The sequence below is a fragment of the Calliphora vicina genome, chromosome 4, assembly GCF_958450345.1.
Source record: "Calliphora vicina chromosome 4, idCalVici1.1, whole genome shotgun sequence".
NCBI lineage: Eukaryota > Metazoa > Arthropoda > Insecta > Diptera > Calliphoridae > Calliphora > Calliphora vicina.
Window position 1 is genome coordinate 18300296 of NC_088783.1, and position 138730 is coordinate 18439025.

At 31.1% G+C, this 138730-nt stretch overlaps 8 protein-coding genes across 8 annotated transcripts; 5 read left to right on the forward strand and 3 right to left on the reverse strand.

Moving 5' to 3' along the window:
- The first annotated feature begins 43980 nt into the window (after nt 1-43980).
- LOC135958058 (zinc finger CCCH domain-containing protein 13) lies at nt 43981-102569 on the forward strand. Its single transcript, XM_065508922.1, has 6 exons — nt 43981-44230; nt 62931-62980; nt 98620-98878; nt 98962-99188; nt 99387-99985; nt 100043-102569. The coding sequence occupies exons 3-6, from the start codon at nt 98684-98686 to the stop codon at nt 101929-101931; spliced, it is 2910 nt and encodes a 969-aa protein (XP_065364994.1). The 5' UTR covers nt 43981-44230; nt 62931-62980; nt 98620-98683; the 3' UTR covers nt 101932-102569.
- Decay (Death executioner caspase related to Apopain/Yama) lies at nt 90041-94670 on the reverse strand. The gene is made up of 4 exons (XM_065507332.1): nt 94236-94670; nt 92398-92573; nt 90624-90783; nt 90041-90468 (listed from the first exon to the last, which is right to left on the reverse strand). Exons 1-4 carry the CDS (start codon nt 94579-94581, stop codon nt 90203-90205), a joined length of 948 nt encoding a protein of 315 aa, XP_065363404.1. The 5' UTR covers nt 94582-94670; the 3' UTR covers nt 90041-90202.
- A 3235-nt stretch (nt 102570-105804) lies between the features above and the next one.
- On the forward strand, nt 105805-107679 carry Usp39 (ubiquitin specific protease 39). The gene is made up of 4 exons (XM_065508806.1): nt 105805-105882; nt 105943-105996; nt 106063-107221; nt 107295-107679. The coding sequence occupies exons 1-4, from the start codon at nt 105870-105872 to the stop codon at nt 107539-107541; spliced, it is 1473 nt and encodes a 490-aa protein (XP_065364878.1). The 5' UTR covers nt 105805-105869; the 3' UTR covers nt 107542-107679.
- A 416-nt stretch (nt 107680-108095) lies between these two features.
- On the forward strand, nt 108096-109189 carry LOC135958892 (uncharacterized). The gene is made up of 2 exons (XM_065509835.1): nt 108096-108359; nt 108418-109189. The coding sequence occupies exons 1-2, from the start codon at nt 108219-108221 to the stop codon at nt 108862-108864; spliced, it is 588 nt and encodes a 195-aa protein (XP_065365907.1). The 5' UTR covers nt 108096-108218; the 3' UTR covers nt 108865-109189.
- A 52-nt stretch (nt 109190-109241) lies between these two features.
- LOC135958891 (uncharacterized) lies at nt 109242-110643 on the reverse strand. The gene has a single exon (XM_065509834.1). It carries the CDS (start codon nt 110560-110562, stop codon nt 109396-109398), a length of 1167 nt encoding a protein of 388 aa, XP_065365906.1. The 5' UTR covers nt 110563-110643; the 3' UTR covers nt 109242-109395.
- Nucleotides 110644-112121: 1478 nt separating this feature from the next.
- Nucleotides 112122-117348, forward strand: LOC135956230 (bleomycin hydrolase). The gene is made up of 8 exons (XM_065506644.1): nt 112122-112280; nt 115292-115458; nt 115526-115771; nt 115833-115970; nt 116038-116286; nt 116343-116569; nt 116626-116746; nt 116828-117348. Exons 1-8 carry the CDS (start codon nt 112277-112279, stop codon nt 117041-117043), a joined length of 1368 nt encoding a protein of 455 aa, XP_065362716.1. The 5' UTR covers nt 112122-112276; the 3' UTR covers nt 117044-117348.
- A 1204-nt stretch (nt 117349-118552) lies between these two features.
- LOC135956232 (uncharacterized protein F58A4.6) lies at nt 118553-119981 on the reverse strand. Its single transcript, XM_065506645.1, has 3 exons — nt 119611-119981; nt 119299-119413; nt 118553-119232 (listed from the first exon to the last, which is right to left on the reverse strand). The coding sequence occupies exons 1-3, from the start codon at nt 119952-119954 to the stop codon at nt 118915-118917; spliced, it is 777 nt and encodes a 258-aa protein (XP_065362717.1). The 5' UTR covers nt 119955-119981; the 3' UTR covers nt 118553-118914.
- A 3199-nt stretch (nt 119982-123180) lies between these two features.
- On the forward strand, nt 123181-128451 carry LOC135957019 (uncharacterized). The gene is made up of 3 exons (XM_065507670.1): nt 123181-123339; nt 127630-127743; nt 127807-128451. The coding sequence occupies exons 1-3, from the start codon at nt 123279-123281 to the stop codon at nt 128277-128279; spliced, it is 648 nt and encodes a 215-aa protein (XP_065363742.1). The 5' UTR covers nt 123181-123278; the 3' UTR covers nt 128280-128451.
- Nucleotides 128452-138730: the final 10279 nt, after the last annotated feature.

Here is a 138730-nt window from a genome sequence, read left to right on the forward strand (position 1 = left end):
CAGTTACCGAGTTTTGTATTTGTGATAGACTGACTCGTTTTCTATCCCACCGATTGTTTGTGCGATTGTTTGTGTGCAAAAGTACACGTTTCGTGTCATTGTTGCAACATTAACACTGAACAAATACAGGACAATAATGACAAAAATAAAAACAACAACAACAAAAACTCTTGGTTATAGTTAGTATAGTGAATAGCAGCGACAAGTGGTAGCAGCAGCAATAACCCAGCAAAATTGGGATTTGTGCGGCAATGGCAGTACATCGAGGTATAAAAACTAAAAATGTACAAACAAATTTTAAGGAAATTGTTGAAAGTCTGAATTATTGTTTTGCTGGGCATAAAATCCACTACCTAACCCAACCATTTCACTAACCGCCTCGTGCTGTTCACTCACATTTAGATACTGGTAGTTTTTAAATTTGTTCTCATTAAATTTTATTTCAACGTTTTAAACTCACTCTCTAGTTCTTCAAATGATGCCATAAAAATACCTGCTGTAATGCCACCATAAAATCTGTTATGTAAAATATACAAAATGAAATTCTAGTAGAATAAATAAAATAAGTTTTGATTTTTTCAACTATGTACATTCTATTGGCAGTTTAATTGTTTGACACAAAATTTAATTGTCATTTAAATAAATTTTGAGATAAATTAAACTGTTATGGGGAAAAAATTAAAGAAAATTAAATACAAATTTTTAACTGAAAAGGGACTTATTAAATACAATTCTAATTGTGAAACTTACGAGGTGATAACACACGTACACCTAAAACATATTTCGTCATGGTTACGACAACCACACTATGTTCTTTGTAACAATATATTGTTGTCGTACACAAATTGATATTGTTATTTTAATTCAATTTCAACAATATTTTAGTTACTGCATGTACTGAATATGGTTCAGCAGCAGTATTCATACAAAAGCAGGGAAATTGGTTACGATTTTGCATTTCCGAAATGATGAATGATGAACGCTATAAAAGAAAATCAGTTTTGCACCAAATTACTTGCTATTAAAAATAGATCCATTACAATAACCCGAAGCGTAAGAGATCGTATGTGAAACCCGGCCAACCAGCTTAATCGACACCAATGCTAAATATACAATAAATACAAATGTTTCAAAGTAAAAGCAAAAATTTAAAAAAAAATCACGCATTTGGGTGTATAACTTAGGAGGCATTTACACTTTGATTTAAAGTCATGTTGTTTTTCTTTTAAAACCCCTACGGAAATCCCCTTGCATTTATACGATGCCTTTTTTTGTCAACCACGTTTGCCTTTTTTGACATCTAATCGTATCAACAAACAATCAGAAAAGAGTTCAAAGCAGAATATCAAAAAAAGTCTTGAAAAACAGAAAACTTGCCTTTTGTTTAGACGTCACAATTTGGTAGTACAAAAAATAAAACATGATTTTTAGTCATGACTTAAAGTCATAATGTAATCATAAATATGATTACGTTGGATCATAATATTACAATGATATTACGGCTTCGCTGGGTGTCACGCATCCAAACTGTCCAATACAAACTGGCGTATAAATTGGGCTGACTTTGGCCGATGGCATGGGTTAATTTGACTTTGAGGGCCGTTGAGGTTTGTGGTTTATTCGACCTGCTTCTTAAGAAAACCCAACAAGAGAAAGTCCAATGGTGGCCAGTTTATATCTACTCCATATGAGATGACAATGCCCTCAAATCACTCGTGATGAATATCAATGTGGCATGAACACCAACGTCATGTCAAACCACATGTCGTTGGTGTTCATATCATCCAATTCAGGTCAAAAGAAGTTTGTAATCATCGTAATCATATAGCGCTCGCGTTGACGGTGATTGCCTGGCCAACGTCGTTCCCAAAGACAACGCCATACCTTGGATCTCCTTTGGATCTCATGTGGATTGGTATCATCCCAAATTCGACAATTTTGTTTGTTGACGTACCCATTCAGCCAGAAATGGATCTCACCGTAAAATGGGGAAGTGCTCGGAACTGTCAATGTCCGGAAGTCCCTATTGGAATAAAATTTACAAGGTTTGAAACAGGCGCAGTCAAGGGGGTGAAAAAATAAAAAACAGAAAAGTTTTAATATAGAAAAGAAAAAAAAAAGAAAATGTAAAAAAAAATACTTTATTAACACCCCAACCCCAAAATGGTTGACCTGGATTTGTGTCTGGTTTAAATTGAGTACACTCTAGATTATTTAAGACACTAAAGTGGCAATTGACTACATACTAGATTACCTGGGTTGTATAAAGTAACTAAGTGACTTCTGTTTGCATTACGTGTCAAATATAAATTGAAGTCAGTCAACTTATTAGTTATTACTGAAAATGACTGCCTAAAAGGGATAATATATTTTCTAATTGTAAAACTGCTAGCAACTGTCCGATTTAAAATAAATATGTACTACAAAAAGAGATTCTTAAGGCACAGTTTTTTTTAATTGTCTATTCTGATACTCAACAGCACTTTATGTTAAAAAGATAACTAACAACCACTTGGTGGCATCGCAAAAAAAAAAAAAAGGAAAAACAAAAATAAACGAGAAAAAAATTGGAGTGCCAGTTGCTTTTAACCGTACCTGTCAAACTGACATTGACATCGTATGTGTTTGTTAGGTTTAAAAAAAGCACGCTCACACACATACACACACACACACACTTGAATAATGACCCAGCCCAGCAGTTAAGCAAGTAGTCAATGTATCCCTTATAGACAGTAATTGTCACTAATGTCTTATCACTTGGCTGACTCCAATTTATATATTTTGGTCATTTGACACGTGTGTGCACTTTGTAGTGCAGAGAGAAGACAATTGGCTACTTTATACATCCCAAGTAATCTAGCGTGAAGACGATCGTCACTTAAGTGTCTCTAAGTAATCTGGAATGTAGTCACCTTAATCGTTTTGTGAGTAATTCGTACTCAAATGTCTTATCACTTGGCTGACTCCAATTTATATATTTTGGGCATTTGACACGTATGTGCTCTTTGTAGTGCAGAGAGAAGACAATTGGTTTCTTTATACACCACAAGTAATCTGGCAGGAAGACAATCGTCACTTTAGTGTCTCTAAGTAATCTACGGTGAAGTCACTTTAAAATATTATTTTGTGCTGCACTTTAGAAAGTAGTTATTTTACCCACGAGAAGTAATCTATTGAATAGTCAATTGTCTCTTAATGTCTCATTTTAGTCTGAAGTATAGTCTGTTTCAATTTTATTTAACTTTAGGGATAAGCCATTTTACTCACTAAAAAAGTATAACTATAATTATATTTAAGAACTAGCAACTTTACTTACTACCTTATGTTACTTTGAAAATAATACTTTGAGACTAATAATTTAACTTACGCTAAGTAACCTGGAGTCGGTCAATCTGACTATGTACATATTGTATTTTAAATATATTATTTTGGTTTTATAACTTAAACTCTTAAATTGAACTTAAGAAATTAGTTATTTAACTCACCAGAAGGATATGTCTTTTTGGACTGACTATTTGGGGTCAATAATCTTCCGCATATGACACAAAAAGCTAGTTAAGTAGCTTATCAAGTAACCAGTTTGGTAGCTAGTAAGGTAATTGACTCTATGTAACCGGTATGTGAATCCAATACGTTGACTACTTTGGACCAACTATAAGACAGTCTCAATGTAATCAAAAGGAGACAATTGACCCCTTGCCTAGGACATGCCCGTGTTAAAATGGCTAGTCACGTGGCTATTGAAGTGACTAGCATCCACCCTAAATGATGGGTAAAATCACTAGTTCGGTACTGTCTCCTCGAACTGCTGGGTAAGCAAGTAGTCAATGTATCCCTTAAAGACAGTAATTATCACAAATGTCTTATCACTTGGCTGACTCCATTTTATATATTTTGGTGATTTGACACGTGTATGCACTTTGTAGTGCTGAGAGGAGATAATTGGTTACTTTATGCATCCCAAGTAATCTAGCGTGAAGACAATTGTCACTTAAGTGTCTCTAAGTAATCTAGAAGGTAGTCACTTTAAATGTTTTGTGAGTAATTCGTACAAACTGTTTTTTTTACAAATTGTGTTAATATAATTCTCATACAGTTTATTTTTATTTTTGCTTAAGTATACTGATATCCCATGTAACATAGCATGAAGTCAATAGTCACTTTAGTGTCTCATAGTAACCTATGGTGAAACGTTTTTTGTTGACTACTTTCGATCAGATATCTGATAGTCACATTGTAATCAAAAGGGTCAAATTAGGACATGCACGTGTTAAAATAACTAGTCAAGTAGCTGATCAATTAACCATTTACAAAGCTAGAAAGGTAACTGACGCTATGTAACCAGTATGTGAATCCAATGCGTTGCCTACTTTGGACCAGCTATTAGACAGTCCCATTGTAATCAAAAAGAGACAATTGACGCCTTGCCTAGGACCTGCCCGTGTTAAAATGACTAGTCACGTGGCTATTGAAGTGACTAGCATCCACCCTAAATGATGGGTAAAATCACTAGTTCGGTACTGTCTCCTAGAACTGCTGGGAATAAACTTACACACACACATTCCTACAAAATTGAAATTATCAACACACTTGCACTAAAAAATTCGCACCCACGCTTACACACTCTCTTCTACAACCGCATAGAAATGTCCTATTTATATAACAATAACAACAACAATAAAACAACAATAATAATATCAACAACAACAACAACAAAAAGTGAATATGAAATATTTGCATTTTTATTGAAAATTAAAATAATTTTCACCGCAGACGTCAATTTAATAAAAAAAATATTCGTAAAATATTTAAATTAAAATAGAAAATAATTGACTACAAAATGTTGCCAACAAGCCGTCAACTAAAATCGACACAGGAAAAAATAACAAAACAAACAGGACAGGATGAACACACAGCAGCAGCGTCAGCAGTAGCAGCAACAATAACATCAATAAATAAATGTGTAGTTGTAATAATAAACTACAATAACAGCAATAACTACAACAACAGGTCGCCAATAAAATGTATAAATAAATAAATACTGCGATTTAAATTGGATATTTTATTGAATTTGCTGAGTTATTAAGGGAAAACAGGGGAACAGGGGATATCCTTAGTGTTTGTTTCCCAATATAAAATAGAATATTAAAGATCAATCAAAATAAAGACAATTTTTAAATCATGTCATCTTGAACTAATTCAAGGTTTTTTTTATTACAAATGATGTTTCTATTTTTTTTATTATTTCCTCTCCTACACCTTAAAAATTCCCATATTTCTAATTAAACTAAAACTAAATTTTAAAAAATACAAATAAATTAACTAAATATTTTAACGCAATTTTGTGCTGTAAGCCTCCTCTAACAAAATTAGAATAGTTTTTGGAAAAACTAATTAAATCTATAATAATTGGAAATCAAATGAAATGACATCCATCAAAACTGCAACCGAATTTTCGGCTGTCAATGTCATTTAGATTTTTTCGTTTTTACTTTTCAAAATGCTGTGTTTTTTTTTGTTGTTGTTTGTTTTAAATGACAACTAATTCCGGTAAAAAGTTGACACTTCAATTTAAATTCTTTAAAAAAATACAAACACACACAATAAAAATAAACAAATATAGATTGAATGGTGTAAATTTTAACACAATGACATGAATTCATACATTAGAACCCAGTAGTTTTACAAGTGGTTAATGTAGCCCCTTTAAGACAATAGGTATTATTTAATAATTTCTAAATAAATAGGCCGACTCCTATTTATATATTTTTGTGTTATTTGACAAGTATGTGCTCTTTGTATGGGAAAGAGAAGTCAAGTAGTTACAGTATTCATCCCGAGTAGTCTAGCGTGAAGGCAATTCTCACTTTAGTGTATCTAAGTAATCTATAGTACTTATTTAAAAACATATAGTAATCTATTGTAGTGTCAATTATTATATACTAGTTGGCCGCCCTTCTTCGCCCGGTAGCACTTGCTAATGTTAGTTCTTCAAGTTTCTCCAACCCACATATACCTGCCTGTTCTTATTTATTTGCAAATAAAATATCTAAATTTGTACTGCATACTTTAGGGAGCTTTTTTTACAGTTGACTGGACTCAAAAAAAAATCAGAGTTTTACCCGGAATTTTTGATTTTTTTTTCTTTACAAACCATCTCCTGAAAATTTCGAATCGAATAAAAAAAAATCACCCAAATCGCTCCAGCCGTTCTCACGTGATGCCATTACATACATGGACCATTTCATTTTTATATATATAGATTTAGTTTCCCCTTATAAACTGAAATGTAGTCTGTTTAAATTGTTTAATTACACTTTCCAACAGCATTTTTGGAACAGAATAGCAACCCTATAATTCTGAAACGTCATAGTGCGTAGATCATTTCTGTAGAATAAACTTATGTACAGCTGGTATGAATTTTTTTTTACAGTGTGTAAAAGTTTTAATTTTCTGATCGAAGGGAGCATTAACTGAAACAAATGTTGTAAGTTAATGTCTGAAAGAATTCTTATTGTCAGAGTTATATTGTGGAATTTTATGGGGATCATTTTTGTGGAAGATCTTAACACTCTAGCTCTTCTCTCTAGGGTTCAATTTCACCCTTTTTTTCATGCTTTTACTAGTTTGGACCATATTTTTTTAATTTATGTAAGAATTGATTTCAACCTAGGTTACTCACATTTTAAATAAACCAGCCACGTGGCTAATTACGTTACAAGAGGTGATCCTGAATGATAGGTAAAATCACTGATTTGGAACAGTCACCCAGAACTGCTGGGGATTTTTAAAAAGTACATAACAATTTAATACAAACATTTACTTATGTATATTATCTACGTGCAAGTCAAAGTATGTAGTAGGTGTGTTTACGTAATTTGAAACCTTAAAGGCGGGCTTATCAATCGGTTACTCATTTGTCAAATTGTTGCATGTTAATCATTCAACCGTTTTACATAGAAGAAATTTTCAATAAAAAAATAAATCTCTATTAAAATCCTAGTTTGTATCAAAGGAAGTAGAATTTCTTTTATTAAAACTTATTTTTTGTTTGTAATAAATTCTCTCGATATATATCAAGCTTTCTCAGATATCTCACTATACGAGTTGTTATAAAGGGTGGTCCATCCAAAATGCACGATATTAATTGTAAATAAAACAAAAAGTTTTCAAAGAATTATCTTAATATTTATACCCTACACCACCATAGTGGGGAGGGTATAATGCATTTGTGCAGATTTTTGTAACGCCCAAATATATTAGTCTAACACCCACCTTAAAATATACCGATCGACTTAGAATCACTTTCGGAGTCGATTAAACGATGTCCGTCAGTCCGTCTGGCTGGCTGGTTGTCTGTCCATGTAAACATTGTGCGCAAAGTACAGGTCGCAATTTTGAAGTTATTTCGATAAAATTTGCTGAAATTGGTCCATTATTTCACCTAGCCCCCATACAATGTCCTCCCGAAATTGTACTTTATCGGTCATAAATGTTTTATTTATATTATACAAATTTCGCTCCTAATAAGTTTTATATATACGAAATACATGTCACCAAAATTTGTAAGGATCGGTCCATAATTAGTCATATCTCCCATATAGATCTGATTCCAAAAATCACTTTAACATCCTTAAATCACTTAAAAATTTTGGCAAACACACAAAATACAACATAAATAATTTCCATATAGACATAAATCACACGACTTAATTTCATGGTGATCGGTCCATAATTGGTCATAGCTCCCATATAAGACCCACTTCCGAAAATCACTCACGAGTATAAATTATTGATATTTTAAAGGAAAAATGTTTTTGCTCATTTAATCACTGTCGGACTTGACCGACCATACTTTCTTACTTGTTTTTTATGATAGAATGATCTATGACAATTATGTGTGAAACAAAATATCGGCCAAATGCTCGGCACGGCTTCGGTGGTATACCTCTATCCGATGGTCCATAATTTCAATTGAGCTTCAATGTCGTTAATGTGCGAATTATATCATCAATTAGCTCTTGGATTGTTTTCGGCTTATTGACGTACACTTTTACTTTTAAATATCCTCAAAGAAAGAAGTCGAACTGTATCATATCATATGATCATGACGGCCAGTTAACATTAACCACAACGTTAGATAACATTGAATTTCTCGAGCATAACAGCCATTGTTTCCTTGGCAATAGCAAACACCACTCACGGTAACTGCTTGGCCAACCCCATTTTCGAAGAAGTACGGCCCTATGATGCAGCCATCCCATAAACCAAACAGTCACTATATGTGGATGCATCAGCTTTTCACCAATCACTCGTGAATTCTCATTTGCCCAAATGCGGCAATTCTGCTTGTTAATCCACTGGTCGATTATGCTGGCCAAAAAAATACATTTTTATTTGAACGCCCACTTTCGTAAAAAGCTTTAACAATCTTAATGCGCTGTTCAATTGACAAATGTATACCTCTCCATGGTGGAATTTGTCAAACACTGAAACAAAGAAATGTCAAACTAAGTTGGAGAAAAAACTTGACGTTAAGGTGTGACTCACAATTAACATCGTGCATTAGTGTTGGACCACCATTTAGATGGGATCTTATCAAACGACTTTCCAACTTTGGCCAAATAGCCCAGGACCCTCAGTAATCCGTCCTACTACACCAGAATTGATTCGTAGAGCCCCGGAATTTCGAAGGAAGACATATAAGAGCTTAACCCTATTAATATAATCCAGATCCGAAACCATTCTGGTCAGTTCATCTGCTATCTCATTGAGTGTATTTGTAGTTATTCTAGTGATTTCTATTAAAATCTCAATTTTCATAAAATGTGGACTTAGCTTTTTACACACTAAGCTAACGATATGGTTTCTTAATTAAAATGCAAAATAATGAAAAACCATACAAATGTTACGAGTCATTTACATTACTTAAACTTAAGGCGCTAAAAACATTCCTTCTATAATTAAAAACTGACACTTATAGCCACAGAAAACCCCACAATTTAAAATGTTCTTTAAAAAAACATATTTTCGTTAAAAAAAATCATTAAAATACAATCAAGCTGACAAAAATCTAACAGAAAATATTTATTTCTCCAAGATTTATTGGCGTTTTTTTTTTGTTCAAATAAAAAAAATTCTTAATATTCGCCTTAATCTAAAAGTTTGTCAGATTTGTCACCACACCCATGTAAATTATTACAGCGTTTGCAAAACAACTTTTCATTAACTTGCACAATAAAACCCGGCTTAAAACTAAACTAAAAAATTAAACTCAGATGTTTTTTTTCACAGAATGTCTGTGTCGGATGGAGGGTCTTATCAAGCCAGCTTTTTGTAAGAGTATTAAGAATAAGTATTTAAATTTTGTATGAAAATTCTTTATTTATTTAAAAACAATATTAAAAATTCTTAATAATACTTAAGGAAGATTGAAATAAACGATTTTCTAGAAAGCATTTTCATATGTACACAGAAAGAAATTTTGTTTGAATTTAATACTTGATTATAAAGGGTCTTTCAATAGGGATTTCCAAAATTTTATAGTTGAAAATTTGGGCATCGGTCCATATTTATTTGAGAACGATGTTGGCCAAGCCATCACTGTCAACAGCGAGCGCTTTAGGTCTATGATTACCAACTTCTTTTGACCGGACCAACGACATCTAGTTTCAACAGGACGGCACTACACTAAGCTCATGCCACGAGTTTTATTTTCTGACGGCCAAAATAAAACTCCTCAAAAGAGTTTTATTTTGGACGGGAAAAATAAAACTCCTAAAATAAGTTTTATTTTCTGACGGGAAAAATAAAACTCATTAAAAGAGTTTTATTTTCTGACGGGAAAAAATAAAACTCCTCAAACGAGTTTTATTTTCTGACGGGAACAAATAAAATTCCTCAAATGAGTTTTATATTCTGACGGGAAAAATAAAACTCCTCAAATGAGTTTTATATTCTGACGGGAAAAATAAAACTCCTGAAAAGAGTTTTATATAAAACTCCTGAAAAGAGTTTTATTTTAGACTGCTAATTAAAACTCTCATTTTAACAGTTTCATCCGAACTTTTATTTTTACGTTGAAAAATAACCGTTTTAGATGGATTTTTAATTTTATATATAAAATAACTGTTATAAAATAAACTTTTTGATATCACTTATAACCGTTAAGGTCCCTATAATAAACCGGAATTGCAATATTTTTTGTTATAAATTGAATGGGTTACAGTGTTAATAAATAAAACTAATTTTGTTTTAGTAAAATTGTTTTATGCTAAATTCCCAATTTTTAATTTGCTAAATTCACTGAAATTTATTGTTGGGGGATAAGCTAGTTCCTATGCGCATTTCACTGGTTGCTTAGGCCAGATCATCAGGAAACCTTTTTTTTAGATAAGGCAACAACAGATGACTGAGTAACTTAATTTTATATCCACAAGTGTATATATTGCATTACTTGCGATATAATCAGTTTGCAAATATCTGGCTTTATATTTATTGCTTTTTTTATTACCTTTTTTTAATGCGAAATATGTTTCAATGACGAATGGCTTTCATAAATGAATCAGCAACGGCTTAAGTTCATGCAAACACACATTCACTCAGATCACAAATCAATCGTCTTAGAAATCTATAACCGATTTTACTTTCAACGAACAGCACAAAACAGAATTTCAACAACTGCTACTGCTAAAACACATTTCACTTACACTCTTACTTACAGCTCTTATTGTAGCCAGTAAACACAACAACAACGTTGAAGATAACGTCAGCGACAAAATAAAAAAAATAAGCCGATGTCATGTCAGTCAATCATCATGAGCTGATGGGAAACAATAAAAACCGCATGTGCGGTTATGCTGTGTAAATCACCGGACACACCTCCTTCTTTCTCTTTTTCTCAGTACTCATCGCTGCGTTGTTACAGTTAAATGCTCTATTAAATCCTTTTCTTTTTTCCGGGCAACTTGCAAAAAACCAGCCAGCTGTTTTGCAAGTAAACTGTCAGTTTGCATACTTCAAATGCTGTAGAATAGAATCTATACAAAGTCGTAAAAAGGGGCTTTAGTTCACTCTGTTCGATCACTCAATGGATTTAGCAAGAGTTACTACTTACTTATATTTAAGAGATTAAGTCGCAACCTCAAGATTTATTATTTTGTGAAAAAAAAGGTTTGATATTTTCCAAATCTATTTATGGTCTTTCCGTTTGCCCGTTTTATATGAGCGTGTGGCCAGGAAATCCTGAAGTGTGTCTCAGGTAGTTTAGTTTGTAGTGAGATCTTTAAGGGGCCTGTTTAGTAGGTGTGAAAAATCTACTCATTATTTAATTAGAGCACAATTTGTGGGTAGTATTTATTTAATTGCTGTTAATGATTTAATTAACGGGTTTCTTTTTAATTTTAAATATCGTATTTTAAACAAACGCCTAATCATACATTAGCAATTATAATTTAGTATTACTGAGTTGCATTAAGTGATGATTAGTTATTATTGGCCAAGTTATTAGCGAATTTAGATATTTTGAGTTTTAATATAAAAAATCGATTTTTATTCAGAAATATGACTGATCACAGATCGAGCTCCTTTTCTTAATTATACGCTAATTGGCCAAGTTATTACCAAATTTAGATATTTTGAGTTTTTATATAAAAAATCGATTTTTTGTCAGAAATATGAGTGATCACAGATCGAGCTCCTTTTCTTAATTATACGCTTATTGGCCAACTTATTAGCGAATTTATATATTTTGAGATTTTATATAAAAAATCGAATTTTGCTCAGAAATATGAGTGATCACAGATCAATCTCTTTTTCTTGATTAAACGCTTATTGGCCAAGTTATTAGCGATTTTAGATATTTTGAGTTTTTATATAAAAAATCGAATTTTGGTCAGAAATATGAGTGATCACAGATCAAGCTCTTTTTCTTGATTAAACGCTTATTGGCCAAGTTATTAGCGATTTTAGATATTTTGAGTTTTTATATAAAAAATCGAATTTTGGTCAGAAATATGAGTGATCACAGATCGAGCTCTTTTCTTGATTAAGCGCTTATTGGCCTAGTTATTAGCGAAATTAGATATTTTGAGTTTTTATATAAAAAATTGATTTTTGTTAAGAAATATGAGTGATCACAGATCGAGCTCCTTTTCTTGATTAAATGCTTATTGGCCAAGTTATTAGCGAATTTAGATATTTTGAGTTTTTATATAAAAAATCTATTTTTGGTCAGAAATATGAGTGATCACAGATCGAGCTCCTTTTATTAGCGAATTTAGATATTTTGAGTTTTTATATAAAAAATCGAATTTTAGTCAGAAATATGAGTGATCACAGATCGAGCTCCATTTCTTGATTAAACGCTTATTGGCCAAGTTATTAGCGAATTTAGATATTTTGAGTTTTTATATAAAAAATCGATTTTTGGTCAGAAATATGAGTGATCACAGATCGAGCTCCTTTTCTTAATTAAACGCTTATTGGCCAAGTTATTTGCGAATTCAGATATTTTGAGTTTTTATATAAAAAATCGAATTTTAGTCAGAAATATGAGTGATCACAGATCGAGCTCCTTTTCTTAATTAAATGCTTATTGGCCAAGTTATTGGAGATTTAAATATTTTGAGTTTTTATATGAAAAATCGAATTTTGGTCAGAAATATGAGTGATCACAGATCGAGCTCTTTTTCTTGATTAAACGCATATTGGCCAAGTTATTACAGAATTTAGATATTTTGAGTTTTTATATAAAAAATCGAATTTTGGTCAGAAATATGAGTGATCACAGATCGAGCTCTTTTTCTTGATTAAGCGCTTATTGGCCTAGTTATTAGCGAAATTAGATATTTTGAGTTTTTATATAAAAAATTGATTTTTGTTAAGAAATATGAGTGATCACAGATCGAGCTCCTTTTCTTGATTAAATGCTTATTGGCCAAGTTATTAGCGAATTTAGATATTTTGAGTTTTTATATAAAAAATCTATTTTTGGTCAGAAATATGAGTGATCACAGATCGAGCTCCATTTCTTGATTAAACGCTTATTGGCCAAGTTATTAGCGAATTTAGATATTTTGAGTTTTTATGTAAAAAATCGAATTTTGGTCAGAAATATGAGTGATCACAGATCGAGCTCGTTTTCTTGATTAAACGCTTAGTGGCCAAGTTATTAGCGATTTGAGATATTTTGAGTTTTTATATAAAAAATCAGTTTTTGTAAAGAAATATGAGTGATCACAGATCAAGCTCTTTTTCTTGATTAAACGCTTATTGGGTTTTTATATAAAAAATTTGATTTTTGTTAAGAAATCTGAGTGATCACAGATCGAGCTCCTTTTCTTAATTAAACGCTAATTGGCCAAGTTATTAGCGAATTTAGATATTTTTAGTTTTTATATAAAAAATCGAATTTTGGTCAGAAATATGAGTGATCACAGATCGAGCTCTTTTTCTTGATTAAACGCTTATTAGCCAAGTTATTAGCGATTTTAGATATTTTGAGTTTTCATATAAAAAAATCGATTTTTTGTCAGAAATATGAGTGATCACAGATCGAGCTCCTTTTCTTGATTAAACGCTTATTAGCCAAGTTATTAGCGATTTTAGATATTTTGAGTTTTCATATAAAAAAATCGATTTTTTGTCAGAAATATGAGTGATCACAGATCGAGCTCCTTGTCTTGATTAAACGCTTATTAGCCAAGTTATTAGCGATTTTAGATATTTTGAGTTTTCATATAAAAAAATCGATTTTTTGTCAGAAATATGAGTGATCACAGATCGAGCTCCTTTTCTTGATTAAACGCTTATTAGCCAAGTTATTAGCGATTTTAGATATTTTGAGTTTTCATATAAAAAAATCGATTTTTTGTCAGAAATATGAGTGATCACAGATCGAGCTCCTTGTCTTGATTAAACGCTTATTAGCCAAGTTATTAGCGATTTTAGATATTTTGAGTTTTCATATAAAAAAATCGAATTTTGGTCAGAAATATGAGTGATCACAGATCGAGCTTTTTTTCTTGATTAAACGCTTATTGGTCAAGTTATTAGCGAATTTAGATATTTTGAGTTTTTATATGAAAAATCGATTTTTTGTCAGAAATATGAGTGATCACAGATCGAGCTCCTTGTCTTGATTAAACGCTTATTAGCCAAGTTATTAGCGATTTTAGATATTTTGAGTTTTCATATAAAAAAATCGAATTTTGGTCAGAAATATGAGTGATCACAGATCGAGCTTTTTTTCTTGATTAAACGCTTATTGGTCAAGTTATTAGAGAGTTTAGATATTTTGAGTTTTTATATAAAAAATCGAATTTTGGTCAGAAATATGAGTGATCACAGATCGAGCTCTTTTTCTTGATTATACGCTTATTGTCCAAGTTATTAGCGATTTTAGATATTTTGAGTTTTTATATAAAAAATCTATTTTTGGTCAGAAATTCTTAAAAATCGGTTTAATGATCGAGTTATAAAGTAGAAGTTTTAAATCTTAACTAAGAATAGAGTTGCTGCCAATGAGCCAATTAATTTGAATTGATTTCAATTTCATTTGAGTCAACTTTTCCATATAAGACGACGATCGAAACTTCCAATTGTTGAATTAGTGTTTGGTTTGTGTTGAATTAGTGTTTGGCATGATTTTATGTGTATATTTTTGCTCGTTGACTTTTATTTTCCATTTTTATATCCTTCACCATGAGTGGCAAGGGTATATATGTATATGTTTGTCATTCCGTTTGTAATTTCTACATTTTTCATTTGCGACCCCACAAAGTATATATGTATGTATATTCTGGATCGTTATAAATACCGAAGTCGATATAGCCATGTCCGTCTGTATATAGAAATCAACTTTCTGTAGACCCCAAATAACTTACTATTTAAAATCGGCCCACAAATGCTGAGATATAAGGAAAAAACCGGGACAACCTCGATTTTTGATCTATATCTGGATTACTAAGTCATTAATATGATAGATATTTCAAAGTAGATGGGTCAAAAAAAGAAAATTAAAAACGTGCCCTCAAGAATGTTGAAAAAAATATTTAACAAAAGCTTCAAATCCACCCAAGTCCACTGGCCCACAACATATTAGATAACAGTGGTCATGTTCGATTAAGAAGGAGGGACACAGCATACCTAATCCAAAGACAAGAAGGAAGAATGCCAATTTAATTAGAGAAACAATGAATAAACAATTTTTCGTCCGGTACTGGTAGGACTATTTAAATTATAGTTATTAAATTATATTATTCTTAAATACCCTCCACCTGATATTGATATTTTTTAGATACTTATGCAGGTTAGTGTGTTTTTTGAAAGTGGTCCTTATATGAGAGCTATAAACAATTATGAGCCGATCTTCATAAAATTCGATGCAGCGACTTTTAATATACAATTAATATATAACAGATATCATTAAAAGAAAGGAGTAAAATGGCAAATTTATGTGATTGTTTAAAACCCAAGCACTCTTGATTGATATCACCATATTTGGCATTAAATAATGACATTCGTTATCGATCTAGCCTCATATTACATTCTAGTTGGAACCATTTATTTTATATCATAATATTAATAGGCAAGTCGATTTCTTTAGACCCCTTTTACGCTCACATTATACATTCAATTTAGGAAAGAAATATACCATTTTAAAGGGATTTATTCACAGAAGTGCAGAATATATATTTTATTGAAATCGGTTCAGTTTTTTAGGAGTTATAAGCGTTTTAAGATGTTACTAACACATATGCAAAAACGTGTACATGTGAACCTTAAGCTAAAAAGTAAACAAAGCAATGCGTGTTGTTGTTGTAAATAAATAAGAGAAACAATTAAACAGTGTTGATTTCGCTCTGTTTTAAGTGAGAGTTGTTATAGAAAACAATGAAGAAGAAGATTTTATTATGTAATTTAAAGTCGCTTGAAAGAAATATTTTGAAGGTTTTTTTTATTTTCTCAATATGTAATTGTGAGTAAATAGTTATTTTATAATATCTGCAGAACTATAATTGCGAAGGGCTTTAAACTTTATACGAATCAATTTATTATCACTGCATGAAGTTTAACCAAAAATGAGATGGATCGCAACAGGTGGCGAGTCACCTCCCATACAAAGTAAATAGTTATTTTTAAATATTTTATAATTTTGCATAGTTTCGCTGAAAATTTTCGGGATTGGAATAGTGGGCGTGGCACACCCTATACAAAGTAAATATTTAATTTCGAATATCTGGAGAACTATTACAATTATAAAAGTGTTTAAGCTTTTTACGAATTAATTTGTTATTACTGTGCGGAGTTAGCTGAAAATAGGCGAAATTAGATTAGAGGAACGTAGCACCTCCCATACAAAGTAAATATTAATTTCGAATGTCTGGGGAACCAAAATGGGAGGGTCGGAAAAGGATGTGAGTCATGGGAGGTGATAATTACATGATTCTTCAAACTTTGTCCGCATAGCTCTATTACCATTTTACAGAGATTGGCTGAAAGTGGTCGGGATTGCATTAGTGGTGGCACCTCTCATTCAAAGTAAATAATTAATTTCGAATATCTGGAGAACTATAACTCTAAAAGTATTTAAAATGCATATCAATCAATTTATTACCATATTAAAAACGAATGTATTCTTGATCATTTTACAAAGTTTAGCTAAACATGATCGGCTTAGTTGGAATGACGCCTCCCATATAAAGTAAAGTTAAAGTGAATATGAGTTATTTTTTTACATAAAATACATAAAAATAGGTGGGATCAGAACAGTGAAGTAGTGTCTCCCATACCAAATTAGTTAATGTTTGAATATCAAATAAACAGTAATTAAGAGATTCTCAATATTTTGCATGTGTTATTATCATACCATTGTACATAGTTTAATTTTACTAGGATAGGGGTAACGAAGTGCACCGGGATATACTAGTAACTATTAATTTGTCATATGATGATATGACATTCTTTGGGTTCTGTGGGAACTATCTGAAATGAATTTGCAAATTTATTATCCTATTATCTTATTTCTAAAAACAACAACTAAAAATAGTAAAACAATTAAATATATCAAAGTACTCGTATGCTTGTCTGTCTGTATTCTCCATTAAGCTTAAACGAAATTTCCATAAAACAATTTGTGGCCAAATAGATCAGTCTTTTAAAACATCAGGCTGTCAAGAGTTCTTTTAAACGTTTTTTTTTCCTCTCCACAAAACGAAAATAAAAACTAATTTTAAAGATGCCATTAAGCACGTGTATGTAAATACCTATAAATATACATATCTTTAGTACTGTTTAACTACGTCCATCCTGCTGGCTGTCTCGCTCTCTTCTCTTAACTGTCTAACTTTATGTATAATTTCCGGTTTACCTAATTTCGTTTTGAAACTTTTTAATCTAAATATTGCCATTTTCAAATTATGTATGTATTTACAAAATGTCGAATAAATGCAACAAAAAAAAAGGTACAAATAATAATAAAAATAATACAATAAAAAAAAAACTACAAATACGTTTTGGTAGACAAACGTACGTTCGTTTGTTGGAACACATCAAGTCTTACAGATACAAAAAAAAAATTATGCGAATATCAACAACAACATCATCACATCACATACAGAGAGTTTAAATGTATAAACAAGTATTTACCTTTTGCTAAAATAACTCTGGTGTAAAAAAATAAAAAAGTATACATATATGCAAAACTGTTAAGCAGAGTACAGAGGATAAAATTTGTAGCTTTTTTTCAACATAAGAATCATCATTTTTTTAAACTGGCCAAGAGACGATTTTGAAAAAAAACATTAACAAGAAAAAATGGAAATAAAATCGAGTTAGAATATTTATGTGTGTGTACATTTCCCGTACACAATTTTGAGATAGGGGTTTCGTTTTGATGGGGATATGAAAGGATTTTGTTTGTTTTTTTTTTTTTTGGAGAAAATAGAAGAGATCATTATAGACCAATTGTCTTAGAATCTGTTAGAATTTTTTTTATATCCATAGTGATTTTATGATAATTTCGCGAAGAACTGTTATACACAAATTTTTCTATTGAAAAAAGTTGTATACATAAAAGTTTCTTTAGAAAAACTGTTATACACAAATCTTTGTACAGAAAATTGTGTTATACAGGACATTTTCTATAGAAAAAATAGTTATACACAAATCGTTCTGCAGAAAATAGTGTTACACACAACATTTTTCTATAGAAAAACTGTTATACAGAAAAAGTTTCTATAGAAAAACTGTTATACACAAAATTTTCTCAAAATTGTTATACATAAATTTTTCGGCAGAAAATATTGTTATACACGACATTTTCTCATAGGAAAAAGTGTTATACACGATATTTTCCATAGAAAATAGAGTTATACATAAATTTTTCTATAGAAAAACTATTATACACAACATTTTTTATAGGAAAACTGTTATACACAAATTTTTCTATAGGAAAACTGTTATACACATTTATATATAGACAAAACTGTTATACTCAAATTTTCCCATAGAAATTAGTGTTATACACGATATTTTCCATAGAAAATATAGTTATTCACAAATTTTTCTAAAGAAAAACTGTTATACACAAAATGTTTCTATAGGAAAATTATTATACACAAATTTATATATAGACAAAACTGTTATACACAAATTTGTCTGTAGAAAAGCTTTTATACAAAAATTTTTCTATAGGAAAACTGTTATACACAATTTTTTCTATAGGAAAACTATTATACACAAATTTATATATAGACAAAACTGTTATACTAAAATTTTTATATTGATACTCAACATTTTCTATAGAATAAACTGTTATACACAATTTTTTCTATACCAAAACTGTTATATACAAATTTATATATAGACAAAACTGCTATCCTAAAATTTTTCTATAGTATAAACTGTTATACATAAATTCGTCTATAGAATAAACTGTTATACTCAATTTTTTCTGTAAAAAACAATTATACACATTTTTTTCTATAGGAAAACTGTTATAGACAAATGTAAATATAGACAAAACTGTTATACAGAATTTTTTCTATAAAGTAAACTGTTATACTCAAAATTTTCTACAGAATAAAGTGTTATTCACAAATTTTTCTATAGACTAATTGTTATACACAAATTTTTATATAGAATAAACTGTTATACACAATTTGTTCTATAGGAAAACTGTTATACACAAATTTATATATAGACAAAACTGTTATACACACATTTTTATATTAAACAAACTGTTATACTCAACATTTTTTATAGAATAAAGTGTTATACACAAATTTGTATCTGGAATAAACTCATGTACGCAATTTTTTCTATACCAAAACTGTTATATACAAATTTATATATAGACAAAACTGTTATACTCAAATTTTTCTATAGAATAAACTGTTATACTCAAATTTTTCTATAGAATAAACTGTTATACATAAATTATTCTATAGAATAAACTGTTATACACAATTTTTTCTGTAGAAAAACTGTTATACACATTTTTTTCTATAGAATAAACTGTTATACACAAATGTAAATATAGACAAAACTGTTATACAGAATTTTTTTCTATAAAATAAACTGTTATACTCAAAATTTTCTATAGAATAAACTGTTATACACAAATTTTTCTACAAAAGATCCCAAAAAATACGATCGTTTTTTTACTTTTCTCTGCCTTAAACTGTCATCCTCAAAATTGTATAATAAACTCCCATTATAAATTCCCTTCCCATAAACCCTTAACACTCAGGCACACTAAAACCAAAAACTTTGTATTTTAAGCAGAAAAAAAGGAAAATAAAAACTAAAATACAAACTTGACTTGTCCATATTTTAACCCGGGCAAGTCAGTCTACGAGTACGAGCCAGTGCAATTGTACAGTGATATATACATAAGAGTGGTGGTGGTGGAGAGCCAGGCCACATTATGGACTTCTTTCTACAAGACTGTTGCAAATCGATTCCTGAACAAATTAAAACATTTCAAGATTTATTCGCCAACCTGTCAAAAGTTCGTTTGGCGCTCATACAACAAAACAAAACAAAAAAATATTTATTCATTCATACCACAACACAAGCACAGGTAAATCGCAAGACGGACGGTCGGACAGACAGTCAGATAAACATAAATTCGGACAGACATTCAGAAAAAAACATACGAAGCCAATATAAATAAAAGGCAAGACAGAATGTAAGAGAAAAAAAGTTTGTCTTTTAGCTATTTATTGTTGTTCTTGAATGATTCGTAGGATTGTTGTTGTTTGTTGTTTTTAGTTGGGGTTCATCGATAGTTCTTGGTTGGTTGGTTTATTTCGCCGCTTTGGCTGTTTGATTTAGTTGGTTGGTATTCCCTGCTGCGTTTTATATTTGAATTGTACTCGAGATAGAGTTTTTTTGTTTTCTGTTCTTTAAGCATTTTTTTTTAATAAGTCATATGTTGTATTATTAAAAAGACTTCCGGCGTTATTTACTTCTTTTATTTTATTTTTTTGTTACTTTATCATTTGAAACTTATTTTTCATATTTATACATTTTGTATTTCTTTCTTCCTTACATCTTATAACACAAAACTCATCTCTACTTCCAATTTCATATGAAAATTGTCTAAGAACCAGCAAATAATGTTGGTTGCTTTTTCGCTAAAGGTGGAATAGCAATAAGAATAATATGATCTGTATGCGTACAAAATGAAAAAAAAAACATTGAAAAATCGTCTGTCATAATATTATTTGTATTCGCTTGTATGAATACGTTGAGTATTTGAGGAATACAAAGAATGGCGGGAATCCAATATTCATGCGTTTAAATTTTGCGGTAGAAAAATAATACTAAATGAAAACAATACTCTAGATAATTTCATTATAATTTCATTTAGAGTTCCTTTTGTAATTTTTAAGTTTAACTTATTATGTTGCGTATTCATTGAGAAAAAAACTTTGTTGTTTATGCCAAATTTTGAAATTGTTAAAATAATAACTTCAAATTTGCTGTAATGTAGATGAAAATAATTAATTGTTTTTTTAAATTAACCTTCATCTATATAATAAAAAATATTTGATACACAAAGTTTTCACTATAACAAACTTTTATACAAACAATTTTCTATATAAAATACTGTTATACTCAAACTTGTCTATAGAAAATACTGTTATACAGAAGACTTTCTATAGAAAACACGGTTATACAAAAGATTTTGAATATAAAAAATTCTGTTATACAAAATTTTATAAAGAAAATACTATTATAAACAATATTTTTTATGGAAAATTTTATTAAACACACAATTTTCTATAGAACAAACTGTTATACACAAGATTTTCCATAGATAATACAGGTTTTCTTTAAAAATTCTGTTATACACTAAATTTTCTAAAGAAAGTACGGTTAAATACACAGAAAAAACTGTTATACACACAATTTTTCATAGATAATAATGTTATACACAAAATATTCTATAGAAAATACTGTTATAAAGAAGTATTTCTATGGAAAATACTATTATACATAATATTGTTATACACACGATTTTCTATAAAAAAAATTGTTACACAGAAGATTTTCTATAGAAAATACTGTTTATACAAAATTGTGTGTAGAAAATTCTGTTATACACAAAGTTTTCTATGGAACATAATGTTATGCGCACCATTTTCTATAGATCAAACTGTTATACACACAATTTTCTATAAACAGTTATTGGTTTTCTACAGATCAAACTGTTGTACACAAAAATACTATTATATACATTAATTTCTGTAGAAAATACAGTTATACACAATATTGTTATACAAAATACTGTTATACACAGGATTTTCTGTAAAAAAATTGCTACACACAAGACTTTCTACAGCAACACTATTTATACAAGATTTTCTGTAGCAAATACTGTTATACTGTCAAACTTATATACATATAATTTTCTTAAACAAATACTGTTCTACACAAGGCTTTATATGGAACAAACTGTTATACAATTTTCTATAGATCAATCGGATCTTACTCATTCTAAATTTGTTGAAACTTGGTTGAAACGGGTTCTTTATACACATTAACATTTTAAGAAAAATTTTAAAGACTGAGTCAAAAATAACTTATACACACTATTCCAGTCAAAACTTATCCTCGGCCCAACAAATTATTATGTTTTTAATCACGTTAGCTTTCAAATCTTTTCTAAATCATTAACTTTTAACTGTAATATCGGTCAAAATGGTCACCAAAAAAAAAAGTACGTTAAAAATTTTGTAAAACTTTTCAAAAAAATAGCAAAAGATCTGAAGTTTCATCGTCACACTGTTTCCAAAGCTGTTAAACTGTATAAAGAAGACTTCCAAAGCTGTTAAACTGTATAAAGAAGACTTGAACAGTGAAAGGAAACCTGGGTCAGGATGAAATAAAAATCTAATAGATATTGGTATGGCAAAAGAAGTCTAACAACTCTTTGGAAGCGCATCGAACACTTCTATTAGAAAAGCAGCTCGTAAAGTTAAATGCTTTGATTCCTTTGTGCACAGAGCCAAAGCTAATGTTGGGGTGAAGTCGTATAAAGTTCAGAAAGTACCAGAGAAAAATTCCAAGCGAAAAAATATTGCTCAAATTTTATAGAAAAAATACACCTGTTGTTTGATGGATGATGAAACTTATGTACTGGCAGAATTTTCAGGTAATTTTCAAGAACAATACCAGACAAAAAAATAGACAAAATTCCGCAGTTTCTTGTGCAGTTGTGGCAAAGGCACGATAAACACAGAAATATTTATTAAGGAGTGTCTACAAAAACGGCTTATTCCTTTCTTAAAACAGCACAGAGTGCCTTCATATTTCATACCCGGTTTTTCATCAAGCCAGTATGTAAAAAATGTACCACGGGAAGCAAATCCAACCAACTGTCTAAAATTTCGGCCTGTGGAAAGGTATTGGGCTGTTGTAAAAAATAATTAAGAAACACAGGTCCGATTTTAAGCTTAAGTGGATCACCTCTTCCAAAAAGGTAACGGAAGCAACTATAAAATCTTTAATGAGATGATTTCCGGAAAAAGTGGATAAATTTATAAATACCGAGTAATATGCCATTATTTTAATGTTTAATGAATTTGTACTATAATAAACGGTTTAAGTTTTATTTAACAATACAAGTATAAGTTTTTTTTTTGACTCACTTTTAATCCAACAGCATATCCAATTTTAACATAGTTATGCTTATCTACCCCCCTAGTTTCGATATATTTCCGTAACCAAAAAATGTTTCCTGAACAAAGGATATCGCAATTTAGGAGGGCGGGTCAATAAGTCCGTGAGTTTTATACTTTTCCCGCCTCTTAACTGAAAGGGCAACACTGCTTCTATCAACACAGGCATCTGCCAGTTGACTCTAGTAAAAATTGTAACAAGCTGCGTCATTTAGTTCGATAGCAACTACTGCATGACTTGGAAAAAGTGAATTTCGTGTGCTCATTAAGCATTATTTTTTTTCCGAAGAAAACCATCTCTCAAACCAAATCATAGATGCTATGGGAACTCTGCACCATCATTTCCAATGGTAAAAAATGGGTTTACTGAATTTCGTTGTGGCCATACAAGCACGGAAGATGCCGAAAGTTGAGGTCTCTACACCCGAAATAATTGAAAAATTCAGGATATGTTGACCGATCGGATATTGAACGTGTGAGAGATTGTGGAAGCCATAGGCATCTCACATGAATGATCACATGGGTATAAGAAATCTTTCTGCAAGATGGCTGTCGCGTTTGCTCACATTCGGGTGCAGACATGTGCAGCTTTAATGGACAAATATCTATGAATTAGGCAACGAATTACTCCTTGTCCCACCATATTCTGCAGATTTAGCACCTAGTGACTATTTCTTGTTTCCAAACTTGAAGAAATGACTCGGAAGTTAGAGATTTGACTCCAACGATGAAATCATCTCACAAAAAAATACCTATTTTGATGACCTCGACAAATCGTATTTTTTGGAAGGGATAACAAAATTGGAGAAACGTCGGAAAAAGTATATAGAGCTCAAAGGAGACTATATTGAAAAATAATAAAATTTTTTATCCAAAAACCTGTGTTTCATTCCAAAAGTCACGGACATATTGACCCGTAGTTTGCAAAAGTAACTTTTATCTTACAATATCCTTAGAATTCCACTTCCATTTTCTGGCATGATGTTTTTCCCAACAGTATAAACTAATTTGTATGAAAACAAAATTCGAATATTATGTACAAGAATATCGAGATATCCTTCTTCAAAGGACCCTAAACATACTAATGGCCTCATTTTATAAAACGCAACGACAAACGTTAAAGAAATTTTCTATGGAAAATATCATAGTAATACATTAGAACAAAAAACTTTCAAAGATTAATAAGACTAGGCATAGAGAATTATACATAGAGACGAGACACTCCGAATTGTCAAACAAAAATACAACAATAAAATACATTGACTAGCATGTATTTTGTTGTTGCAAGAGATAGGTTTTTGACAACAGACTTAGGTTTTTGACAATTACGTCTCGTATCTATGTTACTCTATAACTAAAGGCCTCATTTTACCTAAATTTCAATTATTTATGTTTTTAATGGGCAATGATTCATATTTAAGGAAAATATTTAGAAAATGGAAGGTATATTTTTTGTTCAGGGACGATTTTCAATATTAGTTGTGTTTGCGTACTTGATAATTTGTACAAATTATCACTGGAAGTTACGGGATTCCGTTCGTTTACTTTTAAAAATTTGAAACAAGAGAGCAAGAGAATGTTAAAAGTGACAGTTCGTAGATAGAGAACATGAAAAACATAGAAAAATATCAACATGAAAAATAAGTTTAAAACAAATTATTGCAAATGTAAACAAAACAAAAAAGTTGAAAATTTGGATATTTTTTTAGATTGAGAGTAAATGTATTTTTACGCTCTAAATTAATGTTACTGGAAAGTACGCGAACACACTTATTATATCGTGTTTTAATGAAAACCCGTTTCGTTTTACAAAATGAAGCTCCATATTTATTCCAAGTATTGGCCATTGTTGGCTATGACCTTTTCCCATCATTCTGGAAACATATGGATTCCGAGCCAAAAGAACTGCTCATCTTTTAAAGCCAAGAACGAATCAACCATATATCAGATACTCTGTTCCAAAATGAAGAGTATTCCAGAAAGCGTTCTGCATCGATCGAAATAAATAGTATTCGGACGGGGCACGGTCTGGACTAAGTATAAAGAGCACCCTCTTAGTGATACAAAACTTCCCAACCACTTCATTCTAATTACTTTTTAACAGATATTGCAAAAAAAACGCCGAGCGTTTTCATGATGGAAAATTAGTGTTTCATGTCTGACAGCACATTCTTGGCGTTTTTTGGCCAATTTAAGCATATCAGTTGCGTTCGCTGCAGCTTCCCTGTGATGGTCTGGCCAGATTTCAGCAGCTCATAACAGATAGGACCCTTTTGCTCTCACGAAATACAGAGCATTGCCTTAGCGCCAAGGATATTTGACTTTGGTGTCGATTCGGCTAGTTGACCGGGTTTCACATACGATCTCTTATGCTTTAGGTTATCGTAATGGATCCATTTTTCATCGCAAGTAATGATTCGCTGGAAAACTGATTTTCTTTTATAGCATTCAAGCAACATTTTGGACATGCAAAATCGTCTTTCAAGATATCTCGGCTTCAATTCTTAAATACCCAATTTCCCTGTGTTTGGATGAATAATAAAGTCTTCTAAACTAACTGATAAACTTAACATACCCTTCCAATTCCTATAGAGCTTTAAAAAAACACTGTGTGAAACATTTGTTTCATCTCACACAGTATTTGAAGAAAACTTTTGTTATTTTTTTTCGTTTTACTTACTTTTTTTAAAAAAAAAAAAAAACTTTATAGAAAAGGAGTTTACCTTTAAAACCAAAAGAAGAAGAATAAAAAGTAAAAGAAAAAAACAGCAAAGTACACTTTCTGTGTAGATTTGTATGTGGGTGTGCTTGGTGGTAACCACCCACTTGACTTCTGCAACCCAGCCTTAGAACATTGTTGACGCTTGGGAATCATCATTATCATTTCAATCTCTCAATCTTTTTTTTGTTTTTATTTTTTTGGGAACTTGGATATATTTTTTTGTTTGGTTTTCAAACTACATAACTTTTTATTTTAGAGATGAGATTTGTTTTGTTTCCACAAGCATCATAAGTCGTTATTTAAAGTTGACCTCAGCAGCACTTCGGTAAAAGCTGTCCCATGTGTTGTGGGAATTCACCTGTATATTCCTACGTGAATATGGTTTTCTGGTGGCCGGATTGTGTTTTTTTTCTTCTTTTTTGTGGAAAATATTGACTGATACATTTGACTTTCCTTGTTTTAGTAGTTTGTCTGTTTAAATCTGTGTTGACTGACTACATTGATTTTAAAACATTTGCAAGATTTGTAAATAAATGCAAATGTTTCTACATAAGAAGGGATAATTTGTGATTTTTTAAATGTTAATTGTTGCAACATTAGAATAAATAAGGAGTGAGATCGAAAAATTCTTAACATACATATATGTTTATAAAAAAGAAACCACTAAACTTACAGCTTTAATTTTTTTTTTATTTGATTGAAATTATTATTACAATTTACAAAAAAAATTATTTTTATAGTTTTAATCACTAGTGATGAAATTTTGAACCTTTTTCGGAAACCCTTCCATTAACGTTTTTATAGTGCTTTCTGTCACTTTGCTCGAACATGTAGTCCATCTCCGTTTAAAATCTACCACACTTTTGGACACCTTTTTTGTACTCTTCAATTCTCTTTTAACAAGAGCCCAATATCTCTCCACTGGCCTTAGCTCCGGGCAGTTTGGAGGATTTGCCTCTCTTGGTACAAATACCACATTATTGTTCTTGTACCACTCAAGGGCTTGTTTGCCATAGTGACAGGATGCCAAGTCAGGCCAAAAATAAGTGGACACATTATGAAGTCTTATGAATGGAAGCAGCCTTTTTTGTAAACATTCCTTGATGTAAATTTCGGTATTTATAGAGCCCGTTGTAACAAATGAGTGGCTTCTTTTGCCGCAACTGCATATTGCTTGCCATACCAAGAACTTTCTGGGAAATTTTGTCTGCTTTTGGGTCCTAAACTTTTCTTCAACATTCCCTCGAGCATCAGCAACATAAAATTTTTGACCTGGAAGTTGCGAAAAATCTGCCAGAACATACGTTTCGTCATCCATTATGCAGCAAGAATATTTTTTTATAAAACTTGACTTCAATTTCCGTGCTCTGTTTTTGGCCTCTAAATTTTTAGTAGCGTTCCTGTCAGGAACTTTTTGAGCCTTGTATGTTTTTAAACCTGCATTAGCTTTAACTTTTCGTACCAAATAGTCCGAGCACTGAGCTAACCGGGCTGCTTTCCTACCGGATGTGTTGGGAGCTCTTTTGAAAATGCGTTCTATTTTTTTGGCTTTAGAAACATCATGTGGACCATTCCTTCTACCTGAACCAGGTTTTCTATCAACTGACAAGTTCTCCCGGTACTGTTTAATAACATTGGAAACAGTTTGACGGCAGACCTTTGTATGCTTGGCCAACTTTTTGTAAGACCAAGTTGGGTTTTGTTGAAAATATTTAATAATTTCAGTACGCACTTTTTTCTGGTCACTCATTTTAATCAGATTAACAAAAAAATTAATATAATTGACATTACACATAATAACTGACATGTTTTTCAAAGGTAACTTGATCAAAAAAAAATTCAAATAATACTTGGGTTAAAAAATGTAATGAAAAACGTGTGTTAAGAATTTTTCGATCTCACTCCTTAACAGGCACAATTTAATCTTTTTAAGATTTGATCGTCTTTTAAAGATTGTTTGTCTTTTATAGTGCATCTTCATGGATTGAAAAATTATTAAAAAATGGAATTTGATTTGAAATTTGTTTGTATTCCTGTTCCAAAGGCCTTCTAAAGTTTTTTTAGACTTTGAGAAGTACAATTTGTCAAATTCATCGAAATAATTCACTGTTGCTTATAATGGATCCTTTCCGGTATCAATATTTAGAAATTCTCCAATAAAGTAAATAAAAGGAAAGAAAAATGTTATTCGTTTGGGAATTTTTAAGTTTCATAAAAGTTCTGATATGAATTTTTGACTAAATTGGAGAACTTTCATCCTCTGGGACAAAAAAAGATAGAAATTGCCTTTTAAATTGTTGTTAAACTAATTATATTGGATGTATGACTTACAAATGGCGGTTTTAAGTAACGCGGTTTTTGTTTTTAATAACTTATATGTCATTTTGAAAGATACATATCTGTTGTTGTTTTTTTTGCTTCGAAAATTTTGTGCCAACAAAGCGTCAAATGGGGGAAGTTTTGCTTTAATTCTTTAATTTGAAAAAAAGTGCCGCTGAAGGAAACTGATTGTTCACCAAAGACTATGGTGAATATGTTCCATTGGTTTCAACATGCGAGAAATGGTTTGTGCGGTGAAGAAGTAAAGATTTTCAAACGGAAGATAAATATCGCCCAGGCCAGCCAAAAAAGTTTAAAGACCATGAATTGAAGACATTAAATCCATGAAGATTGTTGTCAAACTCAACAAGAGTTTGCAAAATCATTGGAAGCTATTCAAGCAGCATTTACAAAACGTTTGCAAGTAGCAAGATTCATCCAAAAGCAGGAAAATTGGGTATGAACTGAAGACGAGAGACCTTGAATGGCGAAATGATGCATGAACGCTCCAAAAGAAAATCATTGTTGCTAAAAAAAATGGATCCATTCCAATAACCCGAAGCATAAGAGATGGTACATGACGATCAGCCGAATCAACACCAAAATAGGACCAAAAGGGTATTATCTGTTATGAGCTGCTGAAATCTGTCCAGACTATTACAGATAACCTGTATCGAAGGCAACTGATTCGTTTGAAACGAGCATTGGCCGAAAAACGCCCAGAATATTCGGACAGACATGAAATCGTAATATTCCATCATGACAACGCAAATATCCACATGTTGCAATAGCTGTTAAAAAGTATTTAGAATAAAGTGATTGGGAAGTTTTGCGTCAATCGCTTAATAATCCAGACCATGCTCCGTCCGACTACTATTTGTTTCGATCGATCCAGAACGCTCTCTCTGGTATACGCTTCACTTTAGAACAGAGTATCCAATATTGGCTTGATTCGCTCTTGTCCTCGGAGCGAAATCCATTTGTTGAAAAAATATGGGAAAAAGTCATAGCTAACTATGGCCAAATATAAGAAAAAATATTGGATAAAATTCAATATTGGTCGAAAAAGTTAAAAATTCACAGTTTTAATAATTTTATTTTATAAATAAACTCATTTTTCGCCCTCAAAACTCCCCACAAATAGTCAGAACAAAACTATATTTTTTCTATTGGTTTTTTCGTCTATTAAAAACCGAGATCTTCAAACCTATCAGTCCCTTAAGAAGAACACTGCATTAGTGTGAAAATTGTTTACTCGTGAACCAGAAGAACCAGAGTGTTTCATTGTAAAGAAGACGACATACAGAGGGCGCGTGGGTTGTTATTTATATGACTGTTTTTAAATGCCATCATTTATTTTAATTTTTACACTTGTTTTTCATTTCCACAATCTTCCAAGTCCCGTTATAAAAGTCACGCCATGAACCATCAATCGGAAACACTACATCAATAATTCGACATGCAGAGGGCTCATGTTTGTAATCTACATACATATAACAGTTTAGTGCTGAGGGTCTTCCAATATATCGGCGGTAATTGTTACCACATAACGGATTTTTTGTACATATAAAATAAATAAACATTTTGCTTACATTTTTATAAAATTTCTTTGGTATCTAATAAAATAATTTGTTTTCCATATGTACTTGCAAAAGTATTTACATAATTTTGTATCTCTCTGTCAAATTATACAAGTCGCCATCTAGTTGTGTAACTCTTGAGTAATTTTCATTTGGTTTTAAACATAACAGTGGCTGAATACATTATTCAGCCACAGCACAGGTAACCACCAACAATATTCGCTCATTTTGTTATAGGTTTATGTCTGTACTAGTTTACAAACATATTTTGTATTCGCCGTGTATAAAGATGTGTTGATTGTTATACATGCTGTTATATTAAGGTTGTAACAACTACTAAAGGTTTTTGTCTACAATTAGGGAGAGTTATGGAGTGTAGAAAGTATTACAGTTTATTTAAGGGCATTATTTTCTAAATCCCAGATAGTTTTTTATCGAATATTTTTTTTCTCATACAAATTTATGCGTTGATTAAAATTTTGATTTGCATTGAAAATAAAAACAAACAAATAGTTGATATTTTGTTATCCATATAAAACTGTCACTTCTCGAACCTACACAGAGAAAACAGATTCGTGTTCACATCCGAATTTGGCGCCAATCGAATTTTGTCGGTTGCAAGTACTATCATTCTATTCGGTTGGAATGATTGAATATATTAGTATATACAATATTCCTTTGCTGAATTAACGATACACACAACTGCTCGAAAATAATAATTCAGTGGTAAGGACTGAAAGTATCAGTTGGAACAATTAATATATTTTTTGTTTTGTCAAAATACATACACACATAAATTAATTATTTTTTTCTGATTCTTTATTCGTTTATACTAAAAATACATGTAAATGCTACATCTCTAATTATATCTAAACATAATACAAATAATAAAAAATAATTCTTAAAATAAGAGGATCACGCGAAGGTTGGAACAGGCCTGTATTACGTTTTTTGTCATATATGTATATGAGTCGTTCATCACAGTAGGTACGAAAATTGGAGACATATTCAGGTTTAATTAGGCGCGATGCAGTAAAGCATTTGATTTCTGCGTTTATGACCAGTGTTGAAGATACAGTCATGATTTCTTTATCTGAAATAATGTTAAAAAATCTTTAGTGACAATTTAAATTTGTGTAAATGTATACATACATACATATGTACATGTACAAAAATGAATTTAGCTGGACCTAATTAATAATGAAGAACTTACCTTCTCGTATCCTCGTTTATAATTATTACTAGTTATTTCTTCTTGTTAAATAAATTTAATTATTTTGATTTTTAATTTTATTATAATAATTCTTTTTATAAAATGGCAAAAAAAAGTTCAACAATTTTCCATTGGTTGACAAATTAGTATACTATATGTATATCATAATCGAATATTTCGTTTGCAACCATCAATATGCTGAATATAATTCGGTAGTGTTTTCCGAATTCATTAAATAAAGTTTAGTAAAGACACAAACCGGTACTTTAAGGCTGCTTCAACCATATTTCAATGGCAATTATGATTTTACGATTCTTATTACCGAAATTAAGTTAAATTTATATTTATTTAATAACTACAATAAATATTCGATATATATTATTAAATTTTAATAATCATAACCGATTTCCAACAAATCTGTTTTCTGTGTGTATTAAGAATTTACTTTTAGAAAAGCTAAATATTTTAAATGAAAATAAATTTAAAAATTGTTGATAGCGAGTAGACCAAGTTCATCCAAAAAAAAACGCATATTTTTATATAAAATACAACTTTAGGGCAAAAATTTTCAAATCGCATAATCGATACAAAATATAGTAAACTATTTTAGATGGCCAAATATGTTCTTAATTATTTTGTAAAGGGATTTTTTTGGGATTTGATTACAAATTTCCAAACTTGTTTTTATCCCTTTACCTTCGTGAGAGGGGTATATATAAGTTTGTCATTCCGTTTGTAATTTCCACAATATAATTGTCCGACCCTATAAATTATATATATTCTGGATCCTTATAGATAGCGAAGTCGATTAAGCCATGTCCGTCTGTCTGTCTGTTGAAATCAATTTTCTGAACACCCCAGATATCTTCAGGACCCAAATCTTCAATAATTCTGTCAGACATGCTTTCGAGAAGTTTCCTAATATAGACAACATGGATATCTAATGATATATATTTCAAAGACCTTTGCAACGACGTATATAAGACCATAGTAAGTTGAACCTACAATGGTTCAAAATCGGAAAAAAAATATTTTTTAACCCAAATTTTTTTTTCACCAAAAAAAAATGAAAAAACCAAAAAAAAAAATTTTAAAATTTAAAAAAAAAATTTTAAAATTTAAAAAAAATTTAAAATTTAAAATAATATATTAAAATTTACAAAAAAAAAAATTAAAATAATTCGAAAAAAATGTTTTTCTAAAAAATTAAAAAACCTAAAAATATTTAAAATTTGTATTTTGAAGTATAATTTGGCGAAGGGTATACAAGATTCGGCACAGCCGAATATAGCTCTCTTACTTGTTATTTTTCCATTTTCAACAGAAAAGTTTATATAACTGTAAAAATTCATAAAATTGGTACTTTTTTGAAAAATGTGACAAAGAATGCAAAGGTAAACATTTTTCAAACTGAAATTAAATTTTGAACAAACCCGATTTGTCCTACTTTGGGACCCCTAGTGGGCCCATGTCCAAATTCAAAACTTAAATTCGACAACACTTCTTCTTTGCGCATTCAAATCGGACTAAAGGTTTAGAAGTTACAGATTTATTTCCCTCTTTTTTTTACAATACCACTGTATGATGTCTTAATAAGGGATGAAAATGTTGATACTATCGTACATTTGTTGATACTATTTCATAGTAAAAAGTACTGTATTTCATACATATCCTATAGTCTCACAATGATTATTCTGCTATGGCTAAAGTATTTTATATAGAGTAATTTAATTTTAAATTAATTTTCCACAAGAATACACTCCTTTTCCCCACTGCCATCATAAAGCACCCTCTTTGCACCACTTGTTCGATAGTTTTTCTTCTGTTATTCCATCATAAGCGCACATGCCATCATTATCATCATCATGATTCTCATAACGACATAGAAAATTTACATACAAAACAACTGACACACACACCTTTACACTCTCCATAAAAAGAACATAAAAAGCAATAAGCAAAACAACAATAATAACAACAGTAGAGTAGATAAAAACAACAACAAACATAAAAGATATTTAAAAAATACTTCTCTAATACGAAAAACATAAAAATTGGCGAAAAAATAAATAAAAAAAAAATAATAATAAAAAATACAAGAAACAAAAAATAAAAAAATAAACACAAGAAGAGCGAGTGAAGACAAAAACAAAAAAAAAATACAATAAAAAACCACAAACTCAGATACAAGTATTACAAATACAACATTAAGTTAACAACAACAGCAACAACAAAAACAATAACTACTTGTTTCAACAAGTGATTTAGTGAGCAAAGTAACCAGATGAGGGAATTTGTGTATCTTCACCTTCGTATTCACCGATAAATAATTTACATTGGGAATTCAAATTCAAACTATCTAAACGAAAACTTGGAAAAAGCGATGGATTACATTTGTTTTGGATAAGATCGAAAAGTGCTGCAAACATGTATCTGACATCCATCCTCATATCGTAAAACGAATCAACATACAAATTGTATTGAAAATATTCAAGTTTCGATAAATTTTTATGGATTCTTCATACAAATTTCTTACATTTAATATTAAACAAGTAAGAGAGCTATATTCGGATGTGCCGAATCTTATATACCCTTCACCAAATTATACTTGAAAATAAAAATTTTAATTTTTTTTCAAAGTTGTTTTTTAATTTTTTGTATAAAATTTTTTTCGAATTGTTTTTTTTTAAATTTTAAACAATTTTTTTTTGTTTTTTCAATTTTTTTTTAATATTTAGCGAAAAAAAAATTCGGGTTAAAAAATATTTTTTCCGATTTTGACCCATTGTAGGTCCAACTTATATACGTCATTGCAAAGGTCTTTGAAATATCTATCATTAGATATCCATATTGTCTATATTAATGACTTAGTAATCTAGATATAGGTAAAAGAATAGGTCAAAAATCGATGTTGTCCTGGTTTTTTCCTTATATCTCAGCCGATTTTCACGATTTTAAATAGCAACCGAGCCGGAAGAATTCCGGAGATATTGATATATGAATCGTGTATGTAAGTTATTTGAGGGCTTCGTAAATTTGATTTCAACAGACAGACGGGCATGGCTTAATCGACTCTATGTACATATAAGGATCCAGAATATATAAACTTTATAGGGTCGGAAATAAAAAATGTAGAAATTACAAACGGAATGACAAGCTTATATATCAGGTCAGAATAATCTATTAATGATTATTTGCCAGAGTATACTCATCATTTGTTAGTTCTATTGGCTATTCAGACTCAATTGGATTCATTTTTAGAAATCAATATACCAAAGTTCCTCCTGACCGTATCTGGAATCGAATCAAAATAAATAAAATGAAAGCACTAAGCATTCTATTGATCTGTGTAGCATAACGTTGTTTTCTGTATTTGAAAGTCTAGATGCTTACACGCTGCTCCATGCAAAATTATAAATTATTGGGTATATGACTTAAAAATGCGGGATTTTTTAAAATTTTTAGCTTTTATTTTGAAACACTTGTACAATATAAATTTATTCAAATTATTTGCTATTGTTAGCTATGACCTTTTCCCATCTTTCCAGCAACATATAGATTCCGAGCCAAAAGAATTGCTCATCTTATGAGGTCAAGATTCAATTTCAGATTCTCTGTATCCAGAGAGATCGTTCTGCATCGATCGAAACAAATAGTAGTCGGACGGATGTGGACTATGATGCGGGTGAGGCAAAACTTCCCAACTACTTCATTCTGAATACATTTTAACAGGTATTGCAACATGTGGCGGAGCGTTGTCATGATGGATTATTACGGTTTTATGTCTGGCCGCATATTCCGGACGTTTTTCGGTAAATGCTCGCTTTAAACGAATCAGTTGTGTTTGGTTGGTACAGGTTTCCTGTGATGGTCTCATCAGATTTTAGCAGCTCATAATAAATAGGATACTTTTGCTCCCACGAAATACAGAGTATTACCTTAGCGCCATGGATATTTGACATTGGTGTCGATTCGGTTGGTTGACCGTGCTTCGGGTTATAGTAATAGATCCATTTTTCATCGCAAGTAATGATTCGGTGTACAAATGATTTTCTTTTATAGCGTTCAAGCATCATTTTGTACAGAAAAATCGTCTTTCAAGGTCTCTCGGCTTCAATTCGTATGATACTCAATTTCCAACCTTTTGGTTGAATCCTCCTGCTCACAAATGTTTTGAAATTGCTGTTTGAGTGGATCCCAATGATTTTTCAAACTCTTGTTGAGTTTTACAATAATCTTCATGGAGTAATGCCTCCAATTCTATGTAATTAAAAATTTTTTTGGTTGGTATGGACGATCTTTGTCTGAAAACATAAAGCTTTATTAAATAAGGTGTATTCTCTGTTCTGTAGACTAAACCAAATCACAACTTCTGAACCGAACAAATCATCTCTTGCACGTTGAATCCGATGGAACACATTCGCCATAAGCTTTGGTGAGCAAAACTTCCCACATATGGCGATTCATTGATAAAATTCTACATTTACATTTTGCATGAATAACATCAATATCTGATACCATTACCATTATATCGTGCTCTTAAGTAATGATATCTACCTTCAAGTTCGTTAAGAATTTAATAAATTATTTGGGTAATTCTGGGCATTTAAATTTCCATATTGGGGAAACATGAGCTAAATTATTTCTGGTTGTATCCAACCCCAACTAAAGAGACACACACATGCAACTATTAACAGTAGTAGTAAATATTCGGTGTGGAAGACGAAAATTAAACGATGGCGATGACGACTACAGTAAACACGAAGACGACAACAAAAACGACGAGGAGCCAACCAGCCAACTTTAGGTTTCTGTTCAAAGTCTTTCGTTTAATGAATTCAGTTGCTACGCGTTTGTGAACGAGAATGGTTGGTTTAGTGCAAATAGAGAAAAACAAGTGAACGGACTACGAATAAAAGAACAACAAGTGATTGTGTGAATAAAAATCGGGAATAGAAACTGTAAATTGTATTAAAGAGTGATTAACAGTGATACAAAAAAAAAAAACAACAACAACTAAGACTTGTACCATAAACTTTATTGTTGTTTCTTTTTTCTTCTTTTAATGAAAGTCAACTCTGCAAACAAACACACACACACACCTAAATTTAAACACGCAAACAAACAAACAAGTGAGTGAGTGAACATGAATGAATGAGAGAGTGTTAAATGTTAAACAAATGTGAAGAAAACAACAAAATATATAAAATAAATACAAATAAAACAAAATCAAATCACATATCAAATACTACTTGTATTAGAAATAAATAGAAAATTTGTTTAAATGTGTGTTGAAAACAGAAAACATCTTAATAAAGTGGTTTAAAATTTAAATAAAAAAGAAACAAAATTTTATATTTAGCAAAATAACAAACAAAAAAAACTATTATTTAAAAATTTAGTTGGTTAAAGATCTTTTCATACTGGATTTATACCTATCATCTATCTATCTATCTATCTTATTCTTTTTGGTTGGTTTTATTTTTGGGGCCATTAAGCAAAACTTAACATGATTTTATCATCATCTTTAACATAATTATCTTTGTTATCATCATCCTCAACATTATCTTTGTATATGGCAGAAGCATCAGCAGCAGCAACAATTTCAAAATAGTTTTTTTAATGACACCTTACGGGAAAAGAAACTAAATTCTTTTACAAATCAGTGACGTTCTAAAAAACAAATAATATTACATTAAAATAAATAAATAAATAAACAGATAAAAAAACGTTAAAGCTGCTTATAATATTCAACTAATAACAAAAATAATACCTACATACGTTGTAATTTTTGTCAATTCATTCGATCATTTCATTTGCTGGTTCGTTTAGTTTTAGTGTTGCACAGTGGGCCAACTGAATCTATATACATATAAATACACAATACACATATTGTATAAGAACTTTAAAGGAATGTTTTAATTTTAATAAAATATACACAAAGCTAATATACACAAACAAAAATAAAACAAACAAATAACAGGAGCTATATTATATACCCTTCACCAAAGTATAAGACAAAGATTGAAAATATTTTTTGGTGAAAACATTTTTATTACTGAAAATTTATTTGTGAAAAAATATGTTTGAAAAAAATTTTATGGAAAAAAATTTTTTTGAGTGAAAAAAAATTCGGGTTATTCGGTCCGAATTATTATGGCATTAAATATGCCTTTGGAAAGGTTTTTGAAATATCTATCATAAGGTCTATATTAAAGACTTTGTAAATCCATTTATACATAAATAAAAAAATAATCGAGGTAGTCGTTGTTTTTTTCCTTATATCTCAGCCATTTGTGGGTCAATTTTCTCGATTTTAAATATCAACCGAACTGAAACTATAGTGGATATATTGATGTATGAATCATGTATGCAAGTTATTTGGGGGCTACGAAAATTTGATCCAGATATTGATCAAGAATAGGCCAAACATCTAGGTTGTCCTGGTTTATTTTTCTATATCTCAGCCATTTGTGGGCCGATTTTCTGGATTTTAAATAGCAACCGAACCGGGTCTATAGCGGATATATTAATGCATGAATCATGTATGTAAGTTGTTTGGGGATTACGGAAACTTGATTTCAACATAAAAATATTTAGCTTTTATTTTCAAACATTTGTACAATATAAATTTATTCAAAGTATGTTAGCTATGACCTTTTTCCATTAAAAAGAACTGTTCATCATTTGATGCCAAAAACGAATCAAGGTAATTTCGGATACTCTTTTGCAAAGTGAAGCGTATTCCAGAGAGAGCGTTTTGCTCCGATCGAAACAAATAGAAGTCTGAACTATAAGGCGGGTGAGGCAAAACTTACCAACCACTTCATTAACAGGGATTGCAACATGTGGCCTATCGTTGTCATACGAGTTCATGTCTGGCCGCATATTCTAAGCGATTTTCGGCCAATGTTAGCTTCAAAAGAATCAGTTGCATTTGGTACAGGTTCCCTGTGATGGTCTGCTCAGATTTCAGCAGCTCAAAATAGATAGGACCCTTTTGCTCCCACCAATTACAGAGAATTACCTTAGCGCCATGGATATATGGCTTTGGTGTCGATTCGGCTGGTTGGCCGGATTTCATATACGATCTCTTACACTTCGGGTTATTGTAATGTATCCATTTTGATTAGGTGCTAAAACGATTTTCTTTTATAGAGTTGAAACATCATTTCGGACATGCAAAATCGTTTTTCAAGATCTCTTGGCTTCAATTCGTATGATACCCAATTTTCCTACTTTTGGGTGAATCCTGCTGCTCGCAAACGTTTTGAAACTGCTTGAGTAACTCCCAATGATTTTGATAGCTCTCAATTTCTTGGTCTGGCATGGACGATCTGGAACCGCACAAACCATCTCTCGTTCATTGAAACCGATGAAACACATTAACCATAAGCTTTGATGAGCAATCGGTGTGCTTTAGCGGCACTTTATTTCAAATAAAAGAAGTAAAGCAAAACTTCTCGCATTTGACGCTTTTTATTATAGCGTTAAACATTTATAGCTGTATTACTTTCTCAATAACAACCTATAATTATAAACAATCTATACACATAAATATTTAGCAATTTAATAAATAAAGGTGTTGTAAGTGGTATTTTTTCACAATGAAAACCAAAAAAAATAAATAAAAAAAAATTGTTTACACTACAATGTTCAATAACTAAGTGAGATGAAATGACAGATATGTACCCTTAAATATGACATATAAGTTATTAACAACAAAAACCGAGTACAAAAGATACCCCATCTTTTTTCATAATATAAATGCACATAGTTTTAAATTATTTAATTGATTTATTGAGAAAACACTTATTAAATTTATAATTTGTTCTTTTAAAACTCTGACTATTCTCTTTTCTTATTCTTATAAAACTCTTGTCATTTGCTTAAGCATCATTAATTACAAATAAAATAAAAAGAACATTCTAATGAGCTTTTGTGTTGTCTTCTATGGTTAATTTCCTAACTGTTTTAATTAAATAAATATACAACGTTTGCGACGTTTTGTACATTAAGTATGTTATTGAACTAATATTGTCAGGTTTGTAACAATTAAAATAAATAAATTAATTAATGATACTTTGGAACAAAATTAAAAAAAATAGTTGAGGTTATTTAGTTAAATAGTTAAACCCAGTTTAAATGATAACACCAAATATATAAGTTTAAAATACAATTAAAAAAAACTTACAGCTTTTTTTTTATTAATTTTGAGATTCAGGAAGTAAAGCCAAATATGTATTTTTATGCTCTCTCCATGTACTTTTGCAAGTGTTTGTAATAATTTTTTAAGCACTCATTACACATGTGTATGTAAGAAGTCATTGGATAATGATGTAGGGCTTTGAATGCTCAAAAAGTCACTTGTTCTAATCAAAATAATAGATTTCCTATTGTCAAGTTGAAGAATGACCCATATTGCTTTTCCTTATTTATACAAAAATTCCTGGAGACCAATTCGTGATCGAGTAAAATTGATCGTAATTTTCTCTTCTGAGATTATTTGATATTGAAGAAGAACTATACAGACTCCATTTACTTTCACGTGCTTCAAGCTCTAATACTTTTATTAGAGTTGGACTTGATTCAGTCGACTTTTGCTTAAATTCGCGATCAAGTCGCAATCGACATTTTCTTATATATATTTCAAGGCCCATCGATTGTTTTTCATAAATTGTCAAATAGTTGTGAGTGAAATTAACATGTTTTCATGGAATATTATTACAATAATGAAAAAGGTTTCATTTTAATTTTGTTTAAAATATAATGTTTATGCAAACATGTTCCTTAATAATACATCACTATCAAAAGGCAGTTGGCAACATTTTGTCTACTTGAAGATTCAATATAATTTTGTTCAATCTTCACCTAATTACGAGTATATCAAATCAAAATTAAGTTATTTAATAATTCTAATTAATTTAATTATCATACCAGAGCTAATTCTTAATGATTGGTATTGCTAAATAGCTGTTTTCTTTGCACATAACATTGATGGAATTGTCATTATTGAACATTAAAACCAAGTCATATGATTTGGATAAAGAAAGATATTTTTTAGCGGATCATTAATCATCCGCTATAATCATCATCCGCTTATGTCAAATAAGGAAATATTCAAACATGTATTTATCTTTCCTGTCTTTATGTTTGTAATTTCAACAATATTCATTAGCGACTTTATAAAGTTATATATTCTGGATTCTTATAGATGGAGGAGTCGATTTATCTATGTCCCTATGTTCAAGAGTTGGTTGAAAGATGCCTTACAACTTACGGAAATTTGGCATCAATATTTGAAATAAGGTCTTGAGAATTTAAGTATAGAAATCAGCAGTATTTTCCCAAAAAATTATTGAGATATAAGCCAAAACCCTCGACTATATTATATTCGATTTAGTTTTACATTAATCTGATTATTAATTGGCATTTAATCTTTAAGACAAAAATCCGCTCTAAGAAATAGGAAGTGGAAGTTTTTGATATAAATTGTAACAATTTCTCCACCCCTGATTTATTCATAAGAAGGATAACTCTATCGGTGGTATCGGTGGATACTGGAGCTACAAACTTTGTGGTCATGACATTATTATGTGGACAATGGATATGGTGCTGTTCTCGAGCCGATACAAGTATTATCCATTTAGGAAGCTGACATTGAAAGTAATTAGATACCGAAACTACAGACTGAGGATTCACGTCAGAATTGTAGGGACAATGGTTTCATAGACTTCAAAACCTTTCTTCTTAAGAGACTTTCAGTTCTGGATATCTTATAGTATGGAACCGATACAGGAACTCTACGCATTACCACGGAATCTGAACGTATTCTCGGATAGCTCAAAGAGAAGATGTACACAGAAAAAACTATTTCTTAAACCGTTTCAATTCAAATATTTGTCACATATTGAACTGGTTTCAATTATTTCATAATTAAATCAAGTACTCATTTGCTCAAAAACAAAATTTCTTGATATTTTCTATTGAATTTTGAGTTTTGAATTTGATTATTTTGACAATTGAATATTATTGGTTGAATTTCAAATACAAAAATTATTGAATAGATAATTTTCGTAATTGAAAACACATTTTTGTTATTTTTTGTGTTTCAATTAAGAAAATTATCTATTCAATAATTTTTGTATTTGAAATTCAACCAATAACGAAAATTGTATATTCAATTGTCAAAATAATCAAATTCAAAACTCAAAATTCAATAGAAAATATCAAGAAATTTTGTTTTTGAGCAAATGAGTACTTGATTTAATTATGAAATAATTGAAACCAGTTCAATATGGGATAAATGTTTGAATTGAAATACAATTTTTTCTGTGTATATCGAAACTGTGTAGTTGTAGACTTCAAAACTCACTTTCACGAGAGACTTTCGATTCTTGCTCTCGCATAGTATCGTACCTGTGGAGGAACTCTCCTCATCATCGCAGAATCTAATCGTATTCACCGATGGTTTTAAGAGGAGAGAAGAAGTATTTAAGACTCAAGAATGAATGTAGTATGTTTCAGGGCGAATTGTCAGCTATATAAAAGGGAAGCAAAGTGGAGTAGTTATTAAATATTATCAAGTAGAAATATTTGAATCTGTCGAGCTGCAATAATTTCCCTACACGGAATTCCCTAAACATTCAACAGTTACACCAATTTGAGTGCGTGGACATGGGACCATCATTTTGATTGTAAAATCAGAGGGCCTAAAACTGATGTAAAAGTTTAGGAATAGAATAATAATTTCAGAATATGACTTTCATACTATCAATTTAATGCATGAAAAAGAAGCAGGCGCAATGCAACATTAGAACTGCAACTTCAGTTTTTAATTGATTAATAGAAGATTTAAAGCTTCTTATATTCTTCAGCATGAGTGGCGAGGGTATAAGTTTATAATTTCTAAATTTTTCATTTGCAACCCCACAAAGTTTGTATATTCTGGATCGTTATAGATAGTGGAGTCGATGTAGTCATGTCCGTCTAACCGTCTGTATGTTGAAATCAACTTTCCGTAGTATAACAAATAACTTACTTATATGATTCGTACATCAATATATCGGGAATTCTCCCGGCTCTGTTGCTATTGACAATCGGCTCACAAATTTCTGAGATATAAGAAAAAACCAGGACAACCTCGACTTTTGACCTATATTTTATCTATATCTGGATTACTAAGTCATTAAAGACAATAAGTATATCTAATGATAGATATTTCAAAGTTATTTCCAATCACGTATATAAGGCCATAGTATGTTGGATCTACAATGGGTCAAAATCAGAAAAAAACAATTTTTTAATACGAAATTTTTTTGGAAAATTTTTTTTTTTTCATTTTTTAAAAAATTAAAAAAATTTTAAATTTTGTTACCTAAAAATATTTAAAATATAATTTGGATAAGATTCGGCACAGCTCAGAATATAACTCTTACTTGTTTTATGGAAAATTATTTTTTAATGTCAGATATGTTATTATAACATTTATCATAAGTGGAAAGTTATTTAGATTTGGAGTTTATTTAAGTTATTCAGTTAAATTCCGACCTTATATTAAAGGACCTTATTGGAATTTTTCACCAAAAAATAAATTTAGTTTTATAAACAAACGTATTTCACAAGAGTTCGGTTTCTATACTTTCCAGATTTACAGGTTTTAAAGGAAATTGTTTCCGAACTACAATATGAATCCAAAATTGCAACTTATCTTTAACTATATTTTCCGAAATTTAACTTTCGTAATATCTTTATGCTTGTCATTACTACAGTTTTTCAAGTTCTTTGTTTGTTTTGCCATATATTTGTGTAGTTTGTTAATATTCTTCCAGCCCACTGTGCTAATTACACTCAAACAAATTGGTTTTTGGTTAAAAAAATAAATACCTCATTCTTTAATATTCTAATGAAATCATCAGTTTTATTATAATTGGCCAATTATTTGTGATGATGAATCTCTTCTAACCAATATTATATAAATTATGGCCCACTGTTCTATAGGTTTTTGTTATTTTTCTCTATGTTTGTTATAAAATATAGTACGATTTGATTCGGTTCTAAAATATCAAACGAAAAAAAATGCAAAAGTAGAAGACAACAAAAAATAAACCACATTCTTTTGGTTTCTTTAAATGCTGCTGCTGCGGTTGACAGAGAGGCGGCTGGCTGTGGCTGCTCAAAACAACTAAAAAAATAATAAATAAGAATAAAATATAAAAAAACCAAACCAATTTTGTGGCCTTCGATTTAACAAATTAAACAAGCCATCTTAGTTGGATGGTTGGTGGCTGCTGGTTGGTTTGGTATTCTCTTTAACTATTCACCAGCTAGTTCCGCTAACTTAACGTGTTACATCTCGTGTCTATCTTACTTTACTTTAGTTTTAGTTTAATTTAGTTGATTTGATTTTGTTTGAGTTTTTGTTCCTCTTTCCTACTTCTATAACTTAATGATTACAGATCATTATTATTTATGGAAAAAAAAGAAACATAATGATGATGATGATAATAATAATGATGAAAAAAGTAGTTTTTCTTTGCTCTTTATTATTATAAATTTTTACTCTCTGTTACTGAATGGCTGGCTCTCTGGTTAACTGTTGGTATTTTCTTTATTTATTTTTGTTGTTATTTTCTATTCTTTAAGTCGTTCATAAAATGTAAAGTGCATTTAACAAACGCCGTTTTTTTTGCTCTGTAAAAATATACAGTCTGCAAAATATTTTATACAACAACAGCGCCATGCTCCTCTTTCCGCACTGTCTCATTTTTAAAGGCCTTTCCATTGTGGAAACCACATACCAACCAAGTCAAACTAGCAAGCAACCAACATCAAACATACTCCCTCCCCCTAACTCTCCCCCTTCTCTCTTATACATACTCTTATTAGACCAAACAACCAACTTTATTTTTTTCTTCTTATTTTTTTCTTTTTCTTCTTCTTCTGTAGTATCTGAACAATAAGAAAACAAAAACAACAACAATAACAATAATAAGAAAAAAATTTATTTCGTAGTTTTTCTCAGACTATTTTGAAATTTTGTGAAAATTCAACATTAAAACTAACAAAAAAAAATTCAGAAAATAAATACAAAAGCAGCAAAAAGCAACAGCAACTACTGCATCAATAACGACAACAACAACAAGAGCAACAACAACAAAAACACTTAAATCTAACTTACATACTTTGGATTTTTCTTTGGCGGGTAAGTTATTCCTCATGAATTGTTTAGAGTAAGAGGACAGTTTGAAAAGTCTATAGAAACATCTGATATTATTTGCTAATTTTATGATCTTTTATGAAAAGTATGATTTCGCTATAGAACCAAATATCATTGCCCAGCTAAAGAAACCTTTCTTTTTCCAACGTCTGATCAAATAAAAACAAATCAAAATCAGCTGTTGATCAAATACGATTTCGCCCTTGAACCAAATAAATATCATTCCACAGTTAAAAAAATATATTTTCCAACTCTAGCTAAAAACTTATTCGATTGAGCGAGTTTTTTTATTTCTGGGATTCCCTTATTCGATATCGAATAAAATGTGTAGCAATTTATAATAAAGAGATTCGATAACGAATGAGGGTGCCCTGATAGACTAGTCGATAGTGTGCTGGACTATTAATCTGGCGGGTGGAGGGTTTGATTCCCGCCAGAGACTCTGGGTGTAGCTGCAGACAAGCAAAACGCTTGACAGTTTGTGTTTGTTTAAAAAAAATAAAGTTTCTATTCGTAAGTGATATCGAATGCGAGAATTAGCCTCCTGATTAAAAAAAATACATCAGCATCAACAATTGGCAAAACCCAAAAATGTCCGACATTTCCGATGTACGTCATTTCAGTATTTGTATTAATATCTCCAAAATTAAGGATTTTTTTAACTTTTTAGCTTTTATTTTGAAACACTTGTACAATATAAATTTATTCAAAGAATTGTCCATTGTTAGCTATGGTATTTTTCCATATTTCTGGCAACATATGGATTCCGCACCATAAGAACTGCTCATCTTTTGAGGCCAAGAACGAAACAAGCCAATATCGGATACTCTGTTCCAAAGTGAAGCGTATCCCAAAGAGGGCGTTCTGTATCGATCGAAACAAATAACGGGGCATGCTCTAGACCAGTGGTGCCCGAAATCACAATTCCCTAGCACGCGTAATAGGGCATGAAAATTCTGCTGACGTTACTTTGATACACATACACTATAAGCTTACTTGTGCGTTTTCTTATAATGATCATGTGTTTGTTGCTTTGTTTTCATCTCAGAGAACAAAATCAAATAAAATTCTCCGCTGTTCTTATAATGATCATGTGTTTGTTGCTTTGATTTCAACTCACAGAACAAAATCAAATCAAATTCTCCTCTGTTTTACCAACACAACCAAAGCATTGATGGTATGTGTTCGGGCACCACTGCTCTAGACTATAAACTTTCCAACCACTTCACTCTACATAGTTTTTAACAGGTATTGCAACAGGTGGCCGAGCCTTGTCATGATGGAATATTACGGTTTCATGTCTGTTCGCATATTCTGGGCGTTTTTCGGTCAATGCTCGCTTCAAACGAATCAGTTTCGTTCGATGCAGGTTCCCTAATAATAGATATGACCCTTTTTCTTCCACCAAATACGGAGCATGACCTTAGCGCCATGGATATTTGGCTTTGGTGTTGATTCGGCAGGTTTGCCGGGCTTCACATATGATCACTTACGCTTCGTCTTATCGTAATGGATCCAATTCTCATCGCAGGAAATGATTCGGTGCAAAAATGATTTTCTTTTATAACGTTCAAGCATAATTTCGGACATGCAAAATCATCTTTCAAAAAGGTCTCTTGGCTTGAATCCAGCAGTTCGCAAACGTTTTGAAATTGCTGCTTGAGTAGCTCCCAATTATTTTACAAGCTCTTGTTGAGTTTTACAGCAATTTGCTTGGAGTTATGCCTCCAATTCTTGGTCTTCAAACTTTTTTTGGCTGACCTGAAACTTCTGAACCGAAGAAACCCTTTTTCGCACGTTGAAATTCACCATTAGATTTGGTGAGCAATCGGTGTGCTTCAGCGGCACATTTTTTCAAATTAAAGCCAAACTTCCCGCATATGACTACTTGTTGGTACAAAATTCAACATTTTCGAAGTAAAAAAAAACTTTGTTGTTTACACTATATTGATCAATAACTAAGTGAGAATAAATGACAAATATATACCCTTCAAAATGACATATAAGTTATTAAAAACTAAAACCGCGTTCAAAAGTTACGCCAATAAATATTAAACATTTTGCTGTATTTGAATAAGAAATCCAAAATGTTAAGAATATTGACCTTTGACCCAGATGTTAACGTTAGGCGATTTTAGTATATACTTATGTATTAAGTAATAATATTGTGAATTTGGTTTACTTAAACTGAGCCACAGTAAAAACTAATTGCAAATTATTGCCAAAAGTTGGATTTTTCTTGAAAATCTTAATATTTAAATCACAGATACCGCAAAATTATGACAGCTAATGATTCGTTTATCTATTTATTCTCATATATACCTTTAATGAGTTTCTGAAGAGAAATTCTTAAATTTTTAGAATTTGTTTAACAAAATTTAAAAAAAAGTTTGAAATTGCAGTTTTGAAAATGGGTTAAAAAAATGTACCCTTTTGGCTGCATATGAACATGGGTAAAGGTTGTTATCCTTTACCCTAAAAAAAACTATTTTTGTTTTACCCTTTCACACTTCAGAGCCCAGGAGGTACAGGTTCACACTATCCGATTGGACTCAAATTTTCAAAATAGAACTGTTATATCAAGCGCTACAAATCATACATCGAATCGCTTTAGAAGTGAAAGCATTAGGTTTCCTTAAGTGCGAGTTGAATTTTAAAACAACTTTTCATTGCAACCTCGTATTATTATTTCACTTTGTTGTTTGCCAAAATTATTTAGAAACCAACAAAAAAAAAAAACACCAACTGAAAAACCACTTTTTGTAACTCGCACAATGGAAAACTAGTTAGAAAATTACGGTAGGTCAAAACCAACTAAATTATACCTTACACAAACTACAACAAAAACAATTGTAATAATAATAATAACAAAAAAGTCACATCAAATATGACAGTTGGTAGTAATAATTTTTAATTTAAAAAATGTTCATTGCATTCACAAAATAGAAGTAAAAAAAAAACAAACAACTCATTTAAAATGTAACTGGTATAACAAGTCAAATGGAAATTTATTAAATTCATACACCAAGCCCCTTTTAAAATAAAAATGGAAATATTTAAATACTGGTATAGACAGACTGTGTGTCTAAGATTATTTGTTGAACTCATAGTTCACTCAGTAATTTTGTTGCAAAACTTTAAATCAAAACAAAATTCTCACCATGGATTTTAATTGTGTAAGCTTGCTATGAATTGTTATTAAATAAATTAAATTCTGTACATATTATTGAAATTATTTGGCTTAAATGTTTAATTATTGAGTTAAAGCCAATATCGAGTACTCTGTTCCAAAGTGAGGCGTATCTCAGAGAGAGCTTTCTGCATCGAACGAAACAAATTGTAGATGGACGGGGCAAGGTCTGGACTATAAGGCGGGTGATGCAAAACTTCCCAACCACTTCATTCTAAATACTTATTAACAGGTACTGTAACATTTAACCGAGCGTTGTCATGCAAATTCTCGTTTCAAACCAATCAGTTGTATTCGCTACAGGTTCCCTGTGATGGTCTGGCCAGATTTCAGCAGCTCAGAATAGATAGGAAGGCCCCTTTTGCACCCACCAATACAGAGAATTACCTTAGCGCAATGGATTTTTTGTTTCGATGTCGATTCGGCTGGTTGGGCGTGCTTCAAATACGAAATCTAACGCTTCGGGTTATTGTAATAGATGCATTTTCATTGCTTTTTCAAACTTTTTTGGTTGGCCTAGGCGTTCTTTGTCTTCCGATTTGATAAAGCGCTGAGGCAAAACTTCCACTTCCAACCACTTCATTGAAAATATTTTTTAACATGTATTGCAACATGTGGCCGAGCATTGTAATGATGGATTATTACGTTTTCATGTCTGGTCACATATTCTGGGCGTTTTTCGTTACAGGTTCCCTATGATGGTCTGGTCAGATTTCAGGACCCTTTCGTAGAGCATTACCTTAGCACCATGGATATTTGGCTTTGGTGTCGATTCGGCTGGTTTGCCGGGCTTCACATACGATCTCTTACGCTTCGGATTATCGTAATGGATCCATTTTTCATCGCAAGTCATGATTCGGTGCAAAAATTATTTTCTTTTATAGTGTTCAAGCATAATTTCGGACATGCAAAATCGTCTTTCAAGGTCTCTCGGCTACAATTCGTATGGCACCCAATTTCCCTGGTTTAAGATGACATTTTGAAATTGTTGAAACAATCTTCATGGAGTAATGCCTCCAATTTTTGGTCTTCAAACTTTTTTGGCTGGCCTGGGCGATCCGCGTCAAAATCACCACTTCTGAGTCGCACAATCCATCTCTCGCACGTTGAAACCGATGAAACACATTCACCATAAGCTTAGGTGAGCAATCGGTGTGCTTCAGCGGTACTTTTTTTTCAATTTAGGTACAAAAATTTACATTTTCGAAGCAAAAAAGTTCGTTGTTTACACTATAATGTTGAATAACTAAGTGAGAATAAATGACAGATACAGTGTCGGACAAAACTAAAGCACGGGATAATACTTAATACACAACACTTCAATAAAAATAGTATTCAAGTTAGTATTTATATTTTTTCAACTTTTTTATTAAGATAACATCTTAGTTTATTAAAAAGAAACAAAAAATAAATAACTTCATTAACTATAACAAAAAAAATTCATATCACATTTTCAACAGTCGTTTTTGGGCGCGACAAAACTAAAGCACATTTTATAAATATTAACTAAAACTAAAAATATTTCTAATATTTTGTGGCATAGCCTTTATTTTTTAAGACTTCTTTACATCTACGAGGCATGGACTCAATTAGATTCGATATAACCTCCTCAGGAATAGTATTCCAGGCTATTTCCACTTGGCGGAAAAGGTCTTCCAAATTCTTGCAATTATCGCGCAATATTTTCCGATCTACAATTTCCCATAGGTTTTCTATCGGGTTGAGATCTGGCGATTGCGCTGGCCACTTCAAGACATTGATTTCATTTGCAACAAACCACTCTTTCACACATTTTGCAGTGTGTTTGGGGTCGTTGTCTTGCTGAAACCTCCAATTAAGTGGCATTTCCTCCACCGCATATGGCTGCATTACATTCTCCAGTATGTCTTTATACATGAAACGGTCCATTATCCCATTTACTTTGTGAATGGGTCCAATACCTTGACCAGAGAAACATCCCCAGACCATTATATTACCTCCTCCGTGTTTTACAGTTCCTTTAGTATACAGTGGATTAAGTCGTTGCCCTGCTGGTCTCCGTACTAACTGATATCCATCAGAACCCTTCAAGTTAAACTTGGATTCATCGGAGAACAGTACTGTCTTCCATTCTGTTACACTCCAGTTTAAATGTTCCTTCGCAAAATTAATTCTAGCCTGTCTATTTTTTGTGGAAATAAATGGTTTTTTTACAGTCCTATACGATTTTAAGCCACCTTCTACCGCTCTTCTTTGAATGGTTCTAGGAGTAATATTTAATGCCAGTTGGTTTGCAATGGACCTTGCAGATGTAAATCCTTTTTTAAAATTCGAATTATAGCCTGGTCTTCCCGTTTAGTGGTTTTCCGTGGTCGACCACCCTTATGTATGGTAACCAGTGAACCTGTTGACTTAAAGCGGCTTATAATTCGGGAAATTACGCTATGATGAATATTAAATTTCTTTGCAATTTTTGTTACAGATTCTCCTTTATTAAAATCTTCAATTATTTTTTCTTTTAAATGCACTGAATATTTATTACGAGCCATTTTGTACTTTCAATCGCAAAAAATGCACTGGGAATGGTAAAGATCAAAAGTGATAGTAAAACACGTGTTATTTTTTTGTAATAACTCTTAGAATGTCTTTAAGAGAAAGTTTTTCGTTATGTAATAATATTTTCTCTTCGTATTTTTCTGTAATTTAATGAAAGAGTATATATTCTATGTTATGTGCTTTAGTTTTGCCGCTGCACTTTTCAGGGTAATGTAAAACTTTTTGTGATTTTTTTATTTTTTATTAGAAATAAATGAATATTCATTCTATTTTATAATTCCTAACATATATTCTATCGAAAATTATAAAAAGAAAAATGAAAAAAGTGATTTTTGAAATTTTATTGTGGTTTTTGTTACGAGGTAATAGTCCGTGCTTTAGTTTTGTCCGACACTGTATGTACCATTCAAAAATATTAAAAACAAAAATCGCGTTCCAAATAGACCCCATCCAACCATAAATCCAGAATTTTTATGTCATACACCCAATAATTTCACTGCGATTTCTCTAAAGCTATAACTCTGACTCTCAGTTAGACAAAAACCCTAATATTTGTTTGTGATGGGCAAGGAAGAAGAAGAAAAAATTGGATTCTCTCTGAGAAACAGCATCCGCATTAGAATTCGCAAGCTCGTGTTGTCATACTTATGCTTCAGTGAGGCAATATGACAGCATTTATTAAGAATCATTGAGTTTTTAGTAGCAGAAAGCTCAAATAATAAATAAAATTATCTACAGTATTCAAAAATCTCGCTTGAATTAAATATTTTAACAAATTGATTTAATATTTAGACCTTCCAAGTTATTTATTATTCCTCAGATTCCTAAATCAAGGTAAAATAAACCCCAATTGTTTATATTTCTTATGAAATCGTTGATCTTTCTGTAACAGTATTTAATACCCTTCACTCTATTAAGGTGTGTTTAGTAAAACTTTGTAAATTTTAAAAGATTTCATTGTTTTAAAATGATTTTTTTAAATTTTTTGTTTGTTTATTGTTTCAAGATGATGATATATTGATTAACAGAGAAACAAAACAAACAAAAACAAAAAAAAACGCTCATCAACTTGCGTAATTTAGTTTTCTTAGTTATTTATACGAATTCAGCTAAAAGATAATCAATGTTAATTTTGTTAAGAATATTAACAAAAAAAACAGCTACAACAACAAATTTTAATTATTAATATGAGCAACAGAAAAAATATTAAAAATGAAGTCAGCCAAATGGCATCTTTAAACAAAATTTAAAAAAAAATACTAAATAAAACAAGTTTTTAAACCACAACTTAAAAACAAAATCCCCAAAAATATTAAAGAATTATAAAAAAAATTTATAATAAATAAGTAATGAAATTAGTATTAAAAAAATATAAAAAATAATAAAAAATTAAAATTAATGTGAACATTAGCTTTAAAGCCAGTATGAGTTAAATATTGAAAATGACCTTGTTGCAAAATAAACTGGTGATTTTAAAGTACCCTCCCTCATAGGACAATATTTTGTTTATCAAATCATGTGTAACTAAAATATTTTTTAACTTATCATTTAAAAAATAAAAACAAGACTCAAACAAATGTTTATATTATTAATTTTATACATAATGTTTAAGTTTTTCATTGATAAAAATATAAAATCTATGAAAATACAAACAAACAAACAAGCATTATTTTATTTTAACATATCAATTTATAGTGAATGACTTTGACAAGAAAAAGCAGCAAGAGCAAGAATTCAAAACAAAACTACCACTTCACTTAAGCCTGAAACAAGTATGCATCTAATTCGTTTTTAGCTTAAATTTTTGCAATCATAACTTGTTTTGTTATAAAAAAAAACTTAAAAAATATTAATAAAAATTCTTTAACATTCCTAACAACCTACATATAAGGATAATTAAATCTTGAAATGTCAAACCAACACAAACACACACACACCTTAAACAATTATTGTATTATTTTTTTGTTTCTAAACAAAATGTTAACCATTTATAATAAAAATAATTATGCATAAAATCTAAAGAAAAAAATGTTATATCAAATAATATTAGCAAAAGAAGGAAAAAATAAATAAAAACAAAGAAATATTAATGATTGTCTAATAACAATCATAAGTAGAAATAAAATAAAAAAACAACAACAATTGAATCAACGCATACACTCAACAAAATATTTATAAGACCATAATTGAATCGTTTATTTCAAAAACCAGTTAAGCAACAAAAAATCCAAAATTTAGTTATTAAGCGATTACTGTTTTGTAAAGGTAAATGCATCGTTTAATGAAAAACAAATTAAATATTGTAGAAATAAGTCAAGTGACAGCGCTTGACTGTCCCTACTAGGTCCTAATCTATTTCTCAATAAATGTGAACAAAAAATAAAAGATTTACAAGCTTGTAGGGGTTTAGAGCTTGTAAATCTTTTATTTTTTTTGGTTATATATGAAGAGTTTTATTTGTATATTTTTCAATGGCCTACAACGGAAGCAGAATGAACAAATGTGTATGTATGTATATATAAATAAGATGCTAAACTCTTTAAAAAGTTCATTAAATTTGTTGCTTGACTGGTTTTTGAAATAAACTATTCAACTGTTTCAGTCTTAAATCGGAAACTATCATTGCAATATTTTGGCATGACATATAAAGGTTGTGTTTGAGGCTGCTATAACTTACGAAAGGGTTAACTGCCGAACGAACTGTCATACTGCGCTCACTTTTTGACATTTATGAACAGCATACTCTGGCAAATCATTGTGAATAAACTGACGCTTGAATAACGCTTCCAAATTATAGCATTTTCTTCAGAAATGAAGCCGGAGCTCAAGTTACGGTCAATGGAGATCGTTACTGTAACATGATCAATGATTTTTTGTTTGAAAATATGGATGACATTGATCTGGTGCGAGATGCGCAGCCACCAATTTATTGAAATCAAAATTTGGCTATAATTTTATTTCGAGAAATGGATCTGTCAATTGGCCTCCAAGGTCGTGTGATTTGACACCTCTCGATTATTTCCTGTGGGGTCACTTGAAGGCAATGGTTTATGCTGATAAACCAGCAACAATTGATACCTTGGAGGCCAACATTGTTCGTGTTATTCGTGACATACAGCCAGCAATGCTCGAAAAAGTGGACCCAAATTGGTCGTCCAGAATGCTTTTCATCAAGAACAGCAGCGGTAGCCTTATGCTCGAAATCATTTTCAAATGTTAATGCCATGTATTGACCTGGAAGAACTGGTCATCATTTGAAGCCAATATCGGATACACTGTTCCAAAATGAAGCATGTCCCAGAGTGAGCGTTCTGTATTGATCGAAACAAATAGTAGTTGGACGGTTCACAGTTTGGATTATAAGGCGGATGAGGCAAAACTTCCCAACCATTTCTTTCTAAATACTTTTTAACATGTGGCCGAGCGTTGTCATAATGGAATATTACGGTTTCATGTCTGGCCACATATTTTGGGCGTTTTTTTAATAATTTTTATTAAATTTTTTTAGATTCCAAGTGATGATCTGGCCAGATTTCGGCAGCTCATAATATATAGGACCCTTTTAGTCCCACCAAATATTTGGCTTTGGTGTCGATTTGGCTGGTTGGCCAGGCTTCACATACGATCACTTAAACTTCGGGTTATCGTAATTGATCCATTTTTCATCTCAAGTAATGATTCGGTTCAAAAATTATTTTATTTTAGAGCGTTTAAGCAGCATTTCAGACTTACAAAATCGCCTCTCAAGGTCTCTCGGCTTCAATTCGTATGTTACCCAATTTCTCTGCTTTTGGAAGAATCCTGCTGCTTGCAAACATTTTGAAATTGCTGATTGAGTAGTTCCCAATGTTGAGTTTGGCAACAATCTTCATGGAGTAACACCTCCAATGATTGCGAGAGATTGTGGAAGACATTGGCATCTCACATGGCTTAGTGGATATACACATGTGCAGTTTCGATTGCAAAAATCCATCAATTAGACAACAAAATGCTCCCTCTTCCGTCCTATTCTCCGGATTTAGCCTCGAGTGACTATTTCTTGTTTCCAAAACTGAAGAAATGTCTCGGCGATAAGAGATTTGACTCCAAGGATAATATCATCTCACGAAAAATTGTATTGTATTTTGATGACCTCGACAAATCTTATTCTTTGGAAGGGAGTAACGTTGGACTAAGTGCATAGAGCTCAAAGGAGACCATGTTGAAAAATAAAATAATTTTTTGTTTCATTCAAAAAGGCACAGACTTTATGACCCACCCTCGTCGTACTTAAAATTTTTTTAATTTTTAGAACCAATACTTCCTTAGTTATGACAAAAACAATTCTTATCTTATAAATATTTCGGGGAGTGTATAATGTAGAGAGTATTTAAGCAAAAACTGATGAAGAGGAAGTGAAAAGAAAAATCGCAAAATCTTTTTTTTTATTATTATTAACACCATTAAGGTGAAATACAAGTACGAGTGAGTAGCTACATATGTATCTAACTAACTAACTATGAGGCATTCGATACGATACGATTCGATACTATATCTAAATCTGTTATATGTTAGTGTTTGTGTATCCAGGCCAAACATGGCTTAAAGTTTAATAATATACATATCATGATTTTTAATACTTCAATACAACAGAGAGACAGACCGTATTTGTTTGCTGAACGAACGAACGAATGAACAAATTAAGTTGTGGTATTGATTATTTTGTTTCTAATTTTTTAATTAAATGTTTAAATATGTTTATTAATTTGTTTTTGTTAACGGATAATGGATTTTAGAGAATTTCGAGGCGGCTAATTACGTTGCTAAAAAAGTTATTTAATGGATTTTTTTGAAATGTCTTAATGTGGTGGGTTGGTTGTTGTTTTAGCTGTGGTTGAGTGCATCAGAGAAAATTGTTTAACGCCCTCAAAATTATTTAATTTTGACTGATGTTTTCGCCACTCTATATATTTGCATATTTAGTTTGTTTAGCATTTAGGAAATTTTGAATTTTATTAGCTACAGTTTGCCAACAATTTGAGTTTAAACTTTGTAAATTTTAGAAAATTCGAGTTTAAACTAATGCCAGTTTAAACTTTGTAGTATTGCCATACACAGCATCAGTAAATGTACCTCAACTCTAACTAATAACGTCAACATGTCGTCTAGATTGCATTTATTCACTGACCCAACTTAGACAATATGATTTTCTCTGACGAACATGGCCTCTTGGTTTCTTTCAAACAGCTTGGAGAAGAATTCACTAATTAAATCTCGAGGTGTTGACCATTGATATTTACGTGGACATCCTTGCATTAATCAATGATCTCAACTCAAACGTAATAAAGACAAAATGTCTTTCCGATTTAATTTATTTATAGTATGGGTTGCACGACATGAGGGAATCCGGAGAAATGGCATGATGAACTAGTTTCGAAATTGATCTCGTTCGGTGTCGCGGTAGAATTTTCTCGTATTATTTCTGGTTTCCTTCGTGGACGTACTATAAGGATAGTAATAGATGGGGTTTGTTCCGAGAACTTCATACTGAGCTCTGTAGTCTGACAGGGTTCTGTGCCTTTTTTTTCATTTTCATGAATGATTTACTAACAATCACTTCAAATCCAAGTCTTTCAACTGGTGACCTAATGGCGTTTCTTTCAGAACACCGCAGGGGAGAGGGTAAGGAAGTAGCAATCGATATTTCGAAAGCATTTGGCTGGGTGTTCGGTATTGATTTCGTCGGGGTATGTAGAATGTTCTCGTTTTATTTCTTATTTCTAGTTTCCTTCGTGGACGTACTAGATAGGGTTTGCTCCGAGAACTTCATATTGGGCTCAGGAGTCCGTCAGGGCTCAGGAGTCCGTCAGGGCTCTGTGCCTTTTCCTTCCCTTTTTTAATTTTCATGAATGATTTACTAACAATCACTTCAAAACCAATTTATTATTTCGGGAATGACAGCAATATCTGTCACTCATATTCATTTGACCATAGATCAACAGTTTCTGAGATTAAACTCTCAAGAATGAATATGGATGACTCGATAAATTGTGACCTTACAACAATCTTCAGATGGGGTGAATTGAAGCGAGTTAATTTTAACGCACTCAAAACTCAGTGTTGCCTATTGACACACAAACCTCACCAGATTTCACCACAATCAATTCTTCGTATGGGTAACGAAAATGTTGGAGTTTCATATCACATTTTGATTTATATGTAGGTACTAGAATACAGTGTAATGTTCATTGGAATCATTATATATTCGTTGTTGCGAAGGAAAATTTTAGGTGTTTGAGTTTCTTGAGACGGTGTCGGACATATTTCTCCCCTTCCAACCTTCTTCGTATACATACTAGCTTCATTAGTCCAAAAATTAATATAATTCCATTCCGGGTTAAAGACAAAATGTCTTCCCAATTTAATTTATTCACTCACCCAGTTTAGACAATACCATGTCGAGTTAGTTGGGTTGCAGGACATGAGGGCATCCGGAGAAATGAAATCGCTGATGAATGTGCAACAAACGGATCTAGCTGAAAATAGAGAAATATAGAGGGCCAGATAGAGACGAAAAGTGAAGAGAAAGGTGAGAATAGAGTAGATGTGAATAAGAAATATAGATCAGGAGTAAAATTGAGATTAGTAGTTTGACGGATATTAGGTCCCCCAAGGAGATTTCCGTATCTGGCGTGAGTAGCCAATAGCTATTCCTAATGTCCGAGAGTTCAGAAAGACTATTGAAGGGAACAATGTGCTAGAAGCTTGATCGATTTAGCCGACGCCATGCAGGTGGGTTTACAGGTTACTGAGCGAGCTCATAGTAAAATTAACTAATTCGCTGCTTGCATTTAGATAACGGAATACCGCATATCAAGTCTATGTCTCCTTGAATATACTCCTTAATTGCTTGTGACCCATCCAACCTAAATACATTTGTATCATCATGATATTGTAGTTTTACTAAACAAGCGTTTAAGCCTGGACTAATTCAAAAGCCCTTAAGTTTGCCTAAAATGTATGAAATCTTAAAAACCTTCAAATGTCAAAATATTTGTTTGATTTTATAAAATTTATATTTAAACTTAGTTTATTATTGAACCGGGTTTAATAACACCTCTTCAAACCAACAAACACTATTAAAAAAATGTAGGTTACAATTTTTTTTAAAGGGTTTAAAATTTAATTTAAATCAAATAACAAACACTTAAAAATGCTTAAATATTTTTCAGTAATATTTGGTAGTTATTTATTTAAAAACAAAAATACTCTCATATAATAAAATAAAACACTTTAAATATTTGAAATGACTCTTCAATGAATTGCAATTACTATTACCCACGTATGTCTTAAAGTATGTAAAATGCTTTCAATAAACCTTAAGTGGGGGAAGATCTTCAATTTGATTGAACTTTCAATCAATTTAATTAATTTAACTCACGTCCACAAAGACCTTGTATATTTTAATATTACAAGAAAACAAATTGTAAATTTAAAACAATTGTTTTTGAAACGTTTTTGCACATTTTGAAATTTTTTATTAAAAAAAAAATATAACGGTTTCTTAAAGCTTCAAAATTAATCTTGAACTACATAAAATAAATAAAATGCAAATAAACAATTAAATAATGTATGTATTTGTTACTTATTTTGTATTTTATTTCTGTTTGTTTTAGGTTTTTGACATTTGTTTTTTTTTCTGTTTGGCAGATAATAATCAAGTCATATAATATTTACCAACAATCTTTGTTTGTTTTTTTGCCTTTTGCCTGGGTGTTCATTTAGTTTTAGCAAAGAAAATTATTATTGTTTTGCTTTTGTTGTTTGTATTTTAATTTAATTTATTTCTTGGTAAGAAATTAATTTTTCAATTTTGCAACTACAATATTTACAAATTTGTATTTTGTAATGTCGCTTTTTTTTGGTGTAAATGTCTTGACCTGAAAACTTTACCTCTGTTTGATTAAGATTAAGACTATAATTATGTTTAAGCAATAATAAAGATTTGGCAACGCTTCTCTCTTAAAATTTTGAAATTGTGCAATGAGATTTAACCACTTCTTTTCTCAGTAACAGTGTTAGCAGACATATTTTAGTAACAGTTCGTAAAAGTAAAAATAACTACATTAGAATCAGTAGTTTAAATAAACCACGTTTAAACATAAAATATATTAAACCTCGAAATCCTTCAAAATGAAAACTTGTAATAACGTTTGTTTGTTTTGTAAAATTTGTAGTAGAAATTGGTTTTTATGTATATCCACCATCAGAAAATATGGTGACATATTGATTTTGTCATTCCGTTTGTATCCTTATCATATTCTGAAACTATCCGTCCTTTTGTCTGTCTGTTGAGAACACGATAGGGCGCAAACGAAAGGAGCTAGCTGACAGACATTTTCCACAAATAATCTCTGTTGATAAGAGGCAATATGATTTCACCCAGACCCCATACAAATATCCCCCCGGAATACTGTTTGAACAGCCATAAATACGTTGATTATGCGGCAATCCTGATAACATTTTTCACAAATTAGTTCTAAGTGCTCCGCACTCTAAGTACTTAGTTGTAATTATACTGTACAGTATGGCGAAAGTCGGGAAACATTTGTCCCTAGTCCCCATAAAAGGTCTCCATGACTGGAACATTTATAATTATCTTATAATAATTAATATCGTGATGAAATTGGTCAAAAACATGAACCTAAATCCAGCCAACCTTGGTTTTTGTTGAAATTTATTATAAGCGACGAGTTCTAACTATGCTTCCTCCACGATAACATTGACGTAGCTGCTGAGATGTTATTGAACACGGTTCTGTTGGGGATGAAACTCTTCATACCAATAAGTCATATTTCCAGCAAATCGAAGGACAAATGTTGGTTCAGAACTTGTCGTGAGGCAGTTAGAACTAAAATTATTATACATATTTCGAAATTGCAAAAACAAAACTCCTTAGACAGGCACGTAATGACTGTACGAGTATACTCTATCGCGAAAGGCATAGCTACGAACATCACATTGGAGGAATACTTGATGGGCAAGAGGATTCAAGAGGATTCGGAACAACACCGGTGTTTCAATTCCTCCACTTCTTTCGTTTGATTATATTGTAAACAAAGCTAAGGAAAAAGCAAACCTTTTAGCAAAAATTATCTAAATAAATTTATTTCTTCCCGGCTGCCATCGATCGTTGCCTGTGATATCTACTGTATTTTGTACTCTGCCTAAAATATTCTTCAGAATTCGTGCAGTTAAGAATGTTCAATCCGGACTCAACGTCAACAAATCCTCTGGTCCGGATTGTATTCCAGCACTTGTTTTAAATAAATATTTCTCGTCACTGGATCGTCCACTTAGTAACCATTTCTACCTTTCATATTAATCTGGAATTGTTCCCCATTGTTAGCCAATACAATAAAAAGACGACCTCACCAATCCGAACAACTGCAATTTGTTCGGCGCTCTCGAAGGTTATGGAGAGCATGTTAAACTATCACCTTGTCAATTATTTGGAATCGAATAGACTTCTGAATGCTAGACAATATGGTTTTCGCAGTAGTCGTTCAACTGGGGACTTAATGGCGTTTGTTTCAGAACAGTTCAATTCACCACATGAGAGAGAGTAAGGTAGTCGCACTCGACATTTCGAAAGCATTTAACCGGTTGTGGCATGATAGACTAGTTTCGAAATTGATCTTGTTCCATTGGAATCATTATATATTCGATGTTACGAAGGAATATTTTAGGTACTTGAGTTTCTTGAGACAGTGTTGGACATATTTCTCGACCTTCTTCGTATACATACTAGATTAATTCGTCCTAAAATGGAATATAATTCCCACATATTTGCCGGAGTTTCTGGGTCAAGTCTAGAGCTGCTGGACCGGATTCAAAAAAGGTTGATTGATCTTATAGGGAATGAAAGTGTTACCCGGTTTATTGATACTTCAGAACATCATCGGAATTTGGGCAGCTTATCCTTATTTTACAGATATTATCACGGGTGTTATTCAGCAGACATAAGTAATCTTAAACGTAATACTCGTACTTTCATTCGGAACACATGACTATCACGCAGATCGCACCCATTTGCTGTAAATTTGAATATCGACCGCACGACACATTATAGGGAAAATTCTTTTTTATGGTCGAACAATACGTATGCGAAATATATTACCTGCCAACGTATTCCCGGCAGAATATAATATCTATCAATTCAAGTTAAACGTCCACAAACACCACACTATCTTTTCTCCATCTCATAACTTTATTTCCTTACATCAATACAATGCAGTGGATAAATGGGCTATCCCCTGAGCGTTAGTTATACAAACAAAATATAGAACGATTTGACATCCACAGGTCTATGCTAAGAACACTCAGACTCTGAAAACTCTTTAAAATATTATCGAACAGAAGAGCTTAGTTCTCGACCGATAGTCCTTTAATATAAGTCAACAATGGTGGCCTAAAAACGTAATATGATTGAGATACTTGAAAGCTATTGGTTCCAAAATTATTCCTGAAATTGATCGAAATTCATCAAACATTATTCATTACATACCTAGTTATTGGTGAAATCAAATTATTATGGAAATGAAATATAGTTAACAATGATCGCAGTCTGGTTATGTCACATAGCTTGGTATTCGTATAGATAGACGGCTTACTTGGCGCCGTCATATAGAAGCTTCTAGTTTTCATTGGTTAATCAGTGATCAATCAAAATTAAGCCCTGATTATAAATTCGTCCTGTAAAAGACCGTTTTAAAATCAATTTGGACGTATGGAATTCAGTTATGGGGAATGACAAGAAACACCAGTATTGATCTTATACAGAGGGCCCAAACTAAAATTCTTAGAACCATGGCAGGATTACCATGGTATATAAGAAATTAAAACATCCACAGGGACTTGGAAGTGTCAATGGTAAATGAAGAGTTCAAGAAAGCCCGTGAAAAATATATTGTAAAACTACAAAACCAACCCAACTAAAGTGTCCAAAAAACCGGTTTAACCGTTAAAGTGTGTTTTTGAAAAAACCGGTTATGATTATTGTCTTTTAAAAAAAACGGTTAAATAGTTTCGGGGTTTGTCTTAAAAAAACCTGTTAACCGATTTATATTAAATTTTTATTTAATTAATTTTATCCTTATTTGTGAACGCTAATAGGAATGTGTTATGAATTGTGTACTAAATCTTCAGAAATTTGGCATTTTTGAATTCTTAAGACTCTATCTTTTTGCAATATTTTTGGCAACCATATTTTGATGAATAATTTTATCATAATATGTTGTTCTCAAATTATGATAAGCCTTAAGCCGAGAGCAACATAATACGATAAGTCCTTCATCATATGAATGGTTGTCACAAACATATATTTGTTTACTGTAACCATATATATGGTTGATACATTCATGTGAATCGTAAATTAACCATATTATTGTTACCACAATCATGTAAATGGTGACTGTGACTATTATATAGTTAAAAAACTTGTAACAATATTGAAATGGTTACAATAACCATGCCCAACTATATTTTTTCTCTGCGTGTAGTTTACATTTTAGTTATAAGATTTTAATACTTATTGTTAGGCCTATAAAAGGTAGATTCAATAATTAAATAAATAGTAAAAAAAAAAACAATTAAGATTTTTGCGAGAAATATTAATGATGACTTTTAACCATGACTTTTCTCTGCATGTATCTGGTAATATCTTTTAGCAATAAATATTAATTGTTTTTTCTAATTGATTCTCACGCAATTCTTATAATCGTATACTTGAGTGTTTAAAACATAAAGTATACTTGACATTAGGTAAATGTGAGCTGAGGTGAGCTGTATGGTGTGGTGGTGATTTTCAGTTCTTTCTTAATGATTATTTATCTCACCTTGCAATAATCACGCTACATGCAACCGGTTGGCAACGCTGTGTATTATTAAAATAAAACTGTTATCGATTTGTATTTAAAAAAAAAAAGTTGCTCCAATGGCACATAAATCGTACAATGTAATTAAAACACGAATATGCACGAGTATGTGGTTTTTTTTAAACTAAACAAGATTAAAAAATAATAAAAAAATAAACATTTATTTAACAAAGTTTGCAGTGTATTTATAAATGACATACTCCATGTACTCACTCACTTGTACACCACTTTCAATTCTCTAATTGAATTAATTTTGTGTTCCATCGTTCGTTAGTTCGTTCGAACAACCTGGTCAACAAACACACCTAAATGTGGTTTGAAATTCACTTTCAAAAATAAATAAAAAGAAATTGAAAATGAAAATGGAGTATTTACTTCTTTTTTTTTAGTTTTTCGTGTTATTTTGTAATTAAATGTATTAAAACATTTTAAACATATTTATGTAAACAATTTCGTTTAATTAAAACCAAGTTACTGGTACTTTTTTGTATATATTTCTCATTAACCAGTTTCTGATTATTTAACAAAATTAATACGACAATCTTTAGCGGTTTTTATTATTATTATTAATTTTTGTATTTTTGTTTATGGAAAAATATGCTTTTAAAGCTAAATAAATACCGTTACCACTTATTTAGCTGTTAATGGGAGATATGAATAATAAATAAAATAAACAAATAAATAGCAAAAATAATTACATGCATATAAAGTCATTTTATTGCTGTTTAAATTGAAAACCCCGTCTTTTGCGAAAGCACCTTTTACTTAATTATTGAATTTTTTTATTGCAATTTCTATGGCTCTTTACAAAATGATATAAGTATTACAGCCTTACCTAAAAATGTTAACAGAAATGTCAACGTTTAGTCAACAGTGACATATAGTTTGTTTACGATTTTAGTTTATAAAAGAAAGCAATAAAATAAAAATATCAAAATTCAATAACATGGTAAATTGAACTTAATTAAGCCAGAGTAAATTTAATTCTAATATTTATTACAAAATTTTTTATTTCATTAATATTTGTTTTGTTTTTCTTTTTCAGTGCTTTTCTGCAAATTTCGGTACATGTCCTAACCGGGAAATCAAAACTATGTAAGTTGTATTCTTTATTTTAATACATGATAATAAATTTACAAATATCTTAAGTTTAATTTGAAAATTCCATTAAAGCTTCATATTATTTAGTTTAAAACAGTTGGCATCGCTATTGTAGTTATCTACTCAAACTTATCCGCCAAGTGTCTTGACTTGTTGTAGGATTTTTTAGTAACCATTCGTGACTGTCAATAATTTTCTTAGTTGCAATTTTCTTTTCTATTTTTTTAATCATTTCAGCAGAGCTTTTATGAAATCAATTCATTATTTTCAAAATAATTAGTGAAATTATAAGAAAAATTGTAATAAATTTTAAACCCAGATATTGGCAAATATTTTGAAATTTAGACCAACCAATTTGATTTCAATTACACACATGAAGAACAACCGAAAATCCGCGATTTAGAAAACCATAATTTTGTAGAAAAACAAATGGCCATTTTTGAGAGGCAAGGTTCTCTAACTTTAAAGTTAACTTCTATAACCTTAAATACCATTTCCGAACTATTCGGAAATACCGTTACATTGTTCTAAAAGTAATTTTGAAGTATGAAAATTCAAAATGTTTATTTTCAAAATTTGAGTTTTTAGAATTTATTTCAGACGGAAATTATCGTTATTGTTAAAATACCGTTACCGAAATTTTTAACGCTAAAATGTCGTTAGCGAAATAAGCCAAACTAACTTTACCGCTAAAATTTCCTTACCGAAATAATCCAAATTAGCGTTGCCGTTACCTTTTCATCGTCTTGAATAAATATGTACAGTATTCTGCTCTTGCAGATTATTAATAAATGTTTAATACTCGCTCTCTCTCCTGACCTTAGCGATAAATAGAGACAGTGGAAATTTATTGTGAGCAGCGAGGTTTCTTAATGGATATCACAGCATGATGCGCTGTTTATGGCGGAGTTTTCAGGAATGCCGTGGGTAACATGGTTACTGTGGATGTAGAGCGTAAATTGAGTTATTACGAAAAAAAAATCAACATTTTGAAATTTGCCTTTCCGGAGCGCCTAAAAACTTTTGGCCATTTGACTGATTTTTGTAAATCCCTCAGACCCTGGAAGACTCTTAAAAGTAATATCAAACAAGAGAGCTTAGTTCTCGTCAGACAGTCCTCAAATAGTCATTTTTGACTTCCACTTTTCTCTTTTTAAAGAAATCTAGTTTATACTGTAATTTCCAAATAAAAAGTGACCGTTTTGAGTGGCCAACCATATTCCCTGGATTTTGTAATGGGAAATCAAAAACCATCTAGTATTCCCGCGTCTCATTTGATACCTTTTGGATCCTTTTGGTCCCTTTGGTGTCAATTCGTCTGGTTGGCAGGGCTTCTCTTACACTTCGGGTAATCTTAATAGATCCATTTTTCATCGCAAGTAATGATTCGGTGTAAAAATGATTTTCTTTTATAGCGTTCAAACATCATTCCAGACATGCAAAACCGTCTTTCAAGGTCTCTCGGCTTCAATTCGTATGATACCAAATTTCCCTGCTTTTGGATGAATCCTGCTGCTCGTACACGTTTTGAAATTGTAGCTTGTGTTGCTCCTAATGATTTTGCAAGATCTTGTTGAGTTTGGCAACAATCTTCATGGAGTAATGCCCCCAATTATTGGTCATTAAACTTTTTTGGCTGGCCGGGAGATCTTTGTCTTGATTTGTGTCAAAATCACCAGCTCTGAATCGCAAAAACCATCTCTCGCACATTGAAACTGATAGAACACACTCACCATAAGTTTTGGTGAGCAATGAGAGTGCTTCAGCGGCACTTTTTTAAATTAATGAAGTAAAGCAAAACTTCCCGCATATGACGCTTTGTTGGTACAAAATTCGACATTTTATAAGCAAAAAAAAACGTTATTGTTTACACTATAATGTTCTAAAACTAGGTGAGAATAAAAGTCAGATATGTACCTTTCAAAAAGACATATAAGTTATTAAAAACATAAACCGCGATCCAAAAATAAACCATCTATTGTAAATCGCGCAGTTTAAAGTCAAAAACCCAATAAAAAAATATCCAATATAAATATCTCTTGAACTAAAATAGATAACAATCACATGTAAGCCTTTTTGCTATCATCTAAATATAAAATTTCTTAACATTCGGATAAGAACTGAATTTTTAGCGAGTCCAATTGTTTACTAGCTACCGAATTATTTCCAAAATAAAAAGTTTCTAAACCCCTATATGATGTTTACAATCTCATAATACTCTGCTTTTATATTAAAAAACAAAAACAATTATTGACTCAGCTTTTCTTTTTTTTTTTGTTGAAGAAAAGTATGTTAATTGCTGTGAGTGCTATTTTCCTCTAATGATCAATTGAACAGCGAATATTGCCACAGTTTACAAATATTTGTTGTTTACCTTTTGCCACATGCATGTGGTACAATAATTTGCAAGAAAGTTGCCAAATTTTCCAATTCAAATCATTAATTCTTTTAAAAACTGCTTAATAACAAGTATTAAGATAAATACACATGCATTATTTCAATATTCTAAATTCTCTTAATACGAGTAGTAATCTGATAATGATAATGATGATGTTCATGTTAATGACGATCAATGAAATGAAAACAACAAAAAAAAGCCAAGTTAATACAACATACCAGTTTCACATGATTGCATTTTTCTACATGGTGTATTTACAATGCAATATTGTATGGATTTATAGCTGAATGAAATAAGTATTTAAGTTTTTTTGTTTTTTTTCGTTTTAGCAAAGTTGTAAAACGACACTAGTATGGTATCTTTGGTGTTTGTTTGGGGTTTTTATTTTTTTTTTGCTCTTTTGATTTTTTGTTGCACTCAATATGAATCGCTGAAATGTATAAAATGCAAAAAAAAAAATGTAAAAAAGAAATAAATATTGACTAACATACTTCCTTCAATATTCAATATAGACGAGAGTACCTCAACGTTTATACAGCTGTAACTACATGTGTAGATTTGAATATTTTAGCAGTACGCAAGTGATACTTACATATTTGTTTATATTTATGTATATAGCACAATATGATTTTGTTTTTTGTGGCGTTTGTTGTATTATAGATTTTTAATTAAAAAATCAAACGACTACAAAATTACCACCTGATACGTGTAACCCCCACCACTCTATTATGCTTAAATTACGATCATTCAGGGTGAATATTACACTGAAGTTTAACATAATTCACATAATGTTTTTTTTTCCTTCTCTCTATATTTATTTATTGTATTTTTTTCATTATAAATTATGTAAGATTTTATTGCATTTACCAGTTTTGCAGTTGTTGTTATGTGTTTGTTTATTGGTTTTGCGTTTATTTCTGAATGCTGTGCTTTGTTAAAGCTAACAAGAAAAACAATTGTAAACTTCACGTACAATGTTTACATTGAGTGGGTAGGTATTACCAATTTGATTGGCAACACTCCTAAATGATGCTCTACTCTGTAGAGAGGGATGTTTAACATTATTTGCAAAATTTTTCATTTTAATGATTTTTGGTTAGAATTAATGAAATAATATTGGCTTTTTTATTAATGTTATTCAAAACCGAGAAGGAAAATTAAAATTATTGATGACTTAAAAATGCAGTATTTTTTTAAATTCTTAGCTATGACCTTTTCCCATCTTTTTGGCAACATATGGAGTCCGAGCCAAAAGAACTGCTTATCTTTAGTTCCAAAGTGAAGCGTATCCCAGCGATAGTGTACTGCATCGATCGAAACAAATAGTAGTCTGACGGGGCATGGTCTAGCGGGTGGGCAAAATTCTCATCCAATTCTTTCAAAATACTTTTTAACATGTTGCCGACAGTTGTCTTGATGGAATATTACAGTTTCATGTCTGGCCGCATAATCTGGCTCGCTTCAAACGAATCAGTTGTGTTCGGTGCAGGTTCTCTGTCATAGTCTGGCCAGATTTCAGCAGCTCATAATTGATAGGATCTTTTTGCTCCCACCAGATACACATACATACGCTTCGGGTTATCGTAATGAATCCATTTTTTATCGCAAGTAATGATTCGGTGCAAAAATCTTTTTCTTTTATAGCGTTGAAGCAGGGAAAATAAAAATCTTTTATACTGAAAATCGTGTGTATAACAGTATTTTCTACATAAATCGTGTGTATAACAGTATTTTCTATTGAATATAACTGTATTTTCTATATAAATCTTGTGTATATCAGTTTTTTCTATAGAAAATTGTCTGCATCCATTGCAATAATCCGAAACTTAAGAGCCAGCCGAATTGACACCAAAGCCAAATATCCATGGCGCTGAATACATGTTAAAAAGTATTTAGATAGAAGTGGTTGGGATGTTTTACCTCACCCGCTTTATAGTCCAGACCGTGCCCGTCCGACTACTATTTGTTTCGATTGATGCAGAACGTTCTCTCTGGCATACTCTTTGGAATATAGTATCCGAAATTGGCTTGATTCGTTCTTGGCCTCAAAAGATGATCAGTTCTTTTGGCGTGCAATCATATGTTGCATGTAAACTGTTAAATTACTCATTTAATGGAATAATGCCTCTCCAAACTTGGCTAATTTTGAAAACCAATTTCAGAATTATCTAAAAATGTCCAAAAAGGCAAAGTTCCGATTATAAAAAAAATATTATTTTAGAAAAGGGCTGAAAACCAATTTCAAATTTATCTAAAAATGTGCAAAAAGGCAAAGTTCCGATTATAAAAGTAAAGTTTAGATACACTAATAGTTAATAAGATATCACAAGGTAAATAGCGGCAAAGTGGCCTCTTTTATGAAAAACTAAATTTTTGGAACATATTTTCCCAGTTTTAGGAATTTTGGTATTTAAATTGTTAATCCTCTAGTCCTAAGGTTTTCAATAATACCAAATACTTCTGAATAATGCTTATATAAACTCATCAGGAGACTCTCAAACCTTGCATTCTTTTGAAATTATATTGCTACTTGGAGCCGAAACATCAAATTTAAACATCAGATTTTGCTCAAACCTTCGATTGAGCATTGAAAATCAAAAAACAGAAAAAATAAGAGTCTCCCTATTGTCTGTAGCTATTACGTTTTTTTAAGTTTTAAAAATAAACTTTTATATAATAAATTTCAAACATTAATGACATTTCAATCATTATAACAAAAAAACTAAAATCACACCTAAAACCAATACTAAATATTTTCATTTTATTTGAAAGTTTTTTAATTTTTTTTCAAATCTTAGAAAATAGTTGAAGTCATTCATTCAGTCACTCACGCCATCATTTAAATTCTAATACTTACTAGTCGTAATCTCATACCTGACCTAAGAAATCGTGTCGTTACTCCAACACTAATTACCGACATTTCCACACGAAACTGTTATAAAACTATGAATTGTTGTTGTTGCTGTTTATATTATTTTTGTTTATATTTTGTTGTTGTTATTGTTGTAAGCTAATTAATTACACGCATTGTGGGGACACAAACCAAAAACCAGCTGTTTTTATTTTTTTGCTGGCAATTTGTATCTTGTCCATTTTAATTCAATTGGAATTATTGTGATGTCATGTTTTTGTGTTTTTATTTTGTAAGAAAATTATTTAAAAAGTGTTTCGTTTTTTTCGAAATTTTTCAAAATTGTTTTGTAGCAATTTAAGTTTTTGCTGCAAAACACTTTCTAAAATGGTGAAGATTTGAGCGGGTTTGGAATAGTTTTGTGATGATTACTTTCGCATGAAAGTAATGTTCAATGATTTTGATGAGAAAGTAATTATTGATTGATTATTATACCCTTCACCCTGAGCTGTATGTTTGTCATTCCGTTTGTACAATAATTTCAAAATTTTACTTTGGGACCCAGCTATAAATAGCGGAGCCGATATAGTATGTCTATCCATCTGTAAGTTGAAATCAACTCTCCTAAGCCCCAAAATAACTTACACAAATGATTGGTACATTAATATATCCGGAATATTCCAAATTGGTTTGCTGAAAATCGGCCCACAAATGTCTAAGATATAAGAAAAAACTACTAGCGACTACCTCAATTTTTTTCCACAAAAATTTATTTTTAATATTTATCTTAAAGTATAATTTGGTGAAGGGTACATAAGATTCGACACAGCCGATATTTGGACTTTTTCTTGTTTTATTCTGTAATTTGGGGGTATGGAAATGTTATTTGTGTATTTAATAAGTTGGCAACACATTATATTGGCAAATCTAATTATGTATTTTAAACAAAGGCTTTTTAAGTTGGCAAATATGTATGTATATATGATTTAACCCACATTGATGGTATTTTTCTATTATTTTTGAATCTAATTTTTAGCTTGACCTTCATTAAAATGTCTAAGTTTAGTTTAACAAATGAAAGGAAACTTACCAACATATTATCTATTTAACATGTTCCTGTCAAAGTTGTTTGATGAAATAATATAAATTTAAAAGCCAGTGGGGAGCTTTGAAACAAAATTTCGTTTAAAGCAGGTGTATTAAGACATGTTTTTGACTTGTTTGAAATTGTTAGATAAAACCAGCATTTTTTACTTCTTTATTTTAAATGGCATTTTATTTTAAATTGAATATAAACAGATTTGATAACTTTTGTAAAAGATCACAAATTAACCTATGCTTCCACAGATACATAAATAAATGGTATTTACTTTAGAGGCGCAGAACTTTAAATTGGCAACATTGTTTTGTGTGACAGCTGATTTGACAGTTCTCGGTTGTTTTGAGGTTAGTTTGGTTTGGCAATTTATCTACATAGGCTACCTAACTTCTGTACTGATCTTCAGGCTGAAATTACTGCTTTAAAAAATGCATCCAATTGCATGCGGTATTATCGAATAGCAATGATGAATGAGGGGGCGATCGATCCCTTTTCTGGTATTTCCCTCGCAAAATGTGGAAACTATATAAGACTGCACAGAACAGGTGGACTAATGAAACCACCTGTGCTATCGCGAGGTGGACTTGACTCGTTTTTGATGCCGGCAGGACGAATCTATTTATGAAATTCCGTTGTGAACAAAGAAGGCCAATTGTTTCCATTATTAACCTTCGCTTTACCAAAGGTTTTTTATGTACATGGTTTACCAATACCCACCCGGGTGACACTACACTTCTATAAATATATGCGACGAACGAAATTTTAAAAAATTAAAAAAACCTTATAAAAAGTTTAAAATGGTTCTATTAAATTCTATAGAACTCTAGAATTTGTTCAGTGAGTACAAATTTCATTAAAATCGAAACAAAATTAAAAAAAATATTAAACCAATAAAATCGATGTGGTCACCCGGGTGGGTATTGGTAAAGCGAAGGTTAAAGGACGCTGTATAATCGGGTCACATGCTAGAAAACTGGTACTACGATTACTGTAGAATCTATAGAAACGTAAAAGATGAGGAGACTGTGTTCCACCTATTCTACCAATGCCCGGCTCTGACAAACTTGAACGAACGTATCATTGGAACACCATTCCTATCGTGTTTAGATGATCTATCAAGGACAAATCTAAGACGCATCCACTCATTCATCTGAGAATCTGGTTGGTTCACCTTGAAAAGAATTATAAATATTCTGGTATCACATTGGAATCAGTTTTGAATGGACCCAAATGAGCTGCTTGACGAGTGGCTGCCCTTTGAAACCTAACCTATGAATAGACACACACCAGAGCAACGTTTGCAAATTGTTAAAATTTATTTTGAAAATCATTTTTCAACATTTCGACAAACTCATCATAGCGATCAATTCGAGAACAAATTCCCTAATTTCAGCATAGCGCATTCCATTTTAGTATCGGTAACAGTGAAACACAACCCACAAATAGAACTGGATAGCCTACTGTCATCGATAAGAACCTTCGCCCTCTCCTGTAAGCGGTCGAGTAACTCCAAAATAGATTTCGAAGCACCGGCCCATACATTAGAGTTGTATTCCATTTTGGGTCGGATATAGGAGATATAAATAGTAAGGTGATCAGATGGAGTGAAGTAATTTCTACACCGTTATAGAAAATCAAGGCTCTTGAATGCTTCCTTCGACACTTGAAAAATATGCCTTCTGTTTCTTTAATATTTACACCACCCAAAACAGATGAAGCAACATGATATTGCGAGCATTAAAATCTATTCGCCTAACTCAATTGTCCCAAGATCTTGGTTAAGCCTAACATTCATGTTTTGCCTCATTGCCCAATTACCGACAGGCTTGGTCTATAATTGAATGAATATGAATGGCAAATGTTGCTGTCATCTTCAAAAGAATAAATAAATAAATAGGGTTGGAAGTTTGAAATATAAGAAATAGAGTTGGAGAAAGGGCGGAGCCTTGCAGTACCCCTGAATTGATCTTTAACTCGTTTGATGAGATTCCATCTATAACAACTCGTATAGTGCTATCTCTGAGAAAGTTCGATAAGAGAGAAGCTATTACCGACACCAAAAGCAATAAGTTTTGATAAAAGCACATCATGTTACGCCTTAGAAATATCTAGATCCACCACTTTTCTTTCATCAAAACGGTGAAGGGAACGACACCATTTTTCCGATAGAAAGACCCATTTGGAGCGATGATAATCCTCAAGCCTTTGTCAAAACACCATTACATTCACAAATAACGATGGTCAGAACGTTAAATGGTTACTAACTTGTTCGTGCCTCAATTGGAAGGCATTAGTACTACAGCGCGCTATACAATCCATTTGCTGAGAGAAAAAAAATGGACCTGCTAGATGGTCACCTTGTTCATGTGATTTCACGTCATTTGGGATTATTTTCTATGGGGATATGTAAAGTCCCAGGTTTATGCAGATAAAACAAAAACGATCGAATACTTTGAAGCGAATATTCGACGGCGGTATTGCCGAATTACAGCCGGCCTTACTGCCTAGGTTGTGTGGAAATTAGATCTCAGCCGATTAGATGGATATTGAAAACGTTTTTCTCTGTTTTATTTCAATTTAAAGTTCTACGCCTTTATAAAAAACACCCTTTACATACAAATCTTTTAAAAAATTACAAATAAAGTTGTTTTTTTTAAATTTTACTAATTTATTGTCAAAATTGTATATTCACACACTTTAGTCTCTCATTCATCCATTCATACCATGAGTCAGACAGAGAAGGTTAGAAGACATATTTGAACTATATTGATTTTTTATGATCTTTTGTTTATTTATTTTTGCTATTTTTAAAGTTCAGGGCATCTTCCGTTAACATTAGATTTAGTCGTTAAGTTTTTTTTAAAAAAACGTTTTTGTTTAGTTTGTTTTTTTCCTTATAAAAGAAAACATGTTTAAAGTTTAAACTTTAATGTTGAATGTTAAACAACTTTGTACTAAAATCAACAATACAACAACAATAAATAACAAAGAATATACAATTTGAAAAATGTCAGCAATTGTTATTTAAATATATTTTCGTTATTTTATTTCTATTAAATTTTGATGATTTTAATCAGCCACAGCTAAAGATTTTGAAATCCAAGGTGTGTATAATGGTGGCTTCATCAAACTACGTATGTTCGTTCGTTCATCTGTCTGTCCATGTTTTGATATTTTCAAAAGGTCTATTTAAAATTTAATGATGATTGAAATTTTATTTCAAAATTTATTTATTTAATAGTGTGTCTATGTTTAAATATTAGCATTTACACAAATTTTACGTTTCTTTTTTTTTAGTTTGTGTTTAATTATTTCTTAATAAACGTGCATTTGCATATTAAAAAGGCTCATCAAGTAAATACTTAAAGAAATAAACAAAACTTGACACTTGCATTCATTCATTGATTTCTTGATTTCACTTTGGTTTGGTATGAAAATGACAGTAATGCTCGTAACTCATAGCCGCCGGCCGTACCCCTTGATTTTTAAATTTGAGTGCCTCTGCAGTTGCACTAAGGAATGCACTCAGCAAATTGTGGGCAATTTGTGTTGATCATGCATATAAATATTTTAAAATATTCAGCATAAATACATAAATAAATATTTTAATAATTTGTGGTGAATAACTTAGAGAATAACTTAGAGTAAAAATTAAAATAATTGTTGAATACACACCTCAAGTATAATAGTTTAGGTTGTAGGCCTGGTTGAATACTTCAATACTTAAAGTTTTATACAAATCAAATGAGTTAGGAAGTATAGTCGGTCTAGCCCGACCATTTTTCTTTTGAAATTTGAATATTTTTTTCCTGAGTATTTTCGGAAGTTAGACTTACATATATGGAAGCTATGACCTATTATGGAGCGATCGTCATAGAATTACGTAACGTGATTTCTTCAAGACCAGTGCTGGTATACCATCCATTGTTGTTTATATTGAGATCCGCTAAAATATTTTTAACTGCGCGAATGCTTCCAAGCTCGGGCAGTGGTTCATTGCTTTCCTTTAAATTTGAATTATTTGCAATTAATTCAGCCTAAAGGTTAGCTTTATCATCCTTTAAAATAGTAGGAATTGAGGAACTTGTATTCATATCCTTTATTCTTTTAACGAATGACCAAAACCTTTTCTGTTTCGGGGAGCAGCAAGAACTTTGGCTCGGAAGCGTAGCTCGTGTAGAGATATTTCGCGCCTCAGCTGTTTGGTAGACGAAGATCTCACCCTTTTGCGTAGATTTCGAAATCTTTGTTATAACGCCAGATTCTGAATGCTTCCTCTCAGGAACGATCCAGAATATATATACTTTAAGGGCAAATGAAAAATGTAGAAATTATAAGAATGAAAAACTTATACCCCTCATGGTGAAGGGTATAATAATGGACTTAGTACGATTGCATTTTTGTATTAAAATCTAAATTTCCATAAAAAGTGGACTTTTTATCAAAGAATTTTAAACAAATTGGGGGAACAATCCAATTTTGTGGCCAGTATAATAATATCTAAAGTAGAACAAGTTCTTTTGGGTTAGATCCATGATCTTAGTATGGTAGGGTATGGGAATCAGGCAGCCGTGCAAAAACCTTCGTCTCGTACAGCTCACTTGGGTCCAATAATCTTTCGCTTTGTGATACCTGAAGAAGAAAATGAAAAACAGAAATAAAAAGAGAAATAGAAGTCAGAGAAAAGGGAAGTCTATAGATTGAGTTAGAGTGAAATTTGCAAGAGTAGAGTATTGATAAAAATGTGTGGTGAAGGAGGAGAAGAGGTTAAGAATTCAAAGAATTAATATAAAGCAGACCATTATGGGATAGTTGCTAGGCCCCTAAGAGGTGCAATTTGTATGTTCAGTCTTATCAATCAACCGCTTTCCCTGATAAAGGCCTTTTATGCACCTTAGTTCCTTCACAGATAACCCGGAGAGGGTACTAAAGGTCCCTCAACCAACCGCTTTCCCTGATAAAGGCGTCTATGCACCTTAGTTCCTTCACAGATAACCCGGAGAGGGTACTAAAGGATCGCTCATCTAAAAGCCTGGCACGTAGTTCTCCCAGTGCCGGAAAATTACAAAAGAAGTGTTGGATGGTCTCTTCCTCATTCTGACAAGAGGTCGTTGTAAGGTAACCCAAGTCTTGCGGCATGAGTACCTAAAGTGCAATGCCCGGTGATCATCGCCACCATGTTGCTGAGTCTTATACGTTGTAGTCGAAGTAGATACGACGTGCGTTTACTGTCCAACACAGGTCATATCATCCTCGTAGTGGCACAGATGGGTTCATTACCCCACCTTGCTTGGGCAAGTTCGTAATATGTGTCATGTATCAGTTCCTTGCAAGTTGACAACGGGATTCCACAAAGGAAGTATATTTCGTCCTCCAACATCAAGGCTTATTTTCCCTCCCAGATACACTGTAAGATCTGAGCCAGTTTGTCGCTCTTCTAATGGCCGATACCTCGGCCTGAAGGATGCTGCATCCATTTGAGAGTCTAAAGGATATTCTTATTCCGAATTCAGGAATGTATACACCACCGCCCACTCTATCCCCCTTTTTGGACCCATCCGTATAGATGGATAGCCTCCTTTCATCGACGGAGAGACCATCGACAGACTCCATACTGGATGGGAGTGAGAAACCGTAGTTCGTCGGGAAGAAGGGTTTGGGGGAGTAGTAACCAATATGATCAGGAAGATTTTGTATATTTCCTTTTTTGCAAACATGTCCATAGGATCTAAAATTCCATGTGTTGCAGGCGTTGAGCCTAAAGGCCGTGTTCAATGTCAGTTTCCTGGCCAATGATCTTAGTTACTAAAAGGTGTCAATTTACCCCCTCCTAGGCCAAACTCAAGTTGTTAAAATGACATATCACTTTAATATAAAGTCTTATAAATAGATCCAATCCTTAATCCCCAAAGAACCAGTCACATAACTAGTTCTGTGTCAGTTTCCTTAACTCTAGGGTATAAAGTTCCTAATAATATTTAATACACAATCGACTATTTTGTTAGCATTATTCACCAAATTAAAGTCTTTTTTTTAACGAATGAATTCCTTGCAATTACTGTTCTTAAATATAACATTAAAAACAGATTTCAAAGAAAAAATTGACAATTATTAACAACTTACCACTCATTTGTCTACAAATAACATAAAACCTAACTTAATTCCTTATAAAGACTATTATGTACGAGTATTTAACGATTTCCTACTTTCGTTAATAATTTTGTGATTTATTTCAGTGATATATTAACGCATAAGTATTAAATCAAAACAACAAAATTTATAAATAATTTAATACATATTTTCCAATAGGTTTTTTTTTTGATAGTTTTTAACTAGTACACTTGGATTTTTCAACACTTTCTCCCCAATTTACAGACTGTGTGTGAGTGTTTGGAAAGAGCTGCTTATATGGCCAGAGTATTTACTTTTTCCAACAGCCAACTTTTGTTGGCTGAAATATTTCTATTGTCGTTGTAAAACAAAAATATAAAATTAATAAATAAATTAATAATAATAAAAAAAAAATTACGTTTCCACTCATATTGTTGTGTGTTTGCCGATCACAACTCAAAAATTCAACTTTAAAAATTGAAAGAAATCGGCGAAGAGAAAAAATAGCTAACATGAGGTATGATCTTGGTATTAATTAATTCAATACAATGGCTTTTATAATAAAAACCCATAAAAGTCAAAACTATACACGCCATGATACACATACTTACTGGCAGCAAACTCACATTTACTATATAAAACGGCTTAAAAAAACCTTTGTACCAGTATCTACAAGTTATACACTTGTAATTATCAGTAGTGCTCCCTCTAAATGCCCCTACGTCCATCTGTTTTCTGCTGTCTTTTTTGTAAATAACAATGGAGTACAATACACAATAATACAAGACCTGAACCAAGCTGTTTTGAAGTGAAGTGCAGTACTCTACTAAACAATATTATTACATCACAACTTTTGCAAACAAATAATCTGAAAATCAAAAAAAAAAACAAAACAAAACTCTTCAAGATGATTATACTACAACAACCTTAAATAAATCATAATTTCAATTGACCAATATTTTTCTGCATTCAGGGGGGGCTTTAAAAGAGAATGACTGTCAGCTGGGCTTGACCCAATGAATGAGTTCAAACCAAGCGACAAAGATAAACATTAAAACTTTATTTCGTTGGTCATTCAAAATAAACGGAATCATTGAATCTTTTGCCAATTTGTAATTCTTACAAAATTTAAAAGGCAAAATCTTAATAAAATTTCACAACTTCCTTTAAGATTATTATCAGTTTAAAATCTCACGTTATTTTACAAAATTATTTTTGGGGCCATTTTCAAATTAATTTAATTGCCAAGATTGATTTAATAATATTTAATCACAAGCAAAAATTCATAATTATATTGGGAGAAATCATTTTTTGAACATTGTAAAGAATTTTTCTGTTCAGATTAAGATGTTGATGTTGCAATATAACACAAAGATTTAGTGAATCGTTGACTTCCAAAAATGTAATTGTTTAGCAAAATGCAAATAGATCGCAATAAACTTTGTTTTAAATAGACTATAGAAAGGGTGGTTAGTAAACTGACCACTAAACCGCAAAGAGTTAAATAATTTTTTAACTCTGTTAATGTGCATGTTTTCCTATTTGGTCAAATATAAACATATTAATAAACAAATTTTTTCATAGAACTATCTATTATCGGGCTTTCTGTCATGTTTTTTTATATCAGACACGGCACTAAAATAATATTTGTACCAAATTCTTTTAAAATTCAGTGATAAATTGTCAAATATTGGACAATAGGACAGTTTAAGTTATATGTCCTCTAGGGTTAAGTTTGTTTGGGAATTTGAAGGATTATTATGACACTTTGGAGGATTATTATTCCGAGCCAAAAGAACTGCTCATCTTTTGATGCCAATAACGAATCAAGCCTATTTAGGATACTCTAATCCAAAGTGAAGCGTAACCCAGATAGAGCGTTCTGCATCGATCGAAACAAATAGTAGTCGGATGATATACGATCTGCGGATGAGGCTAAAATCTAAGTACTTTTTAACAGGTATTGCAACATGTGGCCCAACGTTGTCATGATGGAATATTACGGTTTCATGTCTGGCCCCATATTCTGGGTGTTTTTCGGCAAATGCTCTCTTCAAACGAATCAGTTGCGTTTGGACCAGGTTCCCTGTGATCAGATTTGAGCAGCTCTTAATATATAGGACCCTTTTGGTCCCACCAAATACAGAGCATTACCTTAGCGCCATAGATATTTGGCTTTGGTGTCGATTCGGCTGATTGGCCGGGCTTCACATACGATCTCTTACGCTTCAGATTATCATAATGGATATATTTTTCATCGCAAGTAATGATTCGTCACATAACTGATTTTCTTTTATAGCTTAATTTCGGACATGCTAAATCGTATGTCAAGGTCTCTTGACTTCAATTCGTGTGGTACCCAAATTCCCTGCATTTGGATGAATCCTGCTGACCGAAAACGTTATGAAATTGCTGCTTGATTTACAAGCTTTTGTTGAGTTTGACAACAATCTTCGTGATGAAAAGCCTCCAATTCTTGGTCTTCAACATTTTTTTTTTTTTTGCTGTCCTGGTCGAACTTTGTCTTCAGTGTCAAAATCACCACTTTTGAACCTAATAAATCATCTCTCGCACGTTGAAATTCACCATAAGGTTTGCTTCAGCGGTAGTTTTTTTCAAATTAAAGAAGTAAAGCAAAACTTCCCGCATATGACGCATAGTTGGTTCAAAATTCGATATTTTTGAAGCAAAACAAACCTTGTTGTTTACACTATAATGTTCAATAACTATGGAAGAATAAATGACAGATATGTATCCTTCAAAATTACATATAAGTTATTAAAAAAGAATATCATGTTCAAAAGATACGTCATAGGTCAAACTATTGAATATTTGGTATTTGCCATAAAAAACTATCAATTTATTAGTGGATTTGGATGAATCTTTAGAGGATTATGACACGAGGTACTGAGATTCATGTTTAATACAAAATTTGTATTAAATTTGTTTGGTCCCAAGGTCATAATAGGGTTAATTTTCATATTTTTAGCTTGAAATCTCATTTCTAAACCAAATTGAAAACTTTTTATCAAAATCCACCATAAATACATAACATTTCGCTGAATTTTAATTACAAATCCCAAATATTCCAAAAATTTTAACTTTAACGCCGCTGTAAAAAGTTTAACGAAACTCAATTCAATAAATAAAAAAAAATCGAATAAAATTTTAAAGTTCAGTTAATGAAAAACAGTTTATAATTTAATTTTTGTTTAATTCTTTCGAATCGAGAAGTAGGAATTACCAAAGACAGAGAAAAGTCAATTGAACCAAAAATATATAATATCAAGAAAAGCAACTAAATAGACATCAGTTAAAACAACTCTCTTAAAGCGATATATTCTATTTATTAACACTAAGTGATTTAATACAAAAATATTGATATTTTTCTATTAGATTTAGAAACCCCAATAGTCAGCACCTTCATTCCCCTTCATTAAAAGTTAAACACATTACATAAAATTTCGCTTTATTTCGCTCGTTAATTCAGAGTAACTCTGAGTTTTTTATAGACCATATTTAAATTATCATACAAATTAATTTCTATTGTAAATAATGTTGTATAACAAAAAAAAAGCTAAAAAATTAATTTGATTATTTCAGTATTAATGAATTTTGAGTTTAAATGTATTTAAATTGTTTTATTTATAAATGTTTGTCTTTGTTACAAAAAAAAAATAAATAATTTATGCCATTCTTTTAAAATAAAAATAATAAAACAAAATTAAAACCATTTGTATACAAAAATCATTAGCATTATAAACAGTTAACAAAATGTTAGGCGAACAAAATTGTGTTTTGTAAAAAATTTATTTAGGATTACATAAAATTTGGGAAAAATTCAAATAATTTTTCATTAATACGGCTAGGTATAATATTCTTGAAAATATGGTTTTAAATACATACACTAAATATTAAAATATTTTGATTTATACTCAACAAGATACCAAGATTTTTTTATTACAAACCTTTGGCCAATAAAAATGTTTGGTTTCCAAATATTACTCACAGCTGTATTTACAAAATCATACTTGTTCTTATTTTTTTTTTTAATTTGTATAACTGTTTAAATCAATTAAATTTAAAAAGCTTAACACATTTCGTTGTAAAATCACTTGTCATGTCTTCATGAAAAAAAAAAAAACATTTAAAACCAAAAAACCGATATTTAATTTATATGTATTTGAAATTAAAATTTTTTATTATCTTTGTGGTAACAAGTTTTAAATTTAAGTAAAAGTAGATCATCTTGCTCGTATGTACTCGCATTTCTCCTTAATGTTTATTTCTATTTTGTTGCTTTTTTGTTTTTGGTGCGAAAAGAGAGAAAAACAAAATAAATCTGACAAAGCAGCAGCAGTAGTAGGAGCAGAAGAAATTGAATGCAAATTGAATAATTACGTGTGAAATTGTTTTGGTTTTGTTGTTAGTGTTGTTGCTGTATATTTCTTTAATACATTGAATGAAAGTAATCTGGTTACATGTTGTTGTTGTTTTATTATGGCCACTGCTGTTGTAGTTGTAGTTATTATTGTGGCCAATTGTCAAAAAAATAAACACACATGCCAAAATAATAACAGCAACAACAACATTTTAATAACATAAACACACAAATAACAGTCACTTTCATTTGATTTCTGTGCAAAAAAGAAGAAGAAAATGAAAAAATACCTGAAAATGGCCATTCAGTTAGAAAAACAGACAGACATACAGTTAGTTGTTAAACAGTTTGCTTGTCTTACTAACTTTATTTAATTTGTTTAATTCTTTTTGAATTTAAATACCACTGCCAGCCAACAAATTAACAACTATTTTTCAGTTTTCCTTTTTGTTTGTTTTGATTTTACCACTGAGTGTGGAGACATTAGAAAAAGTTTGTGTGACTTTAATTTTTATGGCAGTTTTTAGTTTTTTACTGTATTTTTTTTTACAATAAAGCCACAAAAAAACAAGAGTTGGGCTGGCGCTTTAAATTAAACTGGTTGGTTCTTGTTACAATGTCATAAGTTAAAACTTACAGTAACGTGCACAACAAAGGCAGCAAACCTAAAGGTTGATTAATTTTCAAACATTTTAATCGAAAGAATATGTAATTTCTAGAGTCCCACCGAAAATTGTTCTTTCCAAATAAAACCGAAACGACATAAAAAAAACATTATTCCGCCTAATAATAAATTTATTGAAAATATTGGCAATTATATCGCTATTTAAAATCGAGAAAATCGGTCCACAAATGGCTGAGATATAAGGAAAAAACTAGGACAACCTCTATTTTTTACCTATTTTTGACTTATATCTGGATTACTAAGTCATTAATATAGACAATATGGATATCTAATGATAGATATTTCAAAGACCTTTGCAACGACGTATGTATATAAGACCATTGTAAGTTGGACATACAATGGGTCAAAATCGGAAAAAAATATTTTTTAACCCGAATTTTTTTTTTCATCAAAAATTTTTTTTTTGTCATAAATTCTTTTTCCATAAAAATTAATTAAAGAAATTTAAAAAAAAAAATTTTGAAAAAACTTTTTTTAAAAAAAAATAAAAAACAATTTAAAAAAATTTTAAAACATTAAACAAAAATTTTGATTTTGTTTAAATAAAATATTTAAAAATATATAAGATTCGGCACAGCCGAATATAGCTCTCTTACTTGTTTTTAAAATAAATAAGTAAAGCAAAACTTCCCGCATATGACGTTTTGTTGGCACAAAATTCAATATTTTCGAAGCAAAAAATAAACTTTGTTTTTAGACTATAATGTTCAATAACTAACTGCGAATAAATGACTGATATGTACCCTTCAAAATGACATATAAGTTATTAAAAACAAAAACAAAAACGTCGTTCAAAAGAGCCAAATACTTGTATTAAGCCGAAACCGGACTCTATAACTATCTTAAAGATCCAATAAACTATTCGATGTCCCCTGATTTTTTCAAACAATTTTCCACCATAACAGAATATTTTCCATCTAATTTCTCAAATGGGAAACTTTAAAAGTATTTTGACTTAAAACCTGGATCCAAAACAATAAGAATGTTGTTAAATTTGACACATCACCTCAAACCTTAATTCAACATGCCTGGATCAAGACTGGATCAGCTAGAAGAATGGAATATATCTAACACTTCAGCTCTGACGTGACACGAGCTATCGAATTATTTCCAAAATAAAATGTCCTTAGAAAATGATAATCTGTCAATTTAACTGAGGTTTTATGGGGTATATTAGGAGGGTCTATACCAACAGTCACTCAGTTTGGTCGATCGTTTTTATTCCACTTATAAAGTACCCCCCAAATTCAACAAATTTAAAACAATTTGTTTTTATTTAAAAAATAAAGAAACAAAATCATGAAATTATTAACGGTATTATTTAAAAATTACTTACTTGTATGTGTTTTTTCTGTAAATACACAGCATGTGTAAATGACAAATAACAGTAACAAACCAATTTCAATCGGTAAATGGGGTAATCAACCCACATAACTTAACATGCCCCAAAATACCCATACACAACCATTAATAAACACTTGCCGCCTTTCATTCATTATACCTACAAAATGATGTTGGAATTTTTTTTTTTGTTTTCTTATTAATTTAGTTAAATAAGTAAAATGAAATCTTTTGTACATCTTTAAAAGAAATAAGTAATAAAAAAAAATACAAACTTCACCTTTAAAAAAATGTTAATTTTTTGGATGAGTATTCAATTTTTTTTATATATTTTTCGTTTTGAGTGCAGCTCACATACTCATTTGACTTTCGCTAATTTGGTACAAAAAACATGAGATGATCAGTTTTATTATTTAGTTTTTTTTTCTTTATTTATTTCGATTTTTTTTTATTTATTTTATACAATATTTCATGAATACAAATACCAAGCAGTCAGCCAGCCAGCCTGCCTAACAAAAATACACACCTGTAGCAAAATATTGAACAATACAACTTGTTGTTGTTGCTTGTTGTTTTTAAGCCGCCCCTTGCTTACCTTCTTGTTGGCAACTCTCAACAGCAGCAGCAGCACCAGTACCAGCAACAATAACAACCATACATACCTACAATCAACTTGTTGTACTTGTCTGATGACTATTTTATATTGTATTTCTTTTTTTTTTGTTACTCCAGAGTAGAAAGCGAAAGAGCAATCGCTTAAACGAAAATTTATGAGATTCTCAAACTTTTGGGATTTTGAAAAAGTGTTGGAATTATGGAAGTCAAATTAATTTAAAGGTTTAAGGTAGGTAAGTTAAACTGGGTTTATCTGGATTCTCATTAAGGGGGATTATTGTGTAATTCGATTTGAAAGAATATTTTCAAATTCCCATGTATGAAGCATGGAAATTCGAATGACTTTCCTTGCGAATCGAATTACATCATAATCCCAAAGATTTGAATACCTGTTTAATAGCTGATTCCGGAACAGATGTAGAGCACAGGTGAATCTATTAAATGAGATAGATAGATAGGTTAGGTTTCCATGCAGCAGCGAAGTGAAGACAGGAAAGAAGAGCAGCTCGCATGGGTCCAGGCAGTCCCTTTGTGTTACCTGAAAGTATAGATATAGAAATGTGATGAAGAGATAGAAAAGTGAAGATTAAGAGGAAGAAGTTCCGGAAAAGACAGTAGATTATTGTTAAGCACCAGTCAATTGGCGGTTATTAGGTCTCACCGTGGATATTTCCGTGTCTGACCTGATTAGCCAATTGATATTCCTGATAATTGTCCGATATCTCAGCAAGACTATCAGAAACCTTAAGCGTAGATCTACTAATGCTGGACAATGACAAAGAAGATGAAAAATGGTCTCATCCTCATCTTCATTTTGACAACTTCTACAGTCAGATGACTTTAAATTCCGTAACATTCAACTCAGAAGTAAACTACGATATTAAAGTTAGCTTTAAAGAACAAGTTTTAAACATAATTCCCTTACGATTCACTGGCCATCATTCCACAAATTTAGGAATTTTTCTGGAAAAAGGTCCTTAATGTACTCGGCTCATTACGGTCAGATCCCTAATGCCTTCTGTCAGTGGCAACGCCTTTCCTATTATTCGATACAGTCACAGTTTATTCACTTCTTGACGCCTCCAGGTGTTAGCAGGCCTCTTCGTGAGCATTAATCCCAAGGAATCGATTTATGAATGATCGGATATACTTAAGTGAATATTATGAAGATCAAGTTATTCTTACATCGAGGCACTTATGTTTATTCCAACTGACATCAAATGATTCGGATTCCTTAATGTTTTTAAAGAGTTTTACAATAACGGTGGCTTCTTTCTGAAATTTGAATGGAGTATGAAATCGTTTAAGTGTCCGCCGCATCTTCGTAATCTGCCACATATATCCGACTGAATTCAAGTAAGGTCGGGATTATGTTGTGACCAGACCTTTTATATTATTCGAGGTTACAGTTCTTTCACTACTTGTCGCCTTCATGTGTTAGCTTCTTTGTGAGCATTCATCACAAGGCATCGATTTATAAGTGATGGGATATAGGTGGCGTAAAGGGTATACAAATCAAGTCAATCTTACATCGAGACATTCCAACTGATATCATACTGAGTTCACGATTCAAACTAACATCATACTGATTTCTAATGAGTCCGAAAGAGGTCATAGTTCAAATGTCCGAAGGGTTAAATTTTCAATAACTCTGCCACATAGATCCGACTGAACAGGGTTATGTTGATTTTGAGGGCATGGTTCGATAGCTGCTTATTGCATAGACTTGTGCCTTCAAATTCAAGATAAAAATTTAAATGGGTCAAACCATTGTGCGGTTCCAGTGTGGCAAGTAGTGCCGTCCTATTAGAACCTCATTTCCTCAAAATGCTTCAATTTAGACCAAAATTAATTGGTTATCATTGATCTGTAGCGTTCGCTGTTGACGGAAATGGTATCATCAATGTAGTTTACGAAGAAATACGGACCAATGATATTGCAGGGGTAAAATAGTGATGCGTTGCCAGCTAGAGAACCTCATGATAATTAGTCCTTATTATTAGGTCTTTATTGAAAAGGCAACAAATTCAGAAAACTAAAGGTGATAACTTTAAGTGACCTTTGGAGGACTTGATTTCGAATCTTAACTACTTCTAATGACTCATCCGTCACAACACTACTTCCTCTTTTCTGCTTCTCATAACTTATTTCCCTAGTAGCAACATAATTCATTACAGAAACTTGCCAAGTAACCCCGAATTTATCATTATCATCTCGATATCAATTGAAGGTTATTACTGAAGAACAGTGTTTAATACGTTTTGATTAAAGACGCTAAAACTTCTTGAGACTTAAACGATGGAAGTTGTAAAGTGCGGAACAAATCGCCATTTGGTGATATCTTTCTAGAGAGGCTGATGTACATTAACAACCTTCCAACAAGTACACCATTTAATGAAGTCGTAAAAAGTCTTGAACAAGTTGTCTAGTCCAACCATCTCGAATCGAATGAACATTTTTTCTAGTTTTTTTAGTAGTTGTTATGCAACCAGATCTGGATTTTTGTTTATAGTAGAATGTTATGACAAAATTCTTTGGATTCGTCACCTTCCACCGTTTGTTTATCCCTGGCTGTTTTGTTTTTTCTTTTTGTTTCTTCTCATTTATCTCAAACATACGATTATGCTGCTAATGCATCAACAAAAACATACTCTTGGGAACAAGTATCAAAGAAACAAATAACCAAAGTAGTCAGTCAGCAAGCTAGCCAGCCAGCTAGGCAACTAGTGAGGTAGTCTCCAGATCTCAATGCAAAAGTGAGCCGCCGCCGCCGAGAGAAGCTTCAAACTTAATCTTCTTTGTCGCAATACATTTTCGAACAGTGAAAGTTGAATAAATTCATGTTCGTTCATATGTTTATCAAAAAGACAACAAAACCGCCAACCTAAAGAAAAAGCTCCACAATAGTATTAACAACAAAAACTAACTAACTACATATTAAAAACTTCACTGGCATTTCACACTTTTTTTTCGTATTAACGCTGTTTGTTGTGCATTCAACGAAAGAAGGCTGTGACCAAAAGTATGTTGTTCAGCTTTTAAAAACCAAATTAATTAACACCAAACAAAACCAAACCCAAATCCAAAAAAAAACTATTTAAAACAGCGACAAGTTAACGACTTATTTATTTGTTTGTTTCTTTCTTTTTGATGTACTCTCTCCCTCTCTCGCTGTCGATCATAGACGATTTAAGATGAACAATTTTTTTCCATCACTTTATTACAAGTCATAAAATATTAATTAATGTACGAGATAAAGTGTAAAAGTGTTTTCCTAAGCAATATTTTTGGTGATTTTCAAAATTGAGCTCAGCCCTAGAAAACAAAATAATTTCCTTCGTTGGGAGCCGACACCTCGAATAGTTCAATTTAGATAAAATAAATTGTTTATCATTGATCTGCAGCGATCGTCGTTAATGGAGAGAAGAAGTACAGACCAATTTGCAGTTTTTTTAAAATATCGGAAATAAATTTAATCCGAATTCCCTTAAATTAACTCTTTTGTTTAGAAATTGTTCACTATAAAATTTAAAGTCAAATATCTTGGCCCTTGGATAAAATACGGAATCCCAAACGGAATATTATGTTTTTAATAAGCCTCAGACCCAATGGGTATAAATCCTAAAATTCTCATTTTTGGGATTTTTTTCATATTACACCATACAATTTCAGAAATTTCGAATTGAATTTCAATTATAATTCAGAATTTTCCAATTGTATTTCAGAAATTTCCATTTGTATTTCAGAAAATTTTAATAGCAATACCAATGGAAATTTCTGAGATACAATTAGAAATTTCTGAAACACAATTGAAAAATTCTGAAATACAATTAGAAGTATACATATATTAAAAAATCTGATATACAAATGGAAATTTCTGAAATACAATTGGAAAATTCTGAAATAAAATTATAAGCTTTTGAAATACAAATGGAAACTTCTGAAATATAATACTTAAAGACTTTTCAATACTTTATAAATCCACAATATTATGCATTCCCACCTTAAAGGAAAGTTCGAAGGTACTCTATGTTTTTGTCGCCTATATAGACACATAGTGTCCCTTGGATCTTTTTTATAGCCTTCACCTTCGTGAGAAGGGTATATATAAGTTTGTCATTCCGTTTGTAATTTCTACATTTTTCATTTCTGACCCTATAAAGTATATATATTCTGGATCCTTATAGATAGCGGAGTCGATTAAGCCATGTCCGTCTCTCTGTTGAAATCAATTTTCTGAAGACCCCAGATATCTTCGGGATCCAAATCTTCCATAATTCTGTCAGACATGCTTTCGACAAGTTTGCTATTTAAAATCAGCAAAATCGGTCCACAAATGGCTGAGATATGAGGAAAAAACCAAGACAACCTCGATTTTTGACCTATTTTTGACCTCTATCTGGATTACTAAGACATTAATATAGACAATATGGATATCTAATGATAGATATTTCGAAGACATTTGCAACGACGTATTTAAGACCATAGTATGTTGGACCTACAATGGGTCAAAATCGGAAAAAAAAATTTTGAACCCGCATTTTTTTTTTCACAAAAAAAAAATGAAAAAACAAAAAAAAAATTTAAAAAAAAAAAATTAAAATAACAATTAGAAACAAAAAATGAAAAAAAACAACTTTGGAAAAAAAATAAATTTTGTTTACTAAAAATATTAAAAAATTTTATTTTGAAGTATAATTTGGTGAAGGGTATATAAGTTATACAGACACAAATGTGTCTGTATAACTTTCTTGTATTGTATATTAATATTAACTAATTTTCATTGTTATAAATTGTGGTTTTGTGGCCAGTCGTTCCAATTGTAATTTGTTTGACGAAATCAAAACAAAATAAAAAACAACAAAAAAAACCGAAAATAATGTTCTACATGTTCAATTACATTCCCATTCTCTTGTACATGACACATTTTTTTATTGATGTTATAATTGTTATTGTTGTTTTTGTTATTGTTATTAACTTCTTAATAAGTGATAGTGGTATTTAACAACAACAAAAGCATTGTATACCCTTATTCACCTCACACAGTTCAAGGAAAACATGTTGTTGTTGTTGTTTTTAGGTTTATATTTCTTGTTTTGTCTTATTAAATTTTTTTATAATTTTTTAAGACCAGTAGTGATGGTACCTTGATTAAAATTTAGTTTGGTGTCTTCAGAAAGAAAAAGCCTTAAGTTACAATTACTTTTATGTCAAAAAAAGGAAAGGTGCTATATTTGTTAACTCACTAGCTGGCCCAGTTCGCTTCGCCACCCCAATCGTATTGAAAAATTGTTTAATAATGAAAATTTTGATATAGTTTTTTCGATTTCGCTACGCTATAATTCGTTATGTTTCTAACCAATACAAAACATAGTATATGTAGATCTAAAACATTCATTATTAATTGTGAAGTAACTAAATATTTGCTGCGGTTATTGTGTGAATCCAAACAATTCCAAATTCAACCTTTGTTAGTCGCAATAATTTACAATTGAGACTAGTCTCAATTTATCAAATTGATATCAATAAAGAAGAAGCGTTTGAAAATAATCTCTTCGTAAACATAAAAACAATATTAAATTCAAAGTATTTAAAAGAGTAATCAAAGTAAAAAGTATATTTTTATCAAAAATTAGCTTACAATTTAGGGCATTTAAAAAAATTTACAATAAAAAAATGTTTGCTTGTATCAACCAGATCAGTTTTGCAACTTAACTAAAAACTAAGGTTGGCTACCGTTACCATTAAGCTACCGTTAACCCTACAATACGCTTCAGCTCGACTACCGCCCCGCTAAGGTCCTGTTACCGAAACAACTGCAAATACCTTTGCCGATATAATCGTAAAGATTTTAAAATTTTTATCTTTAATTTTGAAACATTTGTATAATATAAATTTATTCAAAATATTGGCCATTGTTAGCTATGGCCTTTTCCCATCTCTCTGGCAACATATGGGTTCCGAGCCAAAAGAACTGCTCATCTTTTGAGGCCAATAACGAATCAAGCCACTATCGGATACTCTGTTCCAAAGTGGATCCATTTTTCATTGCAAGTAATGATTCGGTGCAAAAATTATTTTTTTTATAGCATTCAATGAATCTTTTGATGAATCCTGCTGCCCGCAAACTTTTTGAAATTGCTTCTCGTGTAGCGCCCAATGATTTTCATCACTTCTGAACCGCATCGGCAAAACTTACAGCATATTTTTATACCCTTCACCTTCGTGAGAAGGGTATATACATATAAGTTTGTCATTCCGTTTTGTAATTTCCACAATATAATTTTCCGACCCAATAAAGTATATATATTCTGGATCCTTATAGATAGCGGAGTCGATTAAGCCCTGTCCGTATGTCTGTCTGCCTGTTGAAATCAACTTTCCGAAGCCCCCAAATAACTCCGGAATTCTTCCGGCTCGGAAAATCGCTCCATAAATGGCTGAAATATAAGGAAAAAACCAGGACATCATCGATTTTTTACCTATATCTGGATTACTAAGTCATTAATATAGAAAATATGGATATCTAATGATATTTCAAAGACCTTTGCAACGACGTATATAAGACCATAGTAAATCGAACCTACAATGGGTAAAAATCGGGAAAAATATTTTTTAACACTAATTTTTTTCACAAAAAATTTTAAAACAAAAAAAAAATTTTTAAAATTTAAAAAAAAAATTAAATTTAAATAACAATTCGGAAAAAATTTTTTTTCCAAAAAACCAACTTGAAAAAAAAAAAAATTACCTAAAAATATTTAAAATTTGTATCATAGAGAATTATACATACAGATGAGACAAAAATACAAAAATGTTTGATATAACAACAAAAAACATTGACCAGCATGTATTTTGTTGTTGCAAGAGATAGGATTTTGACAATTTCGTCTCGTCTCTATGTTACCCTATGATTTGTATTTTGAAGTGTAAATTCGTGAAGGGTATATAAGATTCGGCACAGCCGAATATATGTAGCTCTCTTACTTGTTTTAAATTAAAGAAGTAAAACAAAACTTCTCGCATATTTTTAATTAGATAAAGATGCATTTTAATTATTTGTTATTTACCCGTTTTTACCTCTGAAACCTTCTCCATAGGGAGACGGAACATATAGTACAAATTTCATTGCTCTAAAATATGTCGTTACGTTCTGAAAAATATTAGGATTAGATTAACTTCTTATGTCCTCTTCGATTATTTAATACATTATTTTGCAAGCGGACCAATAGTTTAGAAGATTTATTACCACATTTTTTTGCGATCGACCCAACTGGGTGCCGACAGCTACAGTTAAATTCCGGGATTAATAAGTATTTATACAAAGTTGCCCAATCAGCATTGTGAACTTCAGTCCAAAGTACAAAATATTTAGAAAAGTGGGGCTATTTTTATTATCTTTGAAGTATGTAACTCGATGTCTGTCTATATTTAACAAATATTTATCACTACATATGTATATCACTAGTTAGACTACAAAAGTTATTGTACCATAAAAATGTAGATAACTAACAAACAATTTTGTTATATTTAAACAAAAAAAGGAAAAAAAGTAATGCGAATAATAATAAAATACACTTTCACACACACACGCCATCCATCCAAATGGGTATTAATTTATTTGTTTATACTTGTATAATTTTGATTTGTTTAAAATTTTGATTCGTTTTGTTGTTTTATTTTATTTATTTTTGTCTAATTATGTGGAAAAAATGGTGATTCATTTGTAGAAAATTTATCTGTTGTTAGGTTTAACTCGCAGATAAAATGTTTTCGTCAGGGTCGATAGGAAATTTGGCATTTCTTTCATTTGATTAAGGGCTTCATATTTAGCATTCGACTGGTACTCGTAGGCCACTTTACGATTAACGGCAGTTAGCAGGCGTAACAACTCGGCACCCTCTTTGGTAATGGCCGCACCGGTGGCGGCTTCATTTAGCACCGTACACAAGCTCTGTATAAACCACGAACCATTTTCAACATTACGGAAAGAGTAATATTCTTAAAAAAAAAAAAGAAACAACACGAAATGGAATTAGAAATATGTACAAAGAAGACACACAAAAATAGTGATAAATAAATAGTAAAAATGTATAAATAATGTTTAGGTTTAAAACTAAATTCAGTTCAGTTACACTTTAATACGTTTAACCTACTTTCAAATGTGGAATACATCACCAACATGTCGGCTGTATTTGGTATCGCATACGTGATTGTGGGTGGCTTCTCTGGCTCTGCGTTTACATTGAGTGTACGAGACATGGGCGCAAAAGCATCGTATGTGACTGCCTTTTCTAGGTTTTCACCACGACAGGCCTGCAATTCAGAAAGAAAGAAGTATTTTGTTTAGAATTCTTAAAGATGGAGAAAATAACTCCTAATATTAGCAGAAAGTTAGTTTATAGTTAGTTTTTTTATTTGCTAGTTAAACCCGGTTTAACATGGGTTCAAGTTAAAGACGAAACACAGTAAAACATTCAATTTTGCTAGCATTGCCATACTTTATTTCATTAATTTTAAGTGAAAATATAAATTTTAGCTGGCATTTATAAATAAATTGTGTTTACGCGATATGTTAGCCAAGTTCAAAATTATCTGTGAATAGCACTCGCGAAAAACATATATATTTTTTTAAATTTACGGCCATATTTTTACAGTTTGAAAAGGTTATATTCCTGAAGATCAGCCATGATCGAAATATATCGTATACTGTTGCAAATTTCAATATCTTTTATTTGACTAATGCGCGGATACGGGAAAAGTTTTCCGGGAAATTTTTGGCGGTTAATTTCGGTAATTTCTTTATAAGTTGTCTTCTTAAAGTTAATGTTAAAGATTTTGTCGATACTAGCAAAAGAAAATCAGTTAAAACCGATTTTTTGTTACTCCAACAGCAATTTTTCAGCCACAATAGAATAATCCGATGAATTGAACTGAAGAATTTGATTAGATATAAAACCGAAACTATTTTCTGTATGTTAAAAACACAAACATGTTTTTTTAAAATAGAAAAATTAGTATTTCTATACAAATTGATATTTTAAAGGAATTTTTGAGATACTTAACCTTAAAATTTCTAAGGATAATCATATTTAGAGAAAATAATAACATTCTGATTTAAAAAGTTCTTTTTCGAAACGAATAAGGAATATTTTTTCCAGATTTAAATCTTAAATCTTTTAAAAAAATTAAATTTTGACCGATTATTTGAAATTAATGAAAGGATTTATTTAATATTTCCCGGGAATGGAAAAAGTCCGTGAAATTAGGTTCCCTAATACCAACATATAATTTATGCTGGATTTAATCTGTAAATTCATAAGAATGTATATCCTTCTGAATTCAGTTTCAACTATAACAAAACGAATATAAAAACAAAATTTAAATTGGCAAAGTGAATCCAAATATAACATTGTTAAAATAGAACAATTTGGAGTATTATATTTATTCTTCTTTTTAAAAAAAAACAATTTTTATATGAATTTTCGGTTTAATGAAAATTATTAAAAGTTTTCGCGTTATCTTGTCCAATAGATTTGTTTGATGTTATTTTTAAAAAAGTATATCTCAAAGATCTGTGTCTTAAGAATTTAATTGTCTGATTTAATTATTCGTATGATAATTCTCGTAAACATAGCCGAAATTTTAATTGGTCGATTCACAAGGTATCCTATCATATCATAATGTTCTAATATTTCACAACTCGGCGGCTCGGCTTAATCGACTCTTAGGGGTTCAGTGCAGGTCTCTGCTGAAAGGCAATAACAACATTTTCCAACCATTGTGAAATATTAGAATGACATGATAGGATACCTTGTGAATCAACCAAATGGATCATAAATATCCCTTATTTCATTAAACACGGATTGATGAACTTCGTTAAATCGATACAATAAGCATAGCATTGAATAATATTTCATTTAATCTTACCTGTATAAAGAACAATTTCGGTTTATTTATCAACGATTTACAATTTTCACCCAAAAATGGATTCCACAAACGTTCCACCGGATAGGGCATATCGCGGGCATATACTTTACCCTCCATGCCATGGGACATTACGGTCACTATCAGACAATCATTGTTGCTATGATCTTCCTGGGCAGCTGGAAATATAATAAAAACACGTTGAAAGTTATTTAATCAATACAAGACAAGTTATTTGAAAATCATAACGGTTAAATGGTGGCGGTAATGTCTTTAAGTAAGAATTAAGAATTAAAAAAAATATATCGAATCAATTTTAATTAGATTTCAATTAACAAAAATGTGATTATTCTTTCTGGCAACATATGAATTCCGAGCCAAAAGAACTGCTCATCTTTTGAGGCCAAGAACGAATCAAGCCAATATCGGATACTCTATTCCAAAGTGAAGCGTATCTCAGAGAGAGCATTCTGCATTGATCAAAACAAATAGTAGCGGGTGAACCAAAACCTCCCAACCACTTCATTCTAAATAGTATTTAACTGGTATTGCAACATGTGGCCGAGCGTTGTCATAATGGTATATAACGTTTTCATATCTGGCCGCATGTTCTGGTCGTTTTTCGGCCAATGCTAGCTGCAAACGAATCAGTTGCGATCGACACAGGTTCCCTGTGATGGTCTGGTCAGATTTCAGCTGCTCATAATGACCCTTTTGTTCCCATCAAATACTCAGAATTACCTTAGCGCCATGGATATTTGGCTTTGGTGTCGATTCAACTGGTTGGTCGGGCTTCACGTACGACCTCTAACGCTTCGGCTTAATCATTCGGTGAAAAAATGATTTCCTTTTATAGCGTTCAAGCAGCATTTCGGACATGCAAAATCGTCTTTCAGGGTCTCTCGACTTCAATTCGTATGATACCCAATTTCCCAGCTTTTGGATGAATCCTGCTGCTCGCAAACGTTTTGAAATTGCTGCTTGAGTAGCTCCCAATGATTTGCTTTTGAGTTTTACAACAATCTTCATGGAGTAATGCCTCCAATTTTCGGTCTTCAAACTTTTTTGGCTGGCCATGGAGATATTTGTCTTCCGTGTCAAAATCACCACTTATGAAACGAACAAACCATCTCTCACACGTTGAAACTGATGGAACACATTCGCAATAAGCTTTGGTGAGCAATCTGTGTGCTTCAGCGGCTCTTAAAGAAGTAAACAAAAACTTCCCTCATATAATGATTGGTTGGTACAAAATTCCACATTTTCAAAGCAAAAAAATATTTTTTTTTGTTTTCACTTTAATGTTCAATAACTAAGTGAGAATAAATGACATATATGTACCCTTCAAAATGTCATATAAGTTATTAAAAAAAACCGCGTTCAAAAGATACACCATCTATTGTAAATCCCGCATTTTTAAGTCATACATCCAATATTTTATAACATTAAGATTATATTATTTGACCACATTAACCGCACCATGGTATAATACTTGTTTATAGTTCATTATTTATATTTATTTTTTTTTGTATTTATTAAATTGTATTAGAAACGTATATTAATATATTACGTTCAAGTGCATTTAATAGAAATTTATAAATTTACTATATGCCATAAATAGCTTATTTTTGTCATTCACTGTAATAACATATGAATAATGTTTATCGGTTATTTCGTATTTGTTGTTGTTTTTTTTAATACTCATATAGATAACACAACCTTGTTAGTTCTTAATTTACTGATTTCAAATGCCACAACACAATAATTATAAAAATTTTCAATCGATACCAATAAATCGATACACACACCAAAAAAAAAAAAACTTTTGAAATTGCACTCACTTTTCTTTATAACATCACTCAATTCGGCAAATGTCAAATCATTGAAAACTCTCACATCATAGCCGTAATTCAAAAGTGTTCGTTGCATAGTATCACGATCCTGTTCAGTGCCCACTCTTTGTTTTTGACCCTTGACATCTTTGTGATTGAAAATCAAAGCAATTCCCGCCTGAGGATTATCGCAATTGTATATATCATCGTCAGTGGGTCTTGATATGATGACTTTTTTCTCAATTTGTTCTTTGTTAGGGCTGCTGCTGTTGTTGGCGTTGCATGTGGCATCGGCTTTGTCATGTTTATCTTTTTTCTTATTACTTTTGAACAGCGATAAATCGGTTTCATCCATTATTTTTTTATTTGTTTTCTTTTTTCAACTCGTAGGTATTAATTATATAGTTAAATTGTATTGTTTTTCGTTTTACAGTAAACAAGTTACTAAATTTTGTATTCAGTAGTTAGTAAATTAGATGTTTTCTTTGTCGCTCTAAAATAACACTTCTTATCTTATCTTTTGCCAAAAGCTCCGATAGTATTTAAACGTTTGGCTGTTTTTTTTTTACTCAATATAGAGTTTTTGAGAGAAATCTTATTAATAGAGAGGGAATTAAAATATGTATTGCTAACAAAGAATAAATTAAATATTTTATTAATATTCATAGTTTATTTGTCATTGGCAAATATCAATTTATGTCATTTAACTCATTTGTTTTATTTTAAGATTTTAAGGCTATATATAGAATAATACATAATCTATTAAGGGCCTAAAGTAAATTGCTTTTAGGAATTAAATAAAAATTAATGTTTAAATTAATTAAAACTTGTAATACGATTACTGATATGAAATCAATTTGTTACCACTAAAAATAGTTCTCAAAACAATAGAAAACTCATTAGTATTTTTTATAATAAAACGATTTTTCACAGTTTGGTTTCCACTAAGACTCAAGGTTTCTTAATCTGTGCATTTCCGGGAATTTTTGGAAATTGCGAATTTTGAACGTCCAACCTGAATAGAATTATTCTATGGATTGTATTATTACGTTCTGAAAAATATTAGGATGATAGAATAACGTTGACTAGTGCCGTACATATGTATCTATAATTTAATCTCACTTAGTTATTGAACATTAAAGTGTGAACAACAAAGTTTTATTTTACTTCGAAAATGTCGAATTTTTTTACAACAAAGCGTCATATGCTGGAAGTTTTGCTTTACTTCTTTAATCTGAAAAAAGTTCCGTTGAAACACTAAAACTTATGGTGAATGTGTTCCATCGGATTCAACATGCGAGAGAGGGTATGTTCGGTTCAAAAGATCGCCTAGGCCAGCCAAACCAGTTTGAAGACAAAGAATTGGAGGCATTACTCATGAAGTTTATTGTGAAACTCAACAAGAGCGTGTAAAATCATTGGGAGCTACTCAAGCAGCAATATCAAAACGTTTGCGAGTAGCAGGATTTATCCGAAAGCAGGGAAATTGGGTACCATACGAATTGAAGCCGCGAGACCTTGAAAGATGATTTTGCATGTACGAAATGCTGCTTGAATGTAATAAAAGAAAATAATTTATGCACCAAATCATTAATTGCGATGAAAAAGGTATTCATTACAATAACCCGAAGCATAAGAGATGGTATATGAAGCATGACCAACCAGCCGAATCGACACAAAAGCCAAATATCCATGGCGCTAATATATTGATCTGTAATTGGTGGGAGCAGAAGGGTATTATGAGATGCTGAAATCTGACCAGACCAACACAGGGAACCTGTACCTGGGTCATAATTACCCAAAAAAATTATTCGACAACTTTTTTTTAGCTTTTTAAAGTTTGCGGTATTTAGAATGAAGTGGCTATGAAGTTTTGCCTCACCCTCTTTATAGCCCAGATCGTGGACCGTCCGACTACTATTTATTTTGATCGATGCAGAATGCTCTCTCTGGGATACGCTTCACTTTGGAACAGAGTATATTGTCTTGATTCGTTCTTGACCTCAAAAGATGAGCAGTTCTTTTGGCTCGGAATCCATATGTTGGCAGAAAGATGGGGAAAGGCCATAGCTAACAAATGTATATTGTACAAATGTTTCAAAATAAAAGCTAAAAATTGGAAAAAAAAAAAATCCCACATTTTTAAGTCATACACCCAATAGATAATATATTAAGAACTTAAAGTAAATAACTCTAACTCTGCCCTATATCTATAGGTTCTTGAATTCCCAGAACTTTTTATAATAAAACGATTTTTCAATCAGTTCCCATTAAGAGTCAGAATTCTTAATTTCCCCGAAAATATTAAAAAAATCTGTTCATTACCATGCATTTTTGGAAATGGCGAATTGGGTTAGATTGACCACAAACTATGAAAAACACTGTCAATTTGAATATTTAAGAGGTTTTGGTTAAATTAAATCTGGAAGAATTGCGTCGTAAAATTTTCCATTGTAGTCCCGAATATGGAAAAAATCACAGTACCAATTTCGTTGAAATATTTGCCACTACAAATTATTTTATATTCTTTGTTGAAAAGCTGCTGGCTTAAATTAAAGTCACATTATCAATATAATTGTTTTAAAACTATAAGCCTAAACTGTGGTTTTACAAAGGCTACTTTGTTAACAACGAATATTATTATTATTAGCTTCATATGTACATATTTTTATTATAAATTATAATCTTAACAAATAGCTATACAATAACACAAAGAAAGTTTTTATTTAAACATAAATTAAAGCAGTCAAAGAAATTTATAGGAAATTTGGCATTGATAAGTTTAATTATTTTCATTTCCAGGTACTTAATAAAGCAACCCTGTATGACAATTTGTTTGTTTACATGTTATCGATAGATACCGTTACCTTATACATAAATTCAAAGCAAGTCGACATCAAAATATACATATTTAAAATTAATATAAATTTAAAACACACAGTTCACTTCCAATAACAATTATTGGCATATTTCCATAAAGGAAGGAAATATCTACCAAAAAAAGAAAGAAGTTTTTAGCCAAAAACAATATAAACATTTAAAAAGTAACTTTAGTGGTTTTCACTTGATATGGGTGCGGTAATTTTTATATACAACTCACGCAAAGAAATCGAATGAATACTTTTATTTATTTATTACTCATGATTACAAGGTCACGATTGCAATGTTCTTTAAAAATTGTATATAACAATTTTCAAGTTTATTTTAATTTCCATAAGAAGTCTTTATTTCTAATGAATATGTTTTATACATACGTTATATGTTTTTGAAAGGTGTTTTTTTGTTTGAAAATACTTGAACAATTGAAAGTACTTTTAACATTCTAGTTAACAGTTATTTTATACCCTTCACTATTAATATAAAGCCATAACATTTAACACAAAGTCAAAGTACTTAATAAAAGAAGAGCCGAAACAAAAAAAAATTGGTTTATTTTTAGTTTAATTTTAGCATTGAAATATTTAAAATTGGAAAAAAAAATACTTTTAAATGATTTAAAACTGCTAGCACTATATAAAGTTGTTTTTAAAATATGTAATTTATTAAATACAAATGACACACTTGTTTACATTATTTTTTGTTGTTGTTGTTTTGCTCATCTCTTTCCATCTTTAACATAAGAGATGGCAACGTCACCAAAACAAAACCGTTATTTACATTAGGGTTACCATATCACTTTGAAGTCCTACAAGCTCACTTAAGCTTATAAGCGTTTTTTTTTTGTTGCTTTTAAATAGTTTTGCTAAATAAATAGAAAATAAAGGCATTTCCAAGCTTATTTAAACCATATTTTAATTAGTTTTATGTGTTTCAATGAGTGATTTTGAGATATAAATGTTTAAATGGTAGGTTGGAACTAAAGTATAAAATATTTAAGGCAATTAATTGAGTTTAATCTTTATAACTACATATGGTAGGTATGTAGAAAAAGTTAAAATATAACTGAACTAAATATATGTACATGCAAATGTACATACATTGTTAAAGTAAAAAGTAAAGTGCTTAATAGTCTTAAAAAATAATTTGCATATAATGTACATACATATTTACTTACTAACGTATGTATGTATGCTTCTTACACTTATGTTTATTTTAGCTATACAATGTATATATCTATCAGGTACATAGTAACGGTAAAAGAAAGAAAGAAATTAAAAAAAAGTTTATTGTTTTTTAAAAATTCTTTTAACTATCTCTTGTGTTTAATTTGTTTTAAGAAAAAATGCTCTTATTTATATTTAAATTAAGCAAGAAATTGCAGCAGAGGGTTTTTAACACTTAATGAAAGCATAAATAGATAAAAAATCATCTTTATCTGCTTAATAAAATCTAAAAAAAACTTTAAAATCTAAATTTTCTAAATAATTTTTCTTCTCTTTCTCTATATTTACAGTTTGTGTGGCATTGTATATCGCTTTCGAATTAAAAATACAACCACAATTATTTAAATCGCAACTATGGCGCTACGTTTAAGACGTGATGTCCAAAAGGCATCCTATTATGTTTGGTTTTTGGGCGCTGAAGAAGCCAAAGGTTTGCGGGGACAACGAGTCATCAATTCCGTGTTACCGTATCTCATCGATAGATCACGTACACAGGAGCCAATTAAAGTAACACTGCAAGTGTCACACAAAGGAATTAAAATTATACAGGTGAGTTTTATGTTTGTTCTATAAATTTATTAACATTTCCTTATAAAAGTATTTTGTTTTCTGTTAATTCAATTTTATTTTAGGGCTCTTCTAAACATTTTATACCACACAGTGCCATAACAAGTTCCGTACAAACGGACGATATAGTAGCCTGCGTTTTGCTACTTTATAATCCAGTCACAAAATGTCCCTTGCATGTCCATGCATATCGCTGTGATTCCGAAACTACAGCGGAGGCTTTGAATCAACAGTTACAGATCTTGATTAATCGTCCAGAGAATCAAAAACGTTTTGAAGATTTAGAATCAAGGTAGGTGGTGTATTACTTATAAGTAGATGTTGGATTTTCAAGTAATTATTATTGGAAAATATAACCCAAAAATAGGAGAAATCAAAATATAACAGAAATTCATGTTTAACAAATTTTTATTTTTGTAAACGTAAAGTAGTTTCATGCAATTTCATTATATACTTAATACTAATACTCACACTATATTTGCAACTATAGATTGGGAATTATACCTGGAATGCCATCGTTATCATCTAACAAATCAACGAATCACAACGAAGAAATTAATCATAAGAAAGATTCACAACATTATGATGAACACCATCACAAACAAGCAACTAGATCCGCAAGACATGAACCATCATCCAAGCGATTCGTTTCGTCGTTGGGTAGCGATACTGGCAACAGTACCAGAGAATCAGAATGTAGTGAAGATATCAGTGGTAATTCACCCGTATCACGATCACCATCTGGTCTAAAGCCTTTGCCGCCACAACAACAGCCGCTGCCCAATCCAGAGCTATTTGATTCATTGGCTGCCGAATTGAGAGCCAAACTAAATGGTAATGGACCGCCGTTACTACTGCCACCGCGTGATTATGATACCGTGCATAGATCCAAGGGAAATTTGACGGCGATAGAGTTGAGACGTTGTCGCAATCAATTGATTGTGGGCAGCAATAGGCCGGGAGCAAAAACAGAGCTAACACAAAACTTGCCCAACAGCAGTGGCAAACAGGTTTCATCGAGAGGTTCGTCTGGCATAGGCTCTGATTTGGCTCCTAGTCCTGAAAGACAAGATGTAACTACATCTAGTGGTAAGTTCTTAAATCTTAAATACTGAAAATACCATATTCATTTTTAATTCCTTATAGATGATGAACATTGGAGCAATGAGGCCGACAACTCCGTAATAGCATTGAAACCATCGCAGATATCTATGGAACGCTCGGCACCAATTAACCAACATCATATGAATCTGACACGTAAAAATGCAGTACATCCTCGTGACGATAGTTATTTGCGTGATTTGCCTGCAAAACCCTATACACCACGAGACAAGCTACCGTCTACCGAAAGAGATCCTAGATCGAAAACTCCATCTTCTACTTCTTGGTCTAGGGAAGATGAAATTAAACCGATTATCGTTAGACCCTCAAACTATGACTCAAAAATCAATCGTGTACTACAAAGCGAACAATATGCCTATAATCATCATAAGCTGGAGGAAAAGGCTAGAGAACGTTCCAAGCTACCTGATGTCGACAAATCCAATGAGATGGCTGCTTTAATGAAGAAAAATATGTCGCTAAACCACGATGTAAATGATCAACGTTACAAGTACAAATCCAATAATAGTTTAGACGACTTTGACGACAATCATCATCCAAGCCATGTTGCACCACCACATCACGGATACCGCAAGGAGAATCTTACCGATAAACAGAAATTTATGGAATACTCAACATCTAAATCGAAGCCTTTACCACATACCAAAAGTTATGCTGCCGATGAGGTACAGAGATATGGAGGTAAACATCGTTATGTGGATCCTGCTGATTTACCATTCGAACAAAATGCCGTTAGAGATAAATATGCTGGCTACCACAGGGAATCAAATTCACCCGATCAATCTGAGCTCAGTCATCGCACGGCCGAGCGTTCAGGAGCCAGGTCAAGAGATGTTCGGGATGTGCGAGAAACACGTGATGTGGAAGCTATAAAACATCACTCTCGCGACAGAGACAGGGAGCATCATTCTCATAGTAAAGATCGCAATCCCTATCGTGAACCCGAAAGTATTCCTTACATTGAAAGTATGGAGAAAATGATGAAATCTTCAGCCATGCGTTACAAATCATATGATAGTAATGGCGATTTAAATGTGGCAAGAACAAAGGAACCTCTACATTCAAAGCTCAGTCAACGTAGCAAAGCACATTCCCAACATGACGATGAACGCGATTACAGTTACAATTACCCAGCACATGGACGACAAGAGCAATACAATACCAATTCATCGAATAAGGAACGGTTCATAGAAACAAAAGAAAAATTCCGGGCCATGGAAAGATCCGGCAGTCGCTACGATATAACTGATGAAAAAGATGCAGTAGATTACAAATCTCGTCCTAGAGCACCGTTAGAAACACCTGAACCCAAATCGCGTTCTTATGATGATTGGAGTGATGAAGAGCATTTATATGACGATCCACCACCAGAAATTAGATCACGCTCTAGATCTCGTGATCAATGGGCTGAACATGGTGTTAGGTCAAGCGCTGTTATGCCGCCATCAAAAGTCGAAGTGCATAGTCGCAGTAACCGTCCACGAGACAGTTCGGGAAAGCGTGCCGAATCTAGAAATAGAATTGAGAGCAATGATTACAGAGAACCACCACGTTATCGTGAACAGCCGCCACATGATCATCACAATCGTTCCGAAGAACATCGTATTCGTGATCGAGATCAATCGCGAGAATACACTAGACGAGACTATTCACCCGACAGACGTTCCGGTTCAGAGAGAGCTCACCATCGTGCCGATCGCTCCATGGAACGTCATCGCATTCCTGACGACTCTTACCCTCCAACGTCGCTTTCGAAAGCCTCACCATCCAGCAGTGGTAGCGGTATAGGTGCTCCAGTACCTCACGGAAAACCAATTTCTAATATGCCAAAGGGTTATCGACACAGCTATGCCGAACCGGTATTCTCAAGATCAGCTGGTCGAGTGGGTCTGGCAGCTGTTAATCCTTATTAGAATTTAAAATTTAAAAAATCAAATGATTATATGAATTTATTTTTATTCCTTTCATTCTATCCAATAGAATATTGATTAAAAACGAGTGTGAGTTGCAATGAAAAATATGAATATGGGGTATTATTGCACTCTTCGCTTCTAGTCAATATTCTGTAACCCCTATTTTACAACTGTAAAAAACAAAATTACACTAAAAGTGTTGTAAATGTTTTTATATATTAATCAAATTGTTTTTTTTTATTTTTTTATTTAACTTGTTTTTTGAAATAGTTCTTCAAACTTTTATTAAATTTTAATTGTTAATTTTGCTTCTAAAGCAAATGCAGACGAGTAATCGTTAGCATTTGAAATTTTTAACAGAAACGGCTTAAGAAATATATAGAAAATAAAATGTTAATAAATTAATATAGAAGATAGATAAATCTACCGAATTCGTCCCGGAATTAATATTGAAATTATCTTATTCTAAATGTTGTTGGTTTTATAAAGTTTACAAAATGATGTATGTACGAAGAAAGTAAAAAGACGCGATATAAAATATTTTTATATTTTTTTTATTAGAAATGTTTTTTTGATTATCCGTCCTAAATTGTAATACCTAAAATTCTGTATTCTGTAAAGTATATTTATATTCATATACACATACGTAATTCATAAGGAGTGAGATCGAAAAATTCTTAACACACGTTTTTCATTACATTTTTTAACCCAAGTATTATTTGAATTTTTTTTTGATCAAGTTACCTTTGAAAAACATGTCAGTTATTATGTGTAATGTCAATTATATTAATTTTTTTGTTAATCTGATTAAAATGAGTGACCAGAAAAAAGTGCGTACTGAAATTATTAAATATTTTCAACAAAACCCAACTTGGTCTTACAAAAAGTTGGCCAAGCATACAAAGGTCTGCCGTCAAACTGTTTCCAATGTTATTAAACAGTACCGGGAGAACTTGTCAGTTGATAGAAAACCTGGTTCAGGTAGAAGGAATGGTCCACATGATGTTTCTAAAGCCAAAAAAATAGAACGCATTTTCAAAAGAGCTCCCAACACATCCGGTAGGAAAGCAGCCCGGTTAGCTCAGTGCTCGGACTATTTGGTACGAAAAGTTAAAGCTAATGCAGGTTTAAAAACATACAAGGCTCAAAAAGTTCCTGACAGGAACGCTACTAAAAATTTAGAGGCCAAAAACAGAGCACGGAAATTGAAGTCAAGTTTTATAAAAAAATATTCTTGCTGCATAATGGATGACGAAACGTATGTTCTGGCAGATTTTTCGCAACTTCCAGGTCAAAAATTTTATGTTGCTGATGCTCGAGGGAATGTTGAAGAAAAGTTTAGGACCCAAAAGCAGACAAAATTTCCCAGAAAGTTCTTGGTATGGCAAGCAATATGCAGTTGCGGCAAAAGAAGCCACTCATTTGTTACAACGGGCTCTATAAATACCGAAATTTACATCAAGGAATGTTTACAAAAAAGGCTGCTTCCATTCATAAGACTTCATAATGTGTCCACTTATTTTTGGCCTGACTTGGCATCCTGTCACTATGGCAAACAAGCCCTTGAGTGGTACAAGAACAATAATGTGGTATTTGTACCAAGAGAGGCAAATCCTCCAAACTGCCCGGAGCTAAGGCCAGTGGAGAGATATTGGGCTCTTGTTAAAAGAGAATTGAAGAGTACAAAAAAGGTGTCCAAAAGTGTGGTAGATTTTAAACGGAGATGGACTACATGTTCGAGCAAAGTGACAGAAAGCACTATAAAAACGTTAATGGAAGGGTTTCCGAAAAAGGTTCAAAATTTCATCACTAGTGATTAAAACTATAAAAATAATTTTTTTTGTAAATTGTAATAATAATTTCAATCAAATAAAAAAAAAATTAAAGCTGTAAGTTTAGTGGTTTCTTTTTTATAAACATATATGTATGTTAAGAATTTTTCGATCTCACTCCTTACATATAGTACACACTTACTTATCTAAATTAGTTCTGGTTTTAAAAAGCAAATTTGGGTCTAATTTTATAATTTAGTGTAGAAAACAAAATTTTGATCCATTAGGGAACTCGTGCTGGAAACTCATATTTTTATTCAAATCTACAACGATTTTCGATGGTCTTAAAATCTGATAAGGTATAAAATTAGACCAATCCAAGTCAGATTTGTTTTCTAAGGAAAGGTCTAATGTATGAAAATTTATTTGTGGTTGGTTATTAATTCAAACTGTATGCATAACAAAATAATCTTATTTAGTATTAAAATTATAATTTTTTTTATTCAAAATAAATGAAGAGTTTTTTATTAAAACAAAAATTTGGTTATTTTATTTCGCACTTGAAAAAATATTCATATGGAAAATGTAAACATTTTATTAATTAGGGACCGATACTCAGAAAAACTTGAGAAATCATGGACCCATATTGAGCATTTTCAATACCAAACAAAGCTTATTAACAGAGAGTATTTGTGGGCGGACATAGCTTGATCTTCGTAGAATCTTAAGAGAATCCCTCGCCTTTTTGATGGTGGGTATAACAAAATACATACTGAGTCAGTAAAAGAGCAAGATAATATTTGTAAAATTTAACATATGTAAACTCTCATTGTTTTGTCATAAATTTGTCATTCCGTTTGTAATTTCTATATTTTTCATTTGCGACCACACAAAGTATATGTATATATTCTGGATCGTTATAGATAGCGTAGTCGTTATAGCCATGTCCGTCTGTATGTTGAAATCAACTTTCCGTTGCCCCCAAATAAGATGTATACATGAGCAACAGAAAAATATTTTTTAATTCGAATTTTTTTTATAAATTATTGTTTTCATTAATTTAAGAAAAAAAAATTGTTTAAAATTTAAAAAAAATTAATATTTTTGGCCATAACATTTTTTTCACTACTAAATTAAAAAAAAAACAATTAAGGAAGTAAGGTCGGTCGAGGCCGACCATATAATACCCTACACTAAGTAAAAGAGCAAAAACATTTTTCTTTTAAAATTTCAATAATTTATATTTTTGAGTGATTTTCGGAAGTGGCCTTATATGGGAGCTATGACCAATTATGGACCGATCACCATGAAATTAGGTCGTGTGATTATGTCTATATGAAATTTAACAATGTTTAATTTTGTGTATCTACCAAATTTTTAAGCGATTTATGCTCGTTAAAGTGATTTTCGGAAGCGAGTCTATATGGGAGCTATGACTAATTATGGACCGATCGTAACAAAATTTGGTGACATGAATTTTATATATATAAAACTTATTTGGAGCGGAATTTGTGGATATACATATATAATTAAACATTTATGACCGATAAAGTCCAATTTCAGAAGAACATTTGTATGGGGGCTAGGTGAAATAATGGACCGATTTCAGGCAGTTGTAATAGGCTTGGTCCTTGGGCCGAAAAAATAATATGACCTCTGTGCACAAGGTTTACATGGACAGACAGCCAGCCAGGCAGCCAGACGAACGGACATCGTTTAATCAACCCAGAAAGTGATTCTAAGTCGATCGGTATACTTTAAGGTGGGTGTTAGATTAATATTTTTGGGCGTTACAAACATTTGCACAAACGCATTATACCCTCCCCACTATGGTGTTGTAAATGCTATGAATTTCAAACATATTACTTCCAAGTATAGGCAACTTGTTAGTTTTGATAGACAATACATATTTAAAATACATATTTAATTGAAAAAATTTGTATTATGTCATAACAACTACAATTGTTCACAAAAAAACCGAAACGGTTTTCCTCAAACCTATATTTTTTAGAGTTGATATGTTCATGCGCAAACTTCCCTCATTCGCTAAGAAATCTGGCAGCTTTATTAATATGCTATTAATCCAGCAGTGAATGTCACTACGAATAAGAAGAATTTATTGTAATTGGAAATGTTTATAGAAATTTCTTTCACATTAAAATAATAATGCCATCCAAAGGTAATAATAAAACAAAATTCTTCTTATGCTATAGTTTATAATTAATTAAATATCTTTTAGACGAGCCAGCAGAGAAGAAAGCCAAAACTGATTTGACAAACACCAATGAAGATGGTAAGTTAAAGACCGGCTGGGACAAAGCATGTTTTTCACTAAATAAGAATTATTTGTTTATTCTAGAACTAGATACCCCATCAGTGTTTAATCCTAAATATCGGGTATGTCCTTATTTGGATACCATAAACCGTCCCCTGTTGGATTTCGATTTTGAAAAGTTGTGTTCCATCTCACTCACGCGTATAAACGTTTATGCTTGCCTGGTGTGTGGTAAGTACTTCCAGGGTCGAGGTACCAACACTCATGCGTATACACATTCAGTAGCGGAGGCTCATCATGTTTTCTTAAATTTGCAAACCTTAAGATTCTACTGTCTGCCGGATAATTATGAAATTATTGATTCATCATTGGATGATATTAAATACGTTCTCAATCCGACATTTTCGCCACAGGATATAACGAACTTGGACAAATCCGATCCCAAACATTCTCGTACGGTAGATGGTACTTTGTATTTGCCGGGTGTTGTGGGTTTGAATAATATTAAGAACAATGATTATTGCAATGTGGTATTGCATGCTCTGTCGCATGTGGGACCTTTAAGGGATTACTATTTGCGTGAACAGCATTATGCCAAAATCAAACGGCCACCTGGAGATTCTATTTTCAATCTAGTGCAACGTTTTGGTGAACTTATGCGTAAAATTTGGAATCCCCGTAATTTTAAGGCACATGTATCGCCACATGAAATGCTGCAATCGGTTGTGCTGTGGTCCAACAAACGTTTTCAAATCACCGAGCAGGGCGATCCCATTGAATTTTTGTCATGGTTTTTGCATACGCTACATCGTGCCTTAAAAGGTAACAAAAGAGCAGACTCATCCATAATTAATAAAATCTTTTTGGGTGAAATGAAAATATATACCCGCAAAATACCGCCAGTGGAACTGGATGATACACAAAAGACATTATTGCTGGCTACCGAAGAATATCAAGAGAAATGTGAGGATTCAAATTTCCTCTATCTAACATGTGATTTACCTCCACCACCTTTATTTACCGATGAGTTCAGGGAAAATATTATACCTCAAGTCAATCTTTATCAGTTGCTGGGTAAATTTAATGGTACCACCGAAAAGGAGTATAAAACCTACAAAGACAATTTTCTGAAACGTTTTGAAATCACCAGACTGCCACAGTTTATAATATTGTACATAAAAAGATTTACGAAAAATACATTCTTCTTGGAGAAAAATCCCACAATTGTTAACTTTCCAATCAAGTAAGTATTAGTAGTAATTTATAAAAATTGGAATCTTTGTTAAGCTTTTTATTTATGTTTTCTTTCCATTTAGAAATGTTGATTTTGGCGATATATTGTCTATACCAAATCGTGAAAAGCTACCCGATAGTAAATATAATTTAGTGGCAAATATTGTTCACGATGGTGAACCCAACAAGGGTACGTATCGTGTGCACATTTTACACAAATCCAATGGCCAGTGGTATGAAATGCAAGATTTACATGTCACAGAGATACTGCCACAAATGATAACTTTAACCGAATCATACATACAGATTTATGAAAGATGTATTGATTAAAGTTTTAGCAGCATACAAAAAAAAAATCTGCTTTAAGGTATGTGAAAATCTTGGTAATAAAATTTGTAAAAAATAATAAGTATGAACTCATACTAAAAAAAATTAAGAAATATATTTTTAGAAGCCAACAAATCTTAATTCGTCATATGTAATAATCAATTTTTATATATAAAAATCTATCAACATTTGTTCTTAATAAAAAAATTAACTGGAATCTAAAAATAAACCCCCATATGCATAAACAGTTTATAAACACAACTATTTAATAGTACAGGAATTTAGTTTAAAAGGTTTTATGCTTCTCCTATAACATAATGAGAAGTAACTTAAGCATGAAACATTATGCGTGACTAACGCATATTTTTAGGTCAGTGTCAAAGTTTTTATGGTTGGGTGTTACACCATACATAAGTTTCTTATACACTGAGTTATTTTTATTATGACACTGAATTAATAAGACTCTATGGAAACAGTGTAGATATTTTTATTTACTTCTAAAAACAAATAATACACTTGAGTTATGCTCATGCGCCGATTTTGGAACTAGAGTAACATTTGTCAAATCAATTACTAGACTAATTACCACCGGATTTATTTGTCCTATATAAATAGTTTTAATTTACTCGTGAAAAAATCGATTAAATTGTTATAAAAAAATTAAATAAAAAGTTAAAATAATGGCCGAAGGAACTTACGAATATGAATGTATGAGGGCTGAACTGTTGGGCATTGACAAGCCAGACCAAGAAGAATTTGAAAAGGCTCGAGCCGATAGACTGCAGCAAGAACAAGCTGAGCGTGAAGCAGCTGAAGCTAAGGTAATCCAATTTAATACCACATAAAGTGCAACTCTTAAAATAACTCAAAACCATAAAGATTCTAGAGGAACAAGATGAAGCTTTAAAAGGTGCTGCCAGCAAATTGGATGAACTAACTGGTATATTGTCATCGACACAACAAAAACTTAATCGCTTTAAACAAACTGCTTGTGGCAGTCTGACTAATATATTCAGCAGAACTGGTTCAATGGATACTGGTAAAACTCAGCTCACTGAAGACACGCCCAATACTTCGTCAAGGCGTAATACCACAGCAGCCAACACGTCGGCCGATATAAATCAGGCTCTTGATAATTTGGATAGCATGCAACATCAGGAGGGTCAGCCAGTAATACCAACAGAAAAAATACGTCAAGCAAAATTGGATTTGGATAAAAAGATGTCTTCTCAGTTAGGTGCTTTGGATAGAATGATTAACAAAGCTGAACACGCCGAAATAGCCATGCACGAACAAACCAAGCAAATGCGTAAAATGGCCAAGTAAAAATATCTACAATTAAGTATCAAAGATATTATATATGGATGTATGTATTTTCCCAAATTAAACAAGCATTTGTATAAGGTGTCGCTTGTTTTTAAACAATTATTTAAATCTATTATAAGTAATTATAAATATATGGAATTATTGATTATTTTGTTTACTAATTTTGATTTTGTCCTAACGCAAAACACCTAAACATTTAAGCTTTTATAAGATATTCCAACGCTTGGAGTTCCAGAATGAAATACATTTGTATAAAAAAAAACTGGTACAATTACGCTGTTGAGGACTTCCATATCTCAAGCTGCAAAAAAAAAAATAAAAAGCAGACATACCTCAGAACTAGCAGGTCAATAATAAATGTAACAACTCCCTTATGATTGTTTTTAAATAACTTTTATTATGTTATCGTTGTGAGTATAATAGTAATTAATAAATATATATAAAAAAAACTCTTATAAAGCATAACAATTGTTCTAATTTTATTAACAATTTCGGGAAGTACAGATTTATTAAGTGAGTATTGTTGATTAGTCAATAAAATATGTAACTAAGTAAAAAGTCATCATTATTTACACGATAAATTTCTGGCAAAACATTGATATTCAAGTTTAACTCTTCATTGAGAGCGCTGAATAGAAATGGTGAAATTGTCATCTTTAAAATATTAATATCCTGCTGCCAATATTCCAACAACGGTGGACAGTTAAATGGCTCTTCCCCGCTGTTGTCATCATCATTGGCTATCAAACGGTATAGAATTTTAAATGCTTTGTTCTGCTTAAGTTCAATACGAGTACTTTGATATTCTTCTTTACATTGGGCAATTGCTTGGTTATTCCTTAGAACTGGCTGGTGTTTTTCTAGTATATGCACAAGTAGATATTGTTGACGACGATTGGGAAAACTAGCTTCCAGTAACACTTTGGTAAAATGCATATTTCTTAAAAGTGGCTCCGGGGAAGGTAATGATGTTTCTTCTATGGCTTTTAGCATCAGCTTGTGGATTTGAGTCTTCTCATCTGAAGCGAAAATGTCTAAACTTTGCCCTTTTAAATTGAAACGTATAGAATCACACCATAATTTGGCAGCCTTCCCATTAAACATGGCCTCTCCTAAATATCGCAAACATCGTTTGCAATATATATGTTCTTCTTTCTCCCGCGTACACTTCTCAATAACCTCTTTATTTACCACAATAAATTGAAAACCATAGAACAAATCCGTAATGCTAGGCACCAAAACATCTTTAAAGCAGGGACCATGGTGACAAAAGAATTCGCTTACATCTATGGCTCCCGAAGGAAATTCTCGAATTTTTTCATATTTCTGTTGAGTGGCGAGTATTGAATCGCAATTGCTACACACCACTGCAGCCTCATCCTGTTCAAACAAGTTTAATTTCACACTAACTTTGTTATCATCATTTTGGTATTCTTCAGATATTTGTATGTCCTTAATGCTAATGCGAAATGAAGCATTCTCAACATCGACAATTAAGTTACTAAAGGTTCCCGCTAAAATTGAAAAGTAGTTTTTAACAAAGATGTCAGCACTACACTTAGGATTTTGGAGATGTACTTTAGCTTCGTCCACATTAATTTTAAGTGATTCCGAATCGGTTAAAGATTCTTTAAACTTTAGGAATACATTTGCACAGCATAAATGCTGGCGCACTTCGATCACAACACAATCCAACATTTACTTTATTTCGTACGATCAGTGATGGTATTTTAGCTATTAAGGGGAATTTATAAGGTGAACGCAGCTGTACAACAGCAAAGTGAAAAACTCTTAAATGTCAACTTAGATCAGTGTGGCCATTTAGTAATATTTTATGCTAGATTAATCAAATTTATTTTTGTTTATTTTAGGCGTATTATCATAAAATTTTTATGTTCACAAAAACAATCAGATGTTATGTTGAGCATACCATATATTAATTCCTCTTGTCATTTTCTAGTCAAATATAGCGATTTTGAAAACAATTTAACGGAGATAAACAATATTTTAGCTAATAGAGATTCAAGCGATTTTTTTTTAATTTATTATTAATTATTTATTTACTTTCATAAACTTTTATTAAAATAAAATGTTCATTAAGAATAAGGAATGTCGTCGTATGAAGTCAAAGTATAAACACCCATACTGATCTATGCATAGACATAGATCGAAAACTCTGCTGTCAAACACCTAACTCAGTTGTGAGAATGTATTAGTAAAAAAGCTATGTGAAAACAAAAACAACACTTATATTTGTGATTTTTTGAGTAGTATCAAGGCGTATCTAAATTTCGAAACAATTTTGAGTTACGCGAATATATGTCCTCCATTTTTGAAATAACGGTATATCTCGAAAACAAGAGCTAACCTAAACAAACGGTGGTTATCACCACTGGATTCAGCGTTCTGGAATTAGTTTAAACCGCCGGGTGCCCGCTTGACAGTTTTTTCAACACAGTGTATTTGTTTTACATTTTTTTTATACTTTCACGTTGAATCGATAGTAGCAAAGTAAATTAATAAAGTAGACTCAGTAGAACAGCTGACTATTTTTTTTACTTTGGTCTGAACTGTCAATTCACTTGTGGTTGTTGTGGCGAAAAATACAACAAGCCCAAAAGCAAAAACAACAACAGGCAACTTTGACAGCTCAGACCTTAAACCAAAAACAAAATTGCTTGTGGTTTTTGTAAATGTTGTATTTGTTGTAGTACTGTCGCTACTTTATTAATTTACTTTGGATAGTAGAATATTATTCTGGTGACTGGACGAATTATTAATTATATTCGGCAGTACAATATTAAACATTTGATGTGGCAATATTGCAAATATACAGTAATGGAGTTGCCAAGGCTAAAATAGGTTAAAGCAGGGATAAATTGCCATCACTGCAATATGAAGAAGGCGTATTAATCAGTTGAGATATTTTGACATTTTAAATTTAAAATACATTTTTTATATCAACAAAAAATATAAAGAAAGTTTGTCAGTCGAAAACACAACATAAACAAACAAATAGAAATCAGCTGTATTCGTATACCTTGACGAAGATTTCAAAGGAAATTGCATGAAATGTAGTTTCAACAATATATTGCTTTAATTTAACTACTCTTCAACAGATTTATTTATTTTTTTAAAAACTTTTGCAGTCATAAAATATTTTTGGAATTAAGGGGATTTTATTAAAGCTATTTCGGATTGAAATAACGGAAACATTAATGCAAACTTAATTTTAGCTTTGGCAAGCCTGTTGTTATTTCACTTTGTCATTGCCGCTTTTGCATCTCTGTGAGATTTTGCAAAAAAAAATAAAATTTCCTACGAAAACGCGTACAAAAAAAAGTAAAAAAAAAGAAAAAGTTTTATTTTTTTAACCTAAATTGGTTGTTTTCGTCAATTTGTGAACAATAAAATGTGTAAGTAAATAAAAGTGTATTTAAATTTAGCATAAACAAATAATTCAATATTTTTCAACAATAGAAAGTATGCAAGTAGTAATGCACCCACTACATATTTTTAATAGCAATTTGATAAAAAAAACTTGGAAATAATAAAAAACTTAAAAAGAAATATTAAACAAAACTGGTATTGATTGCTAATAATATTTTTTTGCCATTAAATGTGGCACAATGTACAATTGTTGCGGTTTTGGAATTTTGCAATACATTTTGCCAGAAGACAAAAGCAATAAAGATGTCTTTCTTAGTTGTTGTTTTTTGCTGTGCCCTAAACATAATAAGCAGCTAGAGACGGAGGAGGAGCTGCTATTTGCCTAGATCTTTATTAATATTAATTTTTTTTGTCCAACTCTGTCGTTATCTTGTTGGCCTCTTTTGTTATTAATTTTGTTTGTTTGTGTGTTAAGATAAAATTATTTGCTTGCCTCATTTGCATTGCTTTGTGTGTAAATTGTTGTTGTTTTACTATCAATATTATATAGAAAATTTGTATAGCTCTCACTTATTTTTTGCATTATCACTACTTCTCAATTAAAAGTTTAGACACGTAAAATCTAAACAAATAATCTATCTTGTGCTTAATAACGTTTAGAGATAATGAAATTGCTTCGATACCTTTAAAACATTAGTCTGTTTCAGTACTAAACAGATTTATATAAATTTTTTATGGATTTTCGGTACTTATTTAAAAAATTTCTGATTCTGGAACAAAGCCAATTTTTCGAATGCTTTGGCAATGGATATTATAAATATCACTCATTTGCTGCAACAACGTCATAATTCAAAAAACTCAAATGTCGACCAAATAGCCCATTGCATAGTAAATATGTATGTGGTAAGTTATTTTAATAACTGACAAAGTCTTGTGAACTAGCTTCAAAAATTGCACGCAGGATCGCCATAGAAACATTTTTTCCTAACCTATTGTAATTAAGTATTACTTTAGTTGAGTGTTGCCATTTGTGTACTCATATTAATGTAACCAGATGATATCTGACCAAATTGTACCATAAAATAATTTTCCATAAAAACTTAAAAAAAATATGTTGTCTAAAAAACTAAAAATGCCACTCCTGAAAAATAAAATTTTTTGAGTTGCAGCAAATGAGCAATATGTTTTTATTAAATTTCAAAATGTTAAATTGTTTATTATTTTTGCCTTAATATGCCCATGGATAGTTATCTATACTTTAAATTAGGGAATATTTAGTAAGTTGGATCAAAAAACTTGATCCCAAACGAGCGAAGAATTAAGATTTAGCAATAAAACTTTTCATGGAGGGTAAACCTATGCGTGAAAACGCTAAGATTTTACATGAAAGCCATTCTACCAGCGCCAGAAGTATTCAAAACTTGTTTGTTTAACAATAGGAAGCCTACAATAAAATGTTTGCTGCAGCTGAGAAATGAAATTTTATTAGACCATGTAAAGCAAGTTTACCCTCCAACTATTGCTCAAAAATCTATAAGAAAGAATAGTCTGAACATGCCACTACTAAGTAATAAAAATAAAAAAGATCGCTTATAGTTTGCAATTACCCACAAACAAAATGTTTTTCTTTTTGGAAAGAGGTCGAGAGCAAATTTAATATTTTGGTTCTGAGCGGAAGCTCATCAATTACCCACATAAAAATGTTTTTATTTTTGGAAAGAGGTTGAGAGCAAATTTAATATTTTGGTTCTGATCGGAAGCTCATCATTACACTTTATTGAAGAGGAAATAATTGCATATGTATTTTGAAATCAAATTTGACATTATATCTGAAGCATAAGGCTTATAATATGAGGTCAGGGTTGTTGTATAACTGTCCGAATGTTGGAGACATACATAGATAAATACACATAGATCGCAAATTCTCCTGTCAAACTGGTTTTTTTATATTTATTAGTGAAGAAAAAGTAATGACAAAATATTTTTTTGTGAAAAAAAATTAGGGTTAAAAATATTTTTCCCGATATTTATCCTTTGTAAATTCGACTTACTATGGCTTATATACGCCGATGCAAAGGCCTTTGAAATATGTATCTATCATTAGATATCCATATTGTCTATATTAATGACTTAGTAATCCAGATATAGATACAAAATCGAGGTTGTCCTGGTTTTTTCCTTACATCTCAGCCATTTGTTAGCCTTTTTTTTCGATTTTAAATAACAACCGAACCGTTACTTTAGCGAATATATTGATGTATGAATCATACATGAAAATTATTTGGGGGCTACGGAAAGTTGATTTCCACATACAGACGCACATGGATACATCGACTCCGCTAACTATAACTATTCAGACTAACTTATATAGTATACCCTTGCCACTCTTGGTGAAAGAAGCCTTAGAAAAATTTCATCAAAAACTCAAACTTGTTATTCACTTATTTAGTGTTCACTTGTTGATTATGAAAATTCTCGATATACCTACGAATGTAACAAATAGATCAACAATCTTTCAAATTAACCTACCCATTTCATGATTTCTTTAATATTTTTAACATTTTTTGAATTATTTGAGATTATTAAAATATTTTTTTCAAGTAAATGTTTCGACTGTTTGCAAATTTAAAAATAAAGAATGGAGAGTAGCTTGGAATATGAAATTATCTTTAATTTCAATATAATATTAGACGAAGTTTGCCACTGGAGTCTCTCTTGTTCAGATATTGTCATATAATCGATAGCTGTATCAATAAATAACAAAGATCTATTACAACAATAATAATAATCATACGTTAACCCCAAACTTCCGACATTTCATTCATGCTCTTTATGTGTGGACCATCTTCTATCTATAGGATGTGTAGGTTAAAATAATCGTTTGTCCAATTTCTTTTCTGCTACGCCGTTTCAGTTTTAAATATTTATCAGACCACCAGTAGGCGTCGTCCCTTACTACAAGCTACACAACGAATTTTAAGAAATATATTTGAACACAACAACCAAAATCACTCAAGTGGCTCAAATTTTCTTTTAGCCTCTACCTCGGCCATAACACAGGATAAATTGGACAAATGGCGGAAGGTGTTTTACAGTGAGCCCAAAAATATTTTGGCACAAAATGTATGCTCTCGTTTTGATCCCTGGGATGTGTGTTTATCACGCCAACAGTTGGAGACCACCAATCATGTGTTTACTTATAAGGTAATGTGGAAATTTGAGCTCGTTTAAGGGTAAATAAAATTTTGTTTTCTTGTTATGTGTTCTGTAGGTGGAAATGGAGGGCAAACCGGTGACAAACCAAAAAAGTTCTGGCAGATGTTGGTTGTTTGCAGCTTTGAATTGCTTACGTTTGCCATTTATGAAAGAGCATAATCTAGATGAATTTGAGTTTTCTCAGGCTTATCTGTTCTACTGGGATAAGATTGAACGTTGCAACTATTTCCTTAATAATATTGTAAAAACTGCCAAGCGCGGAGAAAAGGTTGATGGTCGTTTGGTATCATTTTTATTGAATGTAAGTCTTTTTTTATATCATTATAATAAACATCAATCAATAATTAATTTGCATCAATTAGGATCCAACATCAGATGGTGGCCAGTGGGATATGTTAGTTAATTTGATAACCAAGCATGGACTAATGCCAAAGAAATGTTTCCCCGAGAGCTACAGTTCTGAAGCTAGTGTACGCATGAATGGTGTTCTAAAAAGCAAGGTATAGTAAATCATAACTTTTGTATTTAATTCATTAATTTGTTTAACTTTTCGTTGGTTTTATGTAGTTGCGTGAATATTCCAAAGTACTGCGTGACCTGATGGATACAAATCCAACTGATGACGAGGTTAATGCTAAAGTTGATGAGATGATGGGCGAAGTTTATAAAGTTGTTGGCATTTGTTTGGGTATACCAGCCAAAGAGTTTACTTGGGAGTATTATGACAAAACCAAAGCATACCATTCAGTGGGTCCCATATCACCCCTGGAATTTTACAATACCATGGTTAAGCCTTTGTTTAATGTAGAGGATAAGGTAATATCATTGCTAACAATCCAATTTATTCAATTGTTAATTGTTGATGTTTTTAGGTTTGTTTAGTTACTGATCCCCGTCCTTCTAGCAAATACAATCAAGCTTATACAGTAGATTGTTTGGGTAATGTTGTCGATGGTCGTCCAGTGTTGTATAATAATCAACCCGTCGAAATCTTGCTGCAAATGGTAGTAGCCAGCATAAAAGCTGGTGAACCCGTGTGGTTTGGTTGTGAGGTTAGCAAACGCTTTGCACCCAGACAAGGCATTGAGGATTTGAATGTGTAAGTTATTGTTTAAAAATAATCATACATTTATTTAAGTTTTTAATTTTTTTTAGCCACGATTTTAAGCTGGTATTCGATATTGATATACAAAAAAGCTTGACCAAAGCTGATCGCTTGATTTATGGTGAATCTGCCATGACTCATGCCATGGTCTTTACAGCAGTATCATTAGATGTAAGTCATAATATTGAGCTGAAATATTGAAATGTAAATTTCAATGGAATTTTATTTTTATTTATTTCTTTATATTCCTAGGAAAATTCGGAACCAAAGAAGTTGCGTGTGGAAAATTCATGGGGTGAAGATCGTGGCGAAAAGGGTTATTTGGTTATGTCCGCCGAATGGTTCAAAGAATTTGGTTTCGAAGTTGTAGTCGATAAAAAATATGTGCCTGCAGATATTCTACGCGTATTCGAACAAGAACCTATTGTTTTACCTGCCTGGGATCCCATGGGTACTCTGGCCGAATAGAGATGTCTTTAGGTTTCATCATATATGTATATAAAGTACACCATACATTGTCATTTCTAAATACTGAACATGGTTACAACTTTACACAACACAGCTCTAACAAAAAAAGCTTTTTCCTTGATGACAAACATGGTCTACTTATATACATATATTTCCAATCATGAATTGCATTTTTAAATCAAACTGTTTAGCGATTCCTAAATGAATTATAAAGCGGTATACTCTTTTATAAATATATATAAATATTTTAAAATCAACAAAATACATACTTATACGTATAAAAATATACATACATACAATATTAATCCATCTATATATTTATTATCTTATATACAAATCATACTCTACATACATATTGGATTTACACATAATCGCGTAAAAACGATACAAATCAATTATAAAATGCATTTTCTATATTAAAAAAGAAACAATGGCATGATTATTAGCCCAATTATGAATACAAAATTTCCCGGGAGTTTTTTTTCATTGAATTTTCATAGGAAAAATGGGAAAAAACTGCCCGGGAATAGCGAGTTGAGTGTTAAAATTTGGTATATAGGAAGCAGCAGTGGCGGGGTTTTGAGAGAATAAGTTGTTTAAATAGTCTTCAATTCTGAGTTTTATATCTTGCATTTAGCTCGGAAAATAGTGACCAGATTTGGCCCAAAATTTATATTAAATCTGAATTTGAGAACATGCATTTAGCTACATGTTTTTTTATTGTATTTGGTAAAATATTTTACTAAAAATGCAAGTCTATCTTGAAGTCAATGATTTTTATTTTGCGCCTAAGAGCCCACAACACCAAAAAACATTTTGTTCACACAAACACTTGTTTTTCTCAGCTTTATTATATTACAGATGTGGCCCGAAGCTCTCACAAATCCTAAATGTGACTTGCTAAATTCGGAAATGACCACAACATTTAGCACATCAATTTTAACATAAAATACTATTGTGAAGTCACTGCAATTGCATGTTTTGTAATCAAACTTTTACAACAAAAAGTATTGCCGGCAGTCAGGCGCAATATAAAGCAGAGTTGCATTTTGATGGACAATTTTTGACGATAAAAACTTAATCTTAGAAAAATTTTGTGGTCATTTTCGGATTCAGCGAATAGAGTTTTGGGTCAATAGGGGCCATTTCGTACCATATCTGCCTACTATTTACCGATATAAATGCAAAAAACATAAAATTATACAAAAGCAAATAAAAATGTATTTCCGTTACGTATACGTCACATATGACAGCAGTGACAACAAAGCAGCCGATAGGAATTTTCATCACTTGAAAGTATATTCACCCTTATCGTGGTTGGCGTAAACGTCATACGCCTACGACAGTTTCGTACTAGATTAAAGAAACAGTTTGCATTTTATCTTTAATCTAGTAGTATACTTTGGTGAAAGGTATATAAGATTCGGCACAGCCGAAAATTACCATTTGAATATCTCCATAATTTTGGGGAGTTATAAAAGCAGTATAAAAATAGTTTGGCTAGAGGACTAGAAGCAAATTTTAATATTTATTTAGTATTTAATATAATTCCTATTTTGTTTTGAGTTTATAAAGCAACTTTTTTTATTATTAGTTATAAGAGGACACTTTATTACATCTCCATTGTTTATATGTATCTGGTAAAGGAACACCACTTGGACTAAAAGTTTCAAAATTTGAAAAATGTTATAATTTTTACATAAGAAAACTAAAATAAAAAAAATTACATTGGATGTTAACAGTAATAAAAAAATAATATCCAATATTAAACTTTGTTTATAAGATTGTTATTTTTAGAATTTGGGTACTCGTTCGTTTTACAGTCCTGAGTTATCAACAGCAGTTTGCGTTTAACAGTGGCATCACATTATCTATTGATTTCTATTTGTCACCTGCACCACTGATTTCACAGATTGATGTTCTTTTTTGCGAGCCTTTTGTCTGAGTCCATATTCGTATTGTAATTTTAACCAAATGCCTTTGCACATTTTTACTAAACGTCCATCGACTTCTTCGTGTCGCCGGGCAAAGGCATATTGCTGTCTTATAATATACTTGGCTGATCTCAAACGACCCGTTTGTATCAGTGATATACTGTAGAAGAGTTTACATCTAGATTGCAGAAACGGATCACCCAATTTAATGCCAATCGTTAGTTGTTTCTTTGATATTTTGCCAGCCATTTCAGCCTAAAATTGTTAGAAAAAGTTGTACAAATAATTTGACTTGTTGAAAAATTCAAATGTTTAACCTACGCATTTGGAAAATTGTTCGCCTAGGGCTGAAAATGCACCACCTAGTGTTGATAACCAGGACATAAGATATTCGGTTTCTATTTTTTCCCACAATATAACAGCCAGCATTCTATTCCTAAAGAAAAACAAAAAATAATTAGATAACAATTCAAACGTAAAAAAATAATTTTTAGATTGCCATTGTATTGCGCAAACTGGCCGAATTATATCAAGGCCTAGGATAGTTCGCAATTACTAATTAAGTTAGCAAGAAATTATAGTCCCTATATAAAAGCCATCTTAACCATATACAAATTAATTTTGCACACTTACCACTTCCAATCTATAACATCCCTTTCAGGCTGTACAATTTGTAACCATAATAATTGCACTCCCTTTAAATTCAGTTGAGTGCTCAACACTCCTCTGTATTCTGAATAGTTCAAGAGTTCCTGGTTCAAATAGAAGAAACTAATACCATCTATATTCCAGCTCAAACGTTTTTTTACTTCCACCGGCAGTTTGACATTTGGGCACTTTTTTGTCCTTTTGATTGTTTGCAAAATTTCTAGGCTGTTTTTGTTAAAGCTGTTATTGTTGACATTTTCTTTGGATGGCGTTATTTTGTAGTAAACTTTATGTTGCCAATAATCATTTATGCAAATTATAAGTGTCATATTTACGCTAATTTATTTAATATTATTAAAAAAAGTACATTATAGGTATATTTTTACTGTTAAACTTTGCTCTTGCTTGTTATTATTGTTTGTTTCTGTTTTGACAGATTCGTTTAAGTGTAATTTGAGATGTGCATGCTTTTAGGGATGACAAAGAAATGTCTAAAAGTAGAGATGGAAAATCGCCGATAAATGAAACATTTTGTTTACAAATTTCATTTTTTTTTTTGCAATGAATAAATAAATGTCTTGTAATTAATAATTGCAATTATTAGACCCCTTTCACACTAGGCAATTTAGTTGCGCAAGTCTGTTTTTCATTTTCAAAAACATGAATGAAAAAACAATCACTTGCAGTGTACTAGCAAAATTGTTCTCCTTATCCCGACCTTACCTCTGAGATCAACAAACATAAAAATTGAGCAGAAGACTTTCGCAACTAATTGCCTAATGTGAAAGGGGGCTTATTATTGATGTAGGGAATATATTAGGCTGATATGTAAACATTAATTTACATTAAATTAAAAAAAATACATTAAAAAAATATTCAATGCAATTTCTCAAAACAGACTCAAATTTAAAAAAAAAAATTGGTGATTAGGCAAATATCGGAAACATTTTCTGTAAGCTGCTTTGGGAGCCTCCTCCTGACGATCATTCAGTGAGTGACAATGTAATAGAATTTTTTGGAAAACTATATTTCGTAATTTATGTTCTTTTACTAAAATATAATAAATTAAAATTTTCTATGTTTTCTATTAAAATATTGCAAATTTCAGTCGTGTTTTTTTCATAATAATGATTTTTTTTTAAATTAATGAATTTAAATTTTTCTTTACCAATCCTTTAAGCAAAAGGATTGGTAAGACTACAAATGCTTCTAATATTTTTTAGTAACTAATGTCATAATTTTTCACGGTCTTAATCCATTTACCCCAATAATAATATACAGTGGTTGCCACCAATTTAAGACAAATACTTGAATTTTTTTCATCAACTGAATTTTAAGTGCGATAGAGCCAAAATAAAAGGACCTCTAAGGGTATGAAATTTATTATTAATGTTTCTGGTTTCTGAAAAATGTTTGGAAAAATCGGTAAAACATATATGGACAAAGATATGTGAAAATACGTTGACCCACCTCAGCGAACATCCGCTGTTAATAACATGATATGACCGAAACTAATGGAACTAAAAATACGAAATTTGGTCCGAATATTTTATAATAATAAAAATATAATGATACCTATAAATTTGAGAAAATATGTTTATTTAAAAAAAATTTTTTTTGGTCAAGTTGTAGAAAAATTTTATGTGTTCGTGGTGAATATGTATGAATTGACACAGTCGAATAAAACACACGTGTGTTTTAAAACAGTCCTCATGCATACATATTTGTGGAAATATTTGAAAAAATAATTGACAATCACGTGGAATTTAGCAAACAATTTTTGTCTTAAATTCCTGGCCACCACTGTACTTGTATTAAGTTAAATAAAACTTAAACTGTTCAATATAAAAAGTCTCCAAAATATGTAAATTTATTCAAATAAACATTAAAATATTGGCATATTACAATTATTTATACATTTTTCCAAATTGTTGATACCATGGGGACCAGGTCCATCCAAATAATGACTATTTTTTATGTAAAATTCAAGAAATAGGATCGTTTTAAAAATTAAACATATCCGAGGTGTCCTACTTTTGTGCCGCACCCCTGGTGGGCCCATGTGGTCAAAATTCAAAACTTAAACTCGACAACACTTATTCTTTGCGCATGTCAAATTTCATTCAAATCGGACTAAGGGTTTAGAAGTTACAAATTTATTTCCCTCTTTTATTTTCTCATACCACTGTGCGGTGGCAATATTACAGTGTGGACTGTTTTTCAGGACATGGTATGGGTCAAAATTACATCATAATAGATAATATGACTGGAATCGGATGCTGATCCATTTTAAACGTTGTTATGTATCCATACGCTGAGTAAAATATGAGATAATGACCCCAAACACACCTCACTGGGTGGTTACAATCCAATGAGGTACGTGTTTTGAACTGACCTGACCAATCGCCAGATCTTAATCCCTTGGCAAATCTATGTGAAATTGTGTAATTGAAATTGGTTTTTACTTGAAAGCTAATAAGTATTCGATGTTTATTTAGATTATGAATGCATTTCTATACTATAAGCTGAGGCATAGAGAAAACACATAGAGCGGAAACTCTCCTGTCAAAGACCTAACTCAGTTGTCAAAAACCTAAGTGGTGGGAATGTATTAGTAAAAAAAAACTATGTGAAAACATAAACAACACTCGTATGTGTAACTTTTTTGAGTAATTTTTTTGTTTGAATTTTTATCGAGTTTCCGCTCTATGTTCTCTTTGAGCTGAGGGCTAAAGCCATAGAGAATAGACATAGAGCGGAAACTCTGCTGTCAAAGACCTAACTCAGTTGTCAGAAACCTAAGTGCTGAGCATGTATTAGTAGAAAAAACTATGTGAAAACAAAAACAACACTCGTATGTGTGATTATTTTGAGTATATTTTTTGTTTGAGTTTTTTCCTAGTTTCCGCTCTATGTTTCTCTATGGCTAAAGCTTATAGTATAGAAATGTGAGTGAAAACTTAAAAATAGAGACGTTAGTCATTTCAATTAATAAGTGACCAATTTCGGACCACCTTGGCCAAAATTTGTATGTACTCTTTAATTTCTCCCTTGCACTGTGTAATTTACTTCGATTACATATTCATTTCGAATTATGTACTTCATAAAAATATGTATGTACATGAATATAAATGTTTGATTACTAATCAATGTGTAACCCAAAACTGTTAAGAATGGATTCTAATGAAATACAAGTGACGAATTTATAACATTTCACCCTATTGATAAGACAAAGCAATATTTGGGACCTTACAATACAAAAGGTGTGATTATCCGGTGAAAAATTACACTCTAACGCAAGGTAAAAAATATTCGTACTTTTATGTGGGGACTGAAAATTTCAGTTAAACAAGTGCCTACATAAAGGGAAAGAAATGTTATCAATACCAAACACATAAATACTTAAATAAATATCAATACTAGTAATAATAATAATAAAAAAAAAATAAATAGTAAATAAAACATACATAGATAAGATTAAAATAAAAGTAAAAAAAATGAAATATATTTATCGATAGAAGTCAGAAAAAAAGTTTAAATTGCATTTAACTATTCAGTATAGAATCACCGCTGCGAGAAGTTAAAAGTGTACGATTTCGATATTAAATTAAAAATCAATTTTAAGTGTAAATTAAAAAAAAAATATATTCAAAATGCGTTTCTTTATATCATGTGGAATTATATTTATAGCCTATTTGGCTTATGCGAATTCGGGTAATAAAAAAATAGTAATTTTATTTCAAACTTAAAAGAGTGCTTGCATAACTTAGTAAATTTGTACTTAAATAATATTTGGGGTTTTCGTAACTTTTTTTTTATTAATATTTATAATCATTTATTTTGATTTTAATAAAGTTTCTAATCTTATCAGTTAAATATTGATTAAAATTATTGATATACGTAACTATTTTGATGATGTCAACCAAATAATAAACACATGTATATTAACCGATCTTTGCTGTTAAAAAATATTGTTTTCGAAAAAGTGCAACAATATTAAATTAAACTGCATTATGGTTACCATTATTCAAAAAAGTTTCGGTTAATTTCGGATTTGAATCGATTCGATAGATATCGTTTTGTGAAAATTATATTAGTTATTTACAAGATATTGCTTGTTGAATTGATAAGTAAGAATGAGTATAGCTGTCAATTTGATGCTTTATCAGCATTTTGTGGATTTTTTCATTTCGTTCTCTTTTTCCAAAAAAAACCTTATAATGAAAAGTATTCTTAAATTAAACCAAGGTATTGAATTAAAACTATTTTCATAGATAAAGGTCAAATTAACAATATTAAAATTGACTTTTAAAACATTTAATTGAATATAATACCAAAAATTCGATTTTATTGCGCTATAGTTAGATATACTAAAAAAGTACAGTAGCACTGAATTTTTAAACCCTGGAAAATAGTTTTAATATTAAGCTAAATTGAATATGTACATCGATTTATCATTAGAATGACTTTTAGTAACAACATTATTATGTTTAATACTTAAATTCTATTTGTTGTTGATTTATTTTATGGCAGCCACTAGTTGACTCATTGTTGGTGAAATCTAATTGCTAAACAAAAATAATAATCAATACTTTAAGAGTTATCAGTAGACTACTTATCTTTCCCATGTACAGTTTCATTAGACAATTTTAATTTATTTACAATACTTGGGTATAACAAATTTCTATAAAGTTTTGAAAGGTTTATTCATGTTCTCAATTTGTATAACGCCCTTTTTCAGCGCTAAGATGGCTTGAATTTTTAGAGTCCCGCCGAATACTCTACTTCGGATTAGGTCAAAGATCGACCATATAACAGTCAAAATTCGGTCGAATACCGAGACTTTAATGTAGATAAATAATACAATTATAAAGGATTATGTCTAAGCTTGTTGTAAAAACTGTTCCCTCAAAAAGTTCAAGATGACCTTAGAAATTTTCGAATATATCAAGATTTCTTAAAGTTATATATTTCCTATGTTTATTTTATAAATTAGTATTTTTGATCTTGTAAATAATGTTTGCTATCTTATCTTATAATGAGAAATAGGATAGTGTGGATTGAATATGAATAAATGTTAAATATTTTTGACAAAACAATTTGCCAATTTAATTTTTAATATCAGAGAGTAATTTTTTGAAATTGCATTTAGTTGCGAAATGTTTTGATAGGTAGAGAATTATGAGGATAGTGAATCACAGCATTGCCGCTTGATTACAATTGGAACCTCAACCACTGTCGCGACATGTCGCCAATGAATGCAAAAAATCGAGTTGTGGCTGACAAGATCGTTACCATAATAGCTTTTCTTTTATTTTTGCGGCTACCTAATATTTTCCAGATGTAGCGTTGTCATGGTTAAAAAGTGTCAAAAAAGGTGTTCTCTCGACAGCGGTCTCAATTTTAATCAGGTTGTTTATACGAAAACAGTACTGCAGTCATATCGATATCCGATTATGTTTGTTTTAGACGATAAGACTTCACGTACGAATTTTAGATAAAAATAAAAAATTCAATCAGCTTGTAGAATGGTTTTTTGTTCCTTAAAAAAGGAAATTTCTTGCAATTTTTGCACTTTACAGGAAAAACTGCATCTATAAAGACGATTGCCAGATTTTACGATTATAACCCCCATTTTCTCAATCTCTTGTTAATTTTTTATCGTGATGATAAACTGACAGTTCTCATACAAAAAAAAATGTCTATTGGAGGTTTATCGTTACGGATCCGAATTGTCAATTTGAATAGTTTTTCCCTAAATTTTATGTTTTTTCTATAGAGAAATTCTGTACTACTTTACAATTACTTTTTAATTATCATCTTATATTTGAAATTAAGTTTTTTAATTTAAGGAATAAATTAAGGACATTTTTATAAAATAAAAAAAAACAATAATTCCTTAGACAACTGTAATTTAATGTCTCCATTATCTTAAAAGTACTAAAATGTTTATTAGAAATTATTTACTTTACAAGAACTTAAGCGAAACAAAACAATTTTGAAAAGTCACCCAAATCATCTGCCAAGTATGCCTATCACAATCAAAACCATAGAGAAATATACATAGAGCAGAAAATAGAAAAAAACACAAATAAAAAAATTACTCAAAGTTATCACTATTACTACTGTTTTTATCAAATAGTTTTTTTTACTAATACATTCTCAACACTTAGGTTTTTGACAACTGAGTTAGCAGAGTTTCCGATCTATGTGTATTTATCAAAACCTTAGAGAAATATAGATATAGCAGAAACTATACATTCTCACCACTTAGGTTGTTGACAACTGAGTTAGGTCATTGACAGGAGGGTTTCCGATCGAAGTCTATTTATATATAATCAAAACCATTTCCCAAATGGTAGAGTAGTAGGTCGTCTTAATACAAATTGAAATTGTATCATAAAAGAATTTTTAAGATGTTTGACATTAATAGAAGAATTACGATTTAAATTTGCCATTTTTTGTCACCTTAACTAAAAATGTTCAAGCAACACATAAAAAATACCGTCATTTATACTGAATCATTTGATTAACAATAAATTCGGTCATCACAATCAAAACTATTTTCTCTGTGTGACAGAAACAGAAAAATGTTTATTTAAAACAGGAATATTTTACTTTTCTAGTGGAGTGACTTAGTACAAATTGAAATTGTAAGTTAAGATGGTTAACTTTAAAACTGCAAAGGATATTCATGTATAGAGAAAATAATGATAATAACACTGGTTTAAATTGGATTATATTCATTCTGATTTGAAAAAAAAAACTAATTACCAGAGACATAACTGTTATAAGAAATATCTAAAAAAAATTAGCCATAATTGTTATATAGTAGAAACAAATTTTTGTTTCTTTAAATAATAGTTATTCTCAATGAAAATAAGTTTTGCTTTTCAATAAGTTTATTCATAATAAATATTTTTTTTCGTTGCTCATAACTTTTATTTTTGATTTTTATGTTTTTACGTTGCCTTATAAGAGTTATTCATAATAAATATTTTTTTCGTTACTCATAACTTTTATTTTCGATTTAACTTCACCTGAAGTATCTCCACTTCAACCAATATCCGATTTTCTAATTGACGAATCGACGAATCTAAATACGTCATCGTTGTTCGGAACATCAATTAGAGAACTTGAAGTGGATTTATCTTCAGAAGATGACAAAGGCAATACATCCCAAGAGTTATTAGCAGCTATAGCTGAAATAGAGAGCTTTAAACCTATGAGACTGGACATAAAAACCGATTTGTTGCAATATTAGGAAGAGAAAAAGGATACTTTCGCAATTTTTAAATAAATTGGTTCATATTGTCTATGCACTGCCGGCTAAACGGCTTTCTGTTGAAAGAGCATTTTCAGCTTTGCGTATTTTGTTGACTGAGAAAAGGTGCAACTTGGCGGACAATGCGTTTGCTAAAACATTGATTGTGAAACAAAAATCTTCATAATTATAAAACACACAATACCAAGCTTAATTTTTGCGACTTTAAAGGTTAAATATAATGAATGTACTAATAAAATGCAATCAAGGTGGCGAAAGAAACCTCTTTTGAGTTAAGAGTAACGAAAACAATATATTATTTAGAATAACTCTTATTAGGCAACTTAAAAACATTCAAATCGAAAATAAAAGTTATGAGTAACGTAAAAAAATATATATTATGAATAACACTTATTAGGCAACGTAAAAAAATATAAATCGAAAATAAAAGTTATGAGCAACGAAAAAAAATATTTATTATGAATAACTCTTATTTGAAAACGTAAAAATTATTCATTGATTTATGCCTAACTTTTTCAGTCTCAAAAAATTTAATAACAGTTATTTTTGGTCTCTGCTAATTACCTATTTTTTCAAATTTAGTTTGCTGGTTTTTGGCTGTTTTTTATGTTGTACAATCTGGAACAGTTGATTATGTTTACAAATCCTCGTTAATTATAATAACATTTAAATTTTATGATTCCTTTAATAACAATCTTTTATATTTGCCCTCTTTTCAGATGCCTGTGTCCAGTGTAACTCTGCCACAGATGTTAAGTGTGCCACAACTCCAGACTCATTTTTGGCTAAAGAGTGCAACAATTCGATATCCAAATGTTATACACGAGTGCTAGGTAATTAAGATTACAAAACTAATTTATCTATTTTTTAAATAATAATTAAATTTTCCTTCTTAGATGGCAACACTATTCGTGGCTGTGCTGTAGATTTAGACAATGCCACAGCCTCCACGTGCAATAATGAAATGGAATGTCTAATTTGCACCTTCACCGAAGGCTGCAATCGTCAGGTGTTCCCAAATCATCGTCTGCAGTGTTTGCAATGTTCGGGCAACAACGAAAACAGTACCTGTGCCACTGACATCTATACAAAGCCCCTGTACTGTCCCACCTATAAATTGGGTGATAAATGTTACATTCGCAAGGATGGCCGTAATTCTAGCACTTCCGTACAACGTGGTTGCCTATCATCGGCCCAAGCCAATGGTCTTTGCAAGGACACTTCAAATTGTTATACCTGTGAAGGTGCTGGCTGTAATTTCTTGGAATTTAATGCTACTGAAATTCCCTTGGCTCGCGATTCTGCCATGGCTTATGGCGCTCCCGTATTGCTGTTGTTGTTTGGTGCTATGTCATCACGTTTCTTTTAATGCCAAGCATTTTTTAATTTTATTTTTTTTTATTTCTTAAACACAGCAATTTATTTTTCGAAAATGTTTTAATAGTTTTGTGAACAAATATAATTTAAAAAAATAAAAATGTAGTTACAATTTAACTTTTATATCGGAAAAATAAATTTGAAAAACAAATTTAAAACATAAAGCGCCCTCTTTTCACTTTTAACCGGAAGTTGATTCTATTGATATTTTCTTTGCAACATCATCAGGGTCGTCGTCGTCATCATCATCATGATCGTTTTTTTAGGCTGTCTTTTTAAAAGCAATATAAAATTTTATGAAGTGCAAAGAAAATATATTTGATTTTCATTTCATTCTCAAAGCAAGAAAAAGAAGTTTGCTTAAAGAGTGAGTATCCAGATGAGGTTCCTTTATATTCTTGAAATATTTTTATTTTCATATACGACTTAAATGGAGAAGAAGAATGTTTTCATTGCACGAGTGCAGCGCAACAGTAGCAAACAAAACAATTACAAAGAAACAAAAGTAACAAAAGTGTTTAAGCTATATTTTCTTTATCTCTTTAAAATTTATATTAATCATTGTTTCTATTTTAGCTAAATTACTTTAAACTTTGGAATGTGGAAATTACGTCATTTGCGATAATAGGGTAAATTACAGTCAAATTTTAATAATTTAAAGAGATATTGAAAGATAATAAAATCATTATAATCATTGTAAGTTTAATAGCTAAATGATAAGCTAATTTGTATGGTAAAATTTGATCCCAAAATATTCTCCGTTCAATAATTTTGAATCAGTTTTCTTTGTCACTGTTTTATTCGTTCAAAACATAAATGTTAAAAACTATACAGTGGCACTACACTACACACATGTATCTACTCGCTGCTTTCGTCCATAGTGTGCCAGGAAACAGAAGCGGGTGGCTGGCTGACACAGCCACAAATGTTATGCGTAAATGTTTCAACACTATAGTTTTTAGAGTTTTTATTGAATTCTTATTGGAAGTTAAGGGAAACGACAGACATTATTGGGTTGGTTCTTAGCGCACAAAACGAAACGAAACACTATGTTTGTTCAGTGTATCTAGTTCTGGATGTGTCAAAGTAATAATAAAATAAATAAATGCCCTTTTACATACAACATAAATAAATACATATATTTATTAAGTTCTTAAAATTACTACATTTGCTGGAGGATTTATGTAGTTTCGACTGCTCCAAACATATATGAAAAAAAAACTTTACCTTACTAGGAACCTGGGGTTGTCATTTGAAGCTATTATACCCTGTTCTGAATCTTAAAAAGGCTTGATGAGTGGGGTTCGTTATCGATATTTTCCGGGAAATTGCGGTAATTTCTTTATAGGCTTTTTTCAGTTACAGTATTTTTTCTGTACAGAAAAAACAGATTCAATGATTCAATTATATCCATAGAATTTTCCGATTATAGCAACAGAAAATCAGTTGACGCAAAAGAACTAAGATTTAAATAATCGAATTTGTGACCCCATCTAAAATATTTCATTCATAAGAGATTGTCAATAAATTGCGTTATCACAACCAAAAATATTTTATATTCTTTTGATCGAAATGCTTTACACAGATTTGTGTAATAAGTATGGAATGAAAATGTCCTCTATTTGTACCATTTTAAAATCTAAAGAGAATCTTATTCAAATTGCGGAAACAACAAATTTTGGATCTAAAAATAGAAGGTCTATAAAGCAAGGCGAATTTCCAATAATGGAGAACAGGCTCTTTTTCATGGTTTCAAAGGCAGCGGCAATTTCATATTCCTGTAACTGGGGCAATTTTACAATATAAAGCCAAGGAAGTTTATAAAAAAATTATGGAGGCGTTTTCAATGCCAGCCACGGGTGGTTAACAAGATTCAAAAAAAGGTATGGAATACGGCTCTTAAAACAAAGTGGGGAGAAACGTTCGTCGGATACCCAAGGAGTGGAGACATTTAAAAGAAAATTACAGCATATAATAGTAGAAAATAACTTGCTGAAAAAATTTTTTTGTATGTTTTTGTTTATGTTCTTTATATGTACTAGGGTATTCAAACGATTAACTGTTAATCGGTTAACCGATTAATTTTGGACGGTTAACTGTTCGAATAATTTAAAATTGCCGATTTTCAAATAACAAATAAACCGATTAATTTGTGTCGATTAACCGATTAACCGAAATTCCTTTTTTTTGCACTTTAATATATTTTTTTGTATTTATTTTTCCGTTTCAATTCAAATAGGTACAAATTTCAAATTAAAATTACATATTTTTTCGAACATCCAAGAACCATCTTTAGTGAGTATAACAACTGATATATTTAATTTACAAGTATTTGAAACATTGTTTGTATTTACATGTATAGACGAAACTTTTTTTGAAACGAGTATTTTATCAGAACTTAGCGAAACTATTGAAAGTATTCAAAATCTAAAACAGTCCAAAAAGTACTCCAATGGTATACGAAGAATTTTATATGCTTAGAAAAATTAAAAAAAGAACTTAGATATTGGATATTCTTTATCATGCGATTCGATTTCTTTCTTCAACATCTTCAATCAGCGAGAGAGTTTTTTCCAAGTCAAGTTTTATTAAATCTAAAGAAAAAATCATTTAAAAGGAAAACATTTAAATTATATTCTTTTTTAAAAGACTATATCAGAAGATCTCACTAAAATCCTAAAAAAACTCACATGCGTATACAAAAAGGATGTCAAATAACATATTTGCTATTATTTTTTGGTTGAATTGTAATGTTTTGTTTGTTTTTTATGTTTTTGTACACAAAATTCGTGGTTGTATTTTCCATTTAAAATTAAAATAGAAATTATTCGGTTAATCGAATAAATTTAAATTAACCGATTATTAACCGAATAAATCTACACCCCGATTAATTATTTGCTCGATTAACCGATTAAACCTGAAACCCGATTAATTGAATACCCTAATATGTACTAATGTGATATGAATTATTTTTTTATTATTTTTATAAAATAACAATTAATTTGTGATATCAATTGTTTTCTTTTTTGTATTATTTTTATAAAAAATAATTATATTAATTAAAAATAATTAATTCTATTTTTTCTAGAAGATTTCAACTCAAATATTATAAAAATACCAAAAAATCAATTTGTAAAAAAAGTTCCTTTTGTTCTGCGGCTCCTCATTTAGAGTAAATAACAATAATTATGTACATGGCGTAATAATTATAAGGTGTATGCGTTATGGCAACAAATACAACAATACAAAAACAAATAACTTTTATAGTGTCAAAAACAGCTGACTTACTGTATACAAATTACAGCAAAAAAAATGTTGACAAGATGAATGTTGTAAACAAACTCGAGCAAAAAATAATCAGCTGTTTGATTAATGTCATTACACCACTATTATGTAGTTTCAATTTGCACTTATTTGTAAAAGTGGCACAATCATGCACAATCATGATTGATTTATCATTGACTACCCTAAAAGCTCAAATGCAAATAAATCCATCAATGGGGGATTCTTCGGACTAAAATTAGGGACTAAATAAAACTGTTACATTTATTTTTCGATTTTTTTCCAAAATAGATGATCCCCAAATACACCATTGATAAAATTAAATGCCACAACATTAAATTGTGGCATTTAATTTTAATTTTTTTCATTCTCCTTTAAAGTAAGGAAAACTTTAGTTAGGGCCTTTCTATATTAAGGTAGCGATATGTATATGCATTGATCCAATTAAAGATCCAATGTATAAGCATTGATCCAATTATGTTAAGTTCGTATTTAGCGATCTAAAATTTCCCTAAGGTTTCTATTGGATTGAGTACTGGAGATTGGGCAGGACACTTCAAAACACGTACCTCATTGGATTATAACAACTCTAGAGGTGTGTTAGGGGTCATAGTCGTGCAAGAATCTCCAAATATTTTCCTCAGTTATAGATCGTTTAAAATCGATCTGAATACGATTCCTGTCATAGTATGATTTTAGATAAGAATTGGACCCATACCCTGCCCTGAAAACAATCCCACACCATGATATTTTCACCGACAAACTTGAATGTCTTGTTTATGTACTTGGGGTCCTGTCTTTTTCCCTTTGGCCGTCTTATAAATGTTCTCCCATAACTGCCTCTTAAATTGTATTTGGGTTCATTCCAAAATAGAACTACTTACGTTTTACGTATAAAATAAGCAAACAAAAAATCTAAAAAACTGTAAAAACGCACAAATTAAGAGTAAAAAAAACGTATTCGTATCTAAAACTTATCCTTGGTCCAACAAATTATTATTTTTTTAATCACGTTAGCTTTTCATTTACAACTGTTATTTCAATCAAAATAGTCTCCAAAAAAATAGTACGTTAAAAAATAATTAAAACTTTTCAAAAAATATCAATAGATTTGAAGGATCATCGTCAAAAGCCATTAAACAAAGCCATTAAACAATAAGTGTATTTGCGTATTTTCCAGTAAAAAAAATATCCAGTAACTTTATTTTAGAGAGTAAAAATAAATTACTCTCAATCTGAAAAATACCAAAAAAAAACAAATGTTTGTGACAATAAATAGTTTTGCTTTCAACAGACGGACAAACCGACGGACTAGAACGTCTTTATAAAATTCATAAGGACAAGAATATATATTTAAGGGTCTTCCTAACTTTAAATTTAAATAGAACAAAGGGCTTTGAGAGCCGCTGTGGTGTGTAGAGTTGGGCATAATCGTTCTTTTTATTGATTGTTCAATTTTGTTCAGAACAAATAAATGAACAAGTTTGTTCTTTTTGTTCATTTTTATTCTGCGTTTTTTGACGGGACTAAGTGATTGAATGATTTTTCTGTGAATGTATTTGCAGATAGTGTACAAAACGAACAGGTGACAACTGCTTTTTGAAACAAATTTGTCACGATTTTTAATAATGATGAATACAAAAAGGTAATTTAATCGAATTCAAAAAACTTAAATGCAATTTAAAAACGTTTTTCAAAATACATATAAATTTGAAACATCTACAGAAATGTCAAACGAACAAAAAGAACAAGATGACTGAACAACTTTACATTGTTCACTTGACTGAATTGTTCATTTGAACTTGTTCGTTCATGAACCACCCAATTCTAGTGGTATGTGGCTTATTCACATTGACCTGTGACTAGGGTATTCGAATTATTCGATTTTTCTTTTGTTCGAATAAAACGAATAATTCGAATAAGAGATTTTAACTTGTTCGAATAATTCGATCACACGTTTAAAATTAATCGAATTATTCGAATAATTTAATTCGAAATTGTATAATACCCTCAAGCTCAATAAACGTTGCCGAATTTTTGATTAATCAAGGGAGTTATATAAAACTGTCCAAAGTTTGATATAATTGTCAGTGAACGTGGCTAATTCGAAGTCAGACAGCGCATGATTGACGCATTTATAAATACGCAAAATGTTTATTACCAAGTTAGACAAAGATGTTTAACATCATGTATAAGACAAACTCCATTAAAACGTAAGTTTGCAATATTTTGTGTTTATCATTAGATTTATTAAATATTTTGCAACACTTACGTACACGGTTAATAACATCACTTAAATATATTTTATGATCATGGCCTTTGTCTATTTCAACGTTATCATTATAAATGTCATCCTCAATATCACTTTCGACGACCGTTTCAAAATCTAAGTTAATATTTTGATTATTAATTGCGATTCTTCTAATATTTCGCCAGCTAAATAACAAATATTTTATTCGTACCTTTTATTTTCATTGGTTCAAGTTCTAAGTTTTTAGAATTGTAACTTCTTGCAGTAATATTTATATATTTATAGAAGGAGCTATCGGAACACTCATCTACAGTCGAATTTCGGAAACAATAAAATTTTTGTGAGTCATTATTACTTATTTAAATTTGGAACTATGGAAAATTATAAGCAATTTAATAAATTTAAATACATATGAACATTTATTCGTTTTATTCGATTATTCTACATAAAATTGTTCGAATTATTCGTTATTCGAAAATGACCATTTTTAAATTGTTTGAATAATTATTCGTAAGAACTTATTCGATTAATCGAATGATCATTAGTCGAATGAATACCCTACCTATGACTTAAGAAAACCCCACAAGAAATGTCTAAGGAAATTAGATTTCGATATTTAAATCAAATTCTGTGCAAAAACTAGTCATTTAAGAGCTTCTATTAAAAAGCAATATTTAAATCGAATGTTTGTGTTTAAATAATATGTATTTTTCAGAATGTCGATATAAAAATAAACTTAAATATTAAATTGAAATTGTTTGAAAACGAAGATATTATAACTTAATGGTTGTTTTCAATTTCATGCTAAAAAGAAAATTAAATGGTGAACAATTAAATTTTAAATGCAGTCATTATTTATACAATTTAATAGGTCTTTTAAGTTTTTGCTGTGTATACTCTAAATATTATTTTTAAACAATTTGGTGGAAAATTCAAACAAAACTTAATATCGAATATACGAATAGTAATGTATTCCATAGAATGAATATACGCCTCCAGAGAAACTGCGATAAACTCATTTGTTTTTCCAAAATTAAACAAAAATATAAATAAAAAATAAAAACAGTTTACCTGTACAAGTGAAAATTGGTTGTATATTTTAGAGAAGGACCAGGTAAAACTAAATATTCAAGTGCCAATGATGAAAACCAGAACATGGCAAAGATACTACATACATACATTTTTTTTAAGCCAGAACAATATAAAAATAAATCGTCAGTATTTAAATTTTACTATGTACTATTAGTAGTAGTAATAGTACGAGGGCAAACTGAAAATACTTATACCTTCTACTTCTTTAGATTCAAAATAAGAGGTCTTTGTTGAAGCTTAATATTAATTTAATAGTTTGGAAAATGTAGAAGGATAAAATAAATTCTACAAACATTAGCTGAAGTATTACAATCTATAAATAGATGAATATTTATGCAGATAAGTTAAACAAACTCAAAATAATGTAGTTAAGAAAATTATTAAGTCTGCTCTCGTACGTACAGTAAGTAATTGTGGTGGTAGACAATCAGCCATTCCATGCTACATTACAACAACAACAATAAGTAAACAATTAATAACAAAAAACGCCACCAGACTCCATTTTGTTTATCCAACGGTATTCTATACAAAACATTAAAAGAACATTCAATGAAAAATACACCCTATAGCTCGTGCTATCATTTATTCTCAATAGCTTTTTGCCCTGTTAGTATTCATAGTATGTATTTATGATACACCATTATTAAGCACAATGCAATGAACAAATTATTAAATAAAAAAAAATACGTAGGTTGGTACGTTTCCAAAAGAATATGAAAACAAAAAAACACATTGCCCATAAAATATACGATCAATTGATTGTGTATTTGTGTACCAAATTATTGAACATTTAGAATTTCTTTTCGGAATAATTAGGCAATGAATGTTCTATATTTCTCATTCACATATTCAAACAAAGACACATAGTGCTAACATATATTTTAGTGGGCGTTAACTATCTCAAATATTCTTTGAGTTTTGAGTGGAATTTATGTTAAGAGTGATTTCGAATGAAAATCTTTACAAATAACTCAAAATTTAAAAATATATAAGTACAATTGAATTTGTTAGTTTTTGTTTTATTTTTTTTTTTAATTTAATTTAGAAAATGTTGCTGTATACGTCGGAATTTACATTAAGCTGAATACGAAAACCATGAAAGATTTTAAGTCATAATATGCATAAGACCGGAAGACCTAATGCTTTTAATGTGACTGAAAAATGTTCGTAAATTGTTGAATTTGTTTCATGGCCCACTGACCGTCTGTTGAAGACACGAAAGGGCCGACAGGGAAGATCATAATATTCATTGTTGATCAAATATGTTTGGTATTGAAAATGGGCAAAATCGGTCAAGTAGAACCAGAGTTATGGACCAAAATGAGAAACAACCCCAAATAAGTGGATATTTTTCAAAACTTTTTTGAAATTTTCTTTAAATATACATATTGCAGATAATAAATTGATCTTTTGCACACATTTTTATTATTTTAAAAGAACAATGGACCAATGGTAAGTATTGATCCATGATTTCTCCTAGCACCCATATAAATATCTTCCCGGAATATGGCTCAATATCCTCAGAATAATGGTATTCATAAAAAATTTTGTAAAATTTGATAAAAAAATAAATGATTTTATACAAAATGTATTGTACAAACTACATTTGAATCGTTATCGAACTGCAATTATCGTTACCGACATAATCGTAATAATTAAAATTATAACAAGTAAGAGTGCTATATTCGGAATCTTATATACCCTTCACCAAATTATACTTCAACATTTTAAATATTTCTAGGTAAACAAAATTTAATTTTTTTTCCAGTTGTTTTTTTCATTTTTTGTAAAAAAAATTAATTCGATTGTTATTTTAAATTTAAATTTTTTTTTTTTTAAATTTTTCAAATTTTTTTTTCGGGTTAAAATTTTTTTTCCGATTTTAACTCATTGTAAGTCCATCTTACTATGGTCTTATATACGTCGTTGCAAATGTCTTTGAAATATCTATCATTAGATATCCATATTGTCTATATTAATGTCTTAGTAATCCAGATATAGGTCAAAAATCGAGGTTGTATTGGTTTTTTCCTCATATCTCAGCCATTTGTGGACCGATTTTGCTGATTTTAAATAGCAAAATTCTCGAAAGCATGTCTGACAGAATTATTGAAGATTTGGAACCCGAAGATATCTGGGGTCTTCAGAAAATTGATTTCAACAGACAGACAGACGGACATGGCTTAATCGACTCCGCTATCTATAAGGATCCAGAATATATATACTTTATAGGGTCGGAAATGAAAAATGTAGAAATTACAAACGGAATGACAAACTTATATATACCCTTCTCACGTAGGGGAAGGGTATAAAAATACAATTTTTTACGTTCAATAATTGAGTTTAATGAAATCTACTAATATAACCTTTGTTAACTTATTTTTTAATTTTTGAAAATTGTATTAATAAATTAATTCATTAAAATACCGTTACCGACTGTTACAAGAATAATGGGTATTGATTAAGATTCCAATATACTTTTATGTTAGGTTGAGTTGAGGGGCGCTTAAATGGCCCATACCCATTCCGGGTATACACATACGCCATTTCAAGAAAGTATTGTTCTCCATATCTATAAGCCAATTGAAATAGTAGTGGGCTAGTTTAAAAATTAGTCGCCTCGATATAGTTCCTCATTGATTCCTAAGATATTTCAAGTTTGGAATAGTGTTCATATGAAAGTGTTCGTCTCTAATTCAACTATATGCAGGACATTGGTACAGGTAATGTTCCAGCGTTCGTCATCTCTTTCACAAACTCTATAATCGTATCGTTAAATATACCCATGCGAGCCAGACGTTCGTCTCTAATTCAACTAAATGCAGAAATCTGTACTTTGGTCATTCCTTACTCTTGTTACTTCATCCTACTTGTTTGAATAGTGTCTTATCCTTCAGTAGTAGTACTGCCTTCTCGTAAAATGTTTATTATCTTTGGTGTTTGGTTATGTGGTCACTTATCAGCCATTCCACGGTGGTTTAGAAACTTTTTTTTTTTGGAAATAATTCGGTATATTGAGAACTATTGAAGATATTGTTACGAAATTTCACATGGTTTGAGCCATAGAGAAACATAGAGCGGAAACTAGAAAAAAACTCAAACAAAAAAATTACTCAAAATTATCACACATACGAGTGTTGTTTTTGTTTTCACATAGTTTTTTCTACTAATACATTCTCACCACTTAGGTTTCTGACAACTGAGTTAGGTGTTTGATAGCAGAGTTTCCGCTCTATGTCTATTCTCTATGGTTTGAGCTGAGGTGTTTTCGAGTTGATTTATGTTTGTTCATCTTCCTAGCGCTAATGGGGGCCAGTGCGTAGCCCCCAAAGTTGGTCACCTCGGGTTCAAATTTACAAAAAAAAATCGCCAAAAATCCATTTACGATCTGGATGAGCTGAAATTTTTAATATAAATAGTCTTTGATAAGATCTTCTTACAAGTGTATGTTATCTCTATTAGTTGAAGAGATATTCAGGTTAATTGATTTATTATTTTAATTTGTTCGATCTTTTTATGGTATTTGAGATATGGCGGGCCTACGGAAGGTCGCAATTTATTTATAAAATATCAGCTATATTGGCGATAAAATCCTAAATAAAATAAAATAACTTGCTAACTTCTTCCCTATAAAAAGTTATACGCATCCAAAGTTGGAACTTGTAAAAAGGGCCGTATTTTTTAAGTTTTTTCCAAAAAAAGCCCATATATTTTTTCTTTTGTAGAAAAATTTTTTTTTTGGGACTATTTAGAATTTTTTTATGATCCAGAAAGATAACTTAAGCGGACATATCACCCCCAGACCAATTCAAACTTGG

Excerpts from the sequence above, each read along its gene's own strand:
- Decay (XM_065507332.1), bottom strand. The coding sequence starts at position 94,581 with ATGGATGAAACCGATTTATCGCTGTTCAAAAGTAATAAGAAAAAAGAT. Across the intron at positions 92,574-94,235 it reads GAGTGATGTTATAAAGAAAA|CTGCCCAGGAAGATCATAGC; the intron begins GTGAGTGCAATT and ends TTATATTTCCAG. Across the intron at positions 90,469-90,623 it reads GATGTATTCCACATTTGAAA|AATATTACTCTTTCCGTAAT; the intron begins GTAGGTTAAACG and ends TTTTTTTTTAAG.
- LOC135958058 (XM_065508922.1), top strand. The coding sequence starts at position 98,684 with ATGGCGCTACGTTTAAGACGTGATGTCCAAAAGGCATCCTATTATGTT. Across the intron at positions 99,189-99,386 it reads TTTGAAGATTTAGAATCAAG|ATTGGGAATTATACCTGGAA; the intron begins GTAGGTGGTGTA and ends TTGCAACTATAG. Across the intron at positions 99,986-100,042 it reads AGATGTAACTACATCTAGTG|ATGATGAACATTGGAGCAAT; the intron begins GTAAGTTCTTAA and ends AATTCCTTATAG.
- Usp39 (XM_065508806.1), top strand. Across the intron at positions 105,997-106,062 it reads GACAAACACCAATGAAGATG|AACTAGATACCCCATCAGTG; the intron begins GTAAGTTAAAGA and ends TGTTTATTCTAG. Across the intron at positions 107,222-107,294 it reads ATTGTTAACTTTCCAATCAA|AAATGTTGATTTTGGCGATA; the intron begins GTAAGTATTAGT and ends CTTTCCATTTAG.
- LOC135958892 (XM_065509835.1), top strand. The coding sequence starts at position 108,219 with ATGGCCGAAGGAACTTACGAATATGAATGTATGAGGGCTGAACTGTTG. Across the intron at positions 108,360-108,417 it reads GTGAAGCAGCTGAAGCTAAG|ATTCTAGAGGAACAAGATGA; the intron begins GTAATCCAATTT and ends AAAACCATAAAG.
- LOC135958891 (XM_065509834.1), bottom strand. The coding sequence starts at position 110,562 with ATGTTGGATTGTGTTGTGATCGAAGTGCGCCAGCATTTATGCTGTGCA.
- LOC135956230 (XM_065506644.1), top strand. Across the intron at positions 116,287-116,342 it reads TGTTTAATGTAGAGGATAAG|GTTTGTTTAGTTACTGATCC; the intron begins GTAATATCATTG and ends TGATGTTTTTAG. Across the intron at positions 116,570-116,625 it reads GGCATTGAGGATTTGAATGT|CCACGATTTTAAGCTGGTAT; the intron begins GTAAGTTATTGT and ends AATTTTTTTTAG.
- LOC135956232 (XM_065506645.1), bottom strand. The coding sequence starts at position 119,954 with ATGACACTTATAATTTGCATAAATGATTATTGGCAACATAAAGTTTAC. Across the intron at positions 119,414-119,610 it reads GATGTTATAGATTGGAAGTG|GAATAGAATGCTGGCTGTTA; the intron begins GTAAGTGTGCAA and ends GTTTTTCTTTAG. Across the intron at positions 119,233-119,298 it reads GCGAACAATTTTCCAAATGC|GCTGAAATGGCTGGCAAAAT; the intron begins GTAGGTTAAACA and ends TAACAATTTTAG.
- LOC135957019 (XM_065507670.1), top strand. The coding sequence starts at position 123,279 with ATGCGTTTCTTTATATCATGTGGAATTATATTTATAGCCTATTTGGCT. Across the intron at positions 123,340-127,629 it reads TTTGGCTTATGCGAATTCGG|ATGCCTGTGTCCAGTGTAAC; the intron begins GTAATAAAAAAA and ends CCCTCTTTTCAG. Across the intron at positions 127,744-127,806 it reads ATGTTATACACGAGTGCTAG|ATGGCAACACTATTCGTGGC; the intron begins GTAATTAAGATT and ends TTTCCTTCTTAG.